This window comes from Salvelinus fontinalis, chromosome 1 (genome assembly GCF_029448725.1).
Source record: "Salvelinus fontinalis isolate EN_2023a chromosome 1, ASM2944872v1, whole genome shotgun sequence".
Lineage (NCBI taxonomy): Eukaryota > Metazoa > Chordata > Actinopteri > Salmoniformes > Salmonidae > Salvelinus > Salvelinus fontinalis.
The window spans coordinates 55,564,532-55,708,710 of record NC_074665.1 but is presented as its reverse complement, the minus strand read 5'-3'; the positions used below and the strand labels follow the sequence as shown (position 1 = coordinate 55,708,710).

Below are 144,179 nucleotides of genomic sequence, written 5' to 3'. Positions count from 1 at the left end.
ATGCTGCAGAATTTGTTTGGTACCCTTCCCCAGATCTGTGCCTCGACACAATCCTGTCATGGAGCTCTACGGACAATTTCTTCGACCTCATGGCTTGGTTTTTGCTCTGACATGCACTGTCAACTGTGGAAATTTATATAGACAGGTGTGAGCCTTTCCAAATCATGTCCAATCAATAGAATTGTCCACAGGTTGACTCCATTCAAGCTGTAGAAACATCTAAAGGATGACCAATGGAAACAGGATGCACTTGAGCTCAATTACGAGTATCATAGCAAAGAGTCTGATTACTTATGTAAATAAGGTATTTCTGTTTTTACTTTTAATTAATTTGCAAAAATGTCTAAAAACTTGTTTTGACTTTGTCATTATGGGGTATTGTGTGTAGATTGATGAGGGAAAAATTATTTAATCCATTTAAGAGTAAGACTGTAAAGTAACAAAATGTAGAAAATGTCAAGGGGTCTGAATACTTTCTGAATGCACTGTATGTGACCACTTAGATACAGCAACACCGTTCTGCTGAGGACACCCAGAGTGGCCACCGTAAAGCCCAAGAGCCTGACCCTCTCTGGGTGTTGCTGTAGCCCTGCTTGGGATCTTTAGCCTATATTGACTATTGGTTGAGACACAGGGCCTTTTAGGGTAGGCTATTTCAGGGTGGGAAATTGGAAATGTGAATTAGGCCAAGTTGGAGATAATAATGCATTTAGGTTTATTGAATGAATACACCACACCAAAATGTGGACTGTATGGCCGTTTTAAAACACATTTCTTGCAATTTTACGTAGTAATGATTTCTGTTCACTACTTGGTCAATTGATTTGATGATTAAATTTTTGCAAATAAATTATATAAGTTGATAGTTCTGGCCTTTGTTTTCTTTTATTCTGTAATAGGGTATATTGTAACCATGTGTTCAAACTAATCAAATCAATGTTTATTTAGCGCTGTCCTTTTACAACCACAAAGAGCGCTCCAATCATTTACAATAACACTTATCAAGTTATGTTGCCTACGCCTAATAGTCCTACTCATCATTACTATTATTATTATAAATTATCACTTCTCACAATGGTGCCCGTTTAGTAAAGTTAGGTCAAAGCTGAATCAATGTCTTGTATTTTATACAACTGAACCGAATAGCATAGCTGGCCTTTAACATTACTGTTACACCGAAAAACACCTAAAGTTGAAGTCTGAAGTTTACATACACTTTAGCCAAATACATTTAAACTCAGTTTTTCACAATTCCTGACATTTATTCCTAGTAAAGGTTCCCTGTCTTAGGTCAGTTAGGATCACCACTTCATTTTAAGAATGTGAAATGTCAGAATAATAGTAGAGAGAATGATTTACTTCAGCTTCTATTTCTTTCATCGCATTCCCAGAGGGTCAGAAGTTTACATACACTCAATTAGTATTTGATAGCATTGCCTTTAAATTGTTTAACTTGGGTCAAACGTTTCGGGTAGCCTTCCACAAGCTTCCCACAATAAGTTGGGGGAATTTTGGCCCATTCCTCCTGACAGAGCGGGTGTAACAGAGTCAGGTTTGTAGGCCTCCTTTCTCGCACGCACTTTTTCAGTTCTGCCCACATATCTTCAATAGAATTGAGGTCAGGGCTTTGTGATGGCCTCTCCAATACCTTGAATTTGTTGTCCTTAAGCCATTTTGCCACAACTTTGGAAGTATGCTTGGGGTCATTGTCCATTTGGAAGACCCATTTGCGACCAAGCTTTAACTTTATAACCTGATGTCTTGAGATGTTGCTTCAATATATCCACATCATTTTCCATTCTCATGATGCCATCTATTTTGTGAAGTGCCCCAGTCCTTCCTGCAGCAAAGCACCGCCACAACATGATGCTGCCACCCCCGTGCTTCACGGTTGGGATGGTGTTCTTCGGCTTGCAAGTCTCCCCCCTTTTTCCTCCAAACATAACGATGGTCATTATGGCCAAACAGTTCTATTTTTGTTCCATCAGACCAGAGAACATTTCTCCAAAAAATATTATCATGTGCAGTTTCAAACCGTAGTCTGGCTTTTTTTTAATGGCGGCTTTGAAGCAGTGGCTTCTTCCTTGCTGAGCGGCCTTTCAGTTTATGTCGATATAGGACTCATTTTACTGTGGATATAGATACTTTTGTACCTGTTTCCTCCAGCACAAGGTCCATTGCTGTTGTTCTGGGATTGATTTGCACTTTTCGCACCAAAGTACGTTCAGCTCTAGGAGACAGAACTCATCTCCTTCCTGAGCGTTATGACGGCTGCGTGGTCCCATGGTGTTTATACTTGCGTACTATTGTTTGTGCAGATGATCATGGTACCTTGTGATTTGTGAAGGAATACAATTATTTTTCTGAGGTCTTGGCTGATTTCTTTTCCCATGATGTCAAGCAAAGAGGCACTGAGTTTGAAGGTAGGCCTTGAAATACATCCACAGGTACACTTCCAATTGACTCAGCATCTCGGCATTCATTTTAGCAACGTGACATTCAAGAAGATTGAAATGCATAGGCTATTCCCATGAAACTGATTGAGATCAATCAAATTATTGGCATGGAGATGCAGTTTCACCAGTAAAACTTGAATAATTAAAATTCATGATTGACAGTGATGATGGCCTATTTAGAAATTAGGTATGCCTAACTTGGTGTTTGAGGGTATTAAAAATATAACATTTTCTTGAGACAATATGTGTGGGCATAGGCGAAAGTTGCAATTGGAGGATGCATTTTAGGCATCATTTTTTTTTATAACAGGGCTCTCCAACCCTGTTCCTGGAGAGCTACCATCCTGTAGGTTTTCATTTTCAAGTCGATTTTAGGACACCTGATTCTAATAATTAGCTGGTTGATAAGATTAATCGAGTTAGTTACAACTGGGGTTGTAGTGAAACCCTACCGGACAGTAGCACTTCAGGAACAGGGCTGAAGTGCCATGATAGGCTATTCAATAGGCTACATCTGTCAGTACAAACTTTGATTGAGGAAATGTTGATGTCATTTACATATTTTTTTGCGCTCTCTCATCTAAAAAAAAATTGCAATACACCACTGCAAGTAAGATCTTTGGTAGGTCTGTAACCGGTGGTGTCTGTATGTGTTCCCTGCTGGCTTCATCCATCTGAGCAGAAACCAAAATGCAACCGCCCCATGCTCATTATGAACAGGGTAATAAAGGACCTAGAATGACAGCACCATGGACAACTCCTCCATTCACCTGCTATTTTGATCTGCCACTGACCACGTTTTAGCATCCTTCTCCATGTACATTGTCATAGCCTATGGATTAGTCTACACTGTAATTCAATAAACTGGACTGGATTATTTTACCGCACCAGCATTGCAATCCAATGCATTCACAATTTATGCAATAAACTGAGATATATTGCTATGTTTTACATTTGGGCTATGCTATAGAAGGCTATAATACAGGAATAATAAAGGCCCAGTGAAAGATTGTGAAAGATTAAAAAAATAATACAAAACTATATACAGTACCAGTCAAGTTTGGACACACCAACTCATTCAAGGGATTTTCTATATTCCATAACACATATGGATTCATGTAGTAACCAAAAAAGTGTTAGACAAATCAAAATATATTTCATATTTGTGAATCTTCAAAGTAGCCACCCTTTGCCTTGATGACAGCTTTGCACACTTGGAATTCTCTCAACCAGCTTCATGAGGAATTATTTTCCAACAGTCTTGAAGGAGTTCCTACATATGCTGAGCACTTGTTGGCTGCTTTTCCTTCACTCTGTGGTCTAACTCATCCCAAACCATCTCAATTGGGTTGAGGTTGGGTGATTGTGGAGGCTAGGTCATCTGATACAGCACTCCATCACTCTCCTTCTTGGTCAAATATCCCTTACACACCTTGAGGTGTGTTGGGTCATTGTCCTGTTGAAAAACAAATGATAGTCCCACTAAGCCCAAACCAGATGGGATGGCGTATTGCTGCAGAATGCTGTGGTAGCCATTCTGGTTAAGTGTACCGTGAATTCTAAATAAATCACAGACAGTGTCACCACAAAGCATCCCCACACCCTCACACCTCCTCCTCCATGCTTCACGGTGGGAACCACATATGCGGAGATCATCCTTTCACCTACTCTGCCTCTCACAAAGACATGGCGGTTGGAACTAAACATCTCAGATTTGGACTCATCAGACCAAAGGACAGATTTCCACCAGTGTAATATCCATTGCTCGTGTTTCTTGGCCCAAGCAGAGGATAAGTTCATTAGAGTTACCAGCCTCAGAAATTGCAGCCCCAAAAAATGCTTCACAGAGTTCAAGTAACAGACACATCTCAACATCAACTGTTCAGAGGAGACTGCGTGAATCAGGCCTTCATGGTCGAAGAAACCACTACTAAAGGACACTTCTTATTATTGGTGTCCTTTAGTAGTGGTTTCTTCGACTATGAAGGCCTGATTCACGCAGTCTCCCCTGAACAGTTGATGTTGAGATGTGTCTGTTACTTGAACTCTGTGAAGCATTTTTTTGGTCTGCAATTTCTGAGGCTGTTAACTCTAATGAACTTATCCCCTGCAGCAGCGGTAACTCTGGGTTTTCCTTTCCTGTGGCGGTCCTCATGAGAGTCAGTTTCATCATAGCGCTTGATGGTTTTAGCGACTGCACTTGAAGAAACTTTCAAAGTTCTTGAAATTGACTGACCTTCATGTCTTAAAGTAATGATGGACTGTCATTTCTTTTTGCTTATTTGAGCTGTTCTTGCCAAAAGATGGACTTGGTCTTTTACCAAATAGGGCTATCTTCTGTATACCACCCCTACCTTGTCACAACACAACTGATTGGCTCAAATATATTAAGAAGGAAAGAAATTCCACAAATGAACTTAACAAGGCACACGTGTTAATTTAAATAGATTCCAGGTGACTACCTCATGAAGCTGGTTGAGAGAATGCCAAGAGTGTACAAAGCTGTCATCAGGCAAAGGGTGGCTACTTTGAAGAATTTGTTTATCACTTTTTGGTTACTACATAATTCCATATTTGTTATTTCATAGTTTTGATGTCTTCACTATTATTCTACAGCCTCTGTGCTCTGATTCCCTACAGGAAGAAGAGGAGTGTTCTGATGAAGAGTATGTGAAGGACAGCCCCTGTCTACCTCATACAGCGTTGCACTGTGTGTCTTCAGAAGAGTCACTGTGTCTACCGCATAATGAGGTAGCCAACACACCTCTTGTGTCACCTCTGGAGGAGATCAAAAGTCTACAGCCACCCAGCGTCACCACAGCAACACTGCACGAGGCATCAAGGTATGCCCCTGGTTAACTTCTCTTGCTAGTGCATAGAGATTAATTTGGGAGTGAGACCTTGCTGTATGTATTCTTGTCTCACTCCTCTTTGTGACCCCTCCTACTGTACTGTAGATCAGAGTTACTGGAGCAGCTGAGGGTGACACGAGCAGAGAAGAAGAGACTCCGTTCAGTACTCCGAGACTTTGAGGACCACTTCTACACACAGACCGGCAGGTAATACTCGTTACACTTCACTGTTTGCTTTTTCTTTAATTTTCTTTTAACAAACTGGAACATTTGGTATCCATAGTTCAACAATGCCTTGTGAAAAATAAAATAAAACATCCACCAAAAGAATTCAGCAGAATGATACAACAGCGTGATGCACACTCACGTTAATACGACACATTGAAGTACTCAGGAGAGAGACGGAGAGATAGACAACTGCTCTGAACTACAGTATACACATATTTTGTACATGTAGCTGTTTTTTTAAGTAGGGCTCTATTCAATCTGTAACACTGAAGCATTACAGATTCCCCAATAGAAATGTAAAGGTCATTTCCGATTGAGCCGACATAAGCAGCGTTTACCATGAATGCATTCTCCACTTAAGCGGGAACATTTCCTTTAAATTTCAATCACGCTGTAAAGCTGAATTTTCATGATGCAGATTGAATAGAGCCCTAAAATACAATGCTTTAATTACAATACTTACTGTACAATGTTATCTGAATAAGGCAACACAAGGACTATACCAGTAAAGGAAGCTGCAGCTTGTCTAAAATGTTAAGTTAGTATGTTTCTCTTCCTCATCTTTAAAGGAATGCCCAGAAAGAGGACCGCGGGCCCATGGCAGAGGAGTACTGCGAGTACAAGAACCTAAAAGCTAAACTCCACTTACTGGAAGCCCTGCTCAGTAAACAGGATACTTACAAGACTGTCTAAGCCTCCTTCACAGTGGGACTTTTATTTTGAAACACTTTTTTACTCATTTATAGGACCTTTATTTTCAGAACAATTTTCAAAGTGAAATACCGGTACTTCTTGTCATGTTTCATGCCATGGTTACATGGTGATGCACTTTAAATTACTTTGATGTTGACTGACTCTCACTTTGGTTAAGAGTGATGGCAAGATGATTCAAGAGTTGCTGGGCGACATCCAGCAATTTTTTGTCCCTTAACAAGTACTTTGTTATTTATGATAACGAATGATATTTTATGCAACTGATGGAATTATAATATTTTATGCAACTGATGTAGCGAGTGTAACAGTTTAATTTTAAGGAAACAAAGAGAACAAATATAACACGGTTGATGTTAGATACATGTTATCAATTTCTAAGCTATTTTATGACACTATTGTTACTTGCATTTTCTTCTCGCAAAACTATTCTCAGTATAACAGGTGGTGTACTATGTTCAAATGTGGCACTTTGAAAAGTGCAATCTTGGCAAGGAGGATATGTCATCCAAATATACAATCCGACAATCCTGTAGAATGTTTGTGTATGTCAATCCGTTTTCAGTCCCACATTGTACTATGATATGTTTTAGTTAATAGTTGACATGATGCATTGTGGCAATTCAAGTTATACATTACCTTGAAAAAAATGTGTGATTGTTGGCATAGGGAAAGTTACTCCTGCAGCCAAATGTGTTTTTCATTCCAAAATGCCCATCTTTACTATGATCAGATCTCTTGACATTGTGCACTTCTGGTTTCTATATATATCAGTAAAAAATAAATATTTTCACATTTACTTTGCTAAACACAGTTTATGGTTTCCTTATAACTAGAATAAATAAAACATAACATTTCAGTTGACAGCATCATGCTCTTAAAGGCTACCAAGTAGTAGTTACCAAGTTGATCTCAGAGTTAATTTGCTTTTTAGTGCCTGTTGCATTAGTATTGTTATTCTACAGCAAGTTATTTCCATTTGTGTTACCTTTGGCATAAAGATGATGACACTGCAGCCCTAAATTAGTACCAGTCTCTGCCAATAGAGGGAGGTATGGAGTAACTTGGATCTGTTTGATTTGAAACCAAACTAACACCTTCCAGAAGAGACAGAAAAAGAGGAACACAACCACCTGTCTACCTGGACTGAAGTGAACAGAAAAGGTCAAAGGGAGAAGGAGATGTTTGAAAAACAACAGGAGGGAAAATCTATGAGAAAAGCTGTGTGAATAAATGCAGGCAACAATGAACGTTTGGTTAGAACATTTAAAGGGATCAGTCAGTTAATTGACCAGTGTTGGCTAGCCGGTTTGGATGATGCTGACAAAGGGTTGTTAGGGTCCCACACTTAAGCTGTAGATCTTTCAGTTGGGGCTCCTCCCTCTTTTGCATTGTTTCTCTTCTCATGGGGTTGACGGGAGGCTGGAATAGAGTTCCACACTTTTGGGAGGGTGGTCCTTTGAGGATGTAAAGGGTTATGGATGATGTGTTTTGTTTATGTGTATGTGTATGTGTATGTGTATGTGTATGTGTGTGTGTGTGTGTGTGTGTGTGTGTGTGTGTGTGTGTGTGTGTGTGTGTGTGTGTGTGTGTGTGTGTGTGTGTGTGTGTGTGTGTATGCTATTGGATTGTGAATTCTAGCACCGCACCCTGTTGTTACATTTCTTTCACAGTCTGGGTCCCTCTTTTGCACTGTTCTTCTTTTGGGAGGGTGGTTCTTTGTGGATATAGAGGTGTGTAAAGGTTGGGGTTACATGTGTGTGTGTAGCACAGGTCCAGTCCAGTCTCCCACTAGCGTCCCACGCTGATGTTGCAGGTCTTGCAGCTGGGGTCCTTCTTGGCGTTGACAGTAGAAAGGCTCATAAGCTGGTGCCCGCTGATCTCTGCCACCGTGCCCAGCGCCAGGTCGACGGGCTCCGTGTAAATCACCTCCAGGATCACATCCTGGGCGTGCCGGAACACCAATGCCCCGTCCTCGTCCAACGTGCACGTCAGGAAGTGGTTGTTGGTGACGTCGAGCGCTTGCAGCCTTGCCTTACAGAAGTCATCGCCGGGCGAGCCCTGAGGTGCCAGCACCAGTATGACGTAGTGGTAGGCTGTATACATGCAGTAGAAGTCCCCAAAGTAGAGATTAGTCTTGGGGTTGAACAGGGTCTCAGCCTGGATCTCAAAGCGTGTGCGGCCGTAGGGGGAGTCCTGGGGGGGCTTGCCTGTGTTGAACTCTGTGTTGCAGCTGAAGTAGAGGCCCTCCAGCTTTCCGCTGATAGGTGAGCCGTGGCTTCCACTGTTGTCCTTCACAGCTGGCAGCATGCGGTTCCCATGCACCTCCCTGGAGAGGAAACATGGACAACTTTCTGAGTATTCACTATACCATAGATTACAATGCATCATCAATACAACCAGGGATTAGGGTAGTAATTGGATCCTATGAAAAGCTTGTCGATGTGTCTCTTGATAATGCAAACAAGTTCCAACTGCTCTTAAACGCTAGTAAAACCAAATGCATGCTTTTCAACCGTTCGCTGCCCGCACCCGCCCGCCCGACTAGCATCACCACCCTAGACGGTTCCGACCTAGAATATGTGGACAACTATAAATACCTAGGTGTCTGGTTAGACTGTAAACTCTCCTCCCAGACTCATATTAAACATTTCCAATCCAAAATCAAATCTAGAATCAGCTTTCTATTTTGCAACAAAGCCTCCTTCACTCACGCCGCCAAACTTACCCTAGTAAAATTGACTATCCTACCGATCCTCGACTTCGGCGATGTCATCTACAAAATAGCTTCCAATACTCTACTCTGCAAACTGGATGCAGTCTATCACAGTGCCATCCGTTTTGTTACCAAATCACCTTATATCACCCACCACTGCGACCTGTATGCTCTAGTCGGCTGGCCCTCGCTACATATTCGTCGCCAGACCCTCTGGCTCCAGGTCATCTATACGTCTCTGCTAGGTAAAGCTCTGCCTTATCTCAGTTCACTGGTCACGATAACAACACCCACCCGTAGCACACGTTCCAGCAGGTATATCTCACTGATCATCCCTAAAGCCAACACCTCATCTGGCAGCCTTTCCTTCCAGTTCTCTGCTGCCAGTGACTGGAACGAATTGCAAAAATCGCTGAAGTTGGAGACTTTTATTTCCCTCACCAACTTTAAACATCAGCTATCTGAGCAGCTAACCGATCGCTGCAGCTGTACATAGTTCATCTGTAAATAGCCCACCCAATCTACATACCTCATCCCCATACTGTTTTTATTAACTTTTCTGCTCTTTTGCACACCAATATCTCTACTTGCACATCATCATAATTATTCACTCCTATGGCCTATTTATTGCCTACCTCCTCATGCCTTTTGCACACACTGTATATAGACTTTCTATATATATTTTTCTACTGTGTCATTGACTTGTTTATTGTGTTATTGGCTTGTTTATTGTTTATTCCATGTGTAACTCTGTGTTGTTGTCTGTGTCACACTGCTTTGCTTTATCTTGGCCAGGTCGCAGTTGTAAATGAGAACTTATTCTCAACTAGCCTACCTGGTTAAATAAAAGTGAAATTAAAAATTAAAAAGTTCTCAGAAAGGCTCCATTTCGGAAACAATGAGTAAAAAGACAGAGCTAGGGCTTGATTCAATCCATATCATAAAAATTCAGTGTTTCTAGCACGATGAAATGTCATGGTAATTTCAGATTTAAGCCGACATATGCTGTGTTTACTGAATGCAGTCCCCTTAAAATGTATATCTCGCTGTATCTCAGATCTTCAGCACAACGGATTGAATCGAGCCCCTGATAAATGTAATCTAGGGCTGAATTCAATTCTTATCACAGAAGTATCACGGAAGATCTGCGTTATAGCTCAATTAAAATTTAAAGGCAATGTTCCTGCGTTCGCGGATACTGCATTCACAGTAAACACTGCACATGTCAGCTCAATTGACAATACCTTTACATTTTAACACAGATCTTCCACGATACATCCGTGATACGGATAGAATCCAGCCCCTAGTTAATGCAAATTGCTCCTCAGTTTTCTGCTTGGTAAACAGACGCCTTCCTTTGCACTAGACAGAACTCAGAAAAAACAACAGACACACGGATTGTATTCGGAAAGATCTCTGGATGCCAACAAATGAATAGTAGAAACTTGAAAAAAGCACAGTGCTCCTGAGGAACGTATAAATTGGCAGTCAGATCTCCTACGATGCAAATCCGAGCTCCAAATGCTTCAATTATTGGTGTAATTACATTGGTAACACTTTAAAAGGTTATCATGATAACCATAATTGTCTCTGTCATGGTAATTATCAAATTATTCAGGTCCCACCCGGGTCATCATAGCAAAGGCCTCATTTTACGGTCCTTCACGATGCTACACCACAGAGAAATGAAAATCAGAGAAGATAAAACTAGAGAGCAGAAATATCTGCTCCTCCCCCCAAAATACATAATCACTTAAGACACATCAGCAAACATTTTAAAACACAACAGACTCATCTCCTCTCAGTCTCGTTCACTCCGTTTCTCTCTCTCCCTATCTTGCTTTCCAGTCATGTTAGTCTGCCAGGTGTTTGCTACACACTCCGATTCCTCTTTCTTCAGAATATACTTTAAAAGGCTTTGCTTCTCCGAGCACAATGCTTTTTCTTCATTTATTCCAGCAATTACAGCGGTAGGTTTGAAATTATTTGGAAAAATTAATCCAAATCCAATGCATGTGGTCATTGGGAAGGTAATTTGTTCCAGCATATGCGCAAATGGAAAACATTTTTATTTTTTTTTATTTTTAAAAAATGTTATTCTTAGCTTGTGTAAGCTGCTGTTTTGTAAAATAGTAATTTGGAGGTTTTGTGACCATGTTACCCTTCTAGTTCAGAATGGAGAAAAAACTACAAGTAAATTGATTTCAGAACTGTTATGTTACTGAACTATAATCTGCTAACCAGGGTACTTTACTTTTTGTATAATGCAATGTAGCAGAGTTTATGAATGGATTTGGAGAACTAATACGATTTCTGTCAACATTTCTTTTGCAATAATACCCTTCTGTTGAGCTTGGGCAACTTTAATGGGGGCCACAAAAAATCAGAACTCATCGTGAGGGGCCACAGTGGCTCGCGGGTCTGCATACCCACATCCATACCCACACACGCAGTCAGAGGCGGCCTTAGCCTTTTGGGGACCTTGCAAGCAAAACATTTTAGCTGCCCCCCTCTTAACAGAGAGAAGAAAAAAAAACATTTTAGTGTTAATTTCCTGCAATTCTACGCATTTTTCCATGGGGAGGAGAGAAGATTTAGCAACTTTAGAACTAATTTCATGCAGTTCTATTAATTTTGCAGTTTTTAATATGATATCTGAGTGACAGTAACAAAAAAAATCAATGGGGGCCCATGGTCGGTAATTCGAACATGATTACTACAAGTTTAGATATACAGTATGGCTAAACTAACTTAGCAATCAAAAATGGATTTGCTGACATGGGCTAATTGAGTGACTGTCAGTGACATAACAATAAAAAAACTGCTGATTCACAATCAAATTTCAATTGTTCCATTTTTTGGGGAGGGGGATTGATCCACGGGCCTACAAAAGGGGGGGCTGCCAGTTGCCCATCCCTAACTTCCCAAATACAGAACTAGCCCTACACATGCAGATATTTTTTATTGTTGTACTTCTACCCCTTTTTCTTCCCAATTGGTAGTTACAGTCTTGTCCCATCACTGCAACTCCCCTACGGACTCGGGAGAGGCGAAGGTCGAAAGCCATGGGTCCTCCGAAACACAACCCTGCCAAGCTGCACAGCTTCTTGACACACTGCTCACTTAACCCGGAAGCCAGCTGGCGACCGAAGTCAGCTAGCAGGTGCTCAGCCCACCACAAGGACTCACTAGAGGGAGATGAGACAAGGAAATCCCGGCTGGCCAAACCCTCCCCTATCCTGGACGACACTGGGCCAATTGTGCACCGCCTCATGGGTCTCCCGGTCACAGCCGGCTGTGACACAGACTGGGATCAAACCCGGGTCTGTAGTGACGCCTCAAGCACTGCGATGCAGTGCCTTAGACCGCTGTGCCACTCGGGAGGACCCTGCACATGCAGATCTGAGCGTATAAAAAATGCTTCAAACCATAACATCTGGACCCTTTCCCTTGAGCTTTGAAGAAAGCATATGACCATTTCAGTTGAAAGGGAAGGCGGCATTAGCAAAGATCATGTGCAGCCCTATTTATCTCCATATTACGTGATTCCACTTGAAATGTTTTACGTACAGTATCATAACATCAGAATACATTTTCTGGTTGTTGTGCAGACATACGTACCTGGCCTGGTCAAAGTACTCTTTGTTCTGGTTCCTGTAGAACACAGAGAAGCGCAGCATCCTCCCTGCGATGACCTCAGCCTTCTCCAGCAGTTGGGTTAGATGTACTGTGGAATAATCTGGAAACAGGGGTTCGGATTAGCCATTAGACAAATATAAGAGAGAATATAGCATGTCCATCATATAAAAGGCAGAAGGTTTTAGGGATAGAGAAAATATCAAAAAGCTTTGTTTCCCTGCCCCTCTTCTGCTCCTTGCCTCACCGGCAGTGGTGAACTCTATGATCTCGCTCCACTCTGACACAGCGTAGTCTCCGTCAGTCTGTTTGGAAGCTGTCTGGACGGCCACAGTGTACTCTGTGCGCGGGCTGAGGAACCAGTGACCCCTCACCGTCATGGGCAGAGGAACCGCCTTCGCCACCAGCTTAGTGGGGACATCCTGGACAGGGACACAGACAGAGTGCTTACACCTAACATACACAAAGCTTACAACTCTACACACAAACTCTGCATTAACACATTGTTCACTGTTCAGCTGCACAAGCAACATATCATATGTATCAATGGCAGTAGGGGCCTCCTTATTATATATATATATACACTTTAATGCCACATACACACCAAAACAGAAACTCAGCATAAATACACCTCTCAGTGTTAAACTGCTCAAACGACACATGTATTGACTGTAGCATTCCCTTATCCCCATGTCCTCAAAATGTATTCACTGTATACTATGGAGCCTAGTATTATACTTCCTATCTCCTCCATCTATGCATTAGCTGCAGGACATTGATTGGGCCTGCACACCCTGCAGTATTACACCAGCCCCTGTGTAGCGACAACAGCAGTACATTAATGCACAACATCGTCCCTGCATGCTGTAATGAAAATAACTGCATGCGGTCTATATTCACACAGAGAATGGGAAGAAAAACATTTCCTTTAGGGGGGCTTTTATGGTCACTACACCCATAATGTGAGCTGGGAGACTGATGAAATAGATCTGTAAGATTTTACATTAGATGCATTCGATTAACGGCTGAAACAGCAGCCATCTTGTGCAATTAGTCTCTGCTAGCGTTATGTGATATCGTTACTGCTCAGAGATAAGTCTGCTAGTAGAGTACACAAGGCTATCTGGTGTTAGAGAGTGTGTGGGAGTGTCAGTTCTGAGCACTAGTAAAAGGTTACACCTGATACACTTCTTGTTTGGAGTATAAAGGTTATGATGTGGGTAGATACTGGTTGGTGTTCTAGCTCTAACTAAATGACCTCCCTCATCATGTAGAAATAATTTGATAGACAACTTCCTGCTCGAGGGAGTTTTTCCCTAGCCACTGTGCTTCTGCCTCTGCATTGCTCACTTTTTGGGGGTTTTAGGCCAGGTATCTAAAGCACTTTGTGACAAATGCTGATGTGAAAAGGGCTTTATAAAATACTTTTGATTGATTGATTGCATTACAGAATTAGGAAATGTCTGAGCTATTCCTTTGAAATAGCCTAGTTGTTATCGTTGTGTGATAGGTTACCTTGTGTTTGAACTTGTTGGAGTTCTTGTTCTCCTTCTTATTGAGGTCAATGAAGTAGTGAGTGATGCGCTCCTTGACACGGGGCTCCATGTCCCAGCAAATCTTGAAAGAGTCACATGTGATGTTGCTGATCTTGATGTTCTGAGGGACAGGAAGCTCCTCCATCTCTACGATGCCGCTGTCCTGGGATTTATTACCTGTGGCACAAGGACAAAAGGAGTGGTTAGGCTTTAATACTTTCACATTTTACTTAACTACTGACGTTTATTTTTTTGAGACACCAAATACATCAGATATGGCTGGCCCTACAGTCCCCTGCACTATAGGGTGCACTTCCAGCACTCAGCTGCCTCTGTGCTCTGTGGAGCACTTACCATAAAGCAGGGAGCTCCACCGTGTATCTGTTGTCATGGCAATGCTGCAATCCCTTCAGATTACAAGCACATACAGTATTAAATATTTCAAACGCTGGTGATTATCGTGACTCAACCCCACACAGATGGATCTCTTAATAAAGCCTTGCTTATTTCTTTCATGGGGGACATTTTAATTTAGTCACAAAGAAAATGTAAGTAAGAGGTGCTTTGATAAGTCTTTCAGTCAGGGTCTGTCAGATCGTGTTCTAGTCCAGCACAGGTGTACGTGGCAAGGATTGGACAAATTCATCATTTCCTAATTAAATGTATTGTCAGACACCTTTTGGTGCTATGTTTATGTGTTTATGAAAATGTAATAACACAAATACTTCTGTATTTCTTAATTCCATTCTTTAGTGTGTATTGTTATATATTACTGCACTGTTGGAGCTAGGAACACAAGAATTTCGCTACACCCACAATAACATCTGCTAAATACTGTGTGTATGTGACCAATAATACTTGATTTGATGTGCATGTGCACACTCTCCCTCTCTCTCACGCACGCACGCACACACACGACCCACAGAAATACAAATAGCCCTATACACCAAAACAAGTGAGTGAATAAGAGCTTTGTAACATGACCATGAGCTTAGAATCCACTACATACAAAAAAAGAAACACTCTTGGCATGGCAACAATATGTTTTCTGTGCAAGCTCTAAATACAATAACTAGATGCAAGAATGTGGAATTCTGGGTTAATGCACAGGACACAATAAACAATGGGAAAAGCAGCAGACCATGGAACTCCTATCTCTGACCATGAGCTCTGAGGCTGGATGATAATTGAGTATTTCCACAAATTGGGTCAGGTTTTTCTCCCTATACACAAACACCATGGGTGAAACAGTTTCACCATGTTAGATTGACCATTCATATGGAGTATTTACAATCATGTCAAATTAATCATTTATACTGAGGTTAATGAACTAGGCATGAATAAATGTGTTTCTGCCAAGGGCCACCTTTCAACCTAGGTCGTCTGTTCTGTGCTAAACAAACTTCTGCCAAGCCAGTTGAAGAGTAGATATTTTCCAGAAAGGTAGCATATTACAATAAAACTTAGACACACTACTGGGACAACATACTCCCTTGACAAATGAAAGCAGGGGGTTGTAACGGCAGTCTAAGTCGTCCTCCTCATCGGACGAGGAGAGGCGAGAAGGATCGGACCAATATGCAGCGTGTTGTGAAGACATAACGAATTTATTTAATAAAGATGAAAAACACTTAACTACAAAACAATAAACGACGTTACAAGACCTGAACATGTGAACTTACAGACAACGAAGAACGCAATGAACAGGAACAGACTAACAAACGAAACGAAACAGCCCCATGTGGTACAAACACTGACACAGGAACAAATGAACGAACGAACCGAAACAGTACCGTGAGGTGAACAAACACAGTCACAGCAAACAATCACCCACAAACAAACAGTGTGAACAGCCTACCTTAATATGGTTCTCAATCAGAGGAAACGTAAAACACCTGCCCCTGATTGTGAACCATATCAGGCTAATTAAACATGAACCCAACATAGAAACACATAACATAGAATGTCCACCCCAACTCACGTCCTGACCATACTAAACAAATACAAAAACAAGGGAAAACAGGTCAGGAACGTGACAGGGGTGTAACTCACAATAACCCTTGTAGAAACAATTGTCTATTTTTCCTGTAGGCCCCTCCCACTTTTGTCCTAAAGAGTGTTTAGCTGATTAACAGGAACAGTGATCTTTACCTCACAGAGGTCTCTTTTCCTTAGTGCCTAAGCTGCTCAATGAAAGAATGTACAGTAGTACCAAACAAAATGAATGAACCTGCCCCTAGGTAGAGTAAAGTAGCAACAGGTTGTAGACGTAGCAAAGTGGGTGGCAGGTAGCCTAGCAGTTATAGCATTGGGCCAGAAGTCACTGGTTTGAATACTTGAGCCAACAAGGTGAGAAATCTGTTGGTGTCCTTCAGCAAGGCACTTACAGACTCAAACATGGAGAGGTTGAACATGTCAGTGAAGACACCTGCCAGTTGGTCAGGGCATGCTGGGAGTACACGTCCTGGTAATCCGTCTGGCCCTGCGGCCTTGTGAATGTTGACCTGTCCTTCTGGACAGACTGGAGAGGTGGGTTGGCCTCCAGTCCAGTTCTAAATTGGTTTAGGACCTATTTAAAATCGGTCAAGAGTTTTGTCACCCTTGGATAACATAACTCAGAGAAAATAGATATCACGTGGCATTCCACAAGGTTAGATTTTGGGCCCGGTACTGTTCAGTTTTATATATGTTACCCCTTGGAAGCGTTATCAGAAAGCACAGCATTGATTTTCACTGCTACGCAGATGAAACGCAACTTTGCATATCTGTGTCATCCGAGGATTCTGAACCTATACTTTCTATTGCCTCTTGGGAGAGGCTGCTGACATCAGCCTTGCTGCTACTGATTCTTCACTCTTCTCTGTCACTGCAGCCTGACTGACTGCTCTGTATTGGCCTGGGTCATCAGCTTTGTTACAGATGCCTGATCCATCTATTGACTAAGATCATGAGTGCTTTCAGAAAATGTACTGTAGCCTATCTATCTACACTTGTTGAGGGATACACAATGAACGGTCATATACAAACGCATTCCTTAAAGCATAGATAAGTAGAACGCTGAGCTGTAGTCAATGACTAGCGTTCTCACATAGGTGTTCCTTTTGTCCAGGTGTGAAAGGGCAGTGTGGAGTGCAATAGAGATATACGTTTGGGTCTTTGCGTGTCAAAAAAGATACAGTAGCACTGTCAAAGCTGTACAAAAAAGTCTGCAAACAGAAAAACAACAGCCACAAACGATGTGTTTACAATACCGCATTGGTAATATAGCATAATTTGTTTGACCGCAACTTCTGGGGTAGCTAGCTTTAGCTTGGTACCTAGCTAGACCCAATACAACCCGCCTGAAAACAATGACCAGTAGAAACTACAGTCATTTTCATTATTCTTAGCAATTATTTTGGAATCCTTGTGAGTAAGTATTAGCTAGGTTAGCCACTTGTTGTTAGCCTATTGAAATGTAACTTCAGTTCATGATAAATAGCTGGCCAGCTACCTAACCCTGTTGCCCAAAGCTAACATTATAAGCAGCCAGCTAGCTTCATCTGGCTAGTGAGGCTCGACCGGACCGGGTTATGTGTTGTGAAGCTAGCCACAATACGGATTAGGCACAATAGCGGAATATGCAGTTTGCGTTCAAAATAAAAGTATGTCATTGACAGTGATGCAAATAAATACAAATAGTAGAATTATGCCATACTTTTATTTTAAAGGCTAACCACATAGTCCACTATTGTGGCTAATCCTTATTTTGGTCAGTGTGGTGTGTGTGTGTGTGTGTGTGTAACCTTTATTTAACTAGGCAAGTCAGTTAAGAACAAATTCTTATTTACAATGACGGCCTACCCTGGACGACGCTGGGCCAATTGTGCGCCGCCCTATGGGACTCCCAATCACGGCCGGATGTGACACAGCCTGGATTCCAACGCGAGACTGTAGTGACGCATCTTGCACTGAGATGCAGTGCCTTAGACCGCTGCGTCCATGTGTGTGTGTTAACTATTTAACTGTACTAGAATGCTTAAAAGGACGCTACATATTTTTTATATCAGTTATCGGTATTGGGTTTTTTGGCAAGGAAAATATCAGATATCGGTATCGGCCAAAAATGTAATATCGGTGCATCACTACTGGAATATGTTCCCGGGATACCAGGCGGTGTCAGAGGAAGGCCCTAAAAATTGTCAAAAACTCCTGCCACCCTAGTCATAGACTGTTCTCTCTGCTACCGCACAGCAAGCGGTACCGGAGCGCCAAGTCTAGGTCCAAGAGGCTTCTAAACAGCTTCTACCCCCAAGCCATAAGACTCCTGAACAGCAAATCAAATGGCTACCCAGACTATTTGCATTGCCCCCCCCCCCCCCCCCCCATATGCTCATGCTACTCTGTTATTATCTATGCATAGTCACTTTAATAACTCTCCATACATGTACATATTACCTCAATTACCTCGACACTGGTCCCTCGCACATTGACTCTTTACCGGTACCCCCTGTATATAGCCCCGCTATTGTTATTTACTGCTGCGCTTTAATTATGTGTTATTCTTATCTCTTACTTTTCTGGGGGTATTTTCTTAAAACTGCATTGTTGGTTAAGGGTTTGTAAGTAAGCATTTCACTGTAAGGTCGTCACCTGTTGTATCTGATTTGATTTGATTTATTAGGCCTAGGTCTAGAATGAACTGTGATACTGTAGCTGTGCTAAATGGTCAACTATGTCTAAGGGACACACACAGCTTGTTAAAATATCATATCTTTGTTTCCAAAGAGGCTGATACTAGTAGGTAGGTAGGTACTTGCTTAGCCATATTAGATTATTTTACACCTACTAGACTAAATGGACTACCAACTGTGTAGTCAACCATGAAATTACGTAGGGTATTTCCTTCTGACAAATAATAGGCCAAAATGCATGATAATTTTCATGCGATTTTCAGTCTGTGGAGCTTCTATACCCTCTCTGGCCCTGTCCCCTGAGAAATAGAGAGAAATGGGAGCTGGAAGAAAGATGGCTCGGGCCTGTTAGCTAGCTAGCCATACGCTATCGAAGCACTTGATCAGGTACACATCTGCATAGCTACTTGAATTAGCTAGGTTGTTAATGAGAAGTGCAGTAATTTACCCCGCAGCTAGCAAGCTTGTGGCACAATCATGTTTTGAGCAAAAAACTTTGGCATTCAATAACATTGATCCAGAGAGCTAAGGGAGTGCACGTTGTTTATTATAATCAAATCAAGCTTTATTTATATAGCACATTTCAAACATGAATGCAATGAAATGCGCTTCAGAGGAAAAAACAAAAACTATGAAAATACACATATAGAAATATTTACTACCCAACAAACAAAAGAGGATAAAAAACAAAAGAATAATAAAAAAAAAATGTAAGACTAAAAACACTAAGGAAAAGCAAAGCTAAAGAGATGTGTTTTAAGATCTCTTTTAAATATATCCACAGTCGCCCCCCCCCCCCCCCCCCCCCCTCGGGTCCTCCGACAGGCTAATGCTATTCCAGAGGCTGAGGGCATAATAACAAAAGGCTGCCTCCGTGCCTCTTGGTCCTAGGCTTTGGGATAATTAAAAGGCCAGTGCCAGAGAACCTGAGGGACCTACTGAGTACATAACTTTCGTTATGTAATGTGGTGTAATGTGTGCTCTTCGTTTGGTCTTGGTCAGTACCCGTGCTGCAGCATTCTGTGTGTTTTGCAGTTGAGCAATGGCCGTCTTGGGTAGGCCAGACACTAAAGCATTATAGTAGTAATAAAAGCATGGATGAGTCTCTCTATCAGCCTGAGATAGAAATATATTTTGGTCACATTCCTAATGTGTGATTCAAAATTGAGTTCAGAATCGAAAATGACACCTAGGTTTTTTACCTGGTGCTTTATCTTTATTGCCTGTGAATTGAAATGTGCAGCCAGATTTTCTCTGTGCTTTGGCTCCAATACTAAGTACCTCAGTCTTGTCTTGATTTAGCTGGAGGAAGTTGTGAACCATCCAAGTATTTAACTCACTACTACAGTATAATTTATCTGTGGAGCTAAAAATTCCTCTGATGACACAGAAATGCAAAGTTGTGTATCATCTGCGTAGCAGTGAAAATCAATGCCGTGCTTTCTGATAACGCTCCCAAGGGGTAACACATATAAACTGAACAGTACCGGACTCAAAATCTAACCTTGTGGAACACCACATGTGATATCTATTTTCTCTGAGTTATGTTCACCAAGGGTGACAAAAAAAACAATTGACCGGTTAAATAGGTCCTAAATCATTTTAGAACTGGACGGAGAGGCCAGCCCACCTTTCCAAGCCCTAATTTATGGATTTCACATGACCGGGAATACAGATATGCATCTGTTGTTCACACAAAAAGTAGACGTGGATCAGAAGCCCAGTTAGTACCTGGTGTGACCACTATGTGCCTCATGCAGCATGACACATCACCTTCACACAAAGTTGATCAGGCTGTTGATTGTGGCCTGTGGAATGGTGTCCACTCTTCTTCAATGGCTGTACGAAGTTGCTGGATATTGGTGGCAATTGGAACACTCTGTCATACACGTCGATCAAGAGCATCCCAAACATGCTCAATGGGTGACATGTCTGGTGAGTATGCAGGCCATGGAAGAACTGGGGAATTTTTAGCTTCCAGGAATTGTGTACAGATCCTTAAGACATGGGGTTGTGCATTATCATGCTGAAACATGAGGTGATAGCAGTGCATAAATGGCACGACAATGGGCCTCAAGATCTCGTTACTGTATCTCTGTGCATTCAAATTGCCATTGACAAAATGCAATTATGTTCATTGTCCGTAGCTTATGCCTACCCTACCCATACCATAACCCCAACGCCACCATGGGGGCACTCTGTACACAATGTTGACATCAGCAAATCGCTGGCCCACACAACGCCATACACAATGTCTGCCATCTGCCCGGTACAGTTGAAACCAGGATTCATCTGTGAAGAGCATTCTTCTCCAACGTGCCAGCAGCCGTCGAAGGTGAGCATTTTCCCACTGAAGTCGGTTACGTTGCCAAATTGCACTCAGGTCAAGACCCTGGTAAGGACGAAGAGCACGCAGATGAGCTTCCCTGAGACGGCTTCTGACAGTTTGTGCAGAAATGATTCAGTTGTGCAAACACATAGTTTCACTAGCTGTGCAGGTGGCTGGTCTCAGACGATCCCACAGATGAAAAAGCCGGATGGGCTGGCATGGTTACACTTGGTCTGCGGTTGTGAGGCCGGTTGGACGTATTGCCAAATTCTCTAAAATGACGTTGGAGGTGGCTTATGGTAGAGAAATTAACATTACATTCTCTGGCAACAGCTCTGTTGTACATTCCTGCAGTCAGCATGCCAATTGCACGCTCCGTCAAAACTTAAGACATCTGTGGCAATGTGTTGTGTGATCTGCACATTTTAGAGTGGCCTTTTATTGTCCCCAGCACAGGGTGCACCTGTGTAATGATAATGCTGTTTAATCAGCTTCTTGATATGCCACACTGGTCAGGTGGATGGATTATCTTGGCATAGCAGATATGCTCACTAACAGGGATGTAAACAAATGTGTGCACAAACATTTTGAGAAATAATACATTTCTAGGAACTTTTACTTCAGCTCATGAAACACGGGAGGAACACTTTACAGGTTGCATTTATATATGTTTACAAATGGATTGCCCTTCCTTCAGCAAAATATATTTTACCTAAATCCTCTCTGAACACTTGAAAAAAAAAACAAGTGACCCTCCACTATAATCTATCGTCTACTGTTTACGCTCACTTCTTGGATAGACCAGAGAATTAGAGATGCAGTTTTAGATATTGTTCTTTAGAAACTGTTCTTCGTCCTTTAAGCATTACATGGCAACGCAGGAATTTTGATAGCGCACATGGCTGCGGGCCAGAAGGTTGTGAGTTTTCAGACCACGGTGGAAAAGAGTAGAGGTGGAAAGATCTATTTTTATAGTAAAAGCATTGAATGAATCTATCATCGTTTTTGCAGTTCCGAGGAAAAAATGTAAATGTCATGCAATTCTACATATTAGCATAAGCTTTTTAATACCACACAAATTACTGAAATTACAGGCTAAGAATAGATCAAGAGATAGGCCTGTGTTCATCTTATCATATTTATCCAATGCCTCCTAGGCCTACCGACACAGAAAAATGTAAGCTGGTTACTCTTCTTCCGAGGTCACAAGTGTTTCCCAAAACAACAACCTCTCACAGTCTCATGTCAGAATTAAACGTTCACCCAAACATCAAATTCCGAAGTGTTTAAGGTTAAGTTTAGGCATTAACTCAGAATTTGTATGGCCTGTCCCTAAACGCTGTCTGGGTTTAAACATATTTGATTGTACAGAAAGTGAATACCTTAATCAATGAATAGTTACAGTATAAGATTACTTCCCAAGCAAGTCAATTGTTTGTCTCCTCGGCTATAGAAGGTTTCGGCTCAGCCTCGATGTCAAAGAAACATAACAATGATATTCTCGTCTTTCCCAAGCATTTTACAGCTTGTTTCTAGCACCGCGGACCAATGCGCTGTTATAGATCACTTCATATAATCGGATGTTTTTTTATATACACTACCATTCAAAAGTTTAGGGTCACTTAGAAATGTCCTTGTTTTTGAAAGAAAAGCTATTTTTTTGTCCATTAAAATAGCATCAAATTGATCAGAAATACAGTGTAGACATTGTTAATGTTGTAAATGACAATTGTAGCTGGAAACGGCTGATTTTTTATGGAATATCTACATTGGCGTACAGAGGCCCATTTTTAGTAACCATCACTATTGTGTTCCAATGGCACGTTGTGTTAGCTAATCCAAATTGATCATTTTAAAAGGCTAATTGAGCATTAGAAAACCCTTTTGCAATTATGTTAGCACAGCTGGAAACTGTTGTTCTGATTAAAGAAGCAATAAAACTGTCCTTCTTTAGACTAGTTGAGTATTTGGAGAGTTGTGGGTTCGACTACAAACAAGAAACTGAAGATCTCAGTTGGGGTGTGAGTGGCTCTGCAGAGATGGACCAGGCTGCCTATCTACCTCCATCAGGCAAGAGGCCCCATTAATCTGGTTTAAAACCTTCAGGTTCTGTCATGGGCAGAGGGGTGTGAAGTCCACCATTGGGGATTTCTATCCACCTGGGGATACCAGCCCACGTGAGGTGGCCCTGCCCAGGTAAGGAGACCCATAAGTGCAACAAGATAGGCTACACTGTCTAGGATTTCTTCAGAACCCCATATAATAGACCTGCCTGTCTTGTCTGATAACTGCATATAACCTCGCTACTGTTATTTTACTGCTGCTCTATTTGTTAAAAAAAAATTACTGTACGTATTCGGCGCATGGGAATAATACGATTTGATTATATCGCATAGTATGCATTTGTTGATGTAGTAACCACGAGCACAACCGTTCCTTGATTTTAACTGGCGGCTTTATTCTGTAGATTTAGTCAGAATTATCACCTTCCGTGAGAACTATAAAGTAAATGGAAATACAGTTAAGCACACTCTTACAACGTCCTTATCCTGTTTGGGCTGCAGGGGCAGTATTGAGTAGCCAGATAAAAGGTGCCCATTTCAAACGGCCTCGTACTCAATTCTTGCTTGTACAATATGCATATAATTATTACTATTGGATAGAAAACACTCTCTAGTTTCTAAAACCGTTTGAATTATATCTGTGAGTGTTATATCTGTGAGTGAAACAGAACTCATTCTGCAGCAAACTTCCTGACAGGAAGTGGAAAGTCTGAAATTGAGGCTCTGTTCCAGGGGCTGCCTATTAAAGCCCTTGTTATTTATTAGTTTAGATGCACTTCATACGTCTTCCACTAGATGTCGACAAGGAGTGAGAGAAGAAATGGACTGTGTAACTTGATCTGGACTCGAATTACAGCTCATGGAATGACGTGTCCTCCATTTCCTGTTTTCAGGAAGGCGCGAAGAGAGACATGGATTTGCCTTCTGTTTAGCTGTCGTTATAGGCGACTACTATCTCCGGCTTTGATTTTATTTGATACATGTGACCATATCATCGTAAAGTATGTTTTTTCAATATAGTTTAATCAGATTATTGAAAAAAAATTGGGAGTTTTGCCGTGTTCCGTTCTCTGACTTTGTTGACGATGGAGCGATTCGTGCCACTTGGCTAGTGCGCTTGCTAAATCAAGAGGGAAAGTGGCCGTTCTAAATCCAAACAACGACTGTTCTGGACAAAGGACCCCTTGTCCAACATTCTGATGAAAGATCAGCAAAAGTAAGAAACATTTTATGATGCTATTTCATATATCTGTCGTGCATGTGAACTAGTCGTCGGCGCCCAACGTTTGGGTACTCAGCTATACCGAAGCTGGATGTCTTAATGAAGTTACTTTTTAGAATTCTAACACTGCGATTTCATTAAGAACTAATGAATCTATCATTTCCTATACAACATGTATTTTTTAGTTATGTTTATGAATAGCTATTTGGTCAGAATATGTGTGTCAGAAAAAGTGTCAGAAAAATATCGTTGCTGTTTAGACGTTGTGGAAAAAGTAGCTAAGATAGCAACATGTATAACCACTGATTTCATCTCTAAATATGCACATTTTCGAACAAAACATAAGTGTATGTATAACCTGATGTTATAAGACTGTCATCTGATGAAGAATATCAAGGTTAGTCAAAAATTATATATCTTTTACTGGTTTGTTACGATCGCTAACCTTTTGCTACTGGGAAATGGCATGTGTTTCTGGCTATATTGTGTTTTCGCTGTAAAAAACTTAATAAATCGGAAATATTGGCTGGAATCACAAGATGCCTGTCTTTTATTTGCTGTACACTATGTATTTTTCAGAAATGTTTTATGATGAGTAATTAGGTATTTGACGTTGGTGTCTGTAATTATTCTGGCTGCTTTCGGTGCAATTTCTGATTGTAGCTGCAATGTAAACTATGATTTATACCTGAAATATGCACATTTTTCGAACAAAACATAGATTTATTAAATAACATGTTATAAGACTGTCATCTGATGAAGTTGTTTGTTGGTTAGTTTGGTTGGTTCTTGGTTAGTTAGGTTGGCGTTGTGCATGCTACCTGTGCTGTGAAAAATGTCTGTCCTTTTTTGTATTTGGTGGTGAGCTAACATAAATATACGTGCTGTTTTTGCTGTAAAACATTTTAAAAATCGGACATGTTGGCTGGATTCACAAGATGTGTACCTTTCATTTCCTGTATTGTACTTGTTAATGTGTGAAAGTTAAATATTTAAAAATAAATATCTTTTGAATTTCGCGCCCTGCACTTCAAGTGGCTGTTGTCATAAGTGTACTGGCGTCGGGCTGCAGCCATGAGAAGATTTATCTTATGAGTGACTTATTAGCTTGGTATAACTCTGAAGTGCTTACATACACAAACAGTTTTGCCGGTGCTATAACAGTATCAGATTAAACACATGAATAAAGGAAAAATACCTCATTGGCTGCTTATTACAGAATGGAGGAAATCAAACTTCACACTTATTATTCCTGGCATGAATTCACACTTCATTCTTAATTATTATAACTTTACCATCCTAACATACTTACGAACTACACCTGATGGATGACATGAAAATTTAGCTAACACAGCGCGGGATTGCCTTCCCTCCAAAAGTGTGTTGCTACAATAAGGATCCCCGTTACAACAGTTATTAGCTACGTAGTTCCGCTCGTTTTATCATTTCCCCCGCAAAGCGAACACGTAAACAATTCAAACAAAAAACAACGACATAACCTGTAAATCTAACTGTCAGTTACAGTTGAAGCTCAATTTTTCAATTCAAAACTCCCTACCATCATGTCTAAGCCAATATGACGCCAATGTTGATAAACATTTGCAAATCAATTGAGGTACACAACACACTACTCGCCTCTCATTACCGAGAACAACTATACCGGATTTTTGCAAGTTCGTTAGCATTAGGGTTGTTAAATGTTTTGCCCAAACCTAGCTCATATTCTAGACATTGGATTAAAACCAGGCTACTGCGTCCATTAGGTGACCATTTATATTTAGATCCATTTGGACTGAATACGTTTGTAGGTGCAACATTTTTTATTATATTCACAATTTACCGCTCACATGCACATTTTTGCCTAGTAAAAACCAATGATGTGGTGAATATCAGGTAGCTAGGTATATTTAGCTATGGAAGTTTTTCCATATGGCTGAAGTCATCTGCGTAAACTGCTGACCTGTACACTTGCGTGTAATCAGAGCACAAGCTAATAAATTAGCTAACGTCCTTGGCTGCTATTACGGGCCCGTTGGATTCAACGAACTTTGGGGACACTGCCACGCTGCTAATGTATAATACATGCAAACACCAAAACAGACGTGTCGCTGTTAGAAGATCCCGAGAAAATTCTAGCCCCTACCTTATGCATTAATTCAGTACACTCCATTCTCTGTCAATGCAAATTTATTGTCATTATAATCTAAATTTGCGCTGACTGATCAAGTGTCAAGTTACTTTTCAATGTTTCCGAAAAGCTGAAGTCGCCATCCACAAGTAAAAAGCAGCAGGGTTGCTCAAGAAGCATCCAGGTAACGTTAAAACAACGCCATCATAATGATCATTTCTTGCTTGTGCGACCTGTGCGCAAGTCCAAATAAAGCGTTTTGTTTGTTAACTTGGTTGCCTACGTGATAAAATGAAACTATTTTCAACATATCAACTGTTCCATAAAAAAAGTATGTTTAACCAAACAAGATAAACGTTAAATCAGTACTTAGTGAATGAACCAACATATTTTGGAATGGGCAGCTTGGTAGGCCACCAAGCTGCCTATTTAAATGGTGTCTATTTGAAGTATCTGTAACAGGGTTCGTAGTGTAACGGTTAGCGTCACTGGGATTTGAAAGATATTTTGACCATTCTCTTTCGTGTATAGTTTGACACCCGCTCCCATTCCGGACACCGGCGCATGCACGCACGGGGTGTGCTTATTTTTTTTTAAATGTCTTAGATGTATGTAAAATAGACTTTGGGCTCATTAGAAATCGTTGAGTGGCAAGGAACAGTGAGTGTGACGTGTACTAGTAGTTGTGCGCGCGTCTTGCTACTACGGAGGAGAGAACCGTGGCGAGACCAGCTCTCAAACTCTCAAGACGACGTTGCCCTCATTCATTAGATGCACGCCATCCCTACCGTACAAATGCATGCGATAAATTGCACAGGTTGTAAACGTGTATCCTTTTCAGGCGCAACTTTCTGTCATTTGAGAAGCTATGATTTACGCTTATTCATATGCACACAGTACATTGCACACTATCAGTAGCATTTATGTATGTTCTGTTCCAAATCTGAGTACTCCCGTCTGTTTTCATATTTATACATTTGGGAATGTGTTTTTTTTTATTATTATTTTTACTGGAGTTGGACAGCTGTGTACAGCTTTATTAAGAACATTGGTACCTAAAGGATTTAGAGCACCTATCCAATGTCAGATTTATAAGAATGTATTCTTAAGTGTTTTGTACTTGTTGAATTTCTTTGTATTTTACAGGTGTTTCTCAGCAGTTTGTCATTTGTAAACAGTGTTTGTATCAGCACTTACCAAAATTCCTATTGATGACCTGAAGGTTTATGCAGGCTTTTGTTCAAGCCCAGTGCTACCACACCTGATTTTACTGCTCAGCTATTCATCAATACCTCAGCTGCTCATCAAGACCTTATATAGTAGAAGGTGTGGTAGACCTGGGCTTGAACAGGAGAGCCTGCATAACCCTGTAGCCCATCGAGATATAATGGCCATCCCTGAATTGTATGTACAAAGTTTACTGATGAATGTACATTGCTCAAATTGGTCCACCTCTGAGAAGCCTCCAATTGCTAAAACAGGACCATGTTTGCAAAAGTGTTTCTGAGCTTATGTCAATATTACAAAGTAAGCTAACGGTTACAGAAATCAAGAATGAAGACAGGCTCCATAGACCTATCTATATGAGTGGCTGTCGAACCCAACGTAAAAGGTGGTGTGTATCTACTGACTAAAATTGGGTAATGCCTTAGTGTGGGGTGGGAAGAATGCAATACATTACCTTGCATGTGGTACAAATCACGTTATTGTGGGAGCACCTCTAAGAGTATTAGGCTATTTGAGAAGGTGCTGTTTGAGAAGGTTTGAATCCTAAGCAACCTGCCCAAACATTGTTTGATGTACAATAGACCAACATATTGTAGTAGGTCAAAGCTGTGAGCTGGAAAACCTTGGTAGAGCATGGGTGAAGTACACATTGCGGTGCTCATGTGAATTTATTTTGTTTTTTGGCTTCAGACCAATGGCTACTTCTCACTTAAAATAGGCCTATAACATACGTTTTGTGTAAGTTTGTGATCAGCAGCATGCTCTGTCTATCAGTATATACATAAGGAAGAGGCATTACTCATCTAATTTCTATCTTCCCTGTGTCTCTCTCTGTCTTATCAGGGGCAGTATGTATTTCCTGTCGCCTCATGCCACCGGCCCAGAGCCACACTACTTTGCGCTTTTGGAAATCCAAGACCCTGTCTGCCTCCTGCTGTGGGTCATCAGGCTCATAAAGAGAGTGTGAGAGATCACATGGTGAGAGCACATCTGTCAATAAAAGTGTAGTTAATTTCCTGTCTTGACCTGTTGCTTAGCATCTGACTTTTTTGTTTCAGGTGTTCTTCATGGATAGTAATAAAGGCATGGTGAGGTAAGCAGAACCAAGGGATGGGTACACCTGCCTGTTCTCTCTTTTTTTGCTATTGGAAGAAGACCACTACTCACCGCCGACGCTCCACCTTCATTCTATGGATGCGATTTTTTTTGGATTTTTTTTCTATTGTCTGTTTGTGTTCAGTGTTCACTATTAATAAGAAAAGTTTGCTCAAGTTAATATTTTAATGGCACACCTAATAAAACATAGTCGAGCATTGAACATTCATTGTTTTGTTGTGATCATTTTACTATACTGTATGAGTCATAGAAAGTTTGCTTTACATTAATGGAGCTGTTGGCCTGTTTGGCCCAGGCCTTGTGATACTGTAGATGCGTATGAGTCAGACATGACTGCTTTTCATGGTATTGTAGGTCTTCTCCCAAGCTAACCTAGTGTGATGACGATCCTTGCCTGAGGCCTAGAATGTGTTGGCTCACAACTAGCACCAAGCAATGGTCACAGACAATTCAAGTTCAAGGCCTGTTCCATTAGATCGGCTTCGAGGTCATTGTTGTCAATATGCCCGTTAGATAATGGAGGCCGTGAGGTCCAGCCCTGACAGACTTATGGTAAACTAACAGTGCGTATAATGAGGGTAAATGTTAGGTCATTAAAAATACATTTCCCAATGCAACATAGCTCAAGAGCTCATCAAACCCAAAAGAAAGGACTCAGTGGAAAACAGAATTTTGCCTGGGTGGGAGACAGGGAGTCCATGGAAGTACATACTGTATACATTATTTGCATTTCTGAAATGGCATGCAATATATTCCAACTTAATTTCAGAGGATTAGAAATGAGCCTTGTCATACTGCATGCTCTAAGCCAGCTGTCTGGTGTGTAAAGACACTGAGCTCACAGTTATGTAACTAGCTTATTCACACAATCCCACGGGTGCAGTGGGGTGTTTATCCTTGTCACATTCTGAAATAGAAACATTGGCATGATACAGGTCTGACTTAAATCTGCATTGCTGTTTTTATGCAGTTGCTTTCCCAATGAAATGTGTGTGAGCTCTGTAAATAACATATTCTGTAAATATGATACATAAACATTGGCATAGCAGGTTTCATTCAATGATTGAATTCATGGCTTACAATCTCATTTACGAGCTACAGTAGGTACAGGGAAGGCCAGGAAGCAAGGCCAAGAATCGCAGTTTGCTGCAAATGTGTCCTTTACCTTAACCTTGTCAAATGAAACTAATTGAGTTTCATTTAATTTGAGCACTAGGGTGAAGTTAAACAAAATCAATATCAACCTAGTTAACATACCTGGCGTGTCTTGTGACTTGAGTGATGGAGTTTTCCTGAGTGTCGACATGACCCATAGGCTATGAATACAAAGCCGAAGCATTTGGAAATCTGAATGCTGTTGTAAATCCGTAGGTGCTGCCTAGGACCATTTGTTTTTGGTCCATTCTTACTCTAAAAGACTCCAACACTACAAACACCAAGTGGGATTCAGGGCAGCGCCTTTGAAAATCACTGTTTTGTCCTTATACACTGGCAAGAGAGCACAAGCTGAGAGTAAAAGACGTTGCCAGAGAAATAACATCCTACTTGTAGCGAAACAAAGCTCTGTTCATACAGCTCCATACAGTTACTGTGTGTTACGTATTACTCCAATCACAGGGTAATTGATCAACAAAGAAAACAACATAGAAACAAGGAGAAAAAACAATGTCTAAGAATTCTGAGTGATGGACTAAATAAAACCATGTATATCACAAAAGAAGTCCGCTGTAAATATAACCAGCTGTACTAGCAAACTAATTCAATCCAAAAGGCCTCTTGAGGAAGGACGATAAGAGCGTTCATTCTGGGGCCTCCCGGGTGGCGCAGTGGTCTAGGGCACTGCATCGCAGTGCTAACTGCGCCACCAGAGTCTCTGGGTTCGCGCCCAGGCTCTGTCGCAGCCGGCCGCGACCGGGAGGTCCGTGGGGCGACGCACAATTGGCATAGCGTCGTCCGGGGTAGGGAGGGTTTGGCCGGTAGGGATATCCTTGTCTCATCGCGCTCCAGCGACTCCTGTGGCGGGCCGGGCGCAGTGCGCGCCAGCCAAGGGGGCCAGGTACATGGTGTTTCCTCCGACACATTGGTGCGGCTGGCTTCCGGGTTGGAGGCGCGCTGTGTTAAGAAGCAGTACGGCTGGTTGGGTTGTCCTTCGGAGAACGCATGGCTTTCGACCTTCGTCTCTCCCGAGCCCGTACGGGAGTTGTAGCGATGAGACAAGGTAGTAATTACTAGCGATTGGATACCACGAAAATTGGGGAGAAAATGGGATAAAAAAAATATATATAAAAAAAAAGAGCGTTCATTCTTAACTTGTCAAAAAATAGAAGAGTCATTGTGTTTCATTAGCATAGAATTTGTTAATGACACCAGAGTGAAATGAAATTAGGCCTATGTTAAATCCCTCAACAGAATACTTTGGCTTAAAAATCAATCCATTATGGAACTTTTTACATAGCATTGTTGATATACATCATAATTTTGATCAAGAATACCCTTTTACCTAAATAACCATTTCGATTTCAACATAATTTTGTCCTCCAACTAGGTTACACATTCTGTTCACAAGAAAGGGTTAAATCCGCAGAGAGCTCTAAGAGCAGTGTCTGGTCTGGATGAGGTGGACAGCAGCAGTGTAACTGACATGGATTACTCTTCCTGCCAGACACACTCATGGGTCAACTGCCCACACAAAATATGGTCTCTTAGTTGTCAGAGAGCCAGGACAATGAATCAAATCACATCTTTGATATGATTTGATTACACCACTGGTATGGAGAGTATGACTGATCTCTATTGATCTCTCCATTTCCCCATAAAGTTCATGGAGTTATCGCTTAAAAGGTTTCTCCATTATTTCCACTGGCTTTTAGGGGATTTGAGTCTAAACCTCTCTTGTTAGTACATTGTAGAAAAACAAATAGCAACAGGCCTGAGCTAAAATTTGGTAAAATTGGGCTCTTGGTGTCACGCCCTGGCCTTAGTATTCTTTGTTTTCTTTATTATTTTAGTTAGGTCAGGGTGTGACATGGGGAATGTTTATGTTTTGTTGGTTTTGGGTGTTTCTATGGTAAAGGGGTTATGGGGTGTAGTATATGGGTTTGTGTTGAGTTCAGATGTCTAGCGTTGTCTATGTATGTTTAGTTATCTAGGAGAGTCTATGGTTACCTGAATGAGTTCCCAATTAGAGACAGCTGATTTCGGTTGTCTCTGATTGGGAGCCTTATTTAGGGTAGCCATAGGCTCTCATTGGTTGTGAGTAATTGTCTATGTCAGAACGTTTGTAGCCTGTTGTGTGTGCACATCGTTTATTAGCTTCACGATCGTTTGTTGTTTTGTTAGTTTGTATTAAGTGTTTCGTGTTTATTTTTCGTCATCTTTAAAAATAAAAGAAGATGGCTTATTTTCCAAATGCTGCGTTTTGGTCCGTCAATCCGCCACACGATCGTGACACTTGGGGAGGGGCTTTACTGTTACTGTTCATTTAGTTGTTGCTACTGCAAGACAGATGGTAGGCTCAACTCACACACTCGGCCTGTATCCGACAGTGAGGCTGGCTCTGATGGTGTCACAGCTGGAATGGCGGTTGGGAGGTCTCTCAGAAAACTGACACAGTACTTGGTTAAATGAAGTTCACCCATCCATCATGGACCACCCAGTAACCTTCCCTGAACCTTAGACACTGTCACTAGCTGGCTAATACTCGGCACTCTACCTTGCACCTTAGAGACTGCTGCCATATGTACATAGAGTCATTGAACACTAGCCACTTTAATAATGTTTACATACTGTTTTACCCACTTTATTTGCATATACTGTATTATAGTCATGGCTTATCCTATATAACTACTGATGTGCAGACCTTTTCTATTCACATACTGCCCATTCTGTCTATACACACCATTCACATATGTACAATATACTGTATATTTATATTCCGGACTATGGTCCGTAAGCTAATTTTCTGCAATTCTATACATTTGTCCTTGTGGTTTTGTACTGTCCATTTAAATACTGTTTTCACAACAAAGTTCATTCTAATATTTCTATTACTGTACATTGTATTTTAGTTACACTGTTTATACACCACATATTTAATTTATATACTGGATTCTTGACGTAGCTCACTCTAATATACACTGAGTGTACAAAACATTAAGAACATCTGCTCATTCAATGACATAGACTGATCAGGTGGATCCAGGTGAAAGCTATGATCCCTTATTGATGTCACGTGTTAAATCCACTTCAATCAGTGTAGATGAAGGGGAGAAGACAGGTTAAAGGACTTTTAAACCTTGATTCAATTGCGACATGGATTGTGTATGTTTGCCAATCAAATCAAATGTTATTTGTCACATGCGCCGAATACAACAGGTGTAGTCCTTACACTGAAACGCTTACTTACAAGCCCTTAACCAGCAATGCAGTTTTAAGAAAATACATTAAAAAGTAAGAGATAAGAATAATACATAATTAAAAAGCAGCAGTAAATACCAATAGCGGGGTTATATACAGGGGGTACCGGTACAGAGTCAATGTGCGGGGGCACCCTGTGTCGAGGGAATTTAGGTAATATGTACATGTAGGTAGAGTTATTAATGTGACTATGCATAGATAATAACAGAGAGTAGCAGCAACGTAGAATAGGGGTGGGGGGTGGCAATGCAAATAGTCTGTGTAGGCATTTGATTAGATGTTCAGGAGTCGTATGGCTTGGGGGTAGATGTTACGGATCCTCCGGAACTTTCATTACGCACACCTGTCCCCTATTTCCACTGATTAGTACTTCTATAAGTGTGCAATTTGGTTTCCGTTGGGCTGTCCATTATTGTTACAATGTCCGTTGGTCGTGTGAGTACCTGTGCTATGTTGTTTTGGCTTTCGTGCCACGTATATTGTGCAGATGATTACGGGTCTCGTCCCGTGTGATAATCATTGTGCAATTGTGTATTTATTCGAGCTACTCTTCGCTCTTTTGTTTGGGTTTCTCCCCTGTGTTTTGTATTCATGTTTGTTTGGTCTTCGTCCCCGTGCCTTTACACGGCACGCTGTAAATTGGGAAATAAAAACCCCTATTACAAATTCCTGCGCCTGTCTCCCGACCCCTTCATACCGACGTGACAGAATAATCAACCCTTTTGGGAGACAGCGGGAATGGCCCGTCCGACGACGCTATGACTGGTCCGTCCAACGCCGCCGCGACTTCGGCAGCTGCAACTGTGCCGTCCGAGGTTGCTACAACGGGTCCGTCCAATGATGCAGCTGCAACTGGCCTGTCCGACGCCACCACAACCGGTCCATCCGACGCCACTGCAACTGGTCCATTCGACGCAGCCGCAACTTTGGCAGCGGCAACTCCCGTCCGACAACGACGCAACTTCGACAGCTGCATCGGGTCCTGATCGACCTGCACTGCGTTACTGTGATCGCCTTCGAGGCCGGTGTCGTTGCGTTGCTAATGCAGCGTGTCAAGGGGGTACTGTCACGGATTCCTCAGGATCTTTCATTACGCACACCTGTCCCCTATTCCCACTGATTAGTACTTGTATAAGTGTGCCCTTTGGTTTCCATTGGGCAGTTGATTATTGTTACAGTGTCCGTTGGTGCGTGTGAGTACCTGTGCTGTGTGTTTGGGCTTTTGTGTCCTTGTGGATTGCACAGATGATTATGGTTCTCTTCCCGTGTATTAATCATTGTGAGCATGTGTTATTTATTTGAGGTACTCCTCGCTATTTTGTTTGGGTTTGAACCCTGTGTTATTGTTTGGTTTTCGTCCCCGTGCCTTTACTTGGCACGCCGTAATTTGGGTACAATAAAAACCCTTATTACGCATTCCTGCGTCTGTCTCTTGAATCATTTATACCAATGTGACAGTAGAAGTGGTTTAGAAGCCTCTTGGACCTAGACTTGGCGCTCCGGTACCACTTGCCGTGCCGTAGCAGAGAGAACAGACTATGACAAGGGTGGCTGGAGTCTTTCACGATTTTTAGGGCCCTCCTATGACAGCACCTGGTATAGAGGTCCTGGATGGCGGGAAACTTGGCCACTGTGATGTACTGGGCCGGACGCACTACCTTCTGTAGAGCCTTGCGGTTGGAGGTCGAGCAGTTGCCATACCAGGCAGTGATGCACCCCGTCAGGATGCTTTCGATGGTGCAGCTGTAAAACCTTTTGAGGATCTGAGGACCCATGCCAAATCTTTTCAGTCTCCTGAGGGGGAATAGGTTTTGTCATGCCCTCTTCACAACTGTCTTGGTGTGCTTGGACCATGTTAGTTTGTTGGTGATGTGGACGCCAAGGAACTTGAAGCTCTCAACCTGCTCCACTACAGCCCCGTTGATGAGAATGGGGATGTGCGCGGTCCTCTTTTTCCTGTAGTCCACAATCATCTCCTTTGTTCTGATCGCGTTGAGGGAGAGGTTGTTGTCCTTGCACCACGCGGTCAGGTCTCTGTCCTCCTCCCTATAGGCTGTCTCATCGTTGTCGGTGATCAGGCCTACCACTTTTGTGTCATCGGCACACTTAATGATGGTGTTGGAGTCATTCCTGAGTAAAAATGGAGTACAGGAGGGGACAGAGTACGCACCCCTGAGGGGCGACCGTGTTGAGGATCAGCGTAGCGGATGTGTTGTTACCTACCCTTACCACCTGGGGGCGGCCCGTTAGGAAGTCCAGGATCCAGTTGCAGAGGGAGGTGTTTAGTCCCAGGGTCCTTAGCTTCATGATGAGCTTTGAAGGGACTATGGTGTTGAACGGTGAGCTGTAGTCAATGAATAGCATTCTCACATAGGTGTTCCTATGTGAGAGGAACACCTATGTTTGGGTAGCCCTTCCTTTTGTCCAGGTGTGAAAGGGCAGTGTGGAGTCAAATAGACGTTGCATCATCTGTAGATCTGTTGGGACGGTATGCAAATTGGAGTGGGTCTAGGGTTTCTGGGATAATGGTGTTGATGTAAGCCATGACCAGCCTTTCAAAGCATTTCATGGCTACAGACGTGAGTGCTACGGGTCAGTAGTCATTTAGGCAGGTTACCTTAGTGTTCTTGGCCACATGGACTATGGTGGTCTGCTTGAAACATTTTGGTATTAGAGACTCAGACAGGGAGAGGTTGAAAATGTCAGTGAAGACACTTGCCAGTTGGTCAGCACATGCTCGGAGTACGCGTTCTGGTAATTCATCTGGCTCTGCGGCCTTGTGAATGTTGACCTGTTTAAAGGTCTTACTCACATCGGCTGCGGAGAGCGTGATCACATAGTTGTCCGGAACAGCTGATGCTCTCAAGCATGTTTCATTGTTACTTGCCTCGAAGCGAGCATATATGTTATTTAGCTCGTCTGGTAGGCTCGTGTCACTGGGTAGCTCTCGGCTGTGCTTCCCTTTGTAGTCTATAATAGTTTGCAAGCCCTGCCACATCCGATGAGCGTCGGAGTTAGTATAGTACGTTTCGATCTTAATGGTTTGTCAGAGGGCAGAGCGGGATTTCTTATAAGCTTCCGGGTTAGAGTCCCACACTTTGAAAGTGGCAGCTCTACCCTTTAGCTCAGTGTGAATGGCGCCTGTAATCCATGGTTTCTGGTTGGGGTATGTACATACAGTCACTGTGGGGACGACGTCATCGATGCACTGATTGATGAAGCCAGTGACTGATGTGGTGTACTCCTCAATGCCATCAGAAGAATCCCGGAACATATTCCAGTCTCTGCTAGCAAAACAGTCCTGTAGTTTAGCATCTGCTTCATCTGACTACTTTTTTTATAGACCGAGTCGCTGGTGCTTCCTGCTTTAATTTTTGTTTGTCAGCAGGAATCAGGAGGATAGAATTATGGTCAGATTTGCCAAATGGAGGGCGAGGGAGAGCTTTGTACGTGTCTCTCTGTATGGAATAAAGGTGGTCTAGAGTTTTTTTTCCCTCTGGTTGCACATTTAACATGCTGATAGAAATTGGGTTAAATTGATTTAAGTTTCCCTGCATTGAAGTCCGCGGCCACTAGGAGTGTCGCCTCTGGATGAGCGTTTTCTTGTTTGCTTATGGCGGTATACAGCTCATTGAGTGTGGTTTTAGTGCCAGCATCAGTCTGTGGTGGTATGTAGACAGCTACGAAAAATATAGGTAGATAGTGTGGTCTACAGCTTATCATGAGATATTCTACCTCAGGCGAACAAAACCTCAAGACTTCCTTAGATATCGTGCACCAGCTGTTGTTTACAAATATGCATAGGCCCTCGCCCCATGTCTTACCAGAGGCAGCTGTTCTATCCTGCCGATAGTGTATAACCCGCCAGCTGTATGTTATTAATGTCATCGTTCAGCCAGGACTCTGTGAAAAATAAGATATTACAGTATTTAATGTCCTGTTGGTAGGATATACGTGATTTCAGTTCGTCCCATTTGTTTTCCAGCGATTGAACGTTAGCTAACAGTACTGATGGCAAAGGCAGATTAGCCACTCATCGCCTGATCCTCACAAGGCACCCCGATCTCTTTCCACGAAATCTCAGTTTCTTTCTCCAGCGAATGATGGGGATGAGGGCCTGTTCGGGTGTTTGGAGTATATCCTTCCCGTCCGACTCATTAAAGAAAAAATATTCGTCCAATTCGAGGTGAGAAATCGTTGTTCTGATGTCCAGAGGCTATTTTCGGTCATAAGAGATGGTAGCAGCAACAATATGTACAAAATAAGTTACAAACAATGCGGAAAAAACTAACAAAATAGCACGGTTGGTTAAGAGCCAATAAAACAACAACCATCCCCTCCGGCGCCATCATTCAGAGGGTGAATAGGCAAGCCTAAAAATGCAAGTGCCTTTGAACGGTGTATGGTAGCAGGTACCAGGCGTACTGATTTGTGTCAAGAACTGCAACACTGCTGGGTTTTTCATACTCAACAGTTTCCTGTGTGTATCAAGAATGGTCCACCACCAAAAGACATCCAGCCAATTTGACACAATTGTGGGAAGCATTGGAGTCAACATGGGCCAGCAACCCTGTGGAATGCTTTCGACACCTTGTACAGTCCATGCCCTGACGGATTGAGGCTGTTCTGAGGGCAAAATGGGGGGGCCGACAAACAATTTGTTAGTTCGACATGATGGGATCTTTTTGTGTCGGTAAAATGTATTATGTGAGAAATGGCAGTGGAAACGCATTTTTAGACATATATGGATATAATAACCATCATATCAAAGTTAACTTGGGAGTTACCTGAATATAAACTCAACAAAAAAAGAAACGTCCCTTTTTCAGGACCCTGTCTTTCAAAGATAATTCGTAAAAATCCAAATAACTTCACAGATCTTCATTGTAAAGGGTTTAAACACTGTTTCCCATGCTTGTTCAATGAACCGTAAACAGTTAATGAACATGCACCTGTGGAACGGTCGTTAAGACACTAACAGCTTACAGACGGTAGGCAATTAAGGTCACAGTTATGAAACCTAGGACACTAAAGAGGCCTTTCTACTGACTCTGAAAAACACCAAATGAAAGATGCCCAGGGTTCCTGCTCATCTGCGTGAACGTGCCGCAGGCATGCTGCAAGGAGGCATGAGGACTGCAGATGTGGCCAGGGCAATAAATTGCAATGTCCGTACTGTGAGACACCTAAGACAGCGCTACAAGGAGACAGGACAGACAGCTGATCATCCTCGCAGTGGCAGACCACGTGTAGGCTGAGAGAGGCTAGACTGAGGGTTTGTAGGCCTGTTGTAAGGCAGATCCTCACCAGACATCACCGGCAACAACGTTGCCTATGGGCACAAACCCACCGTCGCTGGCACAAACCCACCGTCGCTGGACCAGACAGGACTGGCAAAAAGTGCTCTTCACTGACCAGTCGCGGTTTTGTCTCACCAGGAGTGATGGTCAGATTTGTGTTTCTCGTCGAAGGAATGAGCGTTGCACCAAGGCCTGTACTCTGGAGCGGGATCGATTTGGAGGTGGAGGGTCCGTCGTGGTCTGGGGCGGTGTGTCACAGCATCATCAGACTGAGCTTGTTGTCATTGCAGGCAATCTCAACGCTGTGCGTTACAGGGAAGACATCCTCCTCCCTCATGTGGTACCCTTCCTGCAGGCTCATCCTGACATGACCCTCCAGCATGGCAATGCCACCAGCCATACTGCTCATTCTGTGCGTGATTTCCTGCAAGGCAGGAATGTCAGTGTTCTGCCATGGCCAGTGAAGAGCCCGGATCTCAATCCCATTGAGCATGTCTGGGACCTGTTGGATCGGAGGGTGAGGGCTAGGGCCATTCCCCCCAGAAATGTCCAGGAACTTGCAGGTGCCTTGGTAGAAGAGTGGGGTAACATCTCACAGCAAGAACTGGCAAATCTGGTGCAGTCCACGTGGAGGAGATGCCACACCAGATAGTGACTGTTACTTTTGATTTTGACACCCCCTTTGTTTAGGGACACATTATTCCATTTATTTTAGTTACATGTCTGTGGAACTTGTTCAGTTTATGTCTCAGTTGTTGAATCTTGTTATGTTCATACAAATATTTACACATGTTAAGTTTGCTGAAAATAAACGCAGTTGACTTTGAGAGGACGTTTCTTTTTTTGCTGAGTTCATGTAGTGTGGTTTGTCCTCCCACTACGACTCGGAAAACCATGCAGTTTACATTTACATTTAAGTCATTTAGCAGACGCTCTTATCCAGAGCGACTTACAAATTGGTGCATTCACCTTATGACATCCAGTGGAACAGCCACTTTACAATAGTGCATCTAAATCTTTTAAGGGGGGGGGGGGGGGGGGGGGGGGCAGAAGGATTGCTTTATCCTAACCTAGGTATTCCTTGAAGAGTTGGGGTTTCAGGTGTCTCCGGAAGGTGGTGATTGACTCCGCTGTCCTGGCGTCGTGAGGGAGTTTGTTCCACCATTGGGGTGCCAGAGCAGCGAACAGTTTTGACTGGGCTGAGCGGGAACTGTACTTCCTCAGTGGTAGGGAGGCGAGCAGGCCAGAGGTGGATTATTAGGCAACAGATTCAAAAAGTCATCATGAACTTCACAGGGTGGTGAAAGTGCACTTGATATGCTTGATCCAATAAATATTGAGGGTCTTATTCTGGTGACATGATGATCGATGTTTGGCTGCAGTTTGAAAAATAAAAATAATTTCGCTCTTATCCATTATAATCTCATAATGTAGGTAGCCTACCCGCACTGTATCTGCCAGCTGTTGGCTAGAGCGCACGTGCCAAGACCAGAGTGGGCACGTTTGTGACAAAACCATCACAGTGTTGAAAATGTGATGGAAACCCTTTTAACTAGCATTTTTCATTCGATACAGATAAATGTAACCACAAAAGTCATTTTTTCTGTGTACTATGTCATCACGCACAGACTTTTATCCACAATAAGTTAGCTTGCTGGAAACACATCTCTGGTGGTAAAATGTGCATATTGTTTTGTGCAGATTTTTGAATATTCACATGAAAATCTGGATAGAAACCTAGTTACTGTTGAAGTGCTATTTGGGTTGTTAATTGGAATCGTTCTGATATTTCTTGATTTCTTGTATTATTGCTTTATTGGAATATTTGTGTACTTGTTTGACATTTTACTGCATTGTTAGGAGCTAGTAACATAAACATTTTGCTGCATCCACTATAACATCTGCAAAACTGTGTAAGCGAGCAATAAACTTTGATTTTATCAAATCAGATCAAATGTTATTGGTCACATATACATATTTAGCAGATGTTAATGCGGGTGTAGCGCAATGTTTGAGTTCTTATCTCCAACAGTGCAGTAGAATCTAACAATCCACAACAATACACAAATCTAAAAGTAAAAGAATGGAATAAAGAAATATATAAATATTAGGACGAGCAATGTCAGAGTGGCATTGATTAAAATACAGTAGAATAGAATACAGTATATACATATAAGATGAGTAAAGCAGAAATAACACACAAAAAAAAAGAAATACTGCAAAGTTGCTTAATAGCTAGAAGCAGAGCTGTCATGTCTGTCTGCACCATCTTGCCAACATGGTAACTAAACTGAACTGGTAACCACTGGACATAGACGTGATACATGTATATTGAGATTAGTCCTGGTTGGCACACATTTGAAGTGTGGCTGAATTTCTTATACAGTTTTTAAATAGGATGTCTGTCTTAAACATTAAAATTGTAATGGGTCCTTCAAATGTTGATGTCAGTTCCAGTTATTTTCTTTCTCTATGCAGTTCCCAGAGCTATTCTTGAGACAGAGGGGAAAGGCTCAGTCACATGTGCCTTCTCAATGCTGAAACCCCCCACCACTGTATACACATTGCAATGCTAAAATATTGATGGGCCTCTGACAAAGCCATTTTCTAGTCTGGGTTGGCTTGGGAATTCTCACGTTTGTGTTGACGATTAAATATTGATATTTGCTAGATATTTTTAGACATGGTTGTGATACTGAAATTAACATTAAATTAGCAATTTTAGGGCCTCCCGGGTGGCGCAGTGGTCTAGGGCACTGCATCGCAGTGCTAGCTGCGCCACCAGAGTCTCTGGGTTCGCGCCCAGGCTCTGTCGCAGCCGGCCGCGACCGGGGGTCTGTGGGGCGACGCACAATTGGCCTAGCGTCATCCGGGTTAGGAAGGGTTTGGCCGGTAGGGATATCCTTGTCTCATCGCTCTCCAGCGACTCCTGTGGCGGGCCGGGCGCAGTGCGCGCTAACCAAGGGGGCCAGGTGCACGGTGTTTCCTCCGACGCGTTGGTGCGGCTGGCTTCCGGGTTGGAGGCGCGCTGTGTTAAGAAGCAGTGGTGGTTGGATTGGTTGGATTGTGCTTCGGAGGACGCATGGCTTTCGACCTTCGTCTCTCCCGAGCCCGTAGGGGAGTTGTAGCGATGATACAAGATAGTAATTACTAGCGATTGGATACCACGAAAATTGGGGAGAAGAGGGGATAAAATTTCAAATAAAAAATATATTTTTTAAAAAATTTGCAATTTTATAAATACATTGGAGAAAATCCAATACATTTCCAAGAGAACTAAATGTATTGTATTCCTAGACAGCAAACAATTTGTTAAAGGGCACAGTCCCTACATTTCGACAAGCATAGCAGCGTAAAAAGTAAAACACAGAGAACATTAATTAAAGTGACATCAAAACAACTTGCTGCCAGCTTTAGTCTGTCAAAGCAGGATAAACTATCAAATCAAATTGTATATGTCACATGCGCCGAATACAACAGGTGTAGACCTTACAGTGAAATGCTTACTTACAACCCCTTAACCAACCAAGTTTTAAGAAAATACAAAAAAAAAAAAAGTTAAATTCAAAGTAAATAACAATAGCGGGGCTATATACAGGTGGTACCGGTACAGAGTCAATGTGCGGGGGCACCGGTGTCGAGGTAGTTGAGGTAATTATGTACATGCAGGTAGGGTTATTAAAGTGGCTATGCATAGATGATAACAGAGAGTAGCAGCAGTGTAGAATGGGGGGGGGGGGGTGCAAATAGTCTGGGTAGCCATTTGATTAGCTGTTCAGGAGTCTTATGGCTTGTTTAGAAGCCTCTAGGACCTAGACTTGGCACTCCGGTACCGCTTGCCATGCGGTAACAGAGCGAACGGTATGACTAGGGTGGCTGGAGTTTTTGACAACTTTTAGGGCCTTCCTCTGACACCTACATGTGAAGTTGAGGAAAACTGTCTGTGGTGTTAGTGAGAATGCATTTTCAGGAGATGATCCTGTCCTACACTTGATTAATTCTAAAAACATGGTTTAAACTGATTTCATGTTTAGGTGGGCTGTCAATAGGCATGGTTTTATTGTTATTATCATGATGTTGGACCTATCATCAATGATATTGGATCAGATATATTGTAATCTACATGCAAATAGGACTGCTCAACCCCAAAACACACACAGATGGTCATAGGCCACATCAAGCATCATCAAAGCTAGTGAACAAATCAGCCTGTCTTGGGAAAGGAGCTTCATACTCAAAATACAATTATAATGTTTGGTAAAGAATGTAGGCGCTTTTTATTACCCTGTCATTTCATTTCCCCTCAGGATCTGTAAAGTAATGACAGAGATTGTTGTGCTGTTGTACTACAAACAGTGGGCAGCTCAAGCACACTTATCCCTTATTTACCCAGTATTGACTGACAAATTGGAGAGTGCTTGTTTGCTGCAAAGGGGCCAAAGCACAGAGCACAGAGCACAGAGCTGGCACCAACAGCAACATCCATAAGAAAGTTCAGCCTATACCTATACCTATATATACTCAAATTAGAGTTTTAAAATCAGGCCAGTCGTAAGGGGATATAAAGAGCATCCCACTCCATTATATGATGGGCAGCCGCCCCAGGAAATGAGAAATAGAACCAGAGGTACAATTGGTGCACTGTGTTGGCAGGGTCTAACTGCCCTGCTTGTGTGGCCTAATGAAGACCACCATTGACTGGATAGGGCCTAGACAACAGCCCCTATGTACAAATCAAAAGACACATTATCAAGCTCAGTTTGAGCGTTCACTTTCAATATATTTCTAAATGCACATCTGTAATATTTCTATGACTAGGCCATAGATTATAGTTAGTTGATTATGGTCTTGCAATAAAATGCACAGTGCCTTTGGAAAGTATTCAGACCCCTTGACTTTTCCCACATTTTGCTACGTTACCGCCTTATTCTAAAAAAAATGAAATATCACATTTACATAAGTATTCAGATCTTTTACTCAGTCATTTGTCGAAGCACCTTTACCACAGGTGGACTTAAATACTCTCAGGAGAGAACTGAAAATTGCTGTGCAGAGACGCTCCCCATCCAACCAGACAGAGCTTGAGGGGATCTGCAGCATCATACCCAAGAAGACTCAATGCTGTAAATGCTTCATAATGACAATTACAGCATTGAGTGTTCTCGTCATTATGTGCATGTGATATTTCAGCGATTACAGCATCTAGTCTTCCTAGGTATGACGCTACAAGCTTGGCACACCTGTATTTGGGGAGTTTTTCCCATTCTTCTCTGCAGATCTTCTCAAGCTCTGTCAGGTTGGATGGGGAGCGTTGCTGCACAGCTATTTTCAGGTCTCTCCAGAGATGCTTGATTAGGTTCAAGTCCCGGCTCTGGTTGGGCCACTCAAGGACATTCAGAGACTGCACCGAAGCTACTGCTGTGCTGTCTTGGCTGTGTGTTTAGGGTCATTGTTCTGTTGGAAGGGGAACCTTCGCCCAAGTCTGAGGTCCTGAGCACTCTGGAGCAGGTTTCCATCGAGGATCTCCCTGTACTTTGCTCCATTCATCTTTGCCTCGATCCTGACTAGTCTCCCAGTCCTTGCCACTGAAAAACATCCCCACAACACCATAGGGATGGTGCCAGGTTTCCTCCAGATGTGATGCTTGACATTCAGGCCAAAGACTTCAATCTTTGTTTCAACAGACCAGAGAATCTTGTTTCTCATTGTCTGAGAGTCTTTAGGTGCCTTTTGGCAAACTCCAAGCAGGCTGTCATGTGCCTTTTACTGAGGAGTGGCTTCAGTCTGGGCACTCTACAATAAAGGCCTGATAGGTGGAGTTCTGCAGAGATTGTTGTCCTTCTGGAAGTTTCTCCCATCTCCACAGTGGAACTCTAGAGCTCTGTCAGAGTGACCATCGGGTTTTTGGTCACCTCCATGACCAAGGCTCTTCTCCCCCGATTGCTTAGTTTGGCCGGGCGGTCAGCTCTAGGAAGAAGAGTCCTGGTGGTTCCAAACATCTTTTATTTAGGAATGATGGAGGCCACTGTGTTCTTGGGGACCTTCAACGCTGCAGACATTTTTTGGTACTCTACCCCAGATCTGTGCCTTCACACAATCCTTTCTCTGAGCTCTACGGACAATTCCTTCGACCTCATGGCTTGGTTTTTGCTCTAACATGCACTGTCAACTGTGGACCTTATATAGACAGCTGTGTGCCTTCCCAAATCATGTCCAAGCAATTTAATTTACCACAGGTGGACTCAAATCAAGTTGTAGAAACATCTCAAGGATGATCAATGGAAACAGGATGCACCTGAGCTCAATTTCGAATCTAATAGCAAAGGGTCTGAAGACCTATGTAAATAAGGTATTTCTGTTTATTTATTTTTATAAATTTGTAAAAATGTTTAAAACACAGTTTTGACTTTGTCATTATGGGGTAATGTGTGTAGATTTGGAGGAGTTTTTTTAATTTAATACATTTTAGAATAAGGCTGTAACGCAACAAAATGTGAAAAAAGTCAAGGGGTCTGAATACTTTCTAAAGGCACTGTAATGCAATATAGCACTGAGTATGTGTCATCCAGCGTATTATGTAGCAAATTAATTTGTCCATGTTCTCTCACTCTATTGTAAAATTATCTGAGTAATTAGAGTGAAGGGTGTGGATGCTCCATCTTTAGCTTTGTTTATACCTGGCACATCTTTGGTCCTGATTTTGTCCACATTCTGATTATGCCCACATTTTCAGATATGCGTCTACACCTGGTATTAAAATGTGTCTCTTATCCATCAACTATTTCCACATTGTGACCAGATTTCCTGGTCCCTCCCTGTATGCAAATTATTTCATGGATAGTCTTTCACAATAATATTTATTTATTTATTTTAAGCCACATATTGATGTCATAAGTCAATGGTACCACCTGTCAATGATTTTAGAAGATGGATAATGATGATTTAAATAGTTTCACTGTCCAGAGCCATCTACAATTGTGAGATAACCAGACACAATGTTTGCCTGACTACCTCCGGAGGGGGCAAGAAGATCTGATCACAATCTGATCACAATGTGTCTTTTGAACATCCACACCTGTCTACAAATGTGGGCACAATTAAGACAAAGGACACATGTTAACACCAGGTATAAACGGGGCTTCTGTCTGCAGATGTGTGCAGCCATCTTTGAGCCCAGTCCCCCATTGATGATGACTTGCTATTTTTTCATTCAGATCAGCCAACATAGGCTATACATCGACAGAGTAGCCTAGGCTCGGCCTAGGAACAGCTGGTCTCCATTTGCATCTATTTCTCAAAACTATCTTAATGTTGCAAATGTTTTAATATTCCTGAAATCGAAATGTAAACTTCAACAAAACCTTTTAATGATCAGACCATAATGTTTAACCATTGTACAGTGATTCCTCTGTTGCATACCAAAATAGTTGTATTTTCAAAATGCAGCTGAATCCTCAAAGATAGTAGCTTTTCTTAGTCAGATCATGTTAAATAATGCAGTTCAAATCTATCTTTGTATCGGCTTGTGGATGTGGTTTCTGACTTAAAACAGCTCTAACTGTAGGATACTTCAATATATACTATATATGTGTAATGTCAAGCTTTGTTCAGAGCTGCACCAGGCATGAATAACGTTAGTTTCCTCTTTTCATTGAAACCTTAGCAAAAGCGATCCACCGGCTGCTGTCCACGTCCATGGTTCTGAAATGGTGAAACTCCATTTTCCTGAAATGCCATCATGTGGAATTTATGCCCGTTTCATAGTGAAACCCTAAATGCATATGATGCATACAAAAGATAGGTTATGTGAGGAAAATGCATTGATGTCCTCAACTATTCCGCGCACGCAGCAGCGCACCAGTCGCCGTCCAAATCGGATTAACTGTAAACCTGCCGTATTATTACATTTTCATCATAAAATAAGGGAGAAACAGAAACCATAGCCACTATTTGGACCCTTATTCAGTCATTCTGGCACCACTATAGATGGCTAGTAGAGCGTGGCTGTAATCTTTCATTAGCTGATGGAAGGGAATATTCTAATGCCCACAAAATGAAATTGGTGGAGTGGATGGGGGTAATCCCTGGAATTTCAACGCCTAGGCTACATGACAATCCAAAATGCAGTTTATTGTGCGCTTACCCTCTCGCTCGCATAACTGTATACCGTCCAAGCTGAGGTTCTTTATCATGCCCTCACACGGACTCATCGGGCTGGTTAAGTTGTGTCCCAATCTTGGAACCTCCATTTCTACAACAGAGCCGGGATGCCTCTCCTGGTATCGGTGGAATTTCGCTCGTTTTGCCGCAGGACTTGCTTTCTTCACATTCGATCAAGAAAGAGAGAGATAGAGTGACCGGTTCCCAGCCCCTTCGCTCCCTCGCAGCATCTCTCTCCAGGGTGGTGGGGCTAAATGCGCGTCAGCAAATCGTCACGAGCGCATAGCACACTGCCAATTTGACGCTGCAACGTGAGAGGCATACATACTGCGAAGATATGCCAGTCCTTATAATGTATTGTCTATATTACACTTTTCTACTTAATAGGTCTCAGGCGCGTGCTATCGTCCATGTAAGCCACAAGTGTTTCCCCTATTCTGCCGCAGGACAGTGGAACACGAATAACCGAGATTGAGCAACAATTTATGTAGCCTAACTTCCACCCTCACCGGTTTAACTCAATTTTAACCTACATACACATTGTTTATTTTGCGTTTCGTTTCTGCTAACGTCATCCAAACAAGATGGTCCATAGGCCTATAGCCTTATTTGGAGATATCTGCGCGTCTCGCGCTCTCTCCACAGGAGCGCAGGTGCAAGTGGCCCAGGCATTAATGAAGCGGGAACGACCCATCTCACCTTTCATAACAAGAAGAATAATGTATTTTGAACAGCTGTGGCCTATCTCTGCCACAATCCTTTAGCCATGGGCCTTTTCTTGAGTCTAACGTGACACAGAAAGTCTATTCACATGCGAGATTTCACAGATGGCTTCATTCTAAACGTATGAAAGACTACAAACTATAAATGTATTTATCCATGAAATTGCCTTGAGACGATTAATACTGATCTCACAGTTAGCTCTCTCTCTCTCTCTCTCTCTCTCTCTCTCTCTCTCTCTCTCTCTCTCTCTCTGTCTGTCTGTCTGTCTGTCTGTCTGTCTGTCTGTCTGTCTGTCGCGGTTATCTCTCCCCACACCAGGTCTATCACTCCGCCACAATGACAGGATCGTCCAAACATGAGGGTCAAACCAAACTCACAGACAAAACAATGAAAGACAAGTCCTTGTATGTCAAATATTTATTCAGTGCTGAAGCAAAACTAAATATGCTATTGGCAATAGGATTAAAATTGAACAATATGATAATATTTAATTCCAATAGAAAACGGGATGCCCTCCCACTGGGCACAGACTTCAGTTCAATGTCTAATTTCGATTTACATTTGGTCGAGTTGTCAACTAACCTTGAATTCAACTTGAAATCATCAAATGTCATCATGTCATTGGATTTAGTTTAAAAGTTAATGACAAAAAGTGGAAATGCCTTTTGTTGATTATTTTTTGCAAATCTAATCATTTTCCCACATTGATTCAACGAAACCACGATGATTCAACCAGCTTCAATCGACATTAGCGCAACATTGGAGTGACGAGGTGTTACTTTACGTTCCACCATTGTTTTGAGTGTCTTAGGGTATTTGGACAAATATGTGTGTTATCTTTTCAGCAGGCCCACACTCTGTCTGCGACTGCACCAACAGGACTACTGAGTCATCATGCTGAGAAGGCAGAGGCAGTAACTAACTGGTGCGTATATGTGATTTAATACACTTGGGAATAGGGAATCCCTAAGCCCGCCTATATAGATACACCCAGGCACTAACAAAAGGACGCGCACGTGCTTGTAAACGCACGCACGCACGCACACACACACACACACACACACACACACACACACACACACATACACACACACTATGGAAACACAAAACATGATAAATGCCAATTCCTGCAGGATATTCAATGTCAACTAAGAACGTGTTGCTGTTCATATTAGGCTACCGTGTCTTTATCAGTGTGCTACTTAATTTTGGTCCAATACAGGGCAAATATGAAGACGCCGCTGATATGGTACTGGTGCTCCTTGTATATATAGCTTCATTGTGTATTTTCATTCCTCTTGTGTTATTATTTTTTTGTCTTTAAAAAAAACTGCATAGTTGGGAAACGGTGAATTGAACATCCATAAGACATGAATCACCATGGCTTTTTCAAATGCAGCACACTAATGATATTCTAACTCTAAAATTGTATTTGTCAATGGCGCTGAATACATCTCCGTTTTGTCGTTTGTCGTTATTCGACTGGCCGGTGTTGCTCGGAGTTCATTCGCCAGGGAGCCATCTCCTGCCTCTCGTCCCACATCTGATAGCGGAGTCAAATGAGCACAGCAACAGGAGCATGGCAATCAACGATGGTCGCATGTCACGAGCCGTGGAAGCAGTGTCGGAACTAGAGTTTTATACATGGGGTGGCCATGGGGTGGCCAGGGGATGGCCAAGGCTACTTCAGGGGGTCCATAGACCATGACAGAAAATTAGTGTGTAACACTAACCTGGCATCTAAGGAGCATGAATGAATCCGATGATTGCTGATTAGAGGTAGAAGTGAAAGTTCACTTAAACCAGAGTTCTTCAATGTGGCAATTAGTGTGGTCCAAAAGGATTACTTCACTAGAATTATTTAACATACTACTGCAGCTCTCTCTCGCACGCACGCACACACGCACGCACGCACGCACAGTACTGTACTCACGTACTGGAGAGACTTGGGTCACTCTGTTTTCATGAATATATAATCTGGGTGAACATCCTAAAGATTTTCAGAAAATAAAGCTCAAGCACCAAGAAATTGGATAGTTTATTTACAAAAAATTACATTTACAAAAAAACAAACTGCAATTTGTCATACCAGGTATCAAGCAGAAATGGACTTGAAAAACAAAACATTTTTTGGTGCACATCAATATTACAAACTTACAGTATCATATTTATCCTCATATATACACTACCGTTCAAAAGTTTGGGGTCACTTAGAAATTTCCTTGTCATGAAATGAATAACTTGCTAGTAACAGATTGTCACGTTCCTGACCTGATTTCCTTTGTTTTGTCTTTGTTTAGTTGGTCAGGACGTGAGCTGGGTGGGCATTCTATGTTATGTGTTTCTATGTTGGGTTCGTTGTATTAGCCTGATATGGTTCTTAATCAGGGGCAGGTGTTTTACGTTTCCTCTGATTGAGAACCATATTAAGGTAGGCTGTTCTCACTGTTTGTTTGTGGGTGATTGTTCCTGTGTCAGTGCCACACGGGACTGTTTTCGTTCGTTCGTTCGTTCGTTTCGTTTGTTTCATTTGTGTGTTCCTTCCTGTTCGTGCGTTCATGTTATATGTTCACAAGTTCAGGTCTGTTCACGTCGTTTATTGTTTTGTAATTTGTTTAAGAGTTTTTCCGTCTTCGTTATTATTAATAAACAAATATGTATTCAACCCATGCTGCGTTTTGGTCCGATCCATGCTCCTCTTCAGACGAGGAGGAAAACGACCGTTACACAGATGACATTCATATTCTGACTATCTCTGAAATTCACTTAGACAATACATTTGATGATACAGTGGTGGCAATACAAGGTTATAACATTTACAGAAAATACAGAAATGCCAGTGGTGGAGGTGTGCTGTTTATATTCAGAACCACATTCCTGTAAAGATTAGCGAGGATATCATGTTAAATACTGTTGAAGTACTATGGCTACATGTTCATCTGCCACACCTCCTAACGCCCATTCTTGTGGGAAGCTGCTACAGACCACAAAGTGGTCCCCGTCAGTTTCTGGATAGCATGTGTGAAATGTTTGATAATATATGTGATATCAACAGAGAGGTATATTTTCTGGACGATTTAAATATTGACTGGCTTTTATCAAGCTGCCCACTCAAGAAAAAGCTTCAAACTGTAACCAGTGCCTGCAACCAGGTTCAGGTTATCTGTCAACCTACCAGGGTAGTTACAAACAGCACAGGAATGAAATCTTCAACATGTATTGATCACCTATTTACTAATACTGCAGAAATGTGCTTGAAAGCAGTATCCTGATCCATCAGATGTAGTGATCACAATATAGTAGCCATATCTAGGAAAACCAAAGTTCCGAAGACTGGGCCTAATATAGTTTATAAGAGGTCAAACAGTAAGTTTTGTAGTGATTACTACATTGCTGAAGTAAATAACATTTGTTGGTCTGTGGTGTGTAATGAGGAGCAAACAGACGATGCACTTGACACATTTATGAAATAGGTTTTCCCAGTTACTAATAAGCATGCACCCATGTGGATTGATGAGGAATTGACAAATTGTATGGTTGAGAGCAATGAGGCAAAAGGAATGGCAAATACGTCTGGCTGGACAATCGATTGGCAAACATAATGCAAATTGAGAAATTATGTGAATAAACTGAATACAAAAAAAAAAGAAACTACACTATGAAACAAAGATAAATGACACGAAGAATGATAATTAAAAGCTTTGGAGCACCTTCAATTAAATTTTGGTAAAAAAGGCAAACTCAGCTCCATCATTCATTGAATCACATGGCTCATTCATTACAAAACTGACTGATATTGCCAACTATTTAAATACTTTTTTAATTGGCAAGATTAGCAAACTTAGGCATGACATGCCAGCAACAAATGCCGACACTACACATCCAAGTATATCTGAACAAATTATGAAAGACACGAATTGTAATTTTGAATTCCGTAAAGTGAATGTGGAAGAGGTGAAAAAATCATTGTTGCCTATCAACAATGACAAGCCACCGGGGTCTGACAACTTGGATAGAAAATTACTGAGGATAATAGCGGATGATATTGCCACTCTATTTGCCATATCTTCAATTTAAGCCTACTAGAAAGTGTGTGCCCTCCGGCCTGGAAGAAAAAGTAATTCCGCTACCTAAGAATAGTAAAGCCCCCTTCAGTGTCTAAAATAGCCGACCAATCATCCTGTTACCAACCCTTAGTAAAGTTGTTGAAATAATTGTGTTTGACCAGATACAATGTTATTTTACAGTAAACAAATTGATGACAGACTTTCAGCATGCTTATAGGGAAGGACATTCAACAAGCACGGCACTTACACAAATGACTGATGATTGGCTGAGAGAAATTGATGATAAAAAGATTGTGGGGGTTGTTTTGTTAGACTTTAGTGTAGCTTTTGACATTATCAATAATAGTCTGCTGCTGGAAAAACATATCTGTTATGGATTTACACCCCCTGCTATATTGTGGATAAAGAGTTACCTGTCTAACAGAACACATAGGGTGTTCTTTAATCCAGGTAGAATCAGGAATTCCCCAATGCAGCTGTATAGGCCCCTTACTTTTTTCTATCTTCACTAACGACATGCTAACGATCCATGGCTTTGGGTAAAGCCAGTGTGTCTATGTATGCGAATGACTCAACACTATACACTTCAGCTACTACAGCAACTGAAATGACTGCAACACTTAACAAAGAGCTGCAGATAGTTTCAGAATAGGTGGCAAGGAAGAAGTTAGTCCTAAATATTTCAAAAACGAAAACCCTAAACTTCAACTAAATGTTGTAATAAATTAATGTGGAAATTTAGCAAGTTGGAGTGACTAAACTGCTTGGTGTCACGATCGTCGTTGTAAGCATACTCAGACCAAAGCGCAGCGTGGGATCGGTTCGACATCTTTTTATTATAAGAGAACCGAACAAAAAAACAATAAAGAATACACGAAACGTGACATTCTGTAGCGCTCACAGGCAACAACACAAAAACAAGATCCCACAAAACACAGTGGGGAAATGGCTGCCTAAATATGATCCCCAATCAGAGACAACGATAAACAGCTGCCTCTGATTGGGAACCATATCAGGCCAACATAGAAACAAAACACCTAGATAGGAACACCCCCCCAAGTCACACCCCGACTTAACCAAAATAGAGAATACAAAAGTCTCTCTATGGTCAGGGAGTGACACTTGGAGTAACCCTGGCTTGTAAACTGTCATGGTAAAAATATATTGATACAACAGTAGCTCAGATGGGGAGAAGTCTGTCTATAATAAAGCACTGCTCTACCTTCTTAACAGCACTATTAACAAGGCAGGTCCTACAGGCTCTAGTTTTGTCGCACCTGGACTACTGTTCAGTCGTGTGGTCAGGTGCCACAAAGAGGGACTTAGGACAGGGCAGCACAGCTGGCCCTTGAATGTACACAGGGAGCAAACATTAAATGTTAATCTCTTCTTGCTCAAAGTAGAGGAGAGATTGACTTCATCACTACTTGTATTTGTGAGAGATATTGACATGTTGAAAGCACCGAGCTGTCTGTTTAAACGACTAGCACACAGTTCAGACACCCATGCATACCCCACAAGACATGCCACAGGAGGTCTCTTCATAGTCCCCAAGTCCAGGACAGACTATGGGAGGCGCACAATAGTACATAGAGTCATGACTACATGGAGCTCTATTCCCCATCAGGTAACTGATGCAAGCAGTAGAATCAGATTTAAAAAATAGATAAAATACACCTTATGGAACAGTGGGGACTGTGAAGCAACACAAACATAGGCACAGACACATGCATACACACACATGATAACATACGCACACATACACATGGATTTTGTGTTGTACATATATGGTAGTGGAGTATGGGCCTGACAGCACACACTTAGCGTGTTGTGAATTCTGTAATGAATGTAATGTTTTTAAAATGGTATAGATGCCGTAGCGAATGGGGATCCATAATAAATACAAATACAACATTGTATTCAGCCGCATGTGACAAATAACATTTTATTTGATTTTCAGTTAGAATCTGATCAATGTGCTGCGTTTGGAATGCCATGGTGATTAAGGTCTTATAGCAGCACCGTATATGATGAATGTGTGTGTATGTGTGTGTACATACAGTATGTAGTGTATGTTTGTTTGTGTGTGTGTGGGTTTGTGTGAGTGTGAGTGTCAGTGTAGAGAGTGTTTCGATAGAGTCGTGTGAGTATGCATAGGGTCAGTGCAAAATAGGGTCAATGCAGAAAGTCTGTGTAATCATTCAATAACAAATTCCGCAGTCTTATGGCTTGGGGATAGAAGCTGTCTTGGAGCCTGTTGGTCCGAAGATTCGATGCCCCGGTAACGCTTGCCGGACACTAACAGGGAGAACAGTCTATGGCTTGGGTGGCTGAAGTCTTTGGCAATTTTTCGGGCCCTCCTCTTACACTGCCTGATGTAGAGGTCCTGGATGGCAGGGAGCTCGGCCTCAGTGATGTACAGGGCCGTCCGGACCACCCTCTGTAGCACTTTGCGGTCGAAGGCGGTGCAGTTGCCATACCAAGGCCAGTGCTCACTTTCAGTAATGAGATTTCCTGGCCAAAAGTATATCTCACTAAAATTGAAGGTCAATATGTTTATTGCTTTCTCTAAAGCTATTTGTATGACAAAAGATACCAGAGCAATATTACTCTCAAATCAAGCTATTAAAACAAATATAACCAAATATAACCAAATACACACAGTATGTTTTATAAAGTCTGGAAACTGTTACAGTATAATGTAAAATGTAGACCTACTACAATAGCCTCTGGATTGTAGACAACATGAGTCGTTTCTGTGTATGTTTGCACACAGTGTTATATCAGGCCAGCTTTGGAGAGACAGACTTGGTAATGACCCCTGTTGTGTTATTGCAGTGCTTTGATTAACAGAGAAAACAGATTAAGACAGCATCTGTTTTGGATGGTCTGTTTACAGTACAATTTAATGTAATTAACCGAAAGGTAATCCATATACAGTCATCGCACAGCCATATAACTTCTATAACCTCTATAACCTCTACTAGCTAACTAACAGGAATATAAATTCTATCATTTATAACATGATTATTACCTCTATCATTTTCCTTGCTTACAATTTGAGCATTATCTCTGTGCTTATCTGGTTCTAGTGAGGAGGAAGATAAGGATGACTGATTCTGTATCCCTTCTCCCCCTCCCATGCTCAACCCTAGGGGGAGTCACCCTGCATTAGCATCAGAGCCCGCCGTGAGAGGGGATTTCGCTGCGCCTTCCGCACTGATCTGTGGCCATACCAGTCCATTTCTTTAGTTCCCGTCTCTTCTCATTGCAAAGGCTCTTACTAAATGCACACATGCGGCCCATTTGTGTGTGTGTGTGTGTGTGTGTGTGTGTGTGTGTGTGTGTGTGTGTGTGTGTGTGTGTGTGTGTGTGTGTGTGTGTGTGTGTGTGTGTGTGTGTGTGTGTGTGTGTGTGTGTGTGTGTGTGTGTGTGTGTGTGTCATATCTTCATATGGTATTGGCAGTTTCATCATATTGCTCACTCTGTTCCACTTAGATCACAGAGCCCACGTGAGACCAAGGTGACAGATTGAAGGAGAGAGAGGAGAAAAACACACAGGGGGAAGAGGGAGTGACTTGACAAGTCAAAATAAAATAAAAATACATTTGCTACAGATTGAAGGGTGGATGTGTGTGTGTTGGCTTTAGGCAGCCTGACATGGGTAGTTTAATGGGGGAGTGTGACCTTTATAGACCAGTGTCGGTATGTGTATTCAATGTGTATCTAAACATGTGTGTGTCTATGGACTCCTTTAGTGGCCATCTAATCTACAACTCTCATCTTGGTCTCATCTGGACCAGAGAGCTAATTTGGCCTTTCACAGCCACTGTGGAGACCGGCAGAAGCCCAGTAGCAGTCCTCTTATAGGGATTAACACTTAGCTTACTGATGACTGCCCCCCTGGGGTGAACACTGGACATGCAATGGTGTCACAGTCGTCATGGGCCGCTGAAATCTCTGACTTCCGACTTCAGCGCGTTCAAGACAACTAGGAACTTTGGAAAAAAAACTAGCTCCGACTGGGATTCTTTTTAACGGTTATCCAACTCGGGATTTCAAGCCGTGAACTCAAGCTTCTTTCTAGAGCTCCGACTTTCCGACCTTAAGATCACAGATGTCATGATTTGACCCCGTTTTTTTTCAGAGATCCCAGTTGTTTTGAAATTACCATTACAGTTTCCCAACACAGTTCATCTCACAGTTCATCTTTTACGCTGCTGCTAATCTCTGTTCATCATATATGCATAGTCACTTTAACCGTATCTACATGTACATACTACCTCAATCAGCCTGACTAACCGGTGTCTTTTATGTAGCCTCGCTACTTCTATAGCCTCGCTACTGTATATAGCCTGTCTTTTTACTGTTGTTTTATTTCTTTACTTACCTATTGTTCAACTAATACCTTTTTTGCACTATTGGTTAGAGCCTATAAGTAAGCATTTTTTTTTTTTTTTTACCGTTATTTTACCAGGTAAGTTGACTGAGAACACGTTCTCATTTGCAGCAACGACCTGGGGAATAGTTACAGGGGAGAGGAGGGGGATGAATGAGCCAATTGTAAACTGGGGATTATTAGGTAACCATGATGGTTTTGAGGGCCAGATTGGGAATTTAGCCAGGACACCGGGGTTAACACCCCTACTCTTACGATAAGTGCCATGGGATCTTTAATGACCTCAGAGAGTCAGGACACCCGTTTAACGTCCCATCCGAAAGACGGCACCCTACACAGGGCAGTGTCCCCAATCACTGCCCTGGGGCATTGGGTTATTTTTTTTTTTAGACCAGAGGAAAGAGTGCCTCCTACTGGCCCTCCAACACCACTTCCAGCAGCATCTGGTCTCCCATCCAGGGACTGACCAGGACCAACCCTGCTTAGCTTCAGAAGCAAGCCAGCAGTGGTATGCAGGGTGGTATGCTGGCTGGCTATTTCACTTTAAGGTGAACACCTGTTCTATTCAGCACACGTGACAAATACGCTTTGATTTGATTTGGTAATGTGTTTGAGTGTGTGCATGTCTCAGTGAGTGAAATGGAGCTTGCCTTTGATTTGCATTGAACTCGGCCTTTGCTGTTAGATTAATGTCCATGCACAAAGTGAGAGAGTTTCCAGAGCCTGCTCACCAAGATTTGTTCGTTCCATCCAAGTTATGAGTGGAAATGTAATAATTATAATAGATAAATAAGCATAAAAAGATAGTTGTAAGGAAGATTCCATGCTGTTATCACTTAAATGCTTTAATCACATGAGAGTGCAGTATGAGTCATTCACTACCTTGGTGGATGTAATCATGTTCAAGTTTGTTTATTCATCATATACACGATATACAGGAAACTGACAAAATAAAGGAAACACTTGAGTAAATGAGGGATACAAAGTATATTGAAAGCAGGTGCTTCCCAACAGGTGTGGTTCCTGAGTTAATTAAGCAATTAACATCCCATTACACTGCAAAAACAAATCTAGTGGATTCATCTAATCATTATTTTGTAACTGATTTGACAGCCTTTTTGTGTTTACTCAACTTTTCAGTCAAAGTATTACCTGAACTTAACAATTTTAGTTCGCCCAAACTCCACCTTGAGAAAACAATTTGGTTAGGAACACCCACAAAGTGCTTTTAACAATGTTTTCAACATACATCATTGATACACATTGACATTGTGCATGTCTACAGTAATTATTATTCAACTAACTGGGATTTGAACAACCTCTTGGTTCACGGCATTCCGATTATCCCTGCTATGGCACCATGTCTGTGTAAATTATCAGTTCATCTGACTATTCTCTCATCATCCATTTCATTTACTTATTTAGGGGATTTCCATTTTAATGTTACTCCTTAAGCACTATGATAAATAATAGTTTTTCTTGAGTGCACTTTTAACAGAGCTGTGATTGACTGTGAAGTGCAAAGTATAGGAATACAGGTGAAATCAGTCATTGATACAGACATAGTGGCGTAGCAGTAAGATAGGAATGCTGTGAACCAAGAGGTTGTGAATTCAAATCGCAGGTGAGGACATGTTCGATAATAGTTACTGTAGAAATGAACATAGACAATGTAATCGTGTGTCAAATAAACTCGTCAAAAAAAGAAACGTCCCTTTTTCAGGACCCTGTCTTTCAAAGATAATTTGTAAAAATCCAAATAACCTCACAGATCTTCATTGTAAAGGGTTAAATAACTGTTTCCCATGCTTGTTCAATAAACCGTAAACAATTCATGTACATGCACCTGTGGGACGGTTGTTAAGACACTAACAGCTTACAGACGGTAGGCAATTAAGGTCACAGTTATGAAAACTTAGGACACTAAAGAGGCTTTCTACTGACTCTGAAAAACACCAAAAGAAACATGCCCAGGGTCCCTGCTCATCTGTGTGAACGTGCCTTAGGCATGCTGCAAGGAGGCATGAGGACTGCAGATGTGGCCAGGGCAATAAATTGTAATGTCCGTACTATGAGACGCCTAAGACAGCACTACAGGGAGACAAGACAGACAGCTGATCATCCTCATAGTGGCTGACCACGTGTAACAACACCTGCACAGGATCGGTACATCCGAAAATCACACCTATGGGACAGGTACAGGATGGCAATAACAACTGCCCGAGTTACACCAGGAATGCACCTCCATCAGTGCTCACACTGTCCGCAATAGGCTGAGAGAGGCTGGACTGAGGGCTTGTAGGCCTGTTGTAAGGTAGGTCCTCACCAGACATCCACAGCAACAATGGGCACAAACCCACCATCGCTGGACCAGACAGGACTGGCAAAAGATGCTTTTCACTGACGAGTCACGGTTTTGTCTCACCAGGGGTGATGGTCGGATTTGCGTTTATCATTGAATGAATGAACTTTACACCGAGGCCTGTACTCTGGAGCGGGATCGATTTGGAGGTGGAGGGTCCATCATGGTCTGAGGCGGTGTGTCACAGCATCATCGAACTGAGCTTGTCATTATTGCAGGCAACCTCAATGCTGTGCGTTACAGGGAAGACATCCTCCTCCCTCATGTATAACTACTCCTGCAGGCTCATCCTGACATGACCCTCCAGCATGACAATGCCACCAGCCATACTGCTCGTTCTGTTCGTGATTTCCTGCAAGACAGGAATGTCAGTGTTCTGTCATGGCCAGCGAAGAGCCTGGAAGTTTGCTGAAAATAAACACAGTTGACAGTCAGAGGACGTTTCTTTCTTTGCTGAGTTTATGTAAGTTGAAAACATTGTATGTTAAAAACACTTTTGAATGTGTGTTGGTGTCCCTAATGTTTTTGCTAAATGTGGGCCAACTAAAAATGTTACATTCAGTTAACACTTTGATCGAAAAGTTTAGTAAACAAAGGCTATGGAACCAGTTACTATATAATGATTAGTTGAATCAACTAGATTTCTTTTACAGTGCATGCTTAGGGTCATGTACAAAAATACCCAGTTGACGGATCCGGAGCAGACCGGTTGCCTTCGCTGAGGTGCAGAAACCTGACGAACGGGCTGAGGCGTGAGAGCCTGATGAGCCGGCTGAGACCTCCCTGGTTGCCTCGGTCGAGGCATGGGAGCCTGTCAAGCCAGCTGAGGCAGGGGAACCTGACAAAGCGCTGGTTCGGACACCCGGACCCGACATCCCCTCCAACACAAAAAAATAAAACACCCACCCTGATGCTTCCCTTTGGTGAGGTGTCATTCTGTGGCTGGGAGTCGGGAACCAAGTTCAGGGAGTGCATAATTGAATGAACATGAACAACGTACAGACAGCAATATGAAATAGAAACAATGACACCTGGGAATGGAACCAAACGGAGTGACATATATAGGGCAGGTAATCAAGGAGGTGATGGAGTCCAGGTGAGTCTGATCAAGTCAAATCAAAGTTTATTTGTCACGTGCGCCGAATACAACAGGTGTAGACCTTACAGTGAAATGCTTACCTACAGGCTCTAACCAATAGTGCAAAAAGGGTATTAGGTGAACAATAGGTAGGTAAAGAAATAAAACAACAGTAAAAAGACAGGCTATATACAGTAGCGAGGCTATATAAAAGACACCGGTTAGTCAGGCTGATTGAGGTAGTATGTACATGTAGATATGGTTAAAGTGACCATGCATATATGATGAACATAGAGTAGTAGTAGCATAAAATAGGGGGTTGGGGGGTAGTGGGTTGGACACAATGCAGATAGCCCGGTTAGCCAATGTGCGGGAACACTGGTTGGTTGGCCCAATTGAAGTAGTACGTACATAAATGTATAGTTAAAGTGACTATGCATATACGATAAACAGAGAGTAGCAGCAGCGTAAAAAAGAGGGGTTGGGGGGGGGCACACAATGCAAATAGTCCGGGTAGCCATTTGATTACCTGTTCAGGAGTCTTATGGCTTGGCGCTAAAAACTGTTGAGATTCCCTTTTGTCCTAGACTTGGCACTCCGGTACCGCTTGCCATGCGGTAGTAGAGAGAACAGTCTATGACTGTGGTGGCTGGGGTCTTTGACAATTTTTAGGGCTTTCCTCTGACACCGCCTGGTGTAGAGGTCCTGGATGGCAGACAGCTTCTGACCGCTTGCCATTCGGTCAGAGGCCCGAGCAATTGCCGTACCAGGCAGTGATACAACCAGTCAGGATGCTCTCGATGTTGCAGCTATAGAACATTTTGAGGATCTCAGGATCCATGCCAAATCTTTTTAGTTTCCTGAGGGGGAATAGGGTTTGTCGTGCCCTCTTCATGACTGTCTTGGTGTGTTTGGACCATTCTAGTTTGTTGTTGATATGGACACCAAGGAACTTGAAGCTCTCAACCTGCTCCACTACAGCCCCGTCGATGAGAATGGGGGCATGCTCTGTCCTCCTTTTCCTGTAGTCCACAATCATCTCCTTAGTCTTGGTTACGTTGAGGGATAGGTCGTTATTCTTGCACCACTTGGCCAGGTCTCTGACCTCCTCCCTATAGGCTGTCTCGTCGTTGTCGGTGATCAGGCCTACCACTGTTGTGTCGTCTGCAAACTTAAATGATGGTGTTGGAGTCGTGCCTGGCCATGCAGTCGTGGGTGAACAGGGAGTACAGGATCGTGGATTTTTCGGTGGTGACAGTGTTTCCTAGTCTCAGTGCAGTGAGCAGCTGGGAGGAGGTGCTCTTATTCTCCATGGACTTTACAGTGTTCCAAAACTTTTTGGAGTTAGAGCTACAGGATGCAAATTTCTGTTTGAAAAATCTAGCCTTTGCTTTCCTAACTGACTGTGTGTATTGGTTCCTGACTTCCCTGAAAGTTGCATATCATGGGGACTATTCAATGCTAGTGCAATACGCCACAGGATGTTTTTGTGCTGGTCGAGGGCAGTCAGGTCTGGAGTGAACCAAGGGCTGCATCTGTTCTTAGTTCTACATTTTTTGAAAGGGACATGCTTATTTAATATGGTGAGGAAATTACTTTAAATAACAACCAGGCATCCTCTACTGATGGGATGAGGTCAGTATCCTTCCAGGATACCCGGGCCAGGTTCGAATAGAAGTTCTGCTCGCAGAAATGTTTTAGGGAGCATTTGACAGAGATGAGGGGTGGTCGTTTGACCGCGTACCCATAATGGATGCAGGCAATGAGGCAGTGATCGCTGAGATCCTTATTGAAAACAGCAGAGGTGTATTTGGAGGGCAAGTTGGTCAGGATAATATCTATGAGGGTGTCCATGTTTACGGGTTTAGGGTTGTAGGGTGGGTTCCTTGATAATTTGTGTGAGACTGAGGGCATCTAGCTTAGATTGTAGGACAACCGGGGTGATAAGCATATCCCAGTTTTGGTCACCTAACAGAACGAACTCTGAAGATAGATGGGGGCAATCAATTCACATATGGTGTCCAGGGCACAGCTGGGAGCTGAGGGGGGTCTATAACAGGCGGCAACAGTGAGAGACTTATTTCTGGAGAGATTCATTTTTAAAATTAGAATCTCGAACTGTTTGGGCATAGACCTGGAAAGTATGACAGAACTTTGCATGCTATCTCTGCAGTAGATTGCAACTCCTCCCCCTTTGGCAGTTATATCTTGATGGAAAATTTTGAAGTTGGGGTTGGAAATCTCAGAATTTTTATTTATGTTCCCTGGTTGACACAGACATGCGCAGGAAAGTGATATCATAACTTAAGCCTTTTACCTTCCTTCTGAATCCTATTCCCACCACCTTCTTTAAAAACAGTTTTTAGAAGAAGTGCAAGCTATTGTTAATCATTGCCTGTTCACAGGCACTTTCCCCACTGCAGAAAAGTAATCTAGATTCTTCAGCTACATTATTGTATTTTTGAAAAATGCTTTTCTTTTTAAATTTCAATCTGGTTTTCGTAACCACCACAGCACAAAGACAGCCTTAGTTAGTGGTAAATGATCTTAGAGCCAACACAGATGCCAAACAGCTCTCTGTCCTTGTACTCTTGGATTTATGTGCTGCATTCGACACTGTTGACCATGATCTTCTTCTGGACAAACTGGAGAGGTGGGTTGGCCTCCAGTCCAATTCTAAATTGGTTTAGGACCTATTAACTGGTCAAGAGTTTTTGTCACCCTTGGTGATCATAACTCAGAGAAAATACATATCACATGTGGTGTTCCACAAGGTTAGATTTTGGAGCCGGTACTGTTCAGTTTATATATGTTACCCCTTGGCAGTGTTATCAGAAAGCACAACATTGATTTTCACTGATACGCTGACGATATACAACTTTACATTTCTGTGGTGGCAGCAGGTAGCCAGCCTAGCAGCTAAGAGCATTGGGCCAGTAACCAGAAGGTAGCTGGTTCAAATACCAGAGCCAACTAGGTGAAAATCTACCGATGTGCCCTTAAGCAAGGAACTTAACCCTAATTGCTCTGGACAAGAGCGTAAATGTGTCATCAGAGGATTTTAGCTCCACGGATAGATTATTAGACAGTATTAGTGATTTAAATACTTGGATGGCTCACAACTTCCTCCAGCTAAATCAAGACAAGACTGTGGTACTTATTATTGGAGCCAAAGCACCGAGAGAGAATCCAACCACACATTTTAATTCACAGGCAATACAGATAAAACACCATCTAAAAAACCTGGTTGTTATTTTAGATTCTGAAGTAAATTTCGAATCAAACATTAGGAATGTGACCAAAATAGCTTTTTTACCGCCGTTTCTTTCTCAGGCTGATACAGAGAGAATCACCAAAGCTTTTATTACAAGCAGGGTTGACTACTGTAATGCTCTCCTGTCTGAACTACCCAAGAAAGCCCATGGTTAACTGCAAAACATGCAGAATGCTGCAGCACGGGTACTGACCAAGACCAGAAACTGTGGATATATTTAAAAGAGATCTTAAAACACACCTTTTTAGCTCTGCTTTCCTTAGGGTGTTTTTTAGTTGTTCAGTTTTTGTTATTATTTTGTTTTACATTTGTTGTGTAGTAAATATTTCAAGTTTTATTTGTTATTTATTAGATTTTTCATGTGAAGCAAATTGCATTGCATGTCTGAAATATGCTGTATAAATAAAGCTCGATTTGATTTTAATAGACTTCCAGACACTTTGAAGCTGCGACCAAAATATAAAATCTGGTAGCTCCTGGTGGCCAAACACCCTATTAAGACACTTTGGCAGTTACCTGTACATGGGGTACACAGCGCAATGAAATGCTTACTTGCAGGATGTCATGTGGGAGTAAACTGAAATGATAGTATTTACGATTCACTTAGGCCCAAACATGACTCTGAATCACAAGGACGCTCTTGATTAAACTAAACTAAACGTAGACTAAATAACTGTGACCTTAGACACTGACAGGGTGACTTTGTGAGCCAGAGCTGATGAGGATAGAATCAAAGAAAGCACGGTAGCGTAACTTACAGTGATTTCACAGTGTTCAGACCTCTGTGAGGCCAAGTGTGTTTGTAATGTTCTGACTAAACAGTATCATGGCCAAATCTGATTATCTCCTCTAAGAATTTGGGGAATTATAATTTAAAAAAATGAATAATAATGTAACATTATAATCCACTGTATAGCCTGCTATACAGACTAGTGTGTATATGATACTTCAAATTAACACCACCCAAATGACCATATCCTTTCTCATCCACACCTTCCAGCGATGTTTGCCTGTCAGAGTACTGGTCTGTTGTGGGTTTACTGCTGGGGGGGGGGGGGGGGGGGGTCATTGAACGCATGGTTAGTTTGTAATTAAATAACTTTTAGTCTCCATGGTTTATTCTGTGACACTTGTAGTACTAGCAGTAGCAGCTTCTCGCTTTGGTACAGCACTTAAAATATAAATTTTCACACAAATAAATAACTTCTGCTGCTCCATTACATTATACTCTATGATTAAATTTTAGATATACAGTTGAAGTTAGAAGTTTACATACACTTAGGGTGGAGTCATTAACTTGTTTTTCATCCAATCCACAAATTTCTTGTTAACAAACTATCGTTTTGGCAAGTCGGTTAGGACATCTACTTTGTGCATAACACAAGTCATTTTTCCAACAATTGTTTACAGACAGATTATTTCACTTAATCACAATTACAGTGGGTCAGAAGTGTACATACACTGAGTTGACTGTGCCTTTAAACAGCTTGGAAAATTCCAGAAAATGATGTCATGGCTTTAGAAGCTTTTTATAGGCTAATTGACATCATTTGAGTCAATTGGAGGTGTACCTGTGGATGTATTTCAAGGCCTACCTTCAAACTCAGTGCCTCTTTGTTTGACATCATGGGGAAATAAAATAAAAATCAGCCAAGACCTCAGAAAAAATATTGTAGACCTCCACAAGTCTGGTTCATCCTTGGGAGCAATTTCCAAACGCCTGAAGGTACCACGTTCATCTGTACAAACAATAGTAGGCAAGTATAAAGACCATGGGACAACGCAGCCGTCATACCGCTCAGGAAGGAGACGCGTTCTGTCTCCTAGAGATGAATGTACTTTTGGTGCGAAAAGTGGAAATCAATCCCAGAACAACAGCATAGGACCTTGTGAAGATGCTGGAGGAAACAGGTACAAAAGTATCTATATCCACAGTAAAACACGTCCTATATGGACATAACCTGAAAGGCCGCTCAGCAAGGAAGAAGCCACTGCTCCAAAACCGCCATAGAAAAGCCAGACTACGGTTTGCAACTGCACATGTGGACAAATATCATACTTTTTGGAGAAATGTCCTCTGGTCTGATGAAACAAAAATAGAACTGTTTGGCCATAATGATCATCGTTATGTTTGGAGGAAAAAGAGGCAGGCTAGCAAGCCGAAGAACACCATCCCAACCGTGAAGCACGGGGGTGGCAGCATCATGTTGTGGGGGTGCTTTGCTGAGAGAGTCTCTGGGTTCGCGCCCAGGCTCTGTCGCAGCCGGCCGCGACCGGGAGGTCCGTGGGGCGACGCACAATTGGCTTAGCGTCGTCTGGGTTAGGGAGGGTTTGGCCGGTAGGGATATCCTTGTCTCATCGCGCTCCAGCGACTCCTGTGGCGGGCCGGGCGCAGTGCTCGCTAACCAAGGAGGCCAGGTGCACGGTGTTTCCTCCGACTCATTGGTGTGGCTGGCTTCCGGGTTGGAGGCGCGCTGTGTTAAGAAGCAGTGCGGCTTGGTTGGGTTGTGCTTCGGAGGACGCGTGGCTTTCGACCTTCGTCTCTCCCGAGCCAGTACGGGAGTTGTAGCGATGAGACAAGATAGTAATTACTAGCGATTGGATACCACGAAAAATTGGGGAGAAAAGGGGATGAAATGTATTTTTTTTTAAATAAAAAAAATGTCAGGAATTGTGAAAAACTGAGTTTAAATGTATTAGGCTAAGGTGTATGTGAACTTTCGACTTCAACTGTACATTTCATTCATGTGGCAGCTGCCCAAAAGAACAGGCATAAGTGTTCTAAAAATGAAACCTCTCAAAAGCAATATACTGTAGAGACCAGGGTCGAAGTCAATTCCATTTGAATTTCAATCAATGCATTGCTTTTATTTTATTTATTATTTAACCTTTAGTTAACTAGGCAAGTCAAGAAGTTGAATAGAAAGTACAGAATATTTCTACAAAAGTCATACATTAAAACAGTGAAGCTACTAAGGTGATAAGAGGTCACGTGATGATACTGTCTGGAAAGCCTTCCCTGTCTGGAACTATCCTCAGTGACATTTGCAGGAGAGGAGAAAATATTTTTGAATGCCATGTTTTTAACTCTTATTTTTAGATATCATCACACCGTCTTCGTTGATGTCAAAAGGGCAGCACTGTTTACAGGACAGATGAAACATGTCTCTATTGTTATTTCAATAACTTAATTCAAACTGAGTAACAATTCCAGGAGGTATTTCTTCTTCCCACCACATACATTGGACATGAACTATAGATTCACATAAATGCAGTGTTATGTTGTGTAACATAAACACATTCAGCTTTCTCTCCCCAGCATGGCTCCTATTCAGATAACGATGCTCTGTGAGATAATGAGGGGAATTATAGTCTACACACTATGCTTTAGAAAACAGTTAAATGAAGTCACCTGTTTCTAGCGTGAAAGGAGAAGATCCATTTGCAATGGATGAAAGATTTCTACATCAGAGACCATACATCTGTGGGAAAGAGGGCTGCAATGGGCCTCAAATTTTACAACCTCATAAAATGAGCATAATTAAATCATTCTGTAAGCTAAATAAGATATACCATAAATAGGCCTACATGAAAGATAGTCCTACATACAAGAATTTGACATTTTGACACCAGTAAAAAGATGAACAATTATTTCCTCTTGAAAGCTATTTTCTGCAAAAGCCTAATAAATAATTAAAGGAGCATGTTCTGATATTAACCACTAAGGCTGAATTATTACAAATGCTTTTTTTGTAATTTAGCTCAATATATTGGTAAGCCAAGTGGAGTGTTTTTGTTACTGTAGTACCCCCCCGGGGAGATAAACACAAACATTCAGTCAGTCATGGATTGGATTTACATAGTGTTTTTTCCACCAGGTGCTGATAGGGGTTTACATCGCATGCAGCAGAAACTCCCCACATCCACCACCAATGTGTAGCACCCACCTGGGTAATGCTATGGACGCCATTTTTACGCCAGAGAGCTCATCCCACATCAGTTGGAGCGAGAGAGAGAGAAATACAATAGATTGTCAAAGTCAAAAAGGGTATAGCTGTGACCTGAGTGGAAGTATGATGCATTCAGCAGAACACGTTGCTACCCTCAGTGCACTGCTGACCCTTGTGTCACTATTACACAGGACTGGATTACATCTGCCAGCTGGTGCCTCTCTCCCTCCCTCCTCTCTACAGGTCATCTGAGGGAAGAGATGGAAATAGAGAGGAGGGGCAGATACAGTGGAAAGATAACAGTACAGCATCCTTGTTCAGTACGGTGTCAATGCACGCAGGATGGGTCGTATGGGTTAGTGTGGTTCCTCTATGGAGTGGATGGTATGGGTTAGTGTGGTTCCTCTCAGGAGTGGATGGTATGGGTTAGTGTGGTTCCTCTATGGAGTGGATGGTATGGGTTAGTGTGGTTCCTCTATGGAGTGGATGGTATGGGTTAGTGTGGTTCCTCTATGGAGTGGATGGTATGGGTTAGTGTGGTTCCTCTCAGGAGTGGATGGTATGGGTTAGTGTGGTTCCTCTATGGAGTGGATGGTATGGGTTAGTGTGGTTCCTCTATGGAGTGGATGGTATGGGTTAGTGTGGTTCCTCTATGGAGTGGATGGTATGGGTTAGTGTGGTTCCTCTATGGAGTGGAGGGTATGGGTTAGTGTGGTTCCTCTATGAAGTGGATCAATTCTCTGTGATTAGATCAAGTAGATCCTGCCTCTGGGGATTAGTGGAAAGCTCTGGCACCAATCGGACATCAAGAACTGATTATCGGAGCGTTTGGTTCTCACACACAGGCTTTCCTCAGCTCTGGTTACCAGAGTGTTCTATCAATTTCACTCTTCACACTTTTCCACTGAATATTCTTCCTCACTGTAATAGTCAAATGTATGTGCTATGAACAAAAACAAAAAGGAAACATCTTACTGCATATATTTATTACCTTTGTAATAACACTTCAATGTTTTGAACAAACTTTTTTGCTCATTTGATAACTCCTCCAAAACACATCTGTACTATATTTACAGATATAACAACATAGCTAAAACAATGTCCTTCTCAAAAATCGTATCAACAAGAGCTATAGGCAAAGTTCCTCAATTCTTCTGTAGAACTATTTTGGAACAGTACCTTTCTCTCACACAAAACTGGAGAAAATTGCTAAACAAGCATGGCTGCACAGGATACAAAAGAGATGCAAAACATACATCAATTCCTTAGTGGTTTACATTCATTATAAATGTTGTACCATTTCATCTAACTCAGTATAAAAGTAGACCCTTCAAATGTATCCCTTTGGGAATAACAAGAACTAAACACAAACATTTAAGACATAATAAGTGTAGGGACAGGACGCTGGTGGTAAACTTTGATTGCAAATTACTCATTAAACCAGATAAAAAAAGCATCAATAATCCTCACTAACAACATTAACTTGACAGACAACATCTCTATTACCCTCCAAGCACACAAATGACCGCAGGCGTAACTTTACAGAAGCAAAACAAAACATTGTCTGGTTTGCAGGGTAGCTACCATGGCTCAACGTAACTGAACTGACATAATCAATGCTGAACAGCTTCAATATAGTACCATGATAAAGGGTTGAACACAACCCATATTTTTTGGTAGAAAAAATCCCTTTTAATATCCTGTCTTTTTAAGATTTCAAAGAAAATGACACACTACTGGTTAAAAATGACAACCAAGTCTGGATATCTTATTGATACGATAGTGACATTGGCTCAAATCAGTTAGAAGTGGTATGGCGTAAACACAAGATACAACAGATCTTCATGAGAAAAAGCATGCAAAAAGAGAAAGTGACTTCTCCCTGTGCGTGATTAAAGAATGGGTGATGCTAAGACTTCTGCTGTCAGTGATGTTGCTGTTGTGTGGAAACAAAGTTTTGGCATGTAAGTTGCTTTGAAATCTTCTCTCTATATCTGCTTCAGCATTCTGTACCTACTGTCATTTAGCTTCAAGATTTCGTTTTTCACTTTGGGCTCAACATAGAGTTCGCTGCATTGTCCGTCAAATACCGTACCATCTACCAACAAACATTCTGCAAATGAAGATGAGTACTTCAAACTAACAGTCTATATGATAGAATGCACAAAGTCTATCAACTTCCAGACTTAATATGGGGGTTCAATCTTAAACAGTTACAGCAAAAACATTCCAGAGTCAGACAGCATAACAAAAGGGTATGAGAATACTGTTTTACATGAACATAATACAGAGATCAGAGTGACTTCGTCCTTTGATGATAAGCAGCACCACTGCACACCTAATCCTGTTACTTCATCAAATATAGCTTTACAAGAATCCCAGATATCAGATTGCACAACTGATACTGAAAATTGGATATTTAAGCTCAAATACATGTTATGAGGACACAATCTTGGTAAATGTAGAAATGTGTCTAGGCAGGGGCTGTCATATGAAATAAAGTTGAGTTTACACCTATGGTGTGAGTTCCCTCCTAGGTGAGAGGTAGTGTCAGTCCAAATAGCTATATTCTAATAGAAACAATTCCCTGCTGAGCAGCTTAGAGAGAGAAGTAAAGGCATTCTACACTGTAGTAGTATTACAATGACCAATGAAGGCACTGTTCTGGTTCTACTGTAGTAGTGTGGAGGCATTCTACACTGTAGTAGTGTGGAGGCATTCTACACTGTAGTAGTGTGGAGGCATTCTACACTGTAGTAGTGTGGAGGCATTCTACACTGTAGTAGCGTGGAGGCATTCTACACTGTAGTAGCGTGGAGGCATTCTACACTGTAGTAGCGTGGAGGCATTCTACACTGTAGTAGTGTGGAGGCATTCTACACTGTAGTAGTGTGGAGGCATTCTACACTGTAGTAGTGTGGAGGCATTCTACACTGTAGTAGTGTGGAGGCATTCTACACTGTAGTAGTGTGGAGGCATTCTACACTGTAGTAGTGTGGAGGCATTCTACACTGTAGTAGTGTGGAGGCATTCTACACTGTAGTAGTGTGGAGGCATTCTACACTGTAGTAGTGTGGAGGCATTCTACACTGTAGTAGGTTGCTTCTCTGTCCGCAGCTCTAAAAGCGGTTAAAGTGTAAGGAAAGATAAAAGCACACAGTCTTGGAATAATGACATGTCTCCTGAATAGATAGAGGAACAAATAGTAGGATTCAACACAGAAAGACTAACTGACAAAGACCATTGACATGACTACAGGAGACATAATGACAATGACTAAGAAAACCACAGGAGGCCAACAAACAGAATCAGAGAGAGGGGCCTGCTGTTTTGACAGACTGCTCTCTTTCTCTGCTGCAGTCTCATGACACAGCCTGACGGCACCAAAGATTATGGGGCAAAGGTAATTATCAAAGAGACTAATAATGAACTAATTAGAAACCACAGGAACTCATTCGTGAATGCATAAAGTAATGAAAACATAAAAAAATACATGAAACTGATTATTACCCCAGAAAGATAAAAAATTATGTGAATACAAAATAATATTTTTCTAAATACATATGACATACAGACTGCAGCCCAACTACAGCAGCTGCTGGTGGATACAACACTGGCCTTCGTGGAATGTCAATCAATCAAAACACTGAGGGGTCCAAGGTCAATCCACTAGGTTCTGCGTTTAGTTGTTGATGTCACTTTATTGACTTCATTTCCCCATCTCACTAAGTGCTTACATTTGGCTTGGTACAAATACATCTGTGCTTTGAGTTAATACAAAATGCATAGGTATTCCAATATGAGAAATCAGGCTTTCACAGGCAAAATTGTTAAAGTGCATGTCATTGATAACACAGCATACTACGAATGCAGTATCAATGTAATTATTTTGTACTAATCATTTGGCCTGTTCCCTTTAACAAAAATTGACAACTACTGGGCAGTACCTGTCCTTCATAATTAGTAAAATACCCTTCATGCGTAGATACTCCACAGAAACATCTAACCACTATGTGGAGTGAACACTGGACTTTCTATACCACAGATGGCTCTTCTTATTTTTGGCACTTCTGGTTAAACTATGGCTTCTTGTTATGGCCTTAAAAAAAGAGAGAAAAAAAAAAAGAGTTGAATAGTCATTGTTCAGCATAAGCTGGAGGGTGGACCACTGAGACCCAGATAGGCTGGAGACTGGCCTACAGAAGCCCAAAGAGAGGCACTGAAGGCTGGTTCTCTGTCGTGTTAGGTCCTGGCGGAGTGGAGCTCTACCACCGACCGCTGACACTAGCCATGTCAGCGTGGAACTGACGAGACAGACGACCACTGGCTCCACCTTCCAGGAAGGAGGATCTGATAGGAGCCTCAAACAGCTTCCTTCGGTTCTTGTTCAGTTCTGGAAAAGAAAAAAAGAACACAATATTGCATATCAATTGCAGTTCTTAAAATATATAAATGTTCGATAACATATGTTTTTCCATTGAGAAATACAAGTCCGACAAGTCAATTCAAACTGTAATCCATATGAAGAGAAGTTCCAGTTTATTGGTCTTCCGATGCAGTCAAGACTTAAACAATGACAGGAAAATGTGCTTCAAATAGCCAATGAAAAATGAGAACAGCTCACATCAACAAGACACCTCTTTGTGACCCATGAGTTTGCCGGGCAGATCACCAAACTAATTGGACACAATTCTTTCAAAATGCATCAATAAAACAGTTCAGAATCCTTTTAATTATTCATTTTATGGCTGAATCATCACCCCCTGTCAGCAAAAACCTGACATATGATAATTGAGACTGGTAGCTTCAAAATTGCTCTTTTTACTGGCAGAAATACAGGAAGTGGACCTTAATGAGTTGGGTTGCCTTTAGGAAAGAAAGAAGGGGGAAAGGGAGTGTATTCCTGTTTTGAAGCCCTTAGAGTCCTTCAACAGAGATTAGAGCTGATCTGAGCTTTGCAATGGAGCGCATCAGTGGAACTAACTCACGCCTAGAGCCCTTCTCCTCACAACAGAACACGAATACCTCCCTCTCCCAACCTCAATGTGACCCCCTACTGCACCAATAACAGCAAACTGACTTAGATATGATCCCTTCTAGATATCATCCCTTCACTAACAATACCACAAAAGCATGAAATCCTAATAGATTAGATGAAGGACAAAACATGTTATAAATGTAACATCCCAGAAACTAAAGGAATAGATATACACTGAGTGTACAAAACATTAAGAACACTTCCTAATATTGAGTTGCAAACCCTTTTACTCTCGGAACATTCTCAATTCGGCAGGGCATGGACTCCACAAGGTGTCGAAAGCGTTCCACCAGGATGGGGGATCATTTTGACTCCAATGCTTCCCACAGTTATGTCAAGTTGGCTGGATGTCCTTTGGGTGGTGGACCATTCTTGATACACACAGGAAACTGTTGAGCGTGAAAAACCCAGCAGCGTTGCAGTTCATGACACAAACCAGTGTACCTGGCACCTACTACCATTCCCTGTTCAAAGGTACTTAAATATTTTGTTTTGCCCATTCACCCTCTGAATGTCACACAGTGTAATTGCTGCAAAAGGTGGCTCTACAAAGTATTGACTTTGGGGGGGTGAATAGTTATGCACGCTCAAGTTCTGTTTTTTTGTCTTATTTCTTGTTTGTTTTACAATAAAAAAATATATTGTATCTTCAAAGTGGTAGGCATGTTGTGTAAATCAAATGATACAAACCCCCCAAAAAAGCTATTTTAATTCCAGGTCGTAAGGCAGCAAAATAGGACAAATGTCAAGGGGGGTGAATACTTTCGCAAGCCACTGTATGTCATGGAAAGAGCAAGTGATCCTAATGTTCAGTCCACTCAGTATATATTCAATCAAAATGCCACCCTTCTGAATCATGTTCACTCCTGGCAGACAAAAGGTATTACTCCTGTAGTCATGCATTTATAAACAAGGATTCATTCATGGAACAACAAACATGTCGGGCATTCATTGCCTTGGAACCGTATGAGGATCCGAGCTCCTCTGTCAGCCAAAAAGAGGAACATGACTTGCATCACGGCCTACTGAAACCAATGGATGGCAGTGAAGATTGTAAATAATGTTCAGCTATGAGTCAGTGGAAGTACGTGGAAGTACGTGGCTATACTCAGGCATGTGGCAGGGCCAGAAATTAGATTTAATGAAAAGCATTGAAGTCCATTTCACACTGTCTCCATCAGGAGAGGTTCTGGCACGCTCAACACACCCCTCAACACTTCTGACAGACTTCTGACAGGAGCTATTATCAGCGGATCAGCCTGATCTCCCACATGTCATTGGAACTGGGTTCACACAAATACACAGTGTTTAGACATTACCGTAGTCATTCACACCAGAGATGGCAAGCAGCATTTTCCTGCGTGCACCAAATGTGGTGATGCCCAGCTCTTTCAGGTCCTGGTCTGTAAGAGTGAGGAAGGTCTGGAGATCGATCTGAAAAAGAGTGCATGTGTACAGTCAATATGTTTATTATGTCACTGCACACAATACCATTTTTTGGATAACAAAATGAATTCCCCCTTTGCCACATAAAATACCTGGGGCCTCATTTATAAACTGTGCGTACGTACAGAATATAGCCCAAAATGTTTATGCGCCAGTACACACAAAAGTTGTCATTTATAAAAATGTAACTTGATGTGAGAAAGTTCTCACCTCCCTGCAAACGTTAGACCATGTGTACACACATCTGTTAGTAGTTGAAATATTGTATTGCAAGCTGGGGTGATATGATAAGCTTATTCATAAAAATAAAAAAAAACAAGAAAACATTAACAAGAATGCAGCCATTTGCCATTAATGAGAAGAGCAAAAATCAATGTTTTGTTTTTAGAATGTAAAATAACTAAACAGAAATCTTTTTCCTATTTATTTTCTTTTCATAACCATTGCAGAATTAATTCCTCATCTTTTCTGTTCATGATTGGTTCATATTCCTGAAGTAGCCATACAACAAATTACAATGTGCATCTCTCATTTCATAGGACCTAGTAGCCAAGTAAATAGATAGGCTATATGTATTTCAAGTTTTGCAATCCCATAGGCAGCACAGTTTATAATATGCAGTCGAATTTAAAAGGTGAACAGTTGATATTTTACATTGAAGTAGGCCTATTTATGCTACTGTTAGTACTGTAATTGCATTTTGGGACATTCGTGTAATCTTTTCTTTCCTTCGCTGGCATTCCATCATATTTAGGTTGTGGGAAACGTTGATGCAAAACATTGTTGAATTCAAATGTTCTGTTGACAGGTCCACAACAATTTGCCATTGTTTTCTCTTTCAGAAACTGACAAAGTCCTTTACCAGATACAACATAAATTACTGCTAAAGATAAAAACCCACATTTTGAGATTATGGATAAAAACAATATTATTTGTATTTGTCAAACAGCAGCCAAGCATCGATCATCATGTCACCAGAATAAGACCCTCGTTATTTATTGGAAAGGATCATCAAGCTCATCCCCTTGCACTTTCACCACCCTGTGAAGTTCATCATCATTTATTTAATCTGTGGCCTAATAAACTGTATGGTTTCCCGAGTTGTAGGGGGAGGACCACACAACATATCACGTGACTCCAAGTTTACATGGGTTATTCTATTAATATTTGCGCATAAAGGAGTTTCCTCTGCCATTTCTCGCATAATTACATTTTACAAACACAAAAAAATCCCACCATGTCTAACGAACAAAATGCCTGTCGGCTCGGTCGTGACGTTTTTCATGCGTCAGTTAATTCATCTGCATGAAATGGTTGGATGGAAACGTGGTTATTGTCACCTTACAAGGTGAATAGCGAGCATTTTCCAGGAAGAGTTTTAATGCTTGTTCACACTCACACAGTTTTACGACAGGTCTGATTTATAACGGGAAACATGCATATGAATGGCGTGCACTAAATGTATATATTTCAATATTTTTGTAGGTGCGCAGACTTTTCAGAAATGGCGCACATAGAAATTTAGTGTGAAATTTACAACGGTTATAAATTAGGCCCCTGAAGCCTATCCATTATCAAGCATTTGCAATATGTGTGCTCTGATTTCAATAAAAGTAGTTGGATATAAATAGTCTAGTCACTGGACCATGAGGACCACTCCAAAATATGTTGCATAAAAAGTTTAGTCTAGGTCAAGCAATGGGCAGCTAAAATGGAACTCAAAGCTCCCAGAAAAATGTTTAAATCCATTTATTTATTGACAATTTCCACTCGAAAAGTTTAATATCAGCATGAAAATCTAAGCCTAAGCACTGGTCTATCCATCCGTAAATTCTAGCCTCTCTCTGATATAGTCAGCCAAGCAGGGATGGATGGAGGTGTCTGCTCCCATGTTAATGTGGCTATCCCATACTACGGCAGCTATTGACCAGTACCTCCTGCTGTTGGAACACGTCTGTGTATTTCCCCAGGCCCAGCTTGCTGAACAGCTCCGGCAGGTCCGACCCTTTCAGAGAGGATTGAAGACTGCACCCGTTGCTCCCGGTGATGGAGGAGATACAGTCCATGTAGTTACTGCTGCTCAGATAGTGCTCTGCAGCTGCCAATCAAAATATGTCACAGGAACACAAGACAAGTCAGACAGTCATCATTAAAGACTTTCATAGAAAGTTATCATTGTAAAAAAGAATGTATGCAACATAAAATAAACCCTGACGTATCTTGCAGCCAAAACATTGTGACTAAATATTTGTATCCAATTAGAGCAAGAGAATGCTTTTTGATCGTTTTTAATGTGTGCAATATAAGCCAACATACTGTGGATAAAATGTGCTTCTCTACAGCATTTTCGGTAGTGATAGGCTTTGATAAATAATTAGATACAAGGGCAAAAACAGGAGTCGGATATGAACAGAAGTATCTGGTCTCTAGTGCAGGTGTGTTGGAGGAATGAACCCATCTACTCCCACACCCCTTAACGTTTTCATTAATGAGGCAATTTTTACACAGCATCTGCTGTTCAAGGTTAGATGTTTTGAATTATTAATCATCAAAACTTTTAAGAGTTTACTTTAATTACATGGGAGTGTGATGATCTAGCCTTCTTGCCTTTCATTCAAAGTTCAGATCTGCTGAGATCTGCTGAGTAGCTCACCGGATTTGTTCTGCTTCCTCTTGGGACTGCAAACAGACACTGGGAATTCGGCGTGGCTGGGAAGACCGTTCCCACCCACATTCCTGTCTCTCCAGTTGTCAGAGTCACTGCCGTTGCCCACCCCCTCTCTGCTGCCGGAGCGGGAAAGAGACAGGGGGGAGCCCTGGGGGAACAGAAAGGGGACATCAGATCATACTGGGCTGTAGTTTTAACTTCTCATTATTTGGTTTAGTTCTGTGAATCAGAGTATCAATTTAGTTTAGTTTTCAATAATTTACTTTTTGCTTTACATATTTACATGTTGACTTTCATTTTTTATGCAATCCATGATGATGCTTCATATTAGTCTTTGCATAAGCGCCATATCAGGAATGTTACTATAAACACATTCTCTTCAACAGCAGAAAGAACCTGGTCCATTGGTGTTTACCTCATAGTCGGAGTTTACCTCGTAGGTGGTACTCATGGTGGGTTTGTAGGGCACGTGGTTGGCCCTGCGCAGCTCCTTGATGGTCTCTGCTGGCATAGACTTGGAGAAACCCAGACCACTCCACGTGTTAGTGGGGGTCCGCACCTCAGTCACAACAGGCTTCTTCAACATGGCTGGACACAGACATAGAAAAACACCTCTGTCACCAATTAGTGCGAAAGGTCAGAAAACGGACACAGTATTCCTTTATTTTCCTCCCCAATTTCGTGATATCCAATTGGTAATTAGTCTTGTCCCATTACTGCAACTCCCATACGGACTCGGGAGAGGCGAAGGTCGAGAGACGTGCGTCCTCCGAAACACAACCCTGCCAAGCCGCACTGCTTCTTGCCACAATGCTCGCTTAACCCGGAAGCCAGCCGCACCAATGTGTCGAAGGAAACACCGTACACCTGGCGAATGTGTCAGCGTGCACTGCACCCGGCCCCGCCACAGGAGTCGCTAGAGCGCCACAGGACAAGGACATCCCGCCCAGCCCTCCCCTAACACGGACGACACTGGGCCAATTGTGTGCTCCCTCATGGGTCTCCCGGTCACGCCCGGCTGCAGCACAGCCTGGGATCGAACCCGGATCTGTAGTGACACCTCTAGTGATGCAGTGCCTTAGACCGCTGCGCCACTCGGAAGGAACACAGTATCCCTTGAGACTAGACAGGAATCGCCTGAAAGATTGACACTTACCCTTGGTTGCTAACAGCTTTTTCTGTTCATATTCAAGCGCCTGAAAAAGAAATGGAGAGGAAGGTCAATGTCAGTTTTAATACTTGTCAAATTCCCATTAGTCATTTATTGATACGTGAGTGCGTGTATGTGAGAGAGAGAAGTGGAGTTGGAATACCTCTAGTTGGCCCTGCATGTTAGCAAAGGAAGAATGTGGTGCCAAGCGGATCCTGTCCCTCTCATTCTGCTGTGCTGCTCTCTCTGCTGCCCGCTCACTACCCGGTGCCCTCTTATCTGTCACTGGGCTGTCTGAAGCACTCGACTCTGGGTCTGACAGTAGGCAGTCTGAGCTGTGGGAGGGGCACAAAAGAGAGGAACAACTATATTAAAAAGACAAGGTACAAACCCCATCACAATAGAGTAGCCTATAGCACAGAAAAGACATACAGCACAGCTCAACAGGGTATGGCATATTAAGACAAAGCATGACAGAATGCAGTACAACAGTGCAGTCCCCTGCTTTGTCTCCAAATAGCACCCTCCTCAAGCCCTTTTCCCCACTGACGTTCCTCCTGGAAAACTTAAGTCCTTTCTACAACAGCAGTTGTCACAAAGTGCTATTATTTTCTATTCTATGAATGTATGGGAGTCATACCCACTGAACTAGAATGAGTTCTAGTCCTATGTTCATATCCTTTGGGCATGGGAATGGAAGAGTGAGGACATCACTTAGATGTAGGTAGTGTCTTACTGTAGCTCTGGACAGACATACTGGAGATGGGAGTTCTTGGTCCCCTGGAGGAGCTCCACCGCCTGCCGTTTCCCTGACGTCTTACAGGAAGCCAGCATCTGTTTCAGCTCGTTTCCATTTGCTGAGTGAGATGGGCTTCTGGGCATGCCCACTTCCACAAAGGTGTCAGAGCCTGGTGGAGAGAACGTAAACGAGCATTTGTGAAGAAACGTTAACGTGGGATATTATATTTCTTCCTTCATGATTTAATAATGTCGATCAGTAGGCTATATATCTGGCTGTATGTACTATTATATCCTTTACATGTGACAAATAAGATACAAAGAATTGCTAGATTCTTATAGAATCCCTGTGTTTGACAACCAAGTTTTTGTACTTCCATAGCAACCTCTTCTTTAGAGTGTATTATTGCTTAGCTTTCCATTGCCTGTCATGCATATATTACAGTACGTTCTTTGCACCTGTAAGTCCCTCTGCATGATGGCATGAGCATGACTAAATGTAGCTGCTAAACCTCACAGTAGGCACCTGTGTTATTAAAAAACAGAAGCGGTCAATAATGAAGGGGCTTTTTTCTTCTTCTCCCCCTCAATCCAGGCAGTAACCCAGCCTGCATAACATGATCTGTGTGTGTATCTAGACCTTGACAGCGTAAAATAATAAGATGTCAGTCATCTTAATTAACATCTTCAAGCTATTATGTTTAGTTGATTCACCCTGGGCTCGATGGTAACGGGGAGCAGAGCCAGAGCCAGTTGGGACAGGTTGGAGAACACAGGAGGTGGTCAGGGAGAGGAAACAGTTACTACTGTCACCAGCCAAGCTGGGGCTGAGGAGTCCACGGAGCTCCAGCTCCAACAACATGGGAACGTGAGGAGTGTGAGAGCAAGGCTACACTCAAACCACACATGTTAGAGATGCAGGAAACTCGGGACCTCAACCACTGGAATACCAGTCATTAAATGTCACCCTATTGCAACCTAATAAAAGTGGTTTAATAATGGGGACTAGACCGCATAAAACAAATATATTGTGGTATAAATTAATTTAGCAGTTTACAAGGCCAAATACCTAGGTTTCCTTGTGGGTTCTACAAACCTCTTTATAGTATATCTACAAGAGCTATACATGTCCATGTTGTCTGTAGGTGCGGTGTGTGTGTGTGGTACCTTCGTCTTGGTTGGACTTGCTGGAGCGGGGTTCTGACGGGTTGTGTCCGCTGGCCTCCTGGACCGAGTCACACTGGTTGGGGTTCAGAACCGTGTCTGCCAGTGACGCACTGGACATCCTACCATAGACTGAGCCAGGATTCTGCATACAAACACAAATGTAGCTCTATACATTATACTCACTATAGGCAAGGTATATATTCAATGTAACAGCTAGTGAGTATATGTCTATGAAAGTCATTCACCTTGACATGTCCATTGATGGTACAGGGGCCTTTGGAGCAGTCAGGGACCCCGTTGGTCTGCTTGTCGATTGGGGTAAGTCCGGGGGGAGGGGAGGGGGTGTTCTGGGTGTACCCCTGGACCCCAGAGAGCAGGATACTGCTCAGAGTGGCCTGGGCTACAGGGTGCATCATCAACTGAGACGAGAAGCCTGGATACACGAGAGAGAATACTACACCTTTATCATAACATTTTCATCATATAATCATTTATTACATTATACAGAACAATCTCAAAGTGCATAACTATTTTAAATGAACACAACTAGACATGGCAACTGACAAAAAAAGCACAGCTGATGCTACAAAGGATAAAGCTATTAACAGAAAGCCTTCCTAAAGAGAAAGGTATTTAGGGCCGTTTTAAAGAGCCCAGAGTCTGTGGTGCCTTCAGGTATTCCGAGAGGGCATTCCAGAGGCTGGGTATCAATCCCTTATAGCTATTAGTGAACAAGGTGCGAAACCTGAAGGTGTGAGAGAGAGAGAGATTGTGCACTAGCCATCTGTATTCACCTTGGGTGCTGGTGAGAGAGCTAGGCCACAGTGAGGAGGAGGGAGACGGGGTGCTGGGGATGGGGTTCTGCATAGGGCTCATGGAAGAGTTCAGACTGTTGAGAACAGAGTTTGGAGCTGGGGAGCTACTGAGAGAATGGGGCACTGATGCACCTAGGAAGCCTGGAGGAGAGAAAAACACAGACAAGGCTGTACCTCAATACAGTATCACTCTAAAAATATTTTCTCCCCACACCAGTGATAGATATTATTGCATACTACCACATCACTCATCAAGTCCTTTCATATCAGTGGTCAGAAAATAAAGAGAGAGACATTTGAGAGAACTGGTCTTTGACAAATATAACTCAACAGTCAATAACTCCATGTTAAACTGCTACTCTATGTTTCAACCAAATGTATCAAAGAAGACTGAAACAGGTTTGTGGGTTTTACAAACAGATAATTTAACTCCAGAAATAATGCTCGGATTTCCTTGGCAGGCTGGGCTGTAATCTGATGGAGAGGGATGTAGTAATTAACTATAGGCTGAGATGTGGAGGCCCATATCTTACCCATGGGCCTTTGGGTTCATACTGTACACCCCAGGAAGGGACTGTCAATGTGGTCAGTTTCCAGACATAAACCTCCTAACAGTTTATCCCATGATAAATAACTCATGATTTATTCCGTTGTAAAGGAGTTTGTCTCATGTTATTTTCAATTGTATTTCTTATTATTTATTTTCGCAAGATAACAATACAGTTGGATTACATACAGTAAGACACAAGCCTCTTTCTCCAATCACTGGTCTATAAACGTGTGGGAAAAGGCCTAGGGATGACATTTGTAGAAAGAATAGATTTCCTTTGAGCATTCTCATAATGGTGTAAGAGGTGGATGCAAAGAGAACTCCATTACCCAGACTGCTCAGCCCCAGGCCAGCTGAGGCCAGGATGTCCAGGCCGACAGGACAGATGAGAGTGGGGCTGTTGGTGGAGGGGGACATGGCTGATGACACCCCGTTGCTCTCCAGACCCAACAGAAACTTCCGGGCCTCGTACATGTTCACTGCATTCCGCTCCACACTCTTTACTATCACAGACTGAGGAAGGGAGAGTGGGAGAAAGAGAAAGATGGAGAGACAGACAAGCGGAACAGAGAAAACAACAACATGGCAGGTTGTCATCAGTATGAACTGTACTTCAGCAACATGAGCGAGGAGAATAGGAGACAATACTGGTTCTTCAACTTCTGTAGCATAATTCGTCTTTAATGCAATTAACAGTGAAATCGAAAGGGATTAGTAAATTGTCAAAACATAATCTTGATACAGTGGTTTTATTTCAATTTAAGTGTGAGAAAGCGTATGTGAGTTTGGGGAGCATATTCAACTTTCTCCAGTTTCAACATTATCATATCGAGTGCTTAGAACATAGCGATGAATAAAAAATTAACATGCACATAAATGTCGTCTTTGGACCTGCATTTTCCAAAGAGGGCCCTGCCAAATTGAGTCCAGTCACCATCTTTCTTTCTCCACACCCTTCTTAATGGAGTAGCCGAATAGCCAGACGCAGAGCGGTGTTTGGAAGGCCATTTGGATTAGTGCTGTGATCTCGTTAATGTATAGGTCTGGGTAGGGCTGAGTTTACATTGGCACCACACCACTGTTCCCCACGGGCCTGTCTGGGATTAGGCATCATGCCGGGGCACAAGGAGGGAAGGGTACCTGGCTAAAATGTTTAGGTTGGGGCCAAGTAGGTTTGATGTGGCTAATATATTGTTTGGATTTGGCTTATGATGTGCAGTGCTTTACAGTTAAGGCCAGGAGATTTTCCTGACCGTTTGACCTGATCAGAAAACACCTTGGGCCCTAGCTGTACCATTACTCTAGTAAAGTAGCTCTGGATTTGACCACTATGTCTACCATAAGCCACCTCCATTTTAGAGAATTTGACAGTACGTCCAACTGGCCTCACAACGGCAGACCATGTGCAACCACGCCAGCCCAGGACCTCCACATACAGCTTCTTAACCTGATGGATCGCCTGGGACCAGCCACCAGGACAGCCAATGAAACTGAGGAGTATTTCAGTCTGTAGTAAAGCCCTGTTGTGGGGAAAAACTAATTCTGATTGGCTGGGACTGGCTCACAGTGGGTAGGCCTGGCGCCCAAGTGGGTGGGCCTATACCCTCCCAAGCCCACCCATGTGAAATCCATAGATTAGTGCCTAATTCATTCATTTCAATTGACTGATTTCCTTATATGAACTGTAAATGTGAACTGTAACCTGTAAAATCGTTGAAATTGCCGCATGTTGCGTTTATATTTTTGTTCAGTATATGCCAATTTATCTTACAATTTCTACCAATCTGCGTGCCAGTTATGGTTTAAATATGCACATTTTTGTGTAACGTTTCATTTAAATGTATAATAACGTCTTCGTATTTTAAATTCATTGTTATGTGCTTAATCAAAATTCTATTTAAATCTAAATGAAAATGATACAAACCTAAAAAGTAACTTTTATTGCCATCTCGTACAATGCTGTGTACTACTCCCTTCACAGAACAGAGCAAACTGGCTCTAACCAGAATAGAAAGAGGAGTGGGAGGCCCCGGTGTACAACTGAGCAAGGGGACAAGTACATTAGAGTGTCTAGTTTGAGAAACAGATGCCTCGCTAGTCATCAACTGGCAGCTTCATTAAAATAGTACCCGCAAAACACCAGTCTCAACGTCAACAGTGAAGAGGCGACTTTGGGATGCTGGCCTTCTAGACAGAGTTCCTCTGTCCAATGTCTGTGTTATTTTGCACATCTTAATCTTTTCTTTTTATTGTCCAATCTGAGATATGGCTTTTCTTTGCAACTCTGCCTAGAAGGCCAGCACCCTGTAGTCACCTCTTCACTGTTGGTAGGGGGGGTATACAGAAGCCTTATTTGGTAAAAGACCAAGTCCATATTATGGCAAGAACAGCTCAAAGAAGCAAAGAGAAATGCCAGTCCATCATTACTTTAAGACATGAAGGTCAGTCAATCTGGAAAATGTCAAGAACTTTGAAAGATTCTTCAAGTGCAGTCGCAAAAACCATCAAGAGCTATGATGAAACTGGCTCTCATGAGGACCGCAACAGGAAAGGAAGACCCAGAGTTACCTCTGCTGCAGAGGAGTTACCAGCCTTAGAAATTGCAGTGGAAATTGGTGGAAATCTGTCCTTTGGTCTTATCAGTCCAAATTTTAGATTTTTGGTTCCAACCGCCATGTCTTTGTGAGATGCAGAGTAGGTGAATGGATGATCTCCACATGTGTATTTCCAACCGTGAAGCATGGAGGAGGTGTTATGGTGTGGAGGTGCTTTGCTGGTGACACTGTCTGTGATTTATTTAGAATTGAAGCCACACTTAACTAGTACGGCTACCACAAAATCAAAATCAAATCAAATCAAACCACAGCATTCTGCAGATACGCCATCCCATCTGGTTTGCGCATAGTGGGACTATCATTTGTTTTTCAACAGGACAATGACCCAACACACATCCAGGCTGTGTAAGGGCTGTTTGACCAAGAAGGAGAGTGATGGAGTGCTCCATCAGATGACCTGGCCTCCACATTCACCTGACCTCAACCCAATTGAGATGGTTTGGGATGAGTTGGACCGGAGAGTGAAGGAAAAGCAGCCAACAAGTGCTCAGCATATGTGGGAACACCTTCAAGACTGTTGGAAAAGCCTTCCAGGAGAAGCTGAAATGCATTTCAGGTGACTACCACATGAAGCTGGTTGAGAGAATGCCAAGAGTGTGCAAAGCTGTCATCAAGGCAAAGAGAGCTACTTTGAACAATCTCAAATATATTTTGATTTGTTAAATACCATTTTGGTTACTACATGATTCCATGTGTTATTTCATAGTTCTGATTATTCAACAATGTAAAAAATATTAAAAATGAATTAAGAAAAACCTAATTGGGGTCAGCGTTAACTAGATGTTCATGTTTAGTGTGGTACCTTGCTGGGCTGCTTTGGTTTGGGCTTGATGCTGATGAAGACATCCAGCTGCTCCATCAGAGCTGTGATACACTGGGGCTCCACCTCAATGTCCTCTTTAATGTCAAACATCAGTACCAGGGGCAGGCAGCCCTGTGGAAAACACATCATCACATCCTATGAAACGGACCCTTGTTATAGAACTATCACCATGGGGCAGAGTTTTTCCTGACCAGACATTTAAATTACATGACATTTAAAAGTATCCCCACAAACCGAATAGGGGTTGAAAATAAGATAAGCACCTAAATTGGAACGCAGTGGCTGTACAGTCATTAACATGCTATACACATGTTGTCAGAGCTCAGGGTCTCCACTTTACAGCGCTGTATGGGATTCAACTGACTGACGCTCTAAGCGTGAGCACGAAGCACAAGAAGATGCCCCCATAGCAAAATGTTTTTGTTGTCTGAGAAAGAGGACTATGTTTTCTGAAAGATGAGAAATTGAGGATTATAATAAATACCACTTTGATGTCATACAAGCAAACCACACACCCTTGAGTCCAAATCTGCGCTTCATATTTCCAAATGATAAAGCTCACGTCATTTACAGTATCATCATTTGTGATCACTATGTTTGATGTACAGCTACAAGGATGACATGGAGTCATACCCTGGGTTGTTCTGAACAGAATGAGCTTATGTTTGTTGTATTGTGAAAATTAGCTGTGGAACATGCAGCTGAATGTACTCCATAATATGCGCATCAAAATTACCAACCGTTTCCCTAAAGTGCTTCTGAAAGCCTAACACTGTAAGATTGTATTGTATAACTTAGCTAGTCATGTTGGCAATAGAATAAGCTTTCAAATGATGCCCACAGACTGCGATTTATAATGGAATGTTTTTGGATTGCATAAAAAAACAACAGTAATTGTGTGATGGTGGGGATGCAGGGCTGTGCTGCAAACAAATTGTGCACACTTTGGAGAGGTTTGTGGCCTCTTGGAGATACCAGTTAGACCTCTCACTCAAACACTTGACATTTGTTTGTCTTATGTTGCACCTACCACACAATTTCCACTAATATTTTTTATTTTGTTACTAAATGTATCCAGAGTATTTTCTGATTTTGTTATTGAGAAATGCCTACGAAAAGCACAGTAAATGTAAAATGCACAAAAAAATCGAGTGTAATGTTTGGGATCAGTCTCGTGTCAGGTGAACTGTTGTATCCTCACATTTGGTCTAATCATTTCCCCATAATCTCCAAAGTGTTCTCCTTTCAATTGCTACCATGGTTATGCATATGCTTCTCATATTTACTCTGTTTGAAACATTTTCATGTGGCCCTATCCATCGATATAGGCCAATTGTCACACGTGTAAAGGGTTGAGAGAAAGCTCAGTTGAAAAACAACACTACTTGGGAAATTCCAAAACAATTGACCAAAACAGCCTGTTTTGCATGATCCCACCACGAACTCCTTTCTACTTTATATTCAGCTGGGCGATAGAGGACTTCCCATCGTGTGTAATTAAATCAGTTTGGGCCAAGCTGGTGGTGACAGGCAGGGTCCGGAGCTGTAATTTACAGTCTGAGAGATGGTCTAAAGATGGCTCTCTGTGGGGGAGGCTCATCTCCTTGTCAAATGCCCAAAGGGGCCTCTTCTTGTGTGTCCCACTTCCAGACAGAGAAAAGTTAAGTTTACAAAACAACTTTACATTTTTCTACTTTGGTTAAGACTGACGCCACAGACAAAGAACGGCAACACTGGCTAGCATAGCTGCTCTATATTATGGTTAACGTTTAAGCAGGATTGCCAATAAGTCTCTTACCCAAAAGACAATTAAATGACCAACAATTTACACATTTGCAACCCACATAACTGATAAAGTGCCTTGGTCAGAGACAAAACAAAATAAAACTGTGGTTTAAATCAACAAAAATCCATATGCAGGGTAATTTTCCAACAGAAACAAGGCAATTATTCTAATCTATACAAACCATGCATGGACACATACCATGAGATACTGGCGCGCCAGGCAGACAGACTCGATGGTGCCCTGGATGTAGACAGTAGATTTCTTCTGGGGGCTGTTAGGGTCAGGGAAGTGGATCTGGGCTCCTGTTCTCTGGGTGATGTGTTTGATGTTGCTGCCGTTACGGCCCATCATGAAGAGGTGGTGCTGAGGGGCGATGTCCAGGTGGGTACTGACTGAGATGGCACTGGCAAGGCTTCCCGCCAGGTGCTCCAGCAGCATGGCAGTGCCCCTCTGGGATGAGAAGAAAATCACAAATCTATCAATTCAATCAGTAAATCTGCAGCATCTAGTAATATTTTGAGTAGGATAAAAAAAAAAAAAAATCTTTCAGTGTGTGGACAAATGCTCAAAGGTGAGTGAGTGACTGTGTGGATAGAACTTTCTACTAAAGTTACCACCTGGGGCAAGGAAAAAAACACAGCTAAAATTAGATTAATTTGCACATCCAAATGTGGCAGAAGAGCAGGAAGAAAAACTAATGAAAATTGTCCAGTCTGTTTGCTTCTCCCAAGAGCAATATTTATTCGAGCTAGTGAAACAACATTTCAACCATAGTTTACACCAAAGTAAACCACTGTTTTTCCATTTCACCAGGCAGCCGACAGAATTGTCGGATTCCCTGCCTCCTCTGCCTCTGCAAACAATCACTGGAGGAATTGGAAGGACTTCCAATGGAACTCCAGCCTTCAGCCACTGAGGCCAGCACAGCAATCCAGCGGTTTTGGCAGACCCCTTTCACAGAGCAAGATCTCCAACCACATAGCATACATACTCCCCCAAAACCCCAGCCCCGATCTGGCCAGCTTCCCAAGTCAAAAGGAACCCTCTCCCCATCTACTAACTCAACTCCCCCTAGGCTGCGTTGTACTGAAGGCCATAGTGAGGGTGGGTCTGCGGTAGGTGTGTGTGTGTGTGTGTGGGGGGGGGGGGGGGGGGGGGTCCTGGGATGTTGGATTGAAAGGCTCTAGGCACCAGCCATAGCTCTAATGCCCAGGGTGGAGGAAGGGGAGAGGAAGAGGGCGCTCCAGACGACTTATATTAGACATTTACTCAGGAGGGAGATTTACTTGCTCATGGGTTACAGAACAGTGCTTGGCTTTAAAAGCAACAGTACTGTAATTCCCACTAGGGAGCTGACCAAGCAACCCTCTGGTCACAGCAGTTCACTTTTCTAACCACAAAGCCCCAACCCCTGTTATTCTGTAAGTAGTGTGGTGTGTTGGTGGGTAGATGTGTGGGGTGTGGCCAGGCCTCACCTTGACGGCACTAGAGTTGTTCTGGGAGCCGCGGACCACTCCGGTGGTCCCGTAGAGACGTGTGGGGGGCTTGAAGGATACGGTTAGGTTGTAGGTCTGGGAGATGTGCTGCACTGTGGGGGAGCCTGGGTCAGGCTGCACGATGGCCGGCAACTCAAACAACAAAACTAGAGGGAGCAGCTCCTGAGAGAGATCGACGAATAGACAAAGATAAAGATTGTGAGATAGAATTACAAAGAGGTAGGTAGAGAGAGAGCGAGACATGCATCTTGCTATTACCATCATCATACTATTCTTTTGCGATCTTTACACAAATGTCCTGTAGTAAGTAACAGAGTCCATTTGAATAGTGAAACAGTAAAGACATAAGAGTGAAAACACATGTTGAGAGAGATCTCTTAACATAGGGTAGGCATGTGCACATCTACACAGACATAACATGTCCCACTTCAGCTGGGTTGTGGCCAAACACGGCATAGACATGTTTTAACTCAATAAAACCCCTTGGTGTCTATCACAACGGGTTGAACTGTGCCAATACTCAGAAGGGACCTAACGCATTACGCCCTTCATCAGGCACATGCTACAGCACACTTCCATTAGGAGCCGATTCAACATACAGTACAATGCTGTAGGAGCAGATCATGTCTGCTCCTAGACGGTCTGTTGATATTCAGACTGTAAATGTTAAGGTTAAGTCACTAAATCATACATCAAGTCACGCCATCAAAGAGAAGAGACCTGACTAAAAGTGGACCCCATCACTCAAATCACAGAAGTCATTCAAACAGCCTAGAGAGGCCAGATTTTGCCAAAAAGTTCATACATACACTTAAGTCTACTCGTGTACGCGCACGCACACACTTATCCAAACACTCTGTCTTGGGCAGTGCGCCATAGCTTAGGCTGCCAGAGAAGGGCAAACAGCATGAATTACACTGACCAAAGAAATGAGCCCATGATTAATCCCATATGTTTCTGGGCCTACTTTTATATCGCATTTCAGGGGTTCCACTGTTAAGGCAGAGATATTTAGGTCAGTGAGAAGGGAAACACAGAGAGGACAAACAGTATGGCCCGACCAGGCTATGAATGAAGAATGGCTCAGACAGAGCTGACATAAGCTTTTTAAAACAGGTCTTCCTGGCAACTTTAAGCTTCATATTTATTCAATCTGAAGGTGTGCGTGACTTCTGCAGACAAGGGCAGAAAGGCAAATATTGTATAAAGACTGTATAACGACTACATAAATCACGGACAAAGCTACCGACTAAAACTTTCATCATACACCATCACGTCTTCAAGGGCTGCAGTACAATTCAACTTTATCCTTCCCTTCAAAACAGCTCTAACAAAGACCTGGCACAAACAAACTATAGCGAAGGTAAAAACCCATCCAATCACTGTTTTGGTCACAGGCAGAGAGGGGTGAGGCCACCCAGGACCATTTACTTTTAACCCAAACAGTACAGAGGCAGATCCGGAGCAAACAAACTATGAAAGGTTTATATCAAAGTGGCAACTGACAGTGATTTGTTCCTTTTCATTCATTTCTTATGGCAGCCAACATGGATATCATTGCGAAACAAAGTAGGGCTTGTATTTGGGTGAAGGAGTGGAGGGTTGCTGGACGTTTGGGAGGAGGGTCGCTGGGCAGGTGTTAATACTGTATGTGGGGTGGCTGTACAGATGTCCTATGGTTGGTGAGTAGTTGTACTAAGTGGTATGATTAAGTCCAGTGTACAGGTTTGGGTAGTGGGCAGTAGCTGGGCTGCTGTTTGAAAAGAGGGGTGCTGAGTGATTGGGTGGACTGGTGGAGTATGGCTGCTAGTGTTTGGCTTTTGGAGGAGAGGATTCATGTCGCTATTACAGCTTATTTTCTAAACCCCTTCCTACAACAATGGTATGCTCAAACATTACTTCTAAATTCAATTGGTTAACTTTTTTTAATCAAGGAAGTGCATGAACTCGGTTGCTCCCTGTTGCCTGTGAAAACACAATCACGTGTGCTCGCACTCTTGCGCTCTACTTTCTTCTCCCTCTTTCTTTCCTCTCTCATTGAGCTTATTTGTCTTGGTACACTTGGGGAAAAAAAGCACATGCGTGTGAAGAATTGTGATGGCGGCGAAACTCAAGGAAGGTCTGGACAGCAGAGGCTCACACGAGCGGAATGGCCCACCGCCCTCTGAGCTGGAGCCGAATCTGAGGCGAGCCGAGCCGAGCACACTCTACAAGGCCAGACGCACTGTGTGCTGGGTTTGAACTGTTTCCTATGTACCCTGTGCCACATGGGCTACGGCCAGAGCATTACCTCCGAGTTCACAGGCTCCACAGCTATCACATGCAGTTATAGGACAACTAAAGGATGACTGTAGTGACACAGGCTTACAATATAACAGCCTGTTCCGAGTTCTATAGTTCAGACCTCAGAGACCTTCCTAGAAATGACATCCAACTTACCCTGATTTTGGCGCGAGCTGCCTCTACCCCTCCTGGCTGACCTGCAATGGACACCTGTTCAGATGGAGCGACAGAAGTCATTGTTATAGTTTAGCTATTACGGTTACATCAAAACTGGAATCTAAAACTGGAAAAAAAATGTATTTCCATTTGGTCCGGTCATTCTAATTTCCATAGCTTATGTTATGTTTTTATCAAAATCCAATCAGAATAACATCATGAAGAGAAAAATGGTTTGTAGGCTTTTACCATATTTAAAAACCCCAACCCGTAATTTCAAAAATTGCCTTTCAACACTTCACATCCTGAATGCGTGCCTGCAATTAAAATAATTGCGACAGAAATCTAAAAAGGAGATAAATGCCTTCATTAGATATCCTGCCAGTGGAGCGGTAATCTCTCTCCTCCTCTCTTCCTTTTCAAGCCTTTCATCTGTAACTCACCATAATGGAGTAAGGCAAGCGCTGACCCAAAGAACCATAACTTCTGCCAACTTTAATCAGCACTTCTGAACAAATTAAGCCTCAGTATTTGAGACCAGCTGTTACCATCTAGTTTGGGTCAGCACTTCCTCCTCACGCAAATGCATGCCCACACACTGGGTTTGAGGTACAAGGTGTTTAAGGTAAGGGATAGCTTGCAAAGTTTGGTGTGTGATTGCATGACACATGCGAAGAGATTGGCAGCTTGCCTCCTCCAGAGGTGTATGTAAATGGAAATTACAGCCGCTTCCAACTGCTTGTCTATCCAATCCAGCCCAAACACACTGGCTTCCACGGCATAGCCAATCAAAACAACCAATTACAGCAACATGGTCATTTAAAGCCACTCTAGCAACTAACAAATGGGACATACTCAAATGAGAACAAACCAGTTTAATATGTGGTTAAAATAGTAAATACAGGTGAATAAAGCCTGTGCAAATAGAGAACCTTTGACAGTCCCACACAAATGTGGTTAATGATGGCACAGCACATTCATTCGTATTCAGTCTATCAGATCCTGTGTACATTGTTAATTGTACATATATAGTGGTGTATCTCTCCGTACCTGGTTGCTCTTCTCCGCCTGATTGTTGCGGTTGGAGTCGGGGAAGTGGATGTGGCAACCCGTGTCCTCCATCACCTTCTTGATGTTGTTGCCTCCCTTGCCGATGACGTGGGAGTGCTCTGTGTGGGACACGTCCATCTTAAGGGTTACCCTGTTAGTCTGCTGGAGGAGAGGAAGGAGGGGGAGACACTCATCTTAAGGGTTACCCTGTTATTCTGCTGGAGGAGAGGAAGGAGGGGGAGACCATCTTAAGGGTTACCCTGTTAGTCTGCTGGAGGAGAGGAAGGAGGGGGAGACACTCATCTTAAGGGTTACCCTGTTAGTCTGCTGGAGGAGAGGAAGGAGGGGGAGACACTCATCTTAAGGGTTACCCTGTTAGTCTGCTGGAGGAGAGGAAGGAGGGGGAGACACTCATCTTAAGGGTTACCCTGTTAGTCTGCTGGAGGAGAGGAAGGAGGGGAGACACTCATCTTAAGGGTTACCCTGTTAGTCTGCTGGAGGAGAGGAAGGAGGGGGAGACACTCATCTTAAGGGTTACCCTGTTAGTCTGCTGGAGGAGAGGAAGGAGGGGGAGACACTCATCTTAAGGGTTACCCTGTTAGTCTGCTGGAGGAGAGGAAGGAGGGGGAGACACTCATCTTAAGGGTTACCCTGTTAGTCTGCTGGAGGAGAGGAAGGAGGGGGAGACACTCATCTTAAGGGTTACCCTGTTAGTCTGCTGGAGGAGAGGAAGGAGGGGGAGACACTCATCTTAAGGGTTACCCTGTTAGTCTGCTGGAGGAGAGGAAGGAGGGAGAGACACTCATCTTAAGGGTTACCCTGTTAGTCTGCTGGAGGAGAGGAAGGAGGGGGAGACACTCATCTTAAGGGTTACCCTGTTAGTCTGCTGGAGGAGAGGAAGGAGGGGGAGACACTCATCTTAAGCATGGCCTGCCAGACAATGTACTTAATAATACTTAGTGAATGATACGACAGAAATCTTACATGCATAAATATTCAATTCTATACCACATATATGACTGTAAACCATGGCAATATTGTGAATATTGACACAGCTTGAATGCCCCTCGCGTAATAAGCCGAAGACAAATAGGATGCATCTCTTCCACCAAGACCCTGGCTCTGGTCCGACACCACTGCCAGGCAGATGGTTCCACCATGAGAAGCTCCACTTAGAGGCATGAGGACTATAACCAATCATAAACATAAACCCTTTCAGATGGCTAATTACACAGAGAGCTAAAGCAGATGAGCCTAAAAGTATGTTAAATATTTCAAAAAGTTTAATTCGACAAATACATTGCTATAAAATGCCGACTAATCATGGTTGTTTCATGTTGAACTCATTGGGGTGCAACATGTGAATACATTCAGTTGGACAACTGACTAGGTATCCTCTTTATGTAGGCAATCATGTGTGACTGTGCAGAGAAAATACTTGTTTAGAGTGTTAGGATAAAACCTGCCCACAGGGGGTGCTATGGTGTGCCCATTTTGGGATGTGGATGTTGGTTGCCATAGAGACAGGATATGCACCATGCCGAGCCAATACACACTCAGGAAATTAAGTACTGGCCATCTTGGTGGCAATTCATATCACACGTCTGAGAAAGCCGCCTGTCATTTGAACTCTGTTGGAGATGGAGTGAGTGAGCCAAATAAGGTGTGAGAGAGAGAAAATGGACTGGGAAAGATGTGGAATGGAGTTATTTTCTAAAATGGTGGACCCCTGCCACCTCGGTGAGATCCACAGGGCCCCTTACTCTCCATCCATCTCACTTTGCCTCCATCACTCTGTTTCTCAGTGTGTTGGAGTGGCTTGTTACCAAGCCACTCAAATTGAAACAGAACCAATTAGGAAGTAAACCAAGGTTTCCTAGAGCATGAAATGACAGCCAGAGACACTCACTGGATACATCTGTGACTACCATCCCCTAGTTGATAAATTACCGATGCCAGTGTTGGTGTTGCCATGAGAACAAAACAAACACCTTTCCATCATTCATACGCACCTTTGTGTCGAGGACTGACATGATTCGGTCTTTGGCTTCCCTCACATTGTCTCTCTTTCCACAAACCTTAATGTGCGGATCTGAAGGGAGAGACGTGATGGAGAGGTTGAGATTGAGGTACGGATAGAACAAAAGGAGACAGAAAGAGGTTATGAAGAGATCATATTATCACCTTTTCCCAAGACTATACATCAATGGCATTCATGATTATGACATCAGACAAAACACTGTTGAGGTAAATGCTAATTTCAGATGTGCCAACTCTCATTATGGGCTGTTACACAGCAATGTTGGATCAAATGTGTAATCCCCCCCGACATTTAGAAAGTTTGCATAGAAAATAGACACAACTGCCTGCTAGGGTGCGTTTCTGTTTAACTATCTTGTGTCGATAAAAACAGCTGGAAGTATGCTCAATGCTCATGACTGTAGAGTCCATTTGGCCGTGCGGCGAGCCAGGTCCTAGGAGCCCCCTGTGTTGACTGTATGGAGGGGCAGGAAGTCAGTTAAGCTCCTTCCAAGAATCACCCCTCCCCCCACAAATAGCTCAGATTTACTGTACTCCTACAGAGGAAAATATTTATATTTAGAGTTTACTTACGGACATTTTTTTACCTATAGACATTTGTTGGGTTTAGAGATTTTAGAGCTGTTGAGCAGGAAAATGCACATAAAAGCCTATACTGTTAAACAGAATAGTATATGGAAATGTAGGTAATCACTGAAAGAAACAGAACAGTGTGTTATACTGTGCTGTATAGGCCTAACACCACAACAAACTCCAATTACATAAACCAAACAGAAACTCTCCATAGAGTTTGGGGCGGCAGGTAGCCTAGTGGTTAGAGCGAAATAAAAGAAAGGTTGCAAGATGGAATCCCGGCGCTGACAAGGTAAAAATCTGTCGTTCTGCCCTTGAACAAGGCAGTTCCTAGGCCGTCATTGAAAATAAGAATTTGTTCTTAACTGACTTGCCTAGTTAAATAAAGGTAAGATTATTATTTTATTTTTTTAAAGAGTCACAAAACAAAAAAGGGGAAAGCACATGAACTGGCCCTGATCCCCACTGAGGAGAGATCTGGGTTGGCTAGGCTCTGGAATGCTGCTGCAGGGAAGCGTTTAGGAGCCTCTGTGCTCCACGTTTTACGGGCCTATGGGGGGATTGTGGGAGCAGTGGAAGGCTGTGTGGATCTCGTCAGTGTGACATGGGACCTTCGTGGCTTCAACACTGAGGTGAGATCACATAAGGGTGAAAAAACAGCTGTGAGACGATATTTTGTTCCCCACAAAAACAACCCAAAAGCCTCTCAAGTCCACAATGGGTTACATCACGATAGGAGTGGGTGCCGTCTGAGACAGAAAAACAAAGTAAAAAGACAGCAGTATTAGAAGAGACCCTCATAGCTTTGGTTTCAGGAAACGTTCCAAACACACAGCTGTGACTAGACACCAGCAGAGGGTGTTGGCCTTCCGCTCCCCTACCCATCTGGCACTCATTACATTAGGGGGCTAAATTAGTGTTGCTATGTGTGATGTTAAACACCCCCACATTTTTTAAGTGTGACGCGTGTACGCTTATGATTGATTGTGGAATAGAAAATGAACACCTTAAGTCTTAATTTGGCACACAAAACACTCAGAAATACATACAATATGACAGCTGAGAAGAAAGGTCTTGAAAGTTGACACTTGACACAAAAGAAACCATTTGACCCCTCTCTGCTTACCGTCAACGCTAATGACTTTTTCCAGAATGGGTTTACATTATTTAAAGCTTATCCATTTAGATTTTTTGTGTGGTATTTTGGTCCATTAATAGGAGTATTTTCAAGAAGAAAAAAATAAGTGTAAAAAAGTTAAATATACATTTATTTAACTAGTTTTAAGTTTTGTACTACCGTCAAACTTTCAGGAATTGTAACCACTTTTAAATGGACATGCATATCCATAATTTCATAGAATGTAACAAACCAGACTACATACATTAATTAGTAACTTACTTTGAAGAGATGGTGACTGATTGAGTCTAATAGGTGTTTTGCATTTGGTAGTGTAATCCATTGTACTTGATCTCTCTTTTGTTGCTGATCATTTTCCTGCACTGCAGGAAATGCAAACTTGTAGTGTATTAGAGGTTAAATACAGCTTCTACAATTTGTGATTTCCACTTAAAAATGTCAGACTTGCTTGATTTGCCCTGACGAAAAATTTAGCAACCAAAAATGGATGTAGCAACTGCAGATTGCCCCTTTAACTGCCATTTCCCAAAAGTCACTCTTCCGACATGCCAAAACATTTTTCTCAGTCTCAAAAGCATCTACATTAACCAACTTCTAAGTGGTTATTCTTAGACATATTCTCCAGACTTAAACAAAGGGAATTGTTGATATGCTGTCAAAACACTTTGAGCAATTACATTTTCTTTTTAAAAGCGTACATTTATTATTTTACAGATAGAAAAATGAAAAAAGTATTCCACAATCTGCTATGTATAAATCCAGTCCCGGAGTGTCTTAACAAAATAAAACCTAAATATTTAGTCTGAATTCATCTAGTGTCCAGAAAAATGTATTTGCATGATATGCAAATACGTTCCTGTTTTATGAGATTACCTAAATTGCATATACAGTGCCTTGCAAAAGTATTCACCCCCGTGGCATTTTTCCTATTTTGTAGCAATACAACCTGTAATTTAAATAGATTTTTATTTGGACTTCATGTAATGGACATACACAAAATAGTCCAAATTGGTGAAGTGAATTTTTTTTATTGTTTAAAAAAAAAACTGAAAGGTGGTGCGTGCATATGTATTCACCCCCTTTCCTATGAAGCCCCTAAATAAGATCTGGTGCAACCAATTACCTCCAGAAGTCGCATAATTAGATAAATAAAGTCCACCTGTGTGCAATCTAAGTGTCACATGATCTGTCACATGATCTCAGTATATATATACACCTGTTCTGAAAGGCCCCAGAGTCTGCAACACCGTTAAGCAAGTGGCACCACGAAGCAAGCGGTACTATGATGACCAAGGAGCTCTCCAAACAGGTCAGGGACAAAGTTGTGGAGAAGTACAGATCAGGGTTGGGTTATAAAAAAATATTTGAAACTTTGAACATCCCACGGAGCACCATTAAATCCATTATTAAAACATTTAAAGAATAGGGCACCACAACAAACCTGCCAAGAGAGGGCCACCCATCAAAACTCATGGACCAGGCAAGGAGGCCATTAAGCAGAGAGGCAACAAAGAGACCAAAGATAACCCTGAAGGAGCTGCAAAGCTCCACAGTGGAGATTGGAGTATCTGTCCATAGGACCATTTAAGCCGTACACTCCACAGAGCTGGGCTTTATGACAGAGCAGTCCGAAAAAATAAGCAAACATGTTTGGTGTTCGCCAAAAGGCATGTGGGAGACTCCCCCAAACATATGGAAGAAGGTACTCTGGTCAGATGAGACTAAAATTTAGCTTTTTGGCCATCAATGAAAACGCTATGTCTGGCGCAAACCCAACACCTCCCATCACCCGAGAACACCATCCCCACAGTGAAGCATGGTGGTGGCAGCATCATGCTGTGGAGATGTTCTTCCATTGGCAGGGACTGGGAAACTGGTCAGAATTGAAGGAATAATGGATGGCGCAAAATACAGAGAAATTCTTGAGGGAAACCTGTTTCAGTCTTCCAGTGATTTGAGACTGGGATGGAGATTCACCTTCCAGCAGGACAGTGACCCTAAGCATACTGCTAAAGCAACACTTGAGTGGTTTAAGGGGAAACATTTAAATGTCTTAGAATGGCCTAGTCAAAGCCCTGACCTCAATCCAATTGAGAATCTGTGGTATGACTTAAAGATTGCTGTACACCAGCGGAACCCATCCAACTTGAAGGAGCTGGAGCAGTTTTGCCTTGAAGAATGGGCAAAAATCCCAGTGGCTAGATATGCCAAGCTTATAGAGACATACCCCAAGAGACTTGCAGCTATAATTGCTGCAAAAGGTGTCTCTACAAAGTGTTGACTTTCGGGGGGTGAATAGTTATGCACACTCAAGTTCTGTTTTTGTCTTTTTTCTTGTTTGTTTTACAATAAAAAATATTTTGCATCTTCAAAGTGGTAGGCATGTTGTGTAAATCAAATGATACAACCCCCCCCCCCCCCCCCAAAATCCATTTTAATTCCAGGTTGTAAGGCAACAAAATAAGAAAAATGCCAGGGGGGGGGGGTGAATACTTTCGCAAGCCACTGTATTAGTATACTATTTCAGGAAAAAATATATACAAAAAAAGTATTATACCTGTGTCTACATTCAACTGGTAAAAGTTGATTGTGATTAAGTGGAAAAATTATCCTATTAGGGTGTGGTGCCTAGCCTTAAAAGGGAGTGACCAGGGCCTCCTGAGTGGTGCAGCGGTCTAAGGCTCTGCATCGCAGTGCTTGAGGCATCACTACAGACCCGTGTTCAATCCCGGGTTGTGTCACAATACAGCACAAGACAAATATTCAAGAAAAACAACTACATTCCTTAATAACAAGGTCCCCAGTCAATATTTTAAATTCCCTGAGGGGCACCAGAACATCCAATGGTTTTTTATTTTGTAGTTGGTTCCTGCAATGAGCTCCTTTAAAATTAAAAAAAGTGGATTTACCTAGTTCGGTGAAGACCCGAGGAACCTCAAGAGTAAACCAACCTTGTGAATGGGTTTGGTATCTCATGTTTTTATATTTTAACAGCAAAGTTAGGGAAGTCGGAAGCTTGTGTAGTGGAGCTTTGTAAACAAAACGGGAATAATGAAGTGATCTACAGGACTTTAATGAGGAGCAGCCAACCTTTTGATACAGGACAGAGTGGTGAGTATTAAAACTGTCACCTGTGATAAATCAAAGGGCGCTATGGTAGACAGCATCCAAAGGTTTAAGAGTAGTGGCTGCTGCAATCTGGTAAATGGTGTCACCATAGTCAAGACCTGGCAGGAAAGTTGACTGTACAATCTGCGTCCTGCTATTTCGGGAGAGGCCAGATCTATTTCTAAAAAATAAGCCCACTTTTAAATCGTAGCTTTTTAACTAGCTCATTCGCATGCTTTTTAAAACAGAAAATCTTTTTCAATCCAAACGCCCAGATATTTATAGGTGGGAATCCGATCGTTGGGAGAACAATGCAATGAATAAATATGTAGACCAGCATTTTTTGTTGTTGCAAGAATTAGAATTCATATATTTAGTCTTGCCCGCATTAAGTAAACGTTTAAAACCAACCAGGGCTTTCTGTAAGGCAACAAAGTCAGATTGCAGCTCAAACATAGCATGGTCAATAGTTGGGGCAATGGCATACATAACAGTGTAGTCTGCATACAGAATTAATAGATAGACCAATATGATTTATATAAATAGTAACGCGAACAGGTCCCAATACCAATCCCTGCAGTACACATTTAGCAATATACAGGAAACTAGACTTGGCACCATCAGAAAACACGCATTGTGTCCTATCTGACAGATAATTCTCAAACACTGGCAAGAAGCCCGATCCAGGCCTATTTGAGCCAGCCTTTGAATTAGAGCATAATGGTCAACAATGTCATACGCCTTGGAAAGGTCTATAAATAAGGCAGCACAATGTTTTTTTATGATCTAAGAAATGTAAGTTAACACATCATCTAGAACACATATGTAACGGATGTGAAATGGCTAGCTAGTTAGCGGGTATGCGCTAGTAGCATTTCAATCAGTTACGTCACTTGCTCTGAGACTTAAGTAGTGTTGCCCCTTGCTCTGCAAGGGCCGCGGCTTTTGTGGAGCGATGGGTAACGACGCTTCGTGGGTGTCAGTTGTTGATGTGTGCAGAGGGTCCCTGGTTCGCGCCCGTGTCGGGGCGAGGGGACGGTTTAAAGTTATACTGTTACATTGATGCTGTTGACCCGGATCACTGGTTGCTGCGGAAAAGGAGGAGGTTGAAAGGGGGGTGAGTGTAACGGATGTGAAATGGCTAGCTAGTTAGCGGGTACGCGCTAGTAGCATTTCAATCAGTTACGTCACTTGCTCTGAGACTTAAGTAGTGTTGCCCCTTGCCCTGCAAGGGCCGCGGCTTTTGTGGAGCGATGGGTAACGACGCTTCATGGGTGACTGTTGATGTGTGCAGAGGGTCCCTGGTTCGCGCCCGTGTCGGGGCGAGGTGACGACGTAAAGTTACTACTGTTACACATATAGCAGACTTTTGAACAAATAAAACTTGACTGGTACACATTTAAAACAGAATAGGAAGTTTCAAAAGTTATTAGCTAAGAGTTGGCCTGTGATTCTAAAACTTTGGAAAGGCAAGTTAGATAACTACCATCCAATTTATCTAAGTCAGAAGGATCTCATCTGTGTAGGGGGAGGACTTGTGCTGCTTGCCTAAAGTGGAGCAAACCACTCGATTTTGTCCCTATGTTATATCGGCATTGAACATGTCACCCTCCCTAGGAGAGGTGGTGACCTTGACAATTTATTGTTAAAACGAGAGGCTGCCTGGATATGTAATTTAAAGACCCTTGCTCCCTTCGGTCTCAACGTAGACTTTGATCTGAAGCCATTCTTGTGATTCTGCTATTCATTGTAAATGTTTGTAGGCATTAGTAGCCAAATTGTATCTATGATCATATGCGATCATTCACGCTTTTTGTATGTTATTTTTTATATCTATAATTAACCAATGATATCAGGCCACACCCGGCTATGATTACATACACTTGTGTGTGCCCTTTGACACTATATAAAACTAGTGACCCGCAGTATGTCATTATACCCCGAAGACAGATTGTCTGTCGAAGCGTTGGATATTGGGTTATTCAATTATTGCATCTGAGCTGCTAGAGTATGCGGCTCTCTTCTTTTCTACTCCGCTAGCCAGCACCTCGCCTAAACAGGTGGACGTTTCTTTCGCCTCCCATTTCCCTAAAGTACCATTCAAAAGCTTGGAATTAAGTGAATTTGGCTCAAGGTACACCTTTTTATAATATTCGCAAAATGACAAAGAAAGATTGGGGAAAGAATGGGGGCTGAAACAAACTAAAAAGTTGGAAGTTGATATCTGTTTAATCATTGTGCTGCTGTCCCGAAAAGCGAAACATTTTCAAAATGATTTCCGCGTGTTAAGAGCGTGCGCCTTGACCGAATGCCATGAATCTAGACTACTCCCTCGAGTAGTGTTGATTAGAAGAGAATAAAGCCATATTTACACTTATACCTTTGATTGGGCTACGTGTTGCCTTTGAGCACTCTGGCAGGACACGAATATGTTTTCCTAAACTTTAAGTGCAAGCATGACCATAGTCCACTTCAGCAGGAGAGGAATGGCGCCAAGCGTTATAAACGTGCATAGACATTGTAAACACTGCTTCGCGAACTTGGAAACATTTAATTTGTCATATCATTGCGAAGAGAGATTTATAGTATTCATTTGTCAAGAAACTTAGCTTACCTGAGCAAACCCCACACTCACCCTCTCTAAGTGTGTGGAGGTTGACTAATCTGTATGTAGCCATTTCAAATGTTGTTCTGATGTATGTTGCGTGACATTTCGCTGCGCAACTTCATAATGAGTAGGCCAAATACTTTTTTTTTGCCTTGATCACAAGGCTTGGTCTGACCTAGGCGCTGCGGATATGCTCTATCGTTTTTTATATTGACAACTTTTTACAGGTGTATACAGTGCCTTCATAAAGTATTCAAACCCCTTTACTTTTGTATAATGTTGATTGAATATTAAAACAAACAGGGTCAAGCACCCTGCCCAAGGGCACGTCGAAAAATCTCCCACCAAGTCAAATAGTGTGTGTAGATGGGTGAGAAAAAAACTATTTAATCCCTACTGAATTCAGGCTGTAACAACAAAATGTGGAATAAATCAAGGGGTATGAATACTTTCTGAAGGCGCTGTATGACAAGTCACCACTCTGTGGCTATGTGTGGAGTGTAGTAATAAAGGGCAAAAAGGTGTTTAAAAAGCTACCCATGAATGAAGTCTTCCATTTTCATGCCTGGATGTCATTAAAGAACAATTGATAGACTACTGTTGTAATACCACAGATAAGCTTACTATACCATATATTCTCTACAGCAGGAAGTTGATCGTTCATTTGGGTAACACCTAGTATAAAACAATGTAGGAAAGAAGAGTTAAATACATTACAATGCTGTCAATTCAAGATGGATAGTTAGAGCATTTCCCACTGGTCATACATAAATGTGTAAGGACAGTGACCATTTATTCTCATGGTGAAATGTTCTGGTAAAGTGTAATATTAACCTAAGATACTGTTTCTCCTATGAATCACTGACAGAATATTCATGATTCCAGAAAGTGGTACAAATAGTTAGAGTTTTGACAATCCCCAATTTAAAAATGATTGACTTTCAGATAGCTGGTGATTCAAATTTAAACGTAATGGTGAAGCAGAATGGCATGGGTATCCATAATTTATCTCCTGTAGTTGTGTTGATGGCTAACCTCTGCTCAAACTCACAGGTGTACGATATCCAGTCATTGTGGGTAGATGTCAGGGTTGATTACAGTACCTAGAAGACAGAGTACTCTCTCCCCTCTAGCTGTTAAGCAGAAAGGGTCACAAATACATGTATTTTTCCCTCCAAATGCACAAAAATGCAGTGTACACACCCATGAGATAACTGGAAGAGATTATTGGACATTGTTCATACCCCTCCTTTTGGAATATATAATACTAAAAGGCTGATAGCCAACAATTCATAGGGCTGAATATAAAATGGACAAACTGTTCTTCCAATGTGAATGAGCTTAAGAGGTTGACTAGGAGTAGAAGAGCTGTTAAAAAGATTTAGTGCTGTCCCCGACTCAAAGAAATCTTAGTCGAGCGAGAGTGGTCTGTTCTTTCAACCAATCGATTGGTCAACATTATAAAAACGTGTATTTTTCAATATATAGATAACAGTTTTGCTTCCGCCCCTACCTGGGCTCGAACCAGGGACCCTCTGCACACAACAACTGCCGCCCACGAAGCATCGTTACCTATCGCTCCACAAAAGCCACGGCCCTTGCAGAGCAAGGGAAACCACTAGTTCAAGGTCTCAAGAGCAAGTGACTTCACAGATTGAAAAGGATATTAGCGCGCACCCCGCTAACTAGCTAGCCATTTCACACTGGTTACATAGACACAACCTGTGTTTCAATAAAATCAACTATTTGTAGGCTACTGAGTTTGTCTAATGCTTTAAGCACTGCGATTAAAAATTAAGACACACAAATTACTAAAGAGGGAGGGAGTCGAGATCAATATAGCCTGACCAGAAGAACAAAAACCTCTTCCCGACCCTCCTCGTTCTGCAAACTTTTCCATTTGGAGTGCATAGTTATTGTACCATTTCTACATGCCAGTTATGATTTTCATATGCACATTTTCGTGGAACAGTTACATTTCATTTAATAAAGTCTTCAAATCTCAAAATCAATGTGATGTCAATAAAAATTATATCGAAATGAAAACGATACAAATCTAAAATAAACTTCTATTGCCATTGCCAACATGTAAATTAGCCTACATAAAGCCAACAAATAAAAACATTGCAGCCAGCAGGTTGAAAATATCCTGATAAAAGTAAATACCCATTAAATCACATTAGCTAAGCATGGCCTGTCTGCAAGGAACTTGAAACATTGTATCAACTATTGTATTAATTGGTGCAGCCCAAAGCTCATGCTAGCAAACTTGCAACATTCTATAAAATATGCTGGGCCCTCAGTTTCCCTGCCAGTGAGCTCGGACAGACACAGCTGTAGGCTATTTGCGCAAGGGATACGAAGTAATCAGGTAGGAATATTTTATGATCTTTCCACCAAATCAGAGCATGAAGACTTTTCAAATAGGCTACATTGTGGAACTATTGTCCTTCTCAATGGATATAAAAACTGGCTTTGTTGACTTGCTGTTTGAGGCAACGAAGAAAATACTTTGAAAAGCTCCACAGTGATGGTGAGTTAAGACAATCAGAAATAGTATCAGATCCCCAAATGGGCACATTTATAGGCCTACATTTGTGAGCAGGCCAGGTAGCCTAGGCCTAGTTATATGTGTAATCAGGTGCGTGTCCTTACTCCAGATGGACAGGAGCGCTCCAAACAAAAAGACAATGAACACATTGACAAATTGTAAATGGAATGAAATAAACCAAAACTTATAGCCTAGGTGGTGCGCTCTGCAAACAACGTGTCCACTCCTACCATACAATGACAACGGTAAGACGGTAATAATAATATATTGAATGCACTAACAGAAATTACAGTAACCAAATAAACATTGATGATTCAAAATTATGGGAATTAACGGTAAATGTACTACTGGTGATACTGGTGTGCCATCCCTGCGGCCTTCACAATGGATTAGTCCACTGAGACAGGCGTGAATCAGACAGGTATCTCATGTGCCATCATTTAAAAACATATATATACACTTGACAACAAAAAAATCTGGGTCGACCAACAGCCTATTGACCAAACAATCGACTAAATGGGGTCAGCCCTAAAAACATTCCAGTGTAAACTCCAACTTCTGGGTCAAGTTCAGGAAGTTGTTTTGGGATTTCACATCTTCATGCACACTGGCATTCCATTGGGGTCAACAAAGGGGGCATGTCGAAACCAAGCCCCCCACCCCCCAAACAAGCTTTAAATAGCAGTAGTATTTTATTGGCAGTGCACTGGAACGTCTCAGACATTACATGCAGATAACTCCTAACTCAACATCCCTCGTACAAACTCACAAATTGGTGCAAATTCTGACCAGAATGGCAAACTCTGAAATTACTGACCAGAGAGAAAAGTAGAAGCTTTCATCTTTAAACATAAATGTTTTTAAAGTAAGTGGTGAAACGATGAATGCTGCTGCGACCTTGATATACATGTCCCCTCTATAATTACTTCCAGTGGTGTAAAGTACTTAAAAGTAGTACTTTAAGTACTTAAGTATTTTAACTTAAATAGTATCTATACTTTACTTATGATATTTTTGACAACTTTTTCTCCACTACATTCCTAAAGAAAATATGTACTTTTTACTCCCATACAATACATTATCCCCGACACCGAAAAGTACTCGTTACATTTCAAATGCTCAGGCAGGGCAGCAATATGGTACAATTCATGCACCTATAACTGTGTCATCCCTACTGCCTCTGATCTGGCAGACTCACTAAACACAAATACTGCATTTGTAAATTATGTCCAAGTGTCGGAGTGTGCCCGTCTGTCCATAAATACAATTAAAAAACAAGACATTTGGTTTATAACTTTTACTCAAGTATGACAATTGAGTACTTTTTCTACCACTGTACTTAAGTACATTTAAAACCAGATACTTTTACTCAAGTAGTATTTTCCTGGTTGACTTTCACTTTTATTTGAGTCATTTTCTATTATGGCATCTTTACCTTTACTCAAGTATGACAAAGGAGTACTTTTTCCACCACTGATTACTTCACTAAGCACATTCTTTCAGTTAAAAATAAAACACTGATTGTTCTCGATTATAAAAATGACTTAGGGGGGTCATTTAGGGCTAAAACTAACAAACCTATGTTGTCATTGCAAATTAACTGATTTATAGTCTTCATGTACAGACATCAGCAAATATCTTCCAAAAACAAAACTTAAGACTTACATCCGGAAATGAAAAAGCAACATTGGAGTCAAATGTAGAGCAGTTAACAAGAAGGATGTTCTGTTACTTTTGATATAACCACCGCTGAACTGTTGTTGTAGAATCAAAAACAGACAACATTCACCTTTTTTGGACTTGGCTCCGATCTTCAATTTGGAAGGCCACGCTATCTGTGTTTTGGTTTCATCCATGACCTGAAACAGATATTGGTCACATTCAATAAAAGGAAAAAGAAAGTGTCAATACATATCTATGTTTAATATACTGAACAAAAATGGAGATCAGGAAAACAATAAGACCATAATGCTTCTTCTTGAGACTGCCTATACTGTAGTCCGTTTAAATGACCAATTTTACATGACAGATAACTTGGTACACATTGATATATACAAATCTTAACACGTGTCATTTTAAACATAACAGAAATCCTGCCTCACTTCAAATAAACAGTATAAATGAGGACCACGTTCTAGTCAGCACTAGCCAGAAAAATTCACACGTCTGCTGTGTTTATGGCTGATTGAATGTGGCTCGAGGCTTGTCTAAACTTTGGACAATGCCTCATTGCCTCTACTGCCCTACACCTCCTCAAACCTCTTGCCATGCTGACTTTGGAGAGCACGCACCTATGAAGAGAGGTCTATGATCTACACATTATGGGGAGAAATCAACCAGAAATGGTATGATCCAGCGAAAACATGGCTTTTGATATAAGCTTACTGAAACAAATGTACTCTGTGACAAAAAAAGCCAACATCTCCATATTTTCTGAAAGTGGACTGGGTGTTGTTGGCTTAGGAACACGTGAAAAGTGTCAGCTGCAATCTATGTGAGAGCCCTTTGACAAAGCTACCCATCGTAACCAGGAGCATATGCATGAATGTGAAACAAAAAAAGAAAGAGCAAAAGTACAAGTCCGAGAGGAAAGAGTGTGTTATTCTGAGGTACTACAGGCATCGTCCACACGCTCATGAGGCCGCTCACCGTCACATAACTTCCTGAACATAGACTGGGGATCAAACAGTTCAGCCATGAGAAACATGAACCATCTGCATCGCCTAATGGAGACCTGCTGACTGGTGGTTTACATTAGAAACTAAAATCTCAGAAAACCATCCATCTCCAAAACACAGAGATCTGTCCTTGTCCTTCAATTTCCTTGTTTTCACAAAGGTCCTGTCGTGATTATTTGTTTTAACGCGTACCAGGGGCTCGTGTTTTTAGGTGGAAAAGGAATGAACTCAGACTGTCTTGGACACGTGAGCACCCTATGAATGTTCCCTCATACAGTATGAAGCTGCTCCATGTTCTTCATTGACTCCAGTGGTTATGCAAGGACCTCCAAACCTCACATGGGAACCCATGCAGAGAGAGACAATATGCTTAGAGCAGATGTCCATGTCGATAAAAAGTTTGGATGGAAATCAGGTTATGTGAATAAAGTCTAATAAAAAAATGTAATGACAGACCTGATGGGAACTTAGATTCACGCAATGATATGTTTTGTGGTCCTCTCACTACGACTCAGGAAAGCAAGCAGTTTATTAGGCTCAAGATGAAATAAGTTACGATGAACTTCACATGGTGGTAAAAGTATGTTTGGTTTTTGGCATAATGGAGCCCATGTCATCCAAAGTTTTCCAAAAAGCACCTGGATGATCATCAAGACCTTTGGAAGAATATTCTATGGACAGATGATTCAAAAGTATAACTTTTTGGATGACGTGGGTCCCATCATGCCTGGCGAAAACCAAACTGCATTCCACTGTAAGAACCTCATACCAACAGTCAAGTATGGTGGTTGTAGTGTGATGGTTTGGGGATGCTTTGCTGCCTCAGAACCTGGACGACTTGCCTTAATAGAGGGAACCATGAATTCTCCAACGTATCAGAGACTTCTACAGGAGAACGTCAGGTCCTCCATCTCCATTTTATTTTAATGCATACATATGCATGTTTTGGAATATTTGTATTCTTCTTTTCACTCTGTCATATAGGTCATTAAGGTAAAGTCACTACAATGTTGTTGATCCATCCTCAGTTTTCTCCCATCACAGCCATTGAACTCTACCATAGCTGTTTAAAAAATGGTCTCGGGTGACATCCCTAAGCAGTTTTGTTCCTGTCCTGCAACTCAATTCAACTGCATCTTTGATGTGCCTGGGTGGTTTAATACATCATCCACAGCATAATTATTCATTTGACCATGCTTGAAGAGATATTTAATATCTGATTTGTTATTGTTACCCATCACTGCCCTTCTTTATGAGGCTTTTAAAAATCTCCCTGGTCTTTGTACTTGAATCTGTGCTTGAAATCCAATACTTGACTGAGGTACCTTACAGATGTTGTATGTACTGTATGGGGCACAGAGGAAGGGGTAGTCATTCAAAATCAAGCTAAAAGGTGGCACAACCAGTTATTGAGTGTAAGGGGGCATTTACCTTTTCACACAGGGACATTGGGTGTTGCATAACTTTGTTTTTGAAATAAATTGAAGATCTGATAACATTCAGTATCAAAAATATGAGTGGGGAAAAGGGACAAATGCTTTTTCACGTGACTGTATGTGATCATATACAAATGTAAGCAAGGTTTGAAATGATTGTTTTAGTCAAATATTATATCAGTTTGGGCTTTTTTGCAGTCTACAAATTATTCGTAATTATGTTCCGGCCCCCTGATCAACCGCTCAAGAAAAAGATTGTGGCTGAATCCTAGTTAATGAGCCCAGATTTATGTACTACAATGCATTTCCATGAAAAATACAAAAGAAAAGCAACTATTTCAATGAAGAACACAGCCTTCATTCTGCAATTTTCTATCTTAATCCAGTACATTATTCATAGAGGAAATGTCAAAATTCTTCCATATGTTTGGGAAGTGTAGGCCTGCTTGGCATCCTCCAAACTGACCGACAGATTTTCCAGAGCCAGTCTGAAACACCTGTTGGGCAGTGCTAGTTGAACATGTGCATTTTCACTCCAGTATGACACACTCTTAAAGACCACTGATGGTTGAGTGGATGGCCCTTCAAGCATCACTGAGTGTCTCAAACATACTATAATCAAAATACAAATATGGAAAGTGAAGTGGAGCATAAAGAATAGTTCACAATCTTACTTTGGGCCAACAATATGAAGATGAGGATAAATATTTTTGCATTTATTAGAGGGCCCCATGTAAACATGAATAATGATTATATCTATTTATAAGCACATTTGACTGCTCTGGTCAATTCAAATTGCAAAGATAAGATTTATTGAACCTTTTAAAATGTAGCCTATACAACATAACTCAAATATCTGGTCAGAGTTAGGCTAAATTATCCATCCCCGTTGTTTACACACCACATATGGGCTGATGAACTGCCATGCAAGCACATAATTATGCTATGTAGCATCACTGATTGTGGGGCCTATCCACAAACCTTACAAACATAGGTTTTGAAAAAAAAAAAAAAACATACTATTTTCTTTATTAAAAAAGTCTCAATTTAATCCAGTTGCTATGTCTCTGCATTCTTCATTGAAACCAATAAAACAAATCCACTACAGTATTGGCAGCCAAAAAAATGCTTCCACGATATAAAACCCATTCCTACAGTATAACAAATGTGTCTTGTTGAGTTGCATTTTTCATTCTCTCACTAAAGACCTTGGCTCATGTTACTGGTCTTGGGTATTATCTTTGTCTAATGGCAAGAAAAGCCCTGCCAAGCTAGAGTTCTCATGAAAGCCCTTGGCTGTGGCACTTCTAACCATTTCACAAGATAATACAAATAAAATAGAGAACCAAGAAGGTCGTCTTTTGGGTGAAAAAAATAAAAATCTACATATTTTTGGATGGACTTCCTATCTAACGAACAGAATAGAGCAGTTTGTTTTCTGAATCGAACAGATAATGATGTATAGGATTCTAAACTGCTAGGACTTCATGTGGAGGGCGGCAGGTAGCCTAGTGGTTAGAGCGTTGGACTAGTAACTGAAAGGTTGCAAGATTGAATCCCCGAGCTGACAAGGTAAAAATCTGTTGTTCTGCCTCTGAACAAGGCAGTTAACCCACTGTTCCTAGGCCGTCATTGAAAATAAAAATTTGTCCTTACCTTTATTTAACTAGGCAAGTCAGTTAAAATAAAAATGATGAAACGGTTTTGCTTCCAACTATGAGGACAACATGGTATACAGTTGACCTCCAATAATCTAGGACTCTGTAAATAACATTTTACACTGGGAAATCTAGCCCCAGGGATTTCCAAATTCCACATATATGATAAGGCCCACCTTTACCAACGTTCCACACCAGCACTGCATCAGAGAGACTGTCTTTTTAGCACATTCTCTCCATCATGATACACGTGAGCATATTATCATGCATTTTATATGAACCACCCCCGTAGTAGACTTTCACTCTATAAACAAAACTATGTGCTCCCATTCAACAGTATGACAAACACATCTCTGGAACATTTTGTTCATCATATCCATCAGGAATTTCGCTCTGCGCCCCTCCCCCCGTTGGCTCTTTCCCTCCCCAATTTTATCAGTTTCATGGGCCAATAATGGGGTTTCTGCTTAATTCCACAAAATTATTTTGTCCCGGTGAAGAAACACAACTCGCCTTTTTATTCTCTATGGTGCTTTGAAATTCTTCAGGTACACCAGAGCGACTACAGTATGCAGATTTATGCATTTCTTCCAAAATAGACATTTCCAAAACTAGACACATTCCAGGAAAGGCCAGGGAATGGACTATGATCAGATATGATATCACATGATACAATGGATACAGGGATTGTATACTGTAGCATAGCAACATGCAATGCAACACAAACGTTATGAGATGATCACTGCCCTTTGTCGCATCCAATCAGGAAATGTATGCCTCAGTAAAGGCCAGGCATGTTTGGAAAGCCAGTTAATACAAATCAGATCAAAACCCTATTAAAGGGATGTCAAGTAATTGTGATGAAACTGACAACCAAATGTTTATAGAGATATATGCAATTATATAGATTCCAAAATATACAGGCAATTACATTTTTTGCCACCCTCTATTTCTTCTCTATAGGGTCTTGTTCAGGAACTTGCTTCCTCTCCATAGTTGCGGTTCTTGGCAAGGCCATACAGATGGGAGTGATTTCTGACAGACCACACACCATTTTAAGGGTGGATAGCGTTTATTTTTATGAAGGGCCCAGCAAATACCTCTCAAATGGGTCAGCTATTTGCACAAATTAGGTTAACTATACATTTAACGTTCCACTCTTCAGTCTTTCTGCTACTGTGCCCTTTACAAGTAATGCATACATTTAGCATTGTGATCAGTTTCATTACATATTACACTGATTGGATCTTGCAGGAGGGTCAGATACATACGTAGTGCTATAACCCAAATCGAACTGGATGTCATTTTGGGAATGTCATCAAAAACAGTCACATGTGCTTTGTGCACGTGAGAGTATACAATGCCTGTAGAAAGTCTACACTCCCCTTGGATTTCTTCACATTTTATTGTGTTAAAAAGTGGGATTCAAATTGATTTAGTAATTTTTTGTCAACGATCTACACAAAATACTTGAATGTCAAAGTGGATGAAAAATTCACATTTTTAAAAGATTAAGGACAAATAAAACCCTAATACGCCTTGATTAGGTAAGTCTTCACCCCCCAATACATGTTAGAATCACCGTTGGCAGCGAATACAGCTGTGATTCTTCTTGGGTAAGTCTCATAAGAGCTTTACACACCTGCATTGTGCAATATTTGCCCATTATGATTTTTTTTAAATCTTCAAGCTCTGTTAAGATGTTGGGGATTATGGCTAGATAGACATTTTCAAGTCTTGCCATAGATTTTCAACCAGATTTAAGTCAAAAGTGTAGCTTGGCCACTCAGGAACATTCACTGTCTTCTTGGTAAACAACTCCAGTATAGATCTGGCTTTGTGTTGTAGGTTATTGTCCTGCTGATGGTGAAATCCTCTCCCAGTATCTGGTGAAAAGCAGACTGAAACAGGTTTTCCCCTAGGATTTTGTCTGTGCTAAACCATCCTGTTTCTTTCATCTTAAAAAACTCCAGTCTTTCCAGATGTCAAGAATACTCATACCTAGGGCTGTTTGTTGTGACCGTAATACCGCCACACCGGCGGTCACGAGTCACGAAGGCAGTCAAATTCCATGTGACCGTTTAGTCACGTTAATTAGGCTTCTCCAAGCTGTGATGCTGCTGATGGTCATTAATAGCCTGCCAAACTTGATAACTCCCTGGTACTCAGCACTCTATCATCCCTCTAATTGAACTAGTGTAGCCCACAGCCATTTGGCATAGCCAGATCAGGACCAAACGTAAGGACAATTCAGAGTATGCTATTCTGTAATAGACTACATTTTCTTCATATCATGCTTCTTTAGACCTGTCAAAAATAAAGAATGAATTTATTGTGAAGGTGCAGGCTATATTACATGGATTTAATAGACTTTTTAAAATGTAGATCTGCATCAGTGGCTTGTAGGCTATGTGTGGAAGCCAGAAGATGCTAAATGTGTTTATGTTAATTAACGGTCAATTACCGTGAGACCGACAGCTATTTGCTTGACAATCACCGACTGATGAACTTTCGTGACCGCCACAGCCCTACTCATAACATGATGCAGCCACCACCATGCTTGAAAATAAGGAGGCAGTTACTCTGTGATGTGTTGTGTTGGATTTGACTCAAACATAAGACTTTGAATTTGGGCCAAAAAGTTGTGTTTTTTGCAGTTTTATTTTAGTGCCTTTTATTTTAATGCATACATATGCATGTTTTGGAATATTTGTATTCTTCTTTTCACTCTGTCATATAGGTCATTAAGGTAAAGTCACTACAATGTTGTTGATCCATCCTCAGTTTTCTCCCATCACAGCCATTGAACTCTACCATAGCTGTTTAAAAAATGGTCTCGGGTGACATCCCTAAGCAGTTTTGTTCCTGTCCTGCAACTCAATTCAACTGCATCTTTGATGTGCCTGGGTGGTTTAATTCATCATCCACAGCATAATTATTCATTTGACCATGCTTGAAGAGATATTTAATGTCTGATTTGTTATTGTTACCCATCACTGCCCTTCTTTATGAGGCTTTTAAAAATCTCCCTGGTCTTTGTAGTTGAATCTGTGCTTGAAATCCAATACTTGACTGAGGTACCTTACAGATGTTGTATGTACTGTATGGGGCACAGAGGAAGGGGTAGTCATTCAAAATCATGTTACACACTATTATTTCACACAGTGAGTCCATATAACTTATTTGTATTTATTATGGATCCCCATTAGCTGCTGCAGCTACTCTTCCTTATTATAGGATTTATTAAGCAAAATGTTACTTCTGAACTAATTTAGGCTTGCCTAAACAAATGGGGTGAATACTTATGCAACGACTATATTTTAGTTATTTAATTTGTTATTCATTTGTAAAAGTTTGTAGAATTTTCTTCTCACTTTGACATCATGGAGTAATTTGTGTATATCAATGATAAAAAAATGACTATGAAATCTATTTCAATCCCACTTCGTAATGCAACAAAAAGGTTCAAGGGGGTGTAGACTTTCTGTAGAGTTTTCTATGCGTGTGTGAGGCACGGTGGCAATCAACATGGATGGAGTGGACTGTCTTCCTGTATCACTGTTGATTCAGCTGTGTGTGTGTGTGTGTGTGTGTGTGTGTGTGTGTGTGTGTGTGTGTGTGTGTGTGTGTGTGTGTGTGTGTGTGTGTGTGTGTGTGTGTGTGTGAGAGAGAGATAGACAGAGGGTTTAGGGGTTAAAGGGATGGGGTGGGTGTTCTCCTGTTTCAGCTGAGAGTCTTAGTTAGTGATCCATCCACTGTTTTCTTCCCATGAGACTGATCGCATGAATTTAACATGTGCCAACAATCCATGTGCTAACTCTCACGAGCTCCATTATGTTTGGGGAGAAGACCTTTACCTTAAGGTGTTCAACTAATATGTGCATAGTTCAAAAGACTATCCTAAATTAGGAGCAACTGCACAATATCTGCTACTTTTTAAAACATAAAACGTTTTCAAGTACTTAGAGGAACCAACCAATTTAGATTGGTTTGCTGTAATGGACACCTCGCAAAGTCAGCAACTTCACGTAAATAATCATACTATTAATTCCGACATTGCGATGTGATGACTAATTTTCACCCTTTCTTCACTTTCTTCCTCTACCTTGCTATCCCTCTAGTCTCTACCAAAAAAATAAATAAATAATCCTTTCTCACCCACTAGACAGCACAAAACTACAGGGCGGTGTTGTACTTCTAAAGTAATGAAGTAGAATCCTTCTGGCCTCAGATCAGAGTGCATCAGTGCTCGTATATCAAGCTGGCGTTGTTTACAAAACCACAGCCGAGGGATGAGGGAGGGAGGGACTGGCTCAGCACTCAAATGAATTTGACTGAAGCCTCCACTAAAGCTCTGTGGTCCATAGTCTACCAGTCCAACTCTTCACAGTCCAATAGCCCACCAATCTAACACGCCAAAAGGTTTAATGGTCCACGATATACCAGTCAAACTATTCACCGTTCAAACATCGTATGGTCCAACAGCCTGTCGAACTGTTCAATGGTCTTTGAGTTAAATTGTCAAGTAGTTTCCACAATACATAATAGCCTACACAAAGTATGTTGTCCAACAGTCAAATACACCAAAAGGTCCATAATCACAATACATTACAAATGGTTTAATACACTGATCTGAGTGGGAAACAATGCTTGGACCCAGCATGAGGGGGAGAGAGAAAATGGGTCTGGATGTGGTTGCGTCTGAGAGCTGGCCTGAACGGAAAACAAACAGACAATGAGTAAGAGAGTGATCTACCACAGGGAAATGCCTGCAAGAGTGTTTTGTTTTTCTCTTACTGACCTCACAAAAACTTGCAGCTCATTTCCAAGGAACTGCTGGGACGCCATTCCTGTATGTGCAGGTGTGTGTGTGTGGAGGGGGAATCATTATGTGCATTTTGTGTGATATGAGGGACTGCATACGTGTGTGTGGTACATGGGTGTGTTTGAGGGAAGGAAATGGTGTAAGTAAGACTTCCCATTTTCATCGACTTCAACATAGTCCAGACACCCCATACATTTTATTTAGAATAAACCGTTCCAGATGTCTACAATGTTTATTTTTCTGACATTAATTGGGTCTGTGTGGTGGTCATGCTATCGCAGGGAAATTCCAGACCCATTTGAACGGAAATTCTTCAATAAAAACTTCAGTCTGTGTTATTGGCCTTTTCCTATCGCCAAACATAACTACGATTAATGTACAATTATTAACCTTTTAACTTCTGACCAGCATAGTTTGGAATGGAACATTGGCATAGTAACGATTGCATGTGAAGACAGGGCAGTGGCTTTGGAAAAGCATAATTGGCAAGCCAAGGCACCACCTACAATTATGTCAGATAAGTTTATTCAATAAGTTACATACAGTGCATTCGGAAAGTATTCAGACCCCTTGACTTTTTCCACATTTTGTTACCTTACAGCCTTATTCTAAAATTGATTCAATATTTTTTTTCTCCTCAATCTACACACAATACCCCATAATGAAAAACAGGTTTGTAGAAATGTTTGCAAATGTATAATAAAAAATAAAAATAGGTTGGATGGGAAGCTTTGCTGTACAGCTATTTTCAGGTCTCTCCAGAGATGTTTGATTGGGTTCAAGTCTGGGCTCTGGCTGGGCCACAAGGACATTCAGAGACTTGTCCCAAAGCCACTCCTGCATTGTCTTGGCTGTGTGCTTAGGGTCGTTGTCCTGTTGGAAGGTGAACCTTCCCCCCCAGTCTGAGGTCCTGAGAGCTCTGGACCAGGTTTTCATCAAGGATCTCTCTGTACTTTGCTCCGGTTATCTTTGCCTCGATCCTGACTAGTCTCCCAGTCCCTGGCTCTGAAAAACATCCCCACAGCAAGATTCTGCCACCCCCATGCTTCACCATTAGGGATGGTGCCATGTTTCCTCCAGATGTGACGCTTGGCATTCAGGCCAAAGAGTTCAATCTTGGTTTCATCAGATCTTGTTTCTCATGGTCAGAGTCGTTTAGGTGCCTTTTGGCAAACTCCAAGCGGGCTTTCATGTGCCTTTTACTGAAGAGTGGCTTCCGTCTGGCCACTCTACCATAAAGGCCTGATTGGTGGAGTGTTGCAGAGATGGTTGTCCATCTCCCATCTCCACAGAAGCACTCTGGAGCTCTGTCAGAGTGACCAAGTTCTTGGTCACCTTACTGACCAAGGCCCTCCTCCCCTGATTGCTCAGTTTGGCCAGCACTAGGAAGAGTCTTGGTGGTTCCAAATGTCTTCCACTTAAGAATGATGGAGGCCACTGTGTTCTTTGGGATGTTCAATACTGCAGAAATGTTTTGGTACCCTTCCCCAGATCTGTGCCTTGACAAAATCCAGTCTCGGAGCTCTTCCTTACAATTCCTCCACCTCATGGCTTGGTTTTTGGTCTGACATGCACTGTCAACTGTGGGACCGGTGTGTGCCTTTCAAATCATGTCCAATCAATTGAATTTACCATTGGTAGACTCCAATCAAGCAGTAGAAACATCTCAAGGATGATCAACGGAAACAGGATGTACCTGAGCTCAATTTCCAGTTTCATAGCAAAGCGTCTGAATATTTGTAATACATTTGCTAACATTTCAAAAAAACTGTTTTTGCTTTGTCATTATGGGTTATTGTGTTTAGATTGCTGCGGATTTGTACTTATGTAATCCATTTTAGAATAAGGCTGTAACATAACAAAATGTGGAAAAAGTCAAGGGGTCTGAATACTTTCAGAAGGCACTGTATTTAGAGACAAAACGCATGTCTAGAATTTATGGTAAAAAATAATAATGGGAAGGCGCCCGGTTTGCATTTCTTGGACATGAAATGGCTGTAGGGACAGTTAAATTAAATGACACAGCAGTAGGCAATTTAACTTCCCTCAAAACCAGAGATGGAAAATAAACAAAGAATTCTAAAATAAACCAATGTCCATCACTTAGTTAATTTAAAAGTATATTAACATACTATGGAGGGAGTTCAAACACTTCAGGAAACAGCACTTCAAACACTTTTCCATTTTCTTTCGGGCAATTAATTGGATGCCTATGCAATAACGTAGAGCAGACTAGTACAAACTCAACTGAGTCTTGGAAAAAAATGAAAATATTTGATGGTAACAAAGTATGACAACAAAGCGGATGCATGTGTGTATGAATGCGGTGTATCCATCTCTGTCTGTAGATGCTCTATGTGTGGAGAGTGGTCCAGCATTGGCCTATCAAATGTGCAGCCTCAACCTGTCAAGCACAAGCCTGACTTGTGCAAGGGCCACGATAGTTTCAGGTGCATTTGTTTCAAGTCAAAATTATACTAACGTATCTGCAACCAGGACTCTATTAAACGAACACCAGACACTTTCATCACCTGAAGGTAAGTGCTCTCCTCTGGATTTGAACACAATCCAAACATAATCTACTAATACAGATTAGAGATTTACCTTCTGAAAGAAATCCTCGCCACCATTGACCCGTCCCCCAGCGGCCGCTGTTGAGGAGAGGAAAAAGAAACAATTCATGAAACCATTAACTGTTAAATATACAATACTGTATAAAATTCACAGAGCCAAATCACGCTTCGGTTATCGAATGTCCTGGAAATGTGAGGATACCATGACTAAATCCAAAAATATACTTTTCAGTGGATCTCCATTCCTTGGGTATTGTCATTGGCACATCAGCATATCAAATTTTGGGATTTAGATAGACGTCAAACTTATTCTTGATAATCCTTATAATTAGATACAGCTTCCTTTTAACAAATTGCTGAACTTTGTATAAAAGGTCTCAGTGCTATACTACCATTATGGGTGATCCATCTTTTTTGGATATTCACCCTTTTGGACAGACAAGGTCTCCTCCTGTATTAGTATGGTGCCATAAGGCTGGCATGAGGAATGTTAGCTACCAGAGAACTGACAGATACCTGGCAGAGCACACAATTTTGTAAAGATATCCATGAGTATAAGAAATATTATTTGAAAGACTTGCCATGAAAATATACTAAAGACCTCTGCTTCTGGTACTATATAATATGGGCAAGGAACAGTCTCTCAACCACAGTAAATATACAATTATTTGTTTCTGATACAGATTATTCTGCAAGTCCTTTTGTCTGGCCTGTGGCTTTTCTGTCTCCGCAGAGCATTTATCTGTCATTTGAGGTGGTTTCTGTATTCACTTGATGGATTTACCACATTTTCAGCGGAACTGGGTGAGGAGCACCACAGAACTGGTGTACAGTGATAAATAATGGCCTTGATGTAATGACAAGAATTAATGTATTGTTCTACTTAGTATCACCTCTGGATTGCAATGCATTTTCTTTAGAAAAATTGCAGAAAATATCAACTGGCTATAATTGGTCCATGGAAACACACAGTATGTACCTTGGCTAAATACTGTAGGGTGGCAAAAAAAACACCCACTTTCCCAAAATGTCCAGGTTTTACAGAAATCCCAGTTGGAAGATTCACAGAATAAGCAAAATAACCAGAACACTCCAACCAGGATTTCTTTAAAACTGTGTATTCTTCTGAAAGATTCCAGAATTGTGCAACCCTAGTCATACGTCACCATGATTTTCTATTGAAATACAGTACTTTTGCTTTCTTGATATCAACATGTAAATATTGGTGTGGAGGGTTTGACAACTTGAGTATCAATATATCTGGTCCTGAGATTGATCCAAGTTGCTTCCCCACTCTGAAACCTGGCCAGTTTCATTAGATTTAAACCTTAATATGCAGACATGTGCAAATATACCTTCTTAATTGTCCAGTCATGATCACCATGTGATCCATAAGGAGTGGTGAAATGCAATACTAGTGGCTTGACATGATTTGAAAGAAAACAAATATTTCACTGTTCATTCTCAATATAACATTTCCTCGGTAAGAAAAAAAATGTAGGAATAAGATTAAAGATTCATTTTGATTCCTCAAACTGGCCCTTGGTGATGGAGTAATGCCTTCATAAAGTACATTGCACACATGCTTGTACTTACTCCCCCGCAAAAACACCTCTGCAGCTATTTCACACGAGGGCCTGCTTCATTCAGAACAATGTGGCCCATAAATTTCACATGAAATACTCCTTTTACACTCATAGTCCCTAGATTAGTCTGAAAGTGGCAGCTTTCTTACAGGGAACAATATTTTTAAAAGAAAGTACCAATAGTTATAAGGGTTTGATATTTTAACAGAAGTAAAGAGCGACTGCCTATCAAAAGCAACAAAACGGCCCATGTGGCATCGATTCCAGTCAGAAACAGTTATTCTAGTGTCAAAAATGACTACAAAGTGTAAATTGGAAAATTTCGGTCATAAAGTCAGTCTCGTCTAAAACAGAGTTTGGAACATCCACGCGTCTCAAAGGATAAATGAAGGTTGGGTTTTGATTTGACAATGTCCATTTGCCCAATAACATGGGTGAACAGCTGCGGTGATTGCACTCTATCCAATCGCATAGACAGAGACAGACCTGTCCAGCAGCTCCAACTTTGTTTACATAAGACATGTCATACATTTTTTTTACTTGAGAAATACTGCGCCAATCACCTTAGATGTAAAATTGCGCAACTAAAACATCCTCGGCAAAAACGTCAAAATTAAATACAGATTTCTTGAGTCATCTTAGATTCATTCTGGGGATTTTGAGGAAGTGAAATAGGCTTCCTCAAAATCAGTGTCTCATGGGGGACAAACATCATTAAACAAAAGCGCGAAATCGGTCAGAAACACACCTCTAAGACTGGAATCTCGTTTTCCTAATGTCCAACAGACACATGCCAAATCGGTATGTTCAGTGGCTTTAAGGAAATGCTGTGTTTAAAAAAAGTGTCTAACTGCAGGGAGCCTGGCTAATATACCAGTAAGACATGTCGGCGCTGCCAGTATGCTGTGTATGAATAATAGGCTAAAATTCTCAAATTGGAATTGAAAAAAGAAGCGCAGGTTGGGGTCAACATGCCCTGTGGGAGTTGTTGGTCATTGTAGATGAGGAGTGTGGTGAATCACACAGTTGAGAGGAGGTGGGATTATTACTATTGGAGGTCCAAGGGATGAGGTAGATGGTACAGCCTATTAGGGCCACATTAGGAGATGGGATGATACTGGCCTAGCATGTCTGACTTTGGGAAAGATTAAGCCTCTGGTAGTGGGTGGGCCGGCATTATTGGAAACATACAGTATCAAATTATAGAATAACACCAACAGAAAGGAATACTGTTCAGTAAAAACAATACACAATGATTCATCAAAATACTAACATTGTCTTAGTTCTGTAGATTATAAGACAATGAAGACATAGCAGCAGGTGTACTGTAGCTTAGCATTTTCAGGTTCAGCCAAGAGTTCTTTAAAGACGCACAGAAAACTAGACAGAAATAAACCACACAAAACTCCACTCTCAAGCAGAAAACGTGTTGATCAAATCTCAATGTCCACAACATAACATTTTTATTCAAGTGGTAGAATGAGAATTTAAACAACTGGGGTCAAAAACCAGGCCCGGGAAGGAAAGCCACTAAATCTCAGTGACTGTAAATTATTTATTTAAGGTACTTTCCATGTAAAAGGACCCATGAGCACCAACATGAAGTTCATAGGAGAATGTCAAATTGGGTGTCAAATGAAAGCCTTTTTTTGTAGTGCTGAGCGATTAACTGAGAATCATGTTATTTTTCGGTTTTTAAACAACTATTTGACCAAAGTCGGTACAATTATTTGAATTCCATTTTGTTCGTTTTTTTGCTGAGAGCTCAATGCACACATTGCACAGTTTATCTAGAAATAAATCAGATCCAGCCTGAACTCTGCAATGTAGTAGGGAGTTTCTAACAGGCCAATATTCTACATAGTTTTGCACATAAAACGTGGTAATTAACTACAGTGACAATAATTCATTGCGCATCTATTTGTCCAGTCTGTGTTTCTTTTAAGCCTGCTACAGAAAAGACAGAAGAATGCCCAATAATGAGGTGATATAGAAAGCAGCTGTTGCTTCAGGAAGTATCTACCTGAAAATACATGACCTAAGTGATTGATAGTTAGTATTCAGCAGTCATAAAAGTGTGCCTTATTTACGTTGAAGAACTACAAAAGTGATTGTCAGACAGCATAGGCAGCAGCTCTATAGATAGATGACTTGAAATTAAATAGTCAGAAAAATAAAACAAATGTGCACAACTAAAATATTTTCTAAGAGTAAAGTAATGTGAATAAATTATTGTTAAGTGTAAGCAGTAATGGGCAGACACTACCATCATGGGACTTTTATTAAATTGTTTTATTCTGTGCTGTTACAGCGTTACACCCACATAATTCATAGTAAATTTAATATTAAAAAAATTCTCGAAACCAAAAACCATTACTTTTTTAATAATCGAACCGAAACAACCTCAAAAAGCAGTAATCGCTCAGCACTATTTTCGATCAATTCAACCATTTTCCATCCTAAAAATGTGGAATAAGCAAAGGCTTTGATTACTTGTCAAACAGATGGAGAAGGGGTCTTAGAAAACATCTACCAGGAAAATGTAATGTATTACAAATACACCAAAAACAATAATGTTGAGGTAAAGAACCCTGCCAATACACTTATATTTAGTTCTGCTTTCTGTAAGTTTAAGAAACATTTCCTTGTGCCTTGAAATTCCATTACCAAAAACACACATATCTTTAAAATATTTTCAAATGTATGTACCTCATAAGGAGAATAATGAAAGTGCACAGAAGTAACAAGGTAGACCTACCAATTAGGTATAGTACTTTATACAGATACATTTTGTTTATGAATTATTAAGTGATAAACTCAATTCTGTTACCAAATCGCTAACAAATTTTCAGACAAATTGGTAATGCAATTTCTGCAGTCAAATTGGATAGAAAGGGAATTCATAGCAGTCACAAACCACAGTTGGGTCACCTGCTACGATCCTCCCTTCCAATGGCATACTGTTATGTTCAGCTGATAACTGTTTTGATTTCAACTTTCTGTCTTCTGGTCCTTTGTAGCTCAGTTGGTAGAGCATGGCGCTTATAATGCCAGCGTAGTGGATTCAATTCCCAGGACCACCCCTGCGTAAAATGTATGCAAGCATGACTAAAGCCATCAGCATGCTTTAGTTCACCTTGTTTGGCTAGCCGAGTTCGGCTAGCCAAACAAGTGTGCTCACGTACTCTCTTGAAAGACATTTGGTTGAAAAACGAGAATAAAAATGGGCAATAGTACGGTTTGTCCATTATGAGATGCCATAGCCAGTATACACTTCCTCAAAATAGAATGAATCTTAGATAATGTCAAAATTTGACAGATTTCTTGAGTTTTTGCGGAGGAGACCTTAGTCGCGCAATTTTACAATCTAACTAAGATGTTTGGTGCAGTATTTCTCAATGAGAAAATGTGCATGAAAACAAGTAATATCTCGTTGAATGACAAAGACTTTATTGAAGAATTCCTACTGTTGACCAATCACAGATGAAGGGGTGTAGACTACAGCTCCGAAACTCCAGCTTGCCTCAAGAAAACACTTAACGTGCCCATACAGTTGAAAATCCTCTTTACCGAAGAGTGTGCAAAGCTGTCATCAAGGCAAAGGGTGGGTATTTGAAGAATCTCAAATATATTTTGATTTGTTTAACACTTTTTTGGTTACTACATGATTCCATAGTTTTGATGTCTTCATTATTATTCAACAAAAATAGTAAAAATAAAGAAAAACCTTTTAAATTAGGTGTTCTACTCATTTAAGGGTTTTGACCAGTAGTGTAAATTTACTGTACTGAACTCTACTTAGTGTGTTCTACCTTGATATCCATACTTGTAAAACATAGAAGTCTACGACTGGTTTTTGATTTTGTCCGGTCCACACCAACCATAAGTCATTATGTAGAATAATAGCCCCAAATGCAAACGAGGATATTGCATACTTTTAGCTTTGTGTACCTACTTAAGATATGTCACCATGAAGAGAATGGCATTCTTATCCATAATTATGCATTCCTGTACAGTACAGATCAGGGACCCATGATCAAATCCCATTACCGGATGTAAATCCGCTTCACTTACTGTAGTTCAATAAGCAAAAGATAATTCATAGCTGACACCCCATTCTTTTGTATTTTAGCCCCTTTTTTCTCCCCATTTTCGATCTTGTCTCATCGCTGCAACTCCCCAACGGGCTGGGGAGGCAATGGTCAAGTCATGATTCAGTCGAAACATGACCCACCAAACCACGCTTCTTAACACCGGCCCACTTAACCCGGAAGCCAGCAGCACCAATGTGTCAGAGGCAACACTGTTCACCTGACGACCAAGGTCCGCCTGCAGGCGCCCGGCCCGCCACAAAGAGTTGCTAGAGCACAATGAGCCAAGTAAAGCCCTCCCCGCGGCCAAACCGACCCCTAACCTGTGCCAATTGTGCACCGCCCTATGGGACTCCCGATCACGGCCGGTTATGATACACCCCGGGATCGAACCCGGGTCTTCAGTGACGCCTCTAGCGATGCAGTGCCTAAGACTGCTGCGCCACTCTGGAGGCCGACATATTTTAATCTTAATTCGAAGCAGATATTTAAGAGTTTTTAGAAAACATGGTCACATAAAAAAAAACTGAGGAAGATGTTGCCAAAATTCTGTTACCAAACTTTGCATCTGAACAGTTCTTCCAGTAAAAACCTTTTTGTAAAATGTTCAGTGTAAATTTGTTAAAAGTAGTCCTTGTGCATAGTTGTTAGGTATGTTAAACTTTTAAATAAATGGTTTCCGTTTCTGAAAAATCTGAGTCTCAGCTGGAATTGCCCTTAAACAAAAGCACATTCATCTAAAAATGTTCATCCTCCGGCGGACCCCAATTAAAAACAGTCTGAAATAAAACGTGAACTAGATCGAATGATTAAAGTACTAATGACAACCATCCGTAATGCACAAGAAGGACCATCAGACCAAAATACTCCAAGTCCAACTATAAATGCCTTTGAATCCCCTACACCATAAATCCACTAGATCAACAGGCCTGTCACCATGTTTGAAGTTATTGGCCATTCAAATGTACTCCATCCTTCTATTATGAAAAAGTGGGAGAAATAAAAAACATTCTCTGGCATGTGATGCAAGACTGTTGTAAAACAGTGTGCAACAACAGGGTTTTCTAAAGATGCTGGCAGGCAAATATAAACAGATTATGATGCTTTGAGATAAAAGGCTTACTAATCACACAAGTGGATATGTGTTGCACTTCAACTCAGCCTCAGTGGAGGAATACAAATACAATGTGTTTTCTAAAATACCTTATTCCGTAGCCTTTTACACTCATACCCGTATACGGGTTGAAAATGGCAGATTTGGGTAGGCTTGGGCAGTGTACAATACATACCACCGACAGGATGGTTTTTCAATACCATCAATATCGTTTAAACTATTTCTTTGAAGTTTTTCCTATTTGTAGCAATTTTTTAAAGTAAATACCTGCAGTCAACATTTTCAATACATTAGGAGATAAAGCAGATAACGTTCTTTATGTCAGCTGTCACATTATTTTACATTATGAAGCTTACACATAGTTCTCCAGAACAGCTGAGCCAGTCATGTATCTGTTTGTAAGTAGCACAACGGGAGAAGGTGAGTCCAGCTGTGTATTGACAGGGGTTGCGTTTTATATTGAAAGTCAGTATTGTTAAGCTTCAATAGAGTGATCATGGACAAGCAACTATAGTTTTCATTCACAGAAAATACATTAGTGCAAGACATTCGGCAGAAAATAGCTTAATATTTATCAGACGACAACATAAGTGCTGAGCTATTTTGTTGGCAGCCACACAAGTAAATGAGCTTACAATGAAAAAGCAAGGTGTTTTTTGCAAAACCGATGCATGGTCATCATATTTCTAACGTTTAGGCCTATCGTAATATTTCTTGTTCACATCCACTTGTAAATGTCCAAACTCACCAAAAATGACATTTGGTTGCTCCTACCTATCTATATACACTGTATGTATAACTTGATGAGCTGGATTGCCTGTCTTTGCAATTTGTTTATTTTCATTTCTGCTGGTTAGCATATTTCACATGTGCTAATTTTGTTAGCATTCTGTTAATAGAAGCCCAAATGGCTTTTTTTTCATTTTGTTTTGCGCCACCTTGTGTACAAAGCCGGTAATAACGTAAATCCCGGTGTGAGATAAAGTATGACAATATGAAAATCTGGATATCGCCAAACCCTACTAATAAGTGCCTAATTTGGAATGCATTGGCTACTGCAACATGCTACAAATGATGTCAGAGCGCAGTCTCTGCACTTCACAGTGCTGTATGGGTCTTGACTGACAGCCGTTCTGAACTTGAGCACCGCACTCAACAAGAAACTGCACCCATCCCTCCCGCTAAATTGGGAAATTTTTGCAATTTTTTTGTTGTCCGAGTGAGGGAAATGCTGTAAATTAAGAGTCAATGTATGTTCAAAAAATACAGTTGGAGTCAGAAGTTTACACACACCATAGCCAAATACATTTAAACTCAGTGTTTCACAATTCCTGACTTTTAATCCTAGCAGGAAATCCATTTTAGGTCAGTTAGGATCACCACTTTATTTTAAGATCATTTTTTATTTCTTTCATCACATTCCCAGTGAGTCAAAAGTTCACATGCACTCAATTAGTATTTGGTAGCATTGCCTTTAAATTGTTTGACTTGGGTCAAACGTTTCGGGTAGCCTTCCACAAGCTTCCCACAATAAGTTGGGTGAATCTTGGCCCATTCCTCCCGACAGAGCTGGTGTAACTGAGTCAGGTTTGTAGGCCTCCTTGCTCACACACGCTTTTTCAGTTCTGCCCACACATTTTCTATGGGATTGAGGTCAGTGCTTTGTGATGGCCACTCCAATACCTTGACATTGTTGTCCTTAAGCCATTTTGTTACAACTTTGGAAGTATGCTTGGGGTCATTGACCATTTGGAAGACCCATTTGCGACCAAGCTTTACCTTCCTGACTGATGTCTTGAGATGTTGCTTCAATATATCCACATCATTTTCCTCTGTCATGATGCCATCTATTTTGTGAAGTGCACCAGTCCCAGACAACATGATGCTGCCACCCCCGTGCTTCGTGGTTGGGATGGTGTTCTTCGGCTTGCAAGCTTCCCCCTTTTTCCTCCAAACATAACGATGGTCATTATGGCCAAACAGTTCTATTTTCTTACATCAGACCAGAAGACATTTCTCCAAAATGTACGATCATTGTCCCCATGTGCATTTGCAAACCGTAGTCTGGCTTTTTTTATGGCGGTTTGGAGCAGTGGCTTCTTCCTTGCTGAGCGGCCTTTCAGGTTATGTCGATATAGGACTAGTTTTACTGTGGATATAGATACTTTTGTACCCGTTTCCTCCAGAATCTTCACAGGGTCCTTTGCTGTTGTTCTGGGATTGATTTGCACTTCTCGCACCAAAGTACGTTCATCTCTAGGAGACAGAACGCGTCTCCTTCCTGAGTGGTATGACGGCTGCGTGGTCCCATGGTGTTTACACTTGCATACTATTGTTTGTACAGATTAACGTGGTACCTTCAGGCGTTTGGAAATTGCTCCCAAGGATGAACCAGACTTGTGGAGGTCCACAATTTTTTCCCAATGTCTTAGCTGATTTCTTTTGATTTTCCCATGATGTCAAGCAAAGAGGCACTGAGTTTGAAGGTAGGCCTTGAAATACATCCACAGGTACACCTCCAATTGTCTCAAATGATGTCAATTAGCCTATCAGAAGCTTCTAAATCCATGACAATTTTCTGGAATTTTCCAAGCTGTTTAAAAGGCACAGTCAACTTAGTTTATGTAAACTTCTGACCCACTGGAATTGTGATACAGTGAATGATAAGTGAAATAATCTGTTTGTAAACAATTGTTGGAAAAATTACCTTTGTCATACACAAAGTAGATGTCCTAACTGACTTGCCAAAACTATAGTTTGTTAACAAGAAATATATGGCGTGTTTGAAAAACGAGTTTTAATGTCTCAAACCTAAGTGTATGTAAACTTCCGACTTCAACTGTAAATGTTGAAGACTATAATGAATATCGCTTTGTCATTCAAGCAAGCCAAACAAGTCCAAATGTGTGCTTGACATTTCCATATCATAAAACTCATGTCATATAGTGTCAACATTTATGATCACGTTTGATCTACAATGACAAGTTGACATGGCATCACACCCTGGGTTGTTCCGAACAGAATGAGACTGTCTCTTGTGAAGAAAATTTGCTGCGGAACACGCACCGGACTCCTTTCTATGCGCACCAAAATTACGATTGGTTTTCTCTGAATTTCCCTGTGAAATCCAAAAACTGTAAGATCATATTTTATAACTTAGCTAGACATGGCAATAGGACAAGCTTTCAAAAGATGGATTGCGTAAACAACAGTAATTGTGTGATGGTGGGGATGCAGGGTTGTGTTCCAAACAAAACCAAGTGTGCTTGCTTAGTTCCTCAACGACACAGCTAGGAGAGCTAAAAATAGCACCTTATAGTTGAAGTCTCTTCCGAGTCATAAAAATACATTGAAATTACTTAGGAACGGGCACACTTTGGAGAGTGCGGCCACTTGAAGACACCAGTTAGTCATCACACTCAAACCCCTTGCCATTTTTTGTGTTATGTTGCACCTACCCCACATTTTTCAGGAATATTCTCATGTTACTGAATGTATCCAGAGTATTTTCTGATTTCGTTATCAGTAAATGTCAAATGCACATAAAATCAACAGTGTAATGTTTGGATTCAGCCTTGTGTCAGGTGAATTGTTGTGTACTCAACTTTGGTCGAATCATTTCCCCATAATCTCGAAACTAGTCCCTTTTGCTTGCGACTATGCATATGCATTCCATTTTTATTCCTTAAGAAACATTTCAATGTAGCCCTATCCATATAGGCCAATTCCTACGAGTGTCAAGGATTAATAACACATATACTATATAGGGAACACAACACAGCATTTCCAGCCAGAGGAGCTGGTGGTATGACTGGAGACAGTAGTGTAGTACAGGACATAAGGCTATGTGAGGAGTGAAAAACATCCTGACAGCAGATGCATGGCGTGCAACTGCAGCAAGCAGGCACGTGTATCAGAGTGCCTTCTCTATAAAAACCAAAACAATGTGTGACTGGGTTAAATGAAGATTAGGTTAAACGAGGACAAGCCATGGACTCATGCTTCCAGCTTCTTAGAGGAATCTATGGGTTTCACCATTAAGTAAATTTATGATTAGTAATCGCCTATGTCACCATTAAAAAAAACGCTATCAAAATTAATCATACCCACACACCCATTAGTTTAACATGTGGATATTCTACATTCCAGCTAAACCAAAGCATCATTTCTGTCACTATAAAATAGCTCCAGGGAGCAGTATGGAGGATGCACCACGAGCCTGGACAGATTAATTAAGTCTGGTACCCATTATGAGTACAGAGAGTGATATTCTCACTTGTTTTGGAGGGTTGAGGGGTAAGAAGAATGTAACAGTGTTTGAGCTGTAGAATTATGGCATCATTCCACATACAAACTAGGCTTGGGTGGTATACCATATAGCGGGGTGTTTGGAAATAGCCACGGGATGGTTTTTCAATACCGTCAACACTGTTGAAACTATTTTTTTTAATACAGTTGAAGTTGGACGTTTACATACACTTAGATTGGAGTCATTAAAACCCGTTTTCAACCACTCCACAAATTTCTTGTTAACAAACTATAGTTTTGGCAGGTTGGTTAGGACATCAGCTGTGTGTATGACAAGTCATTTCTCCAACAATTGATTAGACAGATTATTTCACTGTATCACAATTCCAATGGGTCAGAAGTTTACACACACTAAAATTCCAGAAAATTATGTAATGGCTTTAGAAGCTTCTGATAGGCTAATTGACATCATTTGAGTCAATTGGAGGTGTACCTGTGGATGTATTTCAAGGCCTACCTTCAAACTTGGTGCCTCTTTGCTTGACATCATGGGAAAATCAAAAGAAATCAGCCAAGACCTCAGAAGAAAATTGTGGACCTCCACAAGTCTGGTTCATCCTTGGGAGCAATTTCCAAACACCTGAAGGTACCACGTTCATCTGCACAAACAATAGTACATACAATAGTACAAGTATAAACACCATGGGACAACACAGCCGTCATACCGCTCAGGAAGGAGACGCGTTCTGTCTCCTAGAGATGAACGTACTTTGGTGCGAGAAGTGCAAATCAATCCCAGAACAACAGCAAAGGATCTTGTGAAGATTCTGGAGGAAACGGGTACAAAAGTATCTATATCCACAGTAAAACTAGTCCTATATCGACATAACCTGAAAGGCCGCTCAGCAAGGAAGAAGCCACTGCTCCAAACCGCCATAAAAAAGACAGACTACGGTTTGCAACTGTACATGGGGACATATACATCATACTTTTTGTAGAAATGTCCTCTGGTCTGATGAAACATCAAATCAAACTGTATTTGTCATGTGTGCCGAATACAACAGGTGTAGACCTTACAGTGAAATGCTTACTTACAGGCTCTAACCAATAGTGCAAAAAAGGTGTTAGGTGAACAAGAGGTAAGTCAAGACATAAAACAACAGTAAAAAGACAGGCTATATACAGTAGCGAGGCTACATACAGAAACCGGTTAGTCAGGCTGATTGAGGTAGTATGTACATGTAGATATGGTTAAAGTGACTATGCATATATGATGAACAGAGAGTAGCAGTAGCGTAAAAGAGGGGTTGGCGAGTGGTGGGTGGCGGGACACAATGCAGATAGCCCGGTTAGCCAATGTGCGGGAGCACTGGTTGGTCAGCCCAATTGAGGTAGTGTGTACATGAATGTATAGTTAAAGTGACTCTGCATATATGATAAACAGAGAGTAGCAGCAGCGTAAAGAGGGGTTGGGGGGGGGGGGGGGGGGGACACAATGCAAATAGTCCGAGGAGCCATTTGATTACCTGTTCAGGAGTCTTATGACTTGGGGGTAAAAACTGTTGAGAAGCCTTTTTGTCCAAGACTTGCCACTCCGGTACCGCTTGCCATGCGGTAAAAGAGAGAACAGTCTATGACTGGGGTGGCTGGGGTCTTTGACAATTTTTCGGGCCTTCCTCTGACACCGCCTGGTGTAGAGGTCCTGGATGGCAGGCAGCTTAGCCCCTGTGATGTACTGGGCCGTACGCACTAGCCTCTGTAGTGCCTTGCGGTCAGAGACCGAGCAATTGCCATACCAGGCAGTGATGCAGCCAGTCAGAATGATCTCGATGTTGCAACTGTAGACCTTTCGAGGATCTCAGGATCCATGCCAAATCTTTTTAGTTTCCTGGGGGGGGGGGGGGGGGGGGGTAGGCTTTGTTGTGCCCTCTTCACGCCTGTCTTGGTGTGTTTGGACCATTCTAGTTTGTTGTTGATGTGGACACCAAGGAACTTGAAACTCTCAACCTGCTCCACTACAGCCCCGTCGATGAGAATGGAGACGTGCTCGGTCCTTTTCCTGTAGTCCACAATCATCTCCTTAGTCTTGGTTACGTTAAGGGATAGGTTGTTATTCTGGCACCACTTGGCCAGGTCTCGGTCCTCCTCCCTGTAGGCTGTCTCGTCGTTGTCGGTGATCAGGCCTACCACTGTTGTGTCGTCTGCAAACGTAATGATGGAGTTGGAGTCGTGTCTGGTCGTGCAGTCATGAGTGAACAGGGAGTACAGGAGGGGCCTGAGCACGCACCCCTGTGAAGCTCCAGTGTTGAGGATCAGCGTGGCAGATGTGTTGCTACCTACCCTCACCACCTGGGGGCGGCACGTCAGGAAGTCCAGGATCCAGTTTCAGAGGGAGGTGGTTAGTCCCAGGATCCTTAGCTTAGTGATGAGTTTTCAGGGTACTATGGTGTTGAACGCTGAGTTGTAGTCAATGAATAGCACTCACACATAAGTGTTCATTTTATCCAGGTGGGAAAGGGCAGTGTGGAGTGCAATAGAGATTGCATCATCTGTGGATCTGTTTGGGCGGTATGCAAATTGGAGTGGGTCTAGGGTTTCTGGGATAATGGTGTTGATTTGAGCCATTACCAACCTTTCAAAGCACTTCATTGCTACGGACGTGAGTGCTACGGGTCTGTAGTCATTTAAGCAGGTTGCCTTTGTGTTCTTGGGCACAGGGACTATGGTGAACTGTTTGGCCATAATGACCATAGTTCTTTTTGGAGGAAAAAGGGGCATGCTTGCAAGTCAAAGAACACCATCCCAACCGTGAAGCACTGAGGTGGCAGCATCATGTTGTGGGGGTGCTTTGCTGCAGGAGGGACTGGTGCACTTCACAAAATAGATGGCATCATGATGCGGGGAAATTATGGTTATATTGAAGCAACATCAAGACATCAGTCAGGAAGTTAAAACTTGGTCGCAAATGGGTCTTCCAAATGGACAACGACCCCAAACATCCTTCCAAAGTTGTGGCAAAATGGCTTAAGGACAACAAATTCAAGGTATTGGAGAGGCCATCACAAAGCCCTGACCTCAATCCCATAGAAAATTTGTGGGCAGAACTGAAAAAGAGTGTCCGAGCAAAGAGGCCTACAAACCTGACTCGGTTACACCAGCTCTGTCAGGAGGAATGGGCCAAAATTCACCCAACTTATTGTGGGAAGCTTGTGGAAGGCTACCCGAAACATTTGACCCAAGTTAAACAATTTAAAGGCAATGCTACCAAATACTAATCGAGTGTATGTAAACTTCTGACCCACTGGGAATGTGATGAAAGAAATTTTCACAATTTTTCGCTAGGAAGTTTACCGGTAGTCCCCATTCACGTGGAATATGAGCTGAGATCTTATCAATAAATAAAAAGCACAAAATTGCTGAGGGTTCACAAGGAGGGCATGTGTTAAACTGTATTATGTTGCATCACCTTCTTGGATAAAAACCATGGAAAACAAAAAACTAAGTGAGAATAGGCATAGGCTTGACATGTCAAAGTGGACAGGGATGAAAAATAAGTGTCATACTGTCACAAGGCTTTAGCAGTGGAATTATTAAGTTTGAAGCTTTTTTGGGGCATGAAAATTAAGGAAAACCCAAAGGCACCAGCTAAAACTCTAAATCACTAGGCCTGGTGAGACAAATCCTGATCGGGCAGAAGTAACAGAGTGACTTAAGCACAGATGACATTGGGGTATAGACTAGAAGAGTAAGGCTTTGATAGCCTACTTAGTGTGTTTATGGACATTAGAACTAAAGCGAAACACAAAACTCTTTGCTCTGACACAAATAGTAAAAAAAATTCTAAATGACCAGTAAATCACCGGTTTAAAAAAAGAAGGACCGTTAATACAAAGGTAAATGAATGCTTATGGTGGCTTAAATTACCAACAGCTAATATATCACAGATACAAGGAAATCAATGTCAGTATATTAAGACTGAGTTGGATCTGCCAAAGACTGGAGCAAACAAATTCTAGTACTGAACCTCGGAAATTTCAGTTTCCCGAAATGTCTGTCCAAACTCTCTTGTATGTACTTGTGAGCTGTCTGTATGTCCTTCGGCCAAGTCTGAACAAACTACTACCACTCACAGATAGAATGGAGTGGAATATAGAAAGAGCAGGATGTTGGTTTCTCACCGTGATTCTCCACCAACCAGAGGCTCTCAAGCTGAACACTATGAACTTCAGTACCTATCAGCTGATTCAACATGGACCTGACAAAGTGCGCATACAGGGGAGTATTTTTAAAACACACCTGCATACATGCCTAACTGCGCACTCCCCCCACACGCACATACACACTTCAGTTATTGCTTAAGACAAAAATAATTCACCAGTCATTAACGTGCTGCACGCAATACTACGCCGTTTCAAATCTTGCCATCCCCATCCATCTCTCTCAGAAATGATATGACAGTGGGTTAAGATGTATCTACATGTATATCTCTACATGTATATCTCTGTACATCTATAATAAAGGACCACTGGAATGTTTAGGCAGGATGATAAACAGAAGGATGTGTCACTGACAAGCTTGTTCAAATAAATCTACTCCAAATGAGCAGGATCAAAGACCTGATATTTTCATCCAGTATACAGTATCACGCTATAACAGACAGGTTGCTGGCAGCACTTGAGTGGGAAAGCAAAATGAAAACAGATACAGAGAGTATTATTTAGTCTCTTCTTCTGTGGTCCTTAGACAAACAATCACACAGGTTTGCATCCATTCACTAAACTTCACTTCCAAGGTAGCTCTCAACTCCCACACTATTAACATAAGTAAGGACAGAAGAAGTAGTAGCAGTGTTTCCCCTATATTTATTTAGCAGCGGCACATCGCTGCAAGACGCACTTTTAAGATCAGTGTGACAAGTTACAACATCGAATCGCCCAAGAAACCTCCTGTAATCCTGGAAGTGTAGCCAACCCTTTAAATATATGTACAGTGTACTCAGAAAGTATTCAGACCCCTTGACTTTTTCCAAATTTTGTTACGTTACAGCCTTATTCTAAAATTGATTAAATCGTTTTTTCCCCCTCAATCTACAAACAATACCCCATAATGAAAAAAGGGGGGGGTTTGGATTTTTTCTCTCAAATTTATTACAAAAACAAAACAAAAAAATCACATGTACATAATTATTCATACCCTTTACCCAGTACTTTGTTGAAGCACTTTTGGCAGCGATTACAGCCTCGAGTCTTCTTGGGTATGACGCTACAAGCTGGGCACACCTGTATTTGGGGAGTTTCTCCCATTCTTCTCTGCAGATCCTCTCAAGCTCTGTCAGGTTCTACACAGCTATTTTCAGGTCTTTCCAGAAATGTTTCATCGGGTTCAAGTCCAGGCTCTGGCTGGGCCACTCAAGGACGTTCTTCCATTTAAGAATTATGGAGGCCATTGTGTTCTCGGGGACCTTCAATGCTGCAGACATTTTTTCATACCCTTCCCTAGATCTGTGAATTGACACAATCCTGTCTCAGAGCTCTATGGACAATTCCTTCGACCTCATGGCTTGGTTTTTGCTCTCCAAATCATGTCCAATCAATTTAATTTACCACAGGTGGACTACAATCAAGTTGTAGAGACATCAAGGATGAGCTGAATTTTGAGTCTGAATAGTTATGTAAATAAGTTATGATTTTTATTTGAAAGAATTTAGCAAACATTTCTAAAAATCTGTTTTCTCTTTGTCATTATGGGGTATTGTGTGTAGATTGATGAAGGAACATTTTTTATTTAATCCAGTTTAGAAATAAGGTTGTAACGTAACAACATTTGGAAAAAGTAAAGGGATCTGAATTCTTTCCGAACGCCCCAGGAAGACCCAAGCCCATATTGTGTTCCTGTCCAGAACGCAGACTGCTGTCATCTCCAAATGGCTCCTTTCACAGGGGGAAAAAGTATGTGCAGTTGCCAAGCAACTGTGAAATAATAAATACATAAACAAACTCCCAGATGTGTAATGTTGCAGTGGAGTTGACATGGTAACTCAGTCCAGTACTGGCACTAAGGTCTTCAGGTTGAGAAAAGAATATGATACAGAGCTTACACAACTCACAACTCAACATCCGTAAACACTAGACAGTTTAAGACATCCCACATAAACAGTTCAAAATAAAACACAGATAACAAAATTGTTCATTTTTCCAACGATAAATACAAGTCAAATAAGGGCAATTCCACAGTGACGGAATTACTCTGACTTTTCACTTTAAAAAAAAGGTATGCCAAACAAAAACCAATGATTTCAAAAAGTTTAACAAACTATACAACTCTATGCACAATGACAACTTTGAAGAATTTAAAGTAAGAAAAATAATTACTGGAAAAAATTTGCAGATACGTTTTTCGAACAGAATTACAGTAAAATCTCCATCAGTTTTATTCTGTTATCAAAGTTATCTGCACAGTTCTTCCTGTAAATGTGTTTTTGTAAAATCTTCTGTGGAAATTGTTAAAAGTACTCCTTGTCCATAGAGTTGTATGGTTTGTTAAACTTTGAAAAATCAATGGTTTTTATTTGGTATACATTTTAAAGTGAAAATCTGAGTTTCAGCGTAATTCCATTTCAGCGTAATTCCAATTCCATTCCATTCCAGCCCAAAACATATCTACAACCATTGAGTCAGTCTGTTGGTTTAATTGCTAAATAAAAGGCAAGATAATCAGATGCAGGAATGCGTTATCACATCCTGGGTATTTTCCCATTTCACCCCCATGTGTGAATTGTGAGCGAGTTGTTGCAAACTTTCCAGAAACATGTCACCTGAGCATTCGCCTAATACCTGGTATGTTGTGTGAGACCTGGCTCCATCAGAGGGGCTGGAGGAGTGTGTCTCACCCCAAACTTCTTGTTTTGCATTTTATAGCAGCCGTAAACCAGACAAAATGTAAATCTGCACTTTGAAGGTGCAGAAGAAAAAGGGCTTTGAGTGAAGTAAAAAAAAACAGGTATTCATTTCACCTCATTTACAGTTTCAGAAGCAAAGAAATGGGTCAGAGAGCTCGAGTCAAGTCAGACCATTGAAATACATGTTTTATTTTCATGAGTAAAGAAACAGGTTTTTCCACAAGACCTAAGCTAAATTATATTAGAGGTTCTTGAAAGCTTCATTATGCTTTGGAGAAAGGAATTCACTGCATAAAATTCACTGCATGTATCACCATTTTTCAGAAAAGGTTGGATTAGAGGGGAACTACAGTATACAAAAGGCACAGATCCAGATAAAATAACAGTATGATTAGAAAATCAATTAAATCATTTTTAATCACATACCGTTTTGGCATAATGTATGCTCCCCACAATGTTGAGAAGCACTGCACAGCGTGCTGTTAAAGCTCCAATTATTTTATTCTACTATGGTATATTTAGGTTTACACAACTTTCTTTAAGCTCCCTCGTGATCCGTTACAGTAATGTCCACAGTAAACACCACTTAAAATAGCCCATTAGTTTAATAGTATATGACTTTGGACCCTTTCAATGTGTGACAGTATGTGGTTCTGGAGGTTAAAACAACAGGCCTGTGTTCTCCTGCAGTAGAGAGAGAGCCCGGAGCACATTCCCCACACCACACTCACTTCCTGTCAAAAGCTCTTACTCAGCACCAAGGAGGAAGACAAGAATGGGGGCCTGTATACACACACGCACACTCCACACTGTTTCAAGACAGAATGTGGACATGTGCAGCAGAGAGGAGACATACCCTTTTTCGGTATTTTGACCCAGTTTGTGAGTCTGCTTTTTTTCCATACAGAATGTTTAACATACGAGCTCAGCATCAACGTACTCTGTTCCATTCCTATTGGGCGAGAGTGGGTAATGTTGCAGGGCATGGACTACTTGGTGTCACGGTACGGTTAGTTATTGTCACAGGCTTTGTTTTTTCCCATTTATGTTTTGAGGTTGGACTTTAGCACGTATAGCTCATTGGCCCGTGGGGCGCACCGACTGGTGTCACCTCGTTGGTCAGTGTGTGTTACACCTGTACTGGTTGCCATCTCATTGGTGGGAGGGTATTTCACCTGTGCTGGCCTAGGTGCTGTTTAAGAGTGGCTGGCCCAGTGCTCCAATTGTCTTGAGAGATGTGGAAGGACAACACCTTTATTTGGCTCTCCCTATTTTGATTTCTAAACAAACAATCCTTTATCCAAATCCCCTGGTTTCGTTTTGCTTCCTGTCTTTAACGTGTTTTTCTTTTGTTTGCCTCTTCTTGGGCAAATTTAGTGGGCGCTCAGTGGACACCCCCAAGAGTGTCTTTCAGAACCCCTCCGGTTTCATTTTGGTTGTTGGTCAGGCGACTGTTCCCCTTTCTGTTTGAGCAACATTTTTGGTTCTTGCTGAGGAACATAACACTAATGACATTTGGTTAGCATGAAATGAACAATAAAATGTAAGTCTCCAAATACACATCTGTTTACCTTGCTTGTAACTACTCATACATGGACATATTCACATTTGTTTTTAGAAATTGAGAGGCAATGCTTTCGCACACTTGAGTAAATAAAAATCCTCTTTAATTATACTGAACAAAAAGTTACAGTTCATAAGGAAATCAGTCAATTAGGCCCTAATCTAGGGATATCACATGACCGGGAAGACAGATATGCATCTGTTGGTCAAAGATACCTTAAAAAAAAGTTAGGGGTGTGGATCAGAAAACCAGTCAGTATCTGGTGTGGCCACCATTTGCCTCATGCAGTACGACATCTATTTCGCATTGAGTTGATCAGGCTGTTGATTGTGGCCTGTGGAATGTTGTCCCACTCCTCTTCAATGGCTGTGCAACATTGCTGAATATTGGCAGGAAATGGAACACGATACACTCGATCCAGAGCATCCCAAACATGCTCAATCTGTGACATATCTGGTGAGTTTGCAGGACATGGAAGAACTGGAACATTTTCAGCTTGCAGGAATTGTGTACAGATCCTTGCGACATCATCATGCTGAAACATGAGGTGATGGCGGCGGATGAATGGCACGACAATGGGCCTCAGGATCTCATCACGGTATCTCTGTGCATTCAAATTGCCATCAATAAAATGCAGTTGTGTTCATTGTCCGTAGGTTATACCTGCCCATACCATAACCCCACCGGCATGGGGGTACTCTTTTCACAAGGTTGATGTCAGCAAACCGCTCGCCCACACAATGCCTTAAATGTGGTCTGCGGTTGTGAGGCCGTTTGGAAGTACTGCCAAATTCTCTAAAACAATGTTGGAGGGACAGCTTATGGTAGAGAAATTAATATTAAATTCTCTGGCAACAGCTCCGGTGAACTCTCGTGACATCTGTGGCATTGTGTTGTGTGACAAAACTGCACATTTTAGTGGCCTTTTATTGTCCCCAGCACAATGTGCACCTGTGTAATGACCATGCTGTTTAATCAGCTTCTTGATATGCCACACCTGTCAGGTGGATGGATTATCTTGGCAAAATGCTCACTAACAGGGATGTAAACAAATTTGTGCACAAAATTTGAGAAAGAAGCTTTTTGTGCATACAGAACATTATCTTTTATTTCAGCTCATGAAACCAACACTTTACATGTAGCTTTTATATTTTTATTCAGAGTAGATTGGTAGTTTGTGACCAGAGAACCATAAAAACATTTATTTTCATTTTTTACTCACCACCACATTCAAGTTCTTCCTGCACCAAAGTACTTGAGGTAAGGTGAGCAGATTTTGGAAATGAAATGCAAAAAAAGTTGTTTGGAACAATAAAGCTATCCATTTGCGTTTTTATTAATTATAGCACAGATATGTACTAACCCATCCACAGTTTTCGTTATCTTATCCTTTCTAGTAATTATAGAATCACCCATGTTTTGTAGCCAATGCTGGGCATGTTGTTCATGTGGTTAAAATGTAGCCTATCACTGATCAAATGTTTTCAGAAGGTCTCATAAGGTCTGAGCAAACGAGTTTTACATGCAAATCTGATTGGACACAGGGTTCGATTATTTAAATATCAGCCTCAATTTAACTTCCAGAGTTGCTTTTTTCATTCTTAGGGCTAAATCAGTGACATTTCCGGGGACAATCTTAACTCGGGGCAGGCCACCAAAATCGGGGACTTACCCCGGAAATCAGGGATGTCTGGTCATACTAACTTAAGGGCTGCAGACAGTTTGACACCTTACAATCATTAACTGATTTAAAACAGGTAATGCCCTGACAGGCAATTTGAGGCATTTCAATATGACCATGGAATTTTATTTAGAAGTAGGGCACCAAAACAAATTGTAATAACGGAGGTTCTCCACGGTCGGGGGACTTATTTCTATTCAGCTCATTATTTCCCATAATTCTTCGGGAAAAGGATCTGATCCAAACTGGTAGGGAAAATATGCCACATAGGCCTAAACAGTGTTAGTGGGTATTTCCTTCTAATGTGGTGATGTACAGTGTAGTCATCATGATGTTTCTGGGTAACTGTTTCTCTCCGACAACAACCCCTACTCTCCTCCAACTTAAAATCTTACACACTCCCTTCAGCTCAAAAGCTCTGATACAGAGAGCAGGGGAAACAGACAAAACAGAGGACACTAGAAAAACGTATATATCCTCAGCCCCACTTACAGAATACACGTATCAATCCAGTTAGAAGTGATAGAATGCCTCTCATAGTAAAAACAGTCTTGACATACAGTAGATCCATGTGTGTGAACGTGTTTGAGAATATATGTATTTCAAAACCTCATGACTATCTGGAACAACAGATACTGGCTTAATGGATTTTATAGGGAGGATTGGAAAGAAGTCACACTGCAATGCAAGCCAAGAGAGAGACCTATGTATGGCTATTCAGATAAGATGTCTCATTACATCACAAAATAAAAACCCACACACATTCCTAACAGGTTTTTTTTTTTACTACTCTAAATGAAGACTTCCAAAACTTCTCAAGACTGGAGGTTGAGATGGGAGGAAATGTTGTTAAACACCTTTAAAACATTAGCAAGGCTTTATACAGATCCTTGTCCTTTTGCATAGTACAGGTTACACAAGTTTCAAAGCAAGGGAGTCCAGAGATACGGTCACAGACAATAAAACCTGGAGTAAACATATACTGGAAGTTCCCACACAATGATTTCATTATGGGTCAAACTCTGGGCTGTGTCCACTTCAGGACAGAGTCCCACATCAACAAAGCCCTCTCCTCTAATGAAAACAGAGCCAGATGTTACAACGCTGAAGATAACATGTAAGGACCAATCAGAGCATCCTAAACAGGCTTGGAGGTACATATACAGTGCATTTGAAAAGTATTCAGAACCCTTCCCCTTTCCACATTGTTACATTACAGCCTTATTCTAAAATTGATTCAATTGCCCCCCCCCCCCTCAATCTAATCACAATACCCCATAATAACAAAGTGAAAACAGGTTTTTAGAATTTTTGCAAAATTACATTTTTTTAAAAATAATATTCAGACCCTTTGCTATGAGACTCGAAATTGAGTTCAGGTTTGCATTGATTCTCCTTGAAATGTTTCTACAACTTGATTGGAGCCATGAGGTCGAAGGAATTATCCATAGAGCTCCAAGACAGGATTGTCGAGGTACAGATCTGAGGAAGGCTTGGTCACCTCAGGGAGGTGGCGTCCTCAGGGAGGTGACCAAGAACCCGATGGTTACTGACAGAACTCCAGTCCCTCTGTGGAGATGGGGGAACCTTCCAGAAGGACAACCATCTCTGCAGCACTCCACCAAATCAGGCCTCTTTGGTAGAGTGACCAGCGGAAGCCACTCCTCAGTAAAAAAGGCACATGACAACCCGCTTGGAGTTTGCCAAAAGGCACCTAAAGGACTCTCAGATTCTCTGTTCTGATGAAGCTGAGATTGAACTCTTTGGCCTGAATGCCAAGCCTCACATCTGGAGGAAACCTGGCACCATCCCTACGGTGAAGCATGGGGGTGACGGCATCATGCTGTGGGGATGTTTTTCAGCAGCAGGGACTGGGAGACTAATCAGGATTGAGGGAAAGATGAGCGGAGCAAAGTACAGAGAGATCCTTGACGAAAACCTGCTCCAGAGCGCTTAAGACCTCAGACTGTGGTGAAGGTTCAATTTCCAACATGACAATGACCCTAAGCACACAGCCAAGACAACGCAGGAGTGGCTTCGGGACAAGTCTCTAAATTTCCTTGAGTGGCCCAGCCAGAGTCCGGACTAGAACCCAATCTAACTTCTCTGGAAAGACCTGACAATAGCTGTGCAGCAACGCTCCCCATCCAACCTGACAGAGCTTGAGAGAATCTTCCGAGAAGAATAGGAGAAACTCCCCAAATACAGATGTGCCCAGCTTGTAGCATCATACCCAAGAAGACTCGAGGCTGTAATCGCTGCCAAAGGTGCTTCAACAAAGTACTGAGTAAAAGGGTCTGATTACTTATGTAAATGTAATATATTTCAGTTTTCTATTTAAAAAAAGGTTTTTGCTTTGTCATTATGGGGTATTGTGTGTTGATGAGGGGGGGAAAATGATTTAATCAATTTTAGAATAAGGCAGAGGCATAACAAAATGTGGAAAAAGTCACGGGGTCTGAATGCACTGGTTAATTGTGCATATATATTTTTTAAAAAACAAGGATACTCTTACTAATGTTAAAGAAAGAATGTCTTTAAAGAATTTGACAAGCCCCATGGGATAGAGTACATCCTGGAACTCCTAGATAAAGGCTATTGCTGTTTCACGGTTGAGATTGTATGACCACTCACCCTGAACCACTTAGAGATTCTCAATTGGATTGCCTTAATTCCTTGCATCCTTTCCTCCCCTCCTTTTTGAAAAAAGTGAAAGGTAATCGAGGAGGAAACAAATACACTTGTATAAAATTAAAACTATCCTTTTCCACTACGGCAAATTATGGTTAGAGGTGGAATCCTCAAATACACGTGTAACGTGGTAAAAAAAAGAAATGTAGCTAGTTGTGCTAGACATTTTATTGATAAAACAACAAGTAATATAAATGTATACATGCTTTTCTCCTGAGAGTACAACAGTTGTTTCAAAGGGGGTGTGGCGGATTTCCAAATTATCCCACCAGAGGCGGCACTCGAGGAGAGGAGCAAACTCCTCCGTTTACCTATTAACGAATTGACACGCTCATACATATGGTGACCACTTATCGGTTTCCGGGTCAAGGAGGAAAAGAAGAAGGGACGAGTTGAGGAGGATTGACTTCTCCCAATTGAGAAAAGGCCAATGACTGACCAGAGATGGAAATAAAGAGTAATATTCACTTCATGCCATGGGCTGAATGTTAACATGGAGAATTCCTGCCATGGTCATAGAAGGCACTAGAAAACAACATGTTAAGAGATTGTGCACGCACACACACGCACAACGTTGCATACAGTATGTCCGGCAGAATTGGGTTTAGGAACGGCCTCTTGTTAAGTTGTTTTCCTGGAAAAGGCAGGGATGACATGGAGCTTTAAGGAATGCAGAGCAACGTAGCAGCAACGGGGCCAAAAACAGGTGGAGTTGAGCTGGAAGTGAGTGTATGTGTGAGTGTGTGAGTGAGTGAGTGAGTGAGTGAGAGACAGAGAAATGGGGGTTACTTTAAAACCAGCTGCCATAATTCCTGTATACAAAAGACAAAACTGCATATTTTCTTTTAACCAAAAAAAGAAAACAAGGCCATTAAAGTCAATTAACAAAGAGGGCATCCTCAAAATCCTCAGGCTCACCTAATTAACCCAAAACGTTTTTTATTTAAACTTCAAAACATAATTTAAGAGCAGGTTTGATAACTGTGCTCCAATTAAACAATGATTTTTATTATAACGTCCACCCAAACAGACCTGGTTTATATTGGGCACCCTCATACACCGATGAGAGGCTTAGAGCATGACATTCATCAAACATTCATCGGAGATTAACTCGTTATAATCAAAAGAGTACTGTAATGAAAAATTAAATAATCAAGGGATAGTAGAGCAAACAGAATCCCACTGACTAGACATCTTCATATCCAACAGGATAAGAACGAACAGTCAAGACAGACTAAGACATGGGTTGTCTTGTGTCAAGCTGAATATGAAACCCCTTGTTTTGCATGATATCATTTGAGCTTTTGTGGGTTGATTATCTCATATCTTGTTAATGTTCCCCGTATGGTCTCCTTTGGTTGTTTCTCCAGCTGATGGCGACTCACTATCTTCATGTGGGATTGATAAAGAATCTTCTTCAGTTACATAACACTGGAATCTTCCTCTACAAGATTGTGTGTTGCAATAACGGATGATGATCTCATCCTTTACACACTCCTAGGGACGTCTCATTAGAGACTGACCACACACAAACCTGACAGTCATTTAACTGTTCACTGACATGACAGTGACAGAGATTGATGATTAGATAGGAGAGTGAAGGAAACGACCACCACCTGGAAAACTATAACATTGGATGCAGGTCTGCTTTGTATCTCAGCCAGATCTATGATTCTAGGTTAGGAGAGTACAGCAAATATAGACTATATGATCTATTAACTAAAATGGTCTTCATAGACACTTTTAAATCAGGTTTAATAAGCATTAAAAAAACAAAGGCTTTTAAAATGGTGATGCTACCAATGACCAGGAAATATTTCTAGGCTAGTTTGATCTCATGAGAGAAGTGTTTTCGCCAGCTATTGAGGAAGGTAAAACTTGAGTCATGACCATAAAACACACTTGCTCATAGCGACTCCTATTGGTTGAGTCGTGTGCATGCTCCTCAACTGCTGACCACAGCGTAAACATTATTGATGCATGTGTGCTGACCATAGCCGTGGGAAGTAGTTTGGGTGCGGGGTTGCTGCAATCGTTTTGCTGAGGGGGTGGGGTAGAGCTGGAGAAACATTACTGAAGACGTCTATATCGGTCCGCTAATACAGGACTAGTAAAGGCCAAGTGCACTACTTTTTTGAAAAAATTGAAACTAAATGTATTCTGAATAAAAATATATAATGCAACATGTAAAGTGTTGGTCCCATGTTTCATGAGCTGAAGCAAAAGTTCCCAGAAATATTCCATACACACAAAAAACTTATTTCTCTAAAATGTTGTGCACTCACAAGTAACTCGGACGAAGCTGGGCCAATTGTACGCCGCCCAATGAGTTTTCCAGGTTCTTGAAATACTTTGCAAATGCAACTTACTTCTATGTGAAAACTGAAATGGTCTACTCTTCCTTTTCCATTTTAGTAGATGCTCTTATCCAGAGCAACTTACAGTAGAGTGCATACATTTTCATACTGGTCCCCGATGGTAATCAAACCCACAATCCTAGCATTTCAAGGGCCATGCTCTAACAGATGAGCCACATCATCGTCACAAACCACTTGATGTCTCAATGTACTCAAATATTGTATTGTGCATTGTTATTCTTCATGGTAATGGCAGGTCTATGGGTACAAACCTACATGACCATATAGTAGTGTACATTTGCATTAAGTGGTTTGTAAGTAAATTAATACTGCACGAAAAGTGTTTGTTTGATCAAGAAAAATATTTAATTTAATGTGGATGTTGTGTCTTTGCCCATAACTTTACACCTTTTGAAGTAGATGTTTGAGGAATTATTTTTATTCTGTCTGAATACCATTAGAATGACAATCGCAGAGAAAGGGACAGGGCAACCACTCTTACAATTCCACCTATTGAATCCTGCAAGATACTGTGGATATACTGATTTTTTGTTGTTGTTGCTCCTGCTACAGACTTCTATATCAGTCTGCTAATACTAGTACAGGCCCAGTGCACTACTTGTGAAGAAAAATAAATAAATATATAATTTTTAACAGGGGGTGTTGCAGCACCCCTACATCCCGCGGCTATAGTGGTGACCGTGACCACACGTAACAATGCTAAACTTCAGTCAGAATTAAATAACTAGTATTGCATAAACTATTGTACCGTGTCTATAAAGTTTGTTTTAATGCATGTAATATTGATTGAGGCAACGTTCTATACTAGACTATATGCCCATCCTAAGGGGGAAAAAAACTACGATATGACATTGATTATATCTCAATACCATCCCAGTAGAAAACACAATGTCAAGTTGCTTTCTGTGGTCAAAAGAAAGTACAAAGAAATGTTTCAACTGATGACAAAAAAAATTCTGGTGGATAGTCTAACCGCAGGATACGCTACAAAGTAATACATAGGCCTACAAATTACTGGACACGAAAATAAGCAACTGAATGTGAAGGAAAAAACTACAAATACCATATGAAGGGTAAAACAGTTTTTGGAAGCATACAGTTGGCATCGTTCCCATTCTCAAAACAAAGGAATGTTTTAACATTTTGCAAAACATGGCAAAAATATTTGAGTATTTTTTTCTTTACCTAATAACATGATTTCCAGTTTCTTGCGGTCCACTCGAAATCTCTCCTCCGTCCACTCCGGGTCTGGTAAGGCATGGGGTCCGCTCAAGTCATCCTCGGAGCCGGGGACCGGGGAGTCAATACTACACTCGCTATTTGAGCCCTGGTCCGACTGTTGCAAGTATCCGCTCAGAGAGTCGCACTGGGCAGCCATTGCGCTGCACAGCAACGTTTCCAATGGCCACTGCGTTTCGAGAAAAAAAAATGTAAACTACCACGTTGTGGATTGTAAAACCTACTTTCCCTTATTTATCTTTCACTTTGAGATTTTGTCCAGACTCATTGTTGCGCAGTGACTTCTTCCTCGGCCGTTTCCTCGAGCCCCTCTGTTTTCCCCATTGTGTGGCGGTTTGCTGAGTCTAGAACACAAGTAAAGTTTCAGGTGTCAGACACAACTCGAAGATGTGGGACTCCTCCCAAATGTAGTTTCTTTAGCATGTACTATTCCTTCCTCTCATGTGTCCCAATAAACAGGTTTATTTTCCATTGATCCAGGTTTATCCGACAAAAGCAACGTCGCAACAAAAAAAAAATCTTTGAAAATGTGTAATGAAAACAGAAGATAGGTATAGAAGGAATGTTCTATAGATCGACAACATTTGTATTCGTTCGAGAGAGGTTGATTTTCTTTTGTCTAACTTTTTTCATTGCGACAAATGATGTAAACGGTGTTTTCGAATAAATTAGGATTGCCGAATAATTTTGAAGGTACGCAGGTCACATGATGTCAACGAGTATCCTACCCTAACTATAAAGCTCCACTCCACATTTAATTCTAAGGGATGGAATGAAATTTACAGAATGGTTACCTGGAGAAAAATGTTGCCGGGTCATGCTTTTTCAATTTCAATCAAGGGGAGGATTTAGTATTTTTTTCAATCTAGTTCAGGGGAGGGTCGTGTAATTTGTCATTTATTCTCAGTGTTTTAGAATCAGTTACTAATTAGGCTATAAATTGATGTGTGCTCGATGTTGCCCCTCATCTCTGATTCTCAGCTGGTTTTGCAATATCAAGTGCGCCTATAGGCTATTTTGTGTGTTCTCAATCAAGTGATTCATTGCCTATAGGCTTTGAAGTGCATGCTCGGAAAAAACACAAAGCAAAATTATATTT

At 41.6% G+C, this 144,179-nt stretch overlaps 3 protein-coding genes and 1 long non-coding RNA gene across 10 annotated transcripts in view; 2 read left to right on the top strand and 2 right to left on the bottom strand.

Annotated features, from left to right (window-relative positions):
* Nucleotides 1-7,046, top strand: part of fam13c (family with sequence similarity 13 member C) — an 18,396-nt gene extending 11,350 nt beyond the window's left edge. The window contains exons 8-10 of the mRNA XM_055927189.1: nt 5,097-5,299; nt 5,414-5,515; nt 6,106-7,046. Coding sequence (XP_055783164.1) covers nt 5,097-5,299; nt 5,414-5,515; nt 6,106-6,229 — 429 coding nt within the window. The 3' untranslated portion in view covers nt 6,230-7,046. The remainder of the gene's footprint in view (nt 1-5,096; nt 5,300-5,413; nt 5,516-6,105) is intronic.
* On the bottom strand, nt 5,537-47,036 carry LOC129858182 (phytanoyl-CoA hydroxylase-interacting protein-like). The gene is made up of 5 exons (XM_055927212.1): nt 46,752-47,036; nt 14,115-14,311; nt 12,847-13,021; nt 12,585-12,702; nt 5,537-8,576 (listed from the first exon to the last, which is right to left on the bottom strand). The coding sequence occupies exons 1-5, from the start codon at nt 46,855-46,857 to the stop codon at nt 8,039-8,041; spliced, it is 1,134 nt and encodes a 377-aa protein (XP_055783187.1). The 5' UTR covers nt 46,858-47,036; the 3' UTR covers nt 5,537-8,038.
* LOC129858201 (uncharacterized) lies at nt 23,915-29,098 on the top strand. The gene is made up of 3 exons (XR_008759990.1): nt 23,915-24,415; nt 28,620-28,754; nt 28,835-29,098. It is a non-coding gene; the product is annotated as an uncharacterized LOC129858201 (long non-coding RNA).
* A 20,556-nt stretch (nt 47,037-67,592) lies between the features above and the next one.
* LOC129858119 (protein bicaudal C homolog 1-B-like) lies at nt 67,593-143,831 on the bottom strand. 7 transcript variants are annotated; one of them, XM_055927129.1, is made up of 21 exons: nt 143,027-143,831; nt 115,622-115,668; nt 104,210-104,279; nt 92,415-92,494; nt 90,403-90,564; nt 89,353-89,406; nt 86,893-87,075; nt 85,616-85,867; nt 83,611-83,742; nt 80,523-80,706; nt 79,623-79,784; nt 79,074-79,261; nt 78,829-78,970; nt 77,660-77,831; nt 77,087-77,258; nt 76,930-76,969; nt 76,207-76,361; nt 75,759-75,921; nt 75,040-75,197; nt 72,979-73,093; nt 67,593-71,014 (listed from the first exon to the last, which is right to left on the bottom strand). In XM_055927129.1, the coding sequence occupies exons 1-21, from the start codon at nt 143,217-143,219 to the stop codon at nt 70,887-70,889; spliced, it is 2,952 nt and encodes a 983-aa protein (XP_055783104.1). In that variant the 5' UTR covers nt 143,220-143,831; the 3' UTR covers nt 67,593-70,886. The 7 variants fall into 7 exon arrangements, with proteins under 7 accessions (XP_055783104.1, XP_055783123.1, XP_055783088.1 ...); XM_055927148.1 differs by having other exon boundaries at nt 90,403-90,561; nt 143,027-143,830; XM_055927113.1 differs by having other exon boundaries at nt 76,189-76,361; nt 143,027-143,829.
* Between the last annotated feature and the right edge of the window lie 348 nt (nt 143,832-144,179).

What these genes read in the sequence shown, in the direction of transcription:
- LOC129858182 (XM_055927212.1), bottom strand. Translation starts at nt 46,857, where the DNA reads ATGGAGGTTCCAAGATTGGGACACAACTTAACCAGCCCGATGAGTCCG. An exon ending in CCAACAAGTTCAAACACAAG is followed by an intron (nt 13,022 to 14,114) that starts GTAACCTATCAC and finishes GTCCCTGTCCAG; the next exon opens with GATGTCCCCACTAAGCTGGT. An exon ending in CATAGAGTTCACCACTGCCG is followed by an intron (nt 12,703 to 12,846) that starts GTGAGGCAAGGA and finishes CCCTGTTTCCAG; the next exon opens with ATTATTCCACAGTACATCTA.
- LOC129858119 (XM_055927094.1), bottom strand. Translation starts at nt 143,219, where the DNA reads ATGGCTGCCCAGTGCGACTCTCTGAGCGGATACTTGCAACAGTCGGAC. An exon ending in TGGCGCGCCAGTATCTCATG is followed by an intron (nt 83,743 to 85,615) that starts GTATGTGTCCAT and finishes TGTTTTCCACAG; the next exon opens with GGCTGCCTGCCCCTGGTACT. An exon ending in ACGTGTTCCAACAGCAGGAG is followed by an intron (nt 73,094 to 75,039) that starts GTACTGGTCAAT and finishes ACTCTTTTTCAG; the next exon opens with ATCGATCTCCAGACCTTCCT.